Source organism: Quercus lobata, chromosome 2, assembly GCF_001633185.2.
Source record: "Quercus lobata isolate SW786 chromosome 2, ValleyOak3.0 Primary Assembly, whole genome shotgun sequence".
Classification (NCBI taxonomy): domain Eukaryota; kingdom Viridiplantae; phylum Streptophyta; class Magnoliopsida; order Fagales; family Fagaceae; genus Quercus; species Quercus lobata.
The window spans coordinates 64,044,820-64,157,904 of record NC_044905.1 but is presented as its reverse complement, the minus strand read 5'-3'; the positions used below and the strand labels follow the sequence as shown (position 1 = coordinate 64,157,904).

Below are 113,085 nucleotides of genomic sequence, written 5' to 3'. Positions count from 1 at the left end.
AAGTTTATACTGTTTATTATGGTAGAAATTTATAACTTCAAAAATAACAGGTCAAAACCCCTTCAAAGTTCAAACAATACAAATCACAAATAGAGTGGGTAAAAAAATTAAATAAATAAGAGACAGAAGGGAAGCTGCCTAAGTGCATCCAATCTAACAAAGCTTGTAAAATGTGCTTTTTGAGTACATAAGGACACTCCACTCCATCAAAGACCCGCTTGTTAGTATATTAATTGGAATTACAAAAATATATTAATGATTTTATGACAAAAACAAAAAAAAAAAATTCCAAGCTTATTTTCAAGGTTCCAAGTCACAACCAAACACAAAAAACTGGTCAATTTTTCAGAATTTTTTTTTTCGGGAAAAAGAAGAAATTATTCTCCAAAAATGTTTTACACTGAAATAAAAAGAGATTAGCCAAAGAGGTGAAAAAATTAATCCAAGAAAGTTAGCAAGACTGACTAGGCAACAAAAAATGTAACTTATCCCAATGAGAGGAATAAATCATATAACATGATCATAAAAAATATAACTTATCCCAAAGACAGGAATAAATCATATAACATAGCAAAAGGCTACCCATAAAAGGGATTAATTCTTTAACAACAAGGTCAACTCGACAAAAATCAATTTCAGCTACAACCAGAAGTGTTGTTTTGAAATCCCTTGGGTTTTGAATAGATATCTTATGATATGGTCTTGTGAGACATTTCTCTCACATATATGAGATCCACGTGTATGAGACCCATACATATTATAAGAGAAATATCTAATGAAATCATTTTATAAGATAATTTTTCGTAACTTAGAGATGGTTCTTCAAATAGTCCACCCCTCAATAAAATTTAGTCTTAATTTGTCATTGCATGTCTCAACATTAGGATTCTCGAATGGCTCCACTTCCACCTTTGCATATTTATTAGTTTTTTCCCATGCCCATATTTACCTCCCACCCAAACCAATCTTTAGAAAATAATTCAGATCATAATATCTCAATTAGACACGAATAAATAATATAAGAAAAAAATTATAGAAATAATTGTTTCTAATAAATTTGAAAGTTATCTAAAGGAATTTCTTATATTTGATCCTGAAGTAGAAGTGTTCCGTTTGTTGAGGTACTACTTGACTAGAAGAAATGATTTATCTAGTTATTAATTGTGGACAAAATTGCCTTATGCCCTTTCCACCCAAATTATATAGCTTATGCCCTCCCTTTCCAAACTAATTAGGGAAATGCCTCTTTTTTGAAATTCGACTTTCTCAAAATCGAGTTAAGTCCTATAGTGACGTTTTTAAGGACCTATAGTGGCGTTTTGTAACTCGATATCCATGAAATCAAGTTATAAAACACCACTATAGGTCCTTAAAAACGTTACTATAGGGCTTCAGAATTTTTTTTTTTTAACTCGATTTTGAGAAAATCGAGTTACATCTCAAAATCGAGTTACAAAAGAGGGGCATTTTTCTAATTAGTTTGGGAAGAAGGGCATAAGACTATATAATTTGGGTGAAAATGGCATAAGGCCATTTTGTCCCATTAATTGTTGAAGACTTATGCTTAACTTTGCTAAACTTTGTTACTAACACTTTGCTAAATATTATATATAGCATTACTGGACATTTCTTTTCGTTCTCTACTGGAAACGAGTTACAAAAGAGGGGCATTTTTCTAATTAGTTTGGAAAGAAGGGTATAAGACTATATAATTTGAGTGAAAATGGCATAAGGCCATTTTGTCCCATTAATTGTTGAAGACTTATGCTTAACTTTGCTAAACTTTGTTACTAACACTTTGCTAAATATTATATATAGCATTACTGGACATTTCTTTTCGTTCTCTACTGGAAACATATGTATTTTAGTTTCATTAAACAAATTTAGTTATGATCAATAGATTGCTTTGTCCTAGTTTCATCATAAACTTTACTATGACTTCACTAACATTTTGTCATTGCTTTCCTGGATGAATAACACTTACTTCATTAAACGTGTTATTATAACTTTGTAGATCATATTGCTTTTAATCTCAACTTTGATCAGCATGCTAATTACATTTTGCTAGTAATGCTAGAATCAAATCTATGTTATTCCTCACCTCTTTCAGCATGATCTAAGTTGTCACTAAATAAATATTTACATGTCAAGATCTAATGCCTTTTAGATTATTTTTGAACTAATTTTAATGCTATCAATGTTGTTGCTTAATGCTTTATGTTATAAATACATCGTCTCTAACTTTATTCCACTTATTAATTACATTATTTTATTGTTCAATGGAAAGCATAATGGTAGCGGTAAATGCGTGACCCATTGACATGAGTTCCATACTTGACTCTCCCCCTTTAAATCGATTCCAACTCCTAATGTATCAAATCTTGACATGTGTTCTAGCAGTAAAAATCTCACCAAATATAGCTTTAAAATTTCTGTAAAAGAATTATTTGAAAAAGGAAAACACCTACTCAAACCATGTACCAACTTTCATTGCTCTGGTGAATTCTGTGCATAGAAAAACTGTTGTTTGGAGATTAGGGTTTGGTGTGTTGTTTAGAGAGAGAAAAATTGTACTGCTGCATCTTATATTTTTTCCCTGTGAATAGTAAAATCCTTGTAATTCTATGAACGTAAGCAAATTTCCGAACCATATAAATATTATCTTGTATGATTATTTTCTTTGGTGAATATTTTTTTCTCTATTTTTGCATCTCACATATCTAGGAATTTCGTGTATATTTCCTACTTGCTCTACTACAGAAGGAAAACCATAAGTAATGGTATTGAACTAAAACAACCAAATGTAGTATATTCATGGCATGTACATACACAGAGAGAGCGAAACAATGGAATAAAAGGTAATCAACTTCCAGAAGTTCTTTAAAAATGCAAGGTCCTTCAAATGTTCATAAAGAGAAATCATACGTAATTCAGCTATGCGATTATTGATGCCATTAGAATGTTACACACCAATCATCTAACCAAATCCAGTTTCTTGAGTAACTTTCAAAAACTTGTCATTCTGAGATCATCTGTTAAATAATATAAAGGCTGTAAGAAAAAACTTCCCATTTTGGCATTGAAGAAAAACACCAATGCTTTCTGGAAAATGCTTGATTGTTAGTATTCTGGTTGGATAATTTCAAGTCCTATTCTCATGCCCAGTCAAACTGTTATTATCCTAATGTCTCACATGGATTAAGTGTAATCTTAATCATATGTTTATAAACTCTTGGGCACCCTCCCCCTTGTAAGCCAAATTTCAAAAGTGAGTTTCACCCATTGGTTTGTATCACAAACACTTGACCTAGATTAATTACTAGCACATTTCTAAATCCATATTTGCCAAGTCCATGAAACATATTGCCAACAATTACATCAATACCTTATTAAAATTGGACTTAAATTGGCTTTTGCACGTCAATTCATTTTCCGTTTCCTACTTTTTTTCTTTTTTTTTTTTTTGAGGGAGAGAGAGAATAAGCATCCATTTAGTATTAACAAAATCTTAAAAAAAAAAAAAAAAGTTGGACCATTTATTTTTGGTAAAATTGGTTGAGTGGAGTATTTGATTTTGGTAAAATTGTTATTGGTAATTTTATTGTTGGGCTAAATTTTTTGGGCTTACTAATTTTTTTATTTGATTTTATATCAATAATTTTTATGGCCTTAAGAGGGGAAATACTATTGTTGAGGGTGGCCCAAGTGTAATTTTATTGAACCACATTGCTAAAGTTAGGACCTATATGTAAGGACCAGATTTGGATCCCCACCCAAAAGATAAATGGACTTAAGCCCAAAAAGCCCAAAACAATGAATTTGTAGAGTGTGGGTTGAAAAACTAGGCTTAAACGAGTTGGATAACCAATAGAGTGGGTTTCAATGACAAGAACAAAAAGACAGATTGATTCAACTAAAGAAAATCGTTTTCGGCACAGTCCGAGAAGATCAGTTTTTATATTCCTCTTAAGTTTGATTACAAGTTGTTTCTTGATTACTATAGTGTTCTTCTCTTGATTTCCCGATCTCCTACTCTCATTGCCTCCTCCTCCTTATATACTATCTTTCCCTTTCATCTCTACCCTCCACGTGCAAGCCAAATGGTTGGTGTTGATACTTGTCCCATCAGCCCCTTCTTGAAATCTTTAGGGGTAGCTGTAAGGTTGAAAAACACTGTTCAGAGATCACTTCCTCATTAATGCGGCCAGAAAGTTAGTTACAGAGCATTCAATACGGTAGTAGCAGCTTTTTCTTAGATATTTCTGAGCTTCCATCCCTCCTATATGTTCATAATTCACGTCCCTATCAGTGAAATTTCTTGGAAGGTCACTTTGAGCGATAGGATACACCTCTGGTCTGCGCTACGTTTATCCAAGGAGATACTACTCCTCGGACCACCTCCCCCAATCTTTCCATTTACAACATACTCATGGGACTCTAAGCTTACCACCCTCACTACTGTTTATTAGTTCTCGGACCAATCAACGTCCTCGGCTAAGGCCCAAGGCCCAAAATATAGTTTTGGGCCCTTATCCCTACACTATATATACATGTTCTTTTTTTCATCCATTTGTTTTGTTTTAAGTTATATTTAATATTTAGTTGTATTTAAAAGTTGGTATTTCAGTAAAAAAAAAAAAAGTTGGTATTGGAATTTGTATATCAATGAATATACCAATTGTTTGATTAATTGCAAAATATAAACAATAGGCTATATATATATATATACATAAAATAAATAATGACCAATAATTATTATCACCAAAAACAAAAGGCAACCTTTGTGCTAAAAAAGAATGGAAACTATGGTTTAAGTTTCTTACAACAAAACAACCAATTAATTATAATTGATATAGCTATCACAAAACATTATAATTGATATATATATATATATATATATATATATATGTAAGGACACGATTCGTATCGAACCACAACAGTGATGGGTTCGCACGTAAAAAGGCCCAAACAATATCATTTGTAGAGCGTGGGTTTGAAAGGCTAGGCCTTAGTCACCAGGCAGTGAGTCTTTTGTGGTGTTCATACATAGTTAAGTCATTTTCTCCCTAGGAGTCTTTCTCCTGGAGGCGGGCTGGGAGGTTCTGGTTTCTGGCTATTTTTCCCAACCCCTTTGGCTCATACTAACTTTTACGTTATATAGTCCTTCTTGGTTGATCCTAACCCTCCACTTGTTGGTCAGGCAGGTGCTTACTTCTGTACCTGTCCCATCAGCTGTCCCCTCTTACTTTTCTGTTTAGTCGCGAGGATCGAACTTACATCGTCCAAGCGTCTTTTCTCATTAATCATGATCAGGACGTTGGCCGGTGCATTTAATGCGGAGGGGACGTGTTTTCCTTGGGCATACTTTGCACCGTACCTCCATGTGGGCCCTACTCCACTCACATCCCCTCCGGGGGACTATTTGGGGATGGCCTTTACTATGACGCTGCTCTTCTCATCAAAACCTTGGAGTGCCGAGGACAGGGTCATCCTCTGCTGTTCCCCTTATCCTCTCGGCCTTTGATCACTCGTCCTCGGCACACAACCTCCTCGGCATGGGCCCTGAGCTTGGATATAGCGTGGGCCGGATCATAAGCTTCCCAGCCCTACAATATATATTTTTGAATCATTGTTTTGTTGGATTTTACTTTCAAAAGTTTTTTTTCTTGAATTTATAAAATTTTCTAATACATTTTGTGTTATAAATATTATTAAGAGAAAATTCATATTTTGATGTGGTCCCCCCCCCCCCCCTCTTTTTGGTTTGAATCATGGTTTTGTTGGGTTTTAGGTCCAAAAAATGTTTGTTTCATTTTTTTTCTTTGATTTAAAAATATTTTAGATACATTTTCAATGTTTTAGATATTAAGGAAAAAAAATTTGGTTATTGAGAAAGTTTTTTTCTTACCATTTTTTAGCATATTTTGATGATGAACAAAATTTTATAAATAAATGTTATATAGGAATGGATATTTTTCCTACTTTACCTTTTAACTTCTTGAGAAAGATTGTTTTGTTTTTCATTTTCATATATATCTAGTATTAAACTTTCTTGTGCATCATGCAGGTTAGTTTAGATCTAAAATGCAAGCATATATCTCATTCTCAATTTCTTTTGTTACTGCATTTCGATCTAACACATGAGCATTGATTTTTTTTTTAATAGCAAGTTAGCAACCCATCCACCTCCCTAATCATAATGCATGATAGAATGGAAAATTCATTAATTTTAAAATAATTGATATAGATGTATTAGGGTATACTTTAAAATAACAAGAATGATGGTATATTGGTCCCTACATTCATGTATTTCCAAAAATAAGATTATTTGAGATACTTTGGTCAAATGAATTGAGCTATCGATGAGATTATGCCGACCGAAATATCCATCCTTACTAAAATTTAAAAAGAATGTTAGCATATTAAGGTTATGGTTGTATAATGTAGGAGATCAATTGCCCAATAGGAATCAAGACTAAATACACTATAATTAGCACATCTCAATCACTATGGAGAAAAATCTTTGCAATTTATTGTGTAGGTCATTATAGTGATTCCCATTAACATTCTAGTTAGTATAATTCATCCAATGACAATATAACTAGGAGTTTGAGCAACGACAATTGTTAGGACACCCACGGTATTGAAAAAAATTATAAAAAATTATCAACTTTTTCCTTCCAAGTATATTATTCAGCAAAATAGCCAACAAAGCACTAGCTATGGCACCACCTAGCATTGTGGATATGATCAATTTTTGAAACCATTGATGCTCGTCAATGGTTGGAAAATCTTGGCACATGTAAAATAGCGATACTAAGATTACACCTATAATCATGAAGTATGTGTAATTTATTTTTATGAGATTATGCCTACAATTAATCATGGAATATGTTTATACATATGTTTGACTTCAAATTAGTTTTTCTCAACTCTACTCGTTATAATTTTTTCTCTATCATATAAGAAAGGAGGAAATTTAAGAATAAAATTTTGGTATGGAAATATTGATTATCTTAAACAAATTATTGTTATTTATATGTTTATTAACATGTTTGGTATATAGTAAGTGCAAAAATTTACTCCAAAGTAGAGATTGGGTTTAATGCCACCTCTTCCTTTGTGCTGTGAGCTACTGGGATTAATTTGATAGAGCCCTTCCCAAATCATAGCGCATGAAAGAAATGAAAATTCATCAACTTTAAAGATATCGGTATAGAAGCATTAGGATAGAGTTTCAAATGAAAAAAATGATAGAACATTGCTCCTCACATTCATTTATCTCTAGAAAGAAGATTATTTGAACTACTTTATTAAAATAAATTAAGCTACATATGAGATTATGTCAAATCCAAACATCGACTCTGCATACCAAGAAGCTACAAGAGAATTAGTGTAAGATTTCAAAAAAACTACATGCCTATATTATAGAACATCATGGTAAGATCACATAAATTAAAAAATGTGTGTATTTATAATCTTACATATAGAGGTTTGGGTGGAATAGTATTTGTTGTGGTGAGATGGAGTGCGAATTTACTTATAGTGTTTGTAAGTTTCCTTGTAGTCATGAAGCAAATAGAAGATTGGGGTTTTTTTCTTTTTCTTGGGTGACTATGTTTGCTGGGTTTAGTTAACTTTTTGTACCAGAAACTGCCAAAGTTCCTCTAGAGTAGCTGGATAAGGTAAACGGTGGTAGGTTAGCTCAAACGTACAATAGAAAACATTGTAGACTGTGGGTATTTTTTTTAATTGACTATGAGATAAAGTAATTGGATAAGGTGCACTCTTCCCTATTAGGTGCTTTGGATCGTTTGTTTGATGGTTTTCAACAATTTCAACAAATTCTTTCAATTTCTTATTTAACTATGTTTAGCTTTATGTATTCCACATTTGTTTTTATTTTTAACCATTTGTTCGACTCTAAATTAATTTTTCTTGACTCTACCCCTTATTTTTTATCTATCATATAAGGAGGGAGGAAGTTTAAGAATTAAATTTGTTATGAAAATAGTGTTTACCTTAAACGAATAATGTTGTTTATATGTTTATTAACATGTTTGTGTAAGTAGAAAATTTTACTCTAAAGTTGAGAGATTTAGTTTAATGACATTTCCTCCGCTTCATTATGAACTATTGGGATTACTTACTTACTGCTACCATTCTCTTTATGAAGACCTTCTGTGGACTAATGGAGTCGCCACCTAGATTAGGTCTAGGAACCATATTGGGCCATTTGGGCCAATCACTTACACACATGAATCCACGTACCAGATTATGGGTCCGGAGTTTGGGTACGGCTTGGAAAGGTGTTAGGCACCCAAGACCACCCGACTTGTGGGCCAGCCTCCATTATGTGTTGTTAGGCCATATTTAATTAAAGAGTTTATTAAGAGAGCCCTAATCCTTAATCTAAACATACATCATGCAGTTTGGGAAATAACACGCACAACATGTTCAAAATGTATCACAATATAAAAGGAAACGAACAAAACATAATCAAACAAAATAAAATAAACATGGCAAGTTGACAATTAAATATAAATATATAAGGAAAAGATATTAAATAAACTAAATATGGCAAAAAGATAAACATGGAAAGTTGAAAATTAAATAGAAACACACAAGGAAAAGATATTAAATAAACTAAATATGACAAAAAGATTCAAATAAACATGGTAAATAATTAAACATAAACATATTAACCTAAATAAGGTCAAAACAGAATCATATAACAAGTTAAAAAGTGATTAAAATAATAAAAAACTAGATTATGTCTAAATCTGGGGTGTGTACGCATACTCAACTATGCGTACGCATGGTTAAACCATGCATACGCATACTCAAAGATGCGTATGCATCTTTTAGCACAGATTTGAAAAATTACATTTTTACATATTTAATTATTCAAAGATTTTAAAACAAAAATCAAACAGGCATGTTAAAACCCTAAACACTAAACTAACATAAAGAAAATAAAAACAAACAATTATACTAAACTAACATTAACTCAATTAAAATGTCAAACTTTACATGGAACTAAAATAATAAAACAAGAACAACTAAAACATATTATAAACAATCTAAAATCAGATTAATACATATCAAACATAATCATGAATATCAAGCAAATCAAATAAAACAAATATAAAAACTATGTAAGAAACTCATGTGAATCCCATTAAACAAAGGAAAAGTTCATGGAAAGAACACTCACCTTGCTTTAGATTATGAGATTAGAGTTTTTTTAACCAACTACTCAGTGCCTACAACACAAAGATTAGTTTAAGAGGACAAGAATAATCAAAGAACACAACAATGGTTAGTAATCATGACTCAAAAACAAAGTTTAATTGAAAAGGTTTTGAGAAATCAATTTAGAAAAATAGTTTCTACCTTAGAACTAACTAAAGAGAGGTTTTAATTTTGTAAAACATGTGCTAAGGTGCTGCCCTGAGGTTTTGAAAAGAGAAAAAAAAAAAAAAAGGGTTTAGAGAAGATGGAGGCTAAAAAATCACTCTCTCTAATTAAGGTTTTGATTGGAGACATAAGATGATTATTTATAAGTTAAAATTAGGGTTTTGGAGGGCTTTTTAATGATCTTTGGACGTGCTCAAGGTCAAATAATGGTGTTTTGGGCCTTTCAAATGAAGTTTTAAAACCCAGAAAATCGGACTGCCCAGTCGGCCCAACTTCAAACAGTCATAACTCACTCGGTATAAGTCCAAATTAGGAAAAATTCATATTCAAATTGAATCCCAAGATGTCTACTTTCCAATGAAATAAATCTAACTCAAAAATTCTTTGTAGATCAAAAGTTATGATCAAAACAATGAGAAAATGTCATTTTTCAGTATTGATTTCAAAGTGATTTGAGCACTTTTGAGTTGTGATTACTTCCAAACTATTGTGAATTATTTAATTACCCTTAGTTGACATATGTCAAGCTCATTATTGGGGCCGGGGACCAAAATTTATTAATGAGTACAAAATGCGGTGTCTATACCTTCCTATGGATATTTTGATGATTCAAACAACAAGAACTTTTCTTTAATATTACACCATCAGTTTTGGAAATATGGAAGCAAATATAAATCATAAATAAAAATATCACAATGTTGTCCAAATATATTTGCATCACCAATTGTGCCTAAAATCATACAAAAATAAAAATTGCCACCCAATTGATGATTGCACCCATGCCTCCACCTATGGCCCTATACCTTGTTGGATAATACTTGGAGTTTATAATCCACAAAACAGTTCAAGAGCTAGGCGAATATTAATATATGTTTATGTTTATGGGTAAGACTAATTTTACCTATTTTCTTCAAAGTCAAAACCCAAGATAAAAACTAAACATTTTCATCATTCATTAGCTCTTTAGAATGAGCAATGCACATATTTATTTATTTATTGTTTTATTTTAATTTTGGGTATAATATTTGTTATGTTGTCACATTTGGTGGATAATTTCAAATTTGTTTGCCTGAAATTGATTTTAGATGTAGCAATCATTGTTGCTATACTCAACACCTCCTTCTATGAATTAATTAATGAGAAGATAGGTAGAAAGAAATAATTAAAAACTACCGTTTGTTTCTACTTCTTGAGCACGGTAATAATGGCAAATGCATCCACTTTGACAATGTTTGTCGTCAACAAGTCATTAGTTAGATTAGGATTAGAAATTGGATGAACGTCAACCCCCTCTATATATTTGATCCTTACCTAGACCGGATAAGAGGGATATTAATCAAAGTATTTTCTAACCTACATTCACAACTTCTTGTGTTTAGGCCCATAATCTTCCAATAGTCTAAACGTCAAGGTTTAATGATACCCAATGAAATGTCAAGGTTCAACCATTCCTTGTATGTGATGCAATGCTCTTATTTCCCTGGTCGTATCATCCAAGGAATGGATCGTGTCAATCGAAATTTCCTATGGGGCTCTACAGAGTTAGTGAAGAGAATTCATTGGGCTGGTTGGCATAAGGTAACCAAACCCAAAAAAGAGGGAGGTTTGGGTCTAAAATTTGCTAAGGGCATAAATATTGCCTTACTCTTGAAGCTAAACTAACAACTTCATACTAAAAAGGAATCTCTCTAGGACCGTGTGTTGAGATCAAAGTATTGTACCAATAGAAGACTTAATTCTAGAAATGTTATAAAACTTCCTTGTTTCCAAGTCTAGTCAGCAATGAAAAAAAAGGACAAACATTCAATAAAGGCATCAAATGGGTTGTGGGTAGGGATAACAACCTCAAACTTTGGTTTGACAACTATACAACTCATGGTCCGTTACGCAACATGATCCAAGGCCCGCTCTCTATAAAGGGCTCTAATATGAGGATCCAAGACATCCTTAAAGAAGGTTGATGGACACCGCATTTTGTACTCGTTAATAAATTTTAGTCCTCAACCCCAATGATAAGCTTGACATATGTCAACCAAGAGAAATTAAAGAGTTCGCAATAGTTTGTAAGTAATCACAACTCAAAAGTGCTTAAATTTCTTTGAAATCGATACTAAAAATGACCTTTGCTCACTATTTTGACCATAACTTTTTATCCACAAGGAATATTTGAGTGAGATTTGTTTCAGAGGAAAGTAGACATCCTGGCTTCAATTTGAACACAAATTTTGCCTAATTTGGACTTATATTGAGTAAGTTATGACCATTTGAAGTTTGGCCAATTGAGTAGCCTGATTTTTTGGGTTTTAAAACTACATTTTAAGTGCCCAAAACATCATGACTTGATGTGAACTGGCCCCTAGACTCTTGGGAATGTCCAAAGACCATTAAAAAGCCCAGAAAAACCTAATTTTAACTTATAAATACTCATCTTATGCCTCCAATCAAAACCCTAGTTAGAGAGAGTTATTTTTTTTTTCTCCATCTTCTCTAAAGCGCTATTTTCCCTTTTCAAAACCTTAGGACAACCCCTTAGCACCTTTTTTTACAAATTAAAAACCTCTTTTTAGTTAGGTCTAAGGCAGAAACTAATGTTCTAATTTGATTTGTCAAAAACTTTTTTCAATTAAACTTTGTTCTTGAGTTGTGATTCCTAAAACTATTGTTTTTCTTTAATTCCTTTGTTCTATCAATCTAATCTTTGTGTTGTGGGCACTAAGGGGTGTGGACATAAGCGGTCTTAGGAGTCACCACCTAGTTATATGATCTAGGAACCATGAATATAGTGTCCTTTTGAGGAAGAACATTTGATCTTTGTAGGGGCCTTTTTTTGTATATGGTGTATTGGGCTGCCTCCTGCGGTAATGGGCTGGGCTGCCTCTTGCGGTGATGGGTCCTAGTGTTTCTGAGTAAGGGAGCTGGGGTCGGTCCAATTGTAACTCAACTTGAGCCGGTTTGTGCACAAAATTATGCCTTGTCTACCAGGAGCAAACTTACGGCAAGCAGAACTGTTGCAGACGAGTTACGGCAGGCAGATATAATAATAACTAAAAACAGAGGATCTAACTATTTAAATAAATGGCTATGTACTCCTTATTAATAAAGCATGATTACAATCATATTGATGTCAATCACAGAGAAAATGAAGAAAATAATACTAGCTAATCAAATGGGCATAAATCAAGTTTTAAGCTTAGTCTGCCGTAGCAAAGCCAAAGAGGAGAGAACGCCTCTTCTCAATGCAAATAATCTCCCAGGAAAAAAAGATCCTGCCGTGGGAATTAATGGCTTTGAAGGAGTCGGACCTGAATGGTTATTGCCCAAAAAGAAAGAGTCCTTATTTACGTTTTGGAAGAAAGTAAGATTTGAAGGGGGAGAGAAGGAAACCAATCTATTGGTGCATGCCCATTGAACTAACTCTCCTTTTTCCTTAGTTTCCTTTCTTTTCTTCTCTGTTTTCTTTCTTATCTTTTTTCTTTTCTTCTTGCTCTGTTTTTTCTTTTCTTCCGTAAAATGCTCTGTTTTTCGATCCCCTTTACAGGGCACGGCAAGGGCCCTTTTATAGCGCCTGTCGTGGCTAGTGTTTTACCGTTTTTGCCCTTTAACTGCCTTTATCTGGTCTGGGCGTACTTGCCGACCATTAGGACTGTGCGACATCCACCCTTGCCAGACAGAGGCAGGTTTGTTTGTTTTGTTCCTCTGTATACCGTAACATTTCTTCCTGCCATGGTATTAATGCTTTCTCTTTCTACTCTCAGATCATGCACCCAATGGTTCCCCCTCAAACTTGCCTCTTTTAGGTGGTCTATCATCCCAGTAGGACGTACCTCCCAAAAGGGCTTGGGCAGGAACCACAAAATAAACCTTTTCCCCTCTCCCCACCACCAAATCATACTCCCTTTACCTCTTACCTTTGGCCCATGGCCCCACCATGTCCTATATTGGCTGGGTACAGGCTGGTGGTGCATGGGCCTTGCGCGTGCTTCCCTTTCAGATTTGTCCAAGAGTCTGCCTACTGCTCATGTGTTTGCCATGACTTGGAGACTCTCCGTCTGCGTTTCCTGACCCTTCATGTGGGCTTTTCTTTGGTTTCTCGCTCCATTCAGGAGCTGGGCTTCGTATGATGATGAGCCTTACATTTCTTTGGCCCAATTTTGTTTTTCTTTATTGCTTGCTGTGTTGAACTGTTATTCCTACCGTAATAACTTAATCCTACTAGACCTCTTTTTGGGCCAGTCGTTTATCCCTTTTCTCAGTGGCCTGTCATGGGCACTATTTTGCTTTTACTCATGGACTCCTATGTCCCTTTGGGCTTTTCTTTGGGCATCTATGGCCCGATTGCTTTCTTTGGGCTTCCTCGACCCATTTGCTAATTCCACACTCCCATGGGCTTTTTACTAACTTCATTGGGCTTCCCCGTCCCAATAACCTTATCCTTATCTTTGGGGTTCATGGGCCTGCCATAAACCCCTTACTCTCTTAGTTTGCATTGCCTTGGGCCTGCGGCGGCCCTTTCTCACTTTTCTACCTCATACTCTACCCATGAGATGCTATTTCTTTCTTTCCTGGCTTCTTTGAGCCCGCTTGCCTCTTCAAGACCCATTTATTTGTTTGTTGGGCCTGTGATCCATTATTCCTGCCGCTTGGGCCTAATGGGTTTTTTGCTATTTATCTTGTCAATTCTTTGTAGCCCTCATTATTGGGCTTTTCTGTCTGCCTAGGCTTCCACAAATGGCCCTCAACAATCTTACTACCAGAGTATGGGTTCGGAGTTTAGGTACGCTCTTGGAAAGGTGTTAGGCACCTAAGACTGCCCAACCCTAAGGTTGGCCTCTCATCATTGTGTCTTACGTTTTAACCTTATTAAAAGCATATTCAACATTTACATCTATACTCACACACGCACTAGCATATATCTAAGCATACAATATGACATCTTTATCCCAAAACAACATACTTATCCATCTACCCAAACAAAAGAGAACCAAACTTATCAAAGAAATCCTAGCATTCATCTATCATGTGAAAACCTATCATACATCTAATACATCTCATAAACCAAACGTCAACAAACTAGAAACCCTAATCATGAATCAAAGCATGTTTCATCACATCCTAAGGCCAAAGCATAAATGCATGGAAATTGCTAATGCATGACTTACTTCTACTTACCTCTCAGCAACACAGCACTTATGGCATCTTGAATGGGCATGTGAATGCATGTTGATGGTATCAAGGCAAGAAACAAACATAAAACCCTAATCTAAGCATGTTAAAGACAAACAAGCATGTTAAAAGGTGAACAAGAACTCATGGGGCTTAAAACATATAAAGAAGAGGCTACGCAGAACAAACATGTGAATAGATAAACAAAAACAAAAAAAATTAGGGTTTTTGGGCAACGGCAACACGCACGCTAGAATAGGTCTGTGTACGTAGAATCAAGCCTGCATGCGCAGGCTAGATTATGCATATGCAAATCCTTACCCAGAAAACCTAAAAACACAGAAACAGAGCAGAACTTTAAAACAACAAACTAGCAACCTCACATACACAAAATATGAAAAGAACTAAAGGGCTAATCTATCCAAACATGTACAAACATAAACTAAGCAAAAAACAGGATTAAAACACAAAAGAAAAATGGAAAAGGAAGAAAAAAAGAAAAAAAAAAAAGGTTAGACTCAATACCTTAAATAAAAGCTTTTCAAGCTTGATTTTGACAATTTCCCTCTGTCAAATCTTTTCACAAACCAATAAGAGAGTGATTAGCAACGCTGAACTAAAAGGATTGGGGCCAGAGAAGGTCCTAATCAAATAAAATGGACTTGAGGGTGTTTTGTGAAAAAATCCCTTTTGATTCACTATTTTCTAGTAAATCTTAGGTTTTTCTTGTGGGATTTCTATGTGTTTTGAAAATGTACCATTTAAGACATTTTATAGTGGAAAAATAGGATTTGAAACAACTCCCTGATAGGAATGGCAATGGGCCGGGTTTTTGCATACCCGGACCCGACCCGTGGGCCAAGACCTGTGACCCGAACCCGGCCCGATTATTAATCGGTTTTTTTTTTCGGGGCCCAAACCCGCCCCGCTGGGCCCCGTTTAGCAGCTTGGGCCCAAATCTAGCCCAACCAATTTTTATTTATTTATTTTAAGCCCATTAAGATTTTTGTATTTGGGCCACGTTATATGGTAGCCAAATCAATCCAAATCATAGGTTAATCATAAATCAATAAATCATCTGTTAATTATACATCTATAAATCAATAAATCATAACTAAAATCACCAGCTAAACATAAAAATAAAATAAATCCAACAAGTCGAAGAACAAAGTATCACAAGTCCAACAAGTTCAAGAAATTAAAAAGTTACAAAACAAATCCCACAAGTCTAAGAAATTAAAAAGGCTAAGAAATTACAAAAGGCTAAAAAGGCTTAGAATAATTACAAACCAACAAATTAATCCAACAAGTCTAAGAAATTAAAAAGACTACTAAATTAATACATAATGTCTAATCATCCACAATTGTGACACAACTCCCATCCTCTTCATTAGGCTCCCCATCATCAAGAATTGATTGAAGTGTACAATCTCCAAACATAGTTGAAGAACCTACAACAACAATGAATTAAAAAATGGAATAAACTTCTTCAAATTGTAACTAGCAAATATAAAAATACAATTTTGATTTTATAAATAGAAATTAGACAATTGCTAACCGTTGATTTCACTCCATAATCAATTCTAAGCACACATCATTGCCTCTATAGTCTTGGGATGTAGCCTACTACGGTGTGGACTTAAAAGTCTCCCACTAGTGCTAAAGGCAGATTTTGAAGCAATAGTTGTGACAAGAATGGCTAAAATATCTCTTACAATCCTTTGTAAAGTAGGATACTTAAGACCGTTACTTTTCCACCATCCAAAAATATCAAAATCTTCACTCCTCTTCAACACTCCCTCATTAATGAAATGATCAAATTTCATTCTAGCACTCCCATGTTTCTTTGAACTACTTGAACTATTGTTCACAAACAAATCAAAAGATGACATTGCCCCACTCAACCTAAACTTCATTTGTGCCACAGGGCTTGAAGTACTTGCAGGAATATGAGAATTTCCTTCATTATCTACAGGGGACTCATCTATATCTCCATACTCATCAAACAAATCATAACAAAGATTCTTAATTTTTTCAATCTCCAAATCAGAATTATCACCATAAATGTTTGGATAATAAAACTCTAATAACTTCATCTTATATCTTGGATCTAAGATAGCAGCAATAGCCATAACAACACTAACATTAGCCCAATAAGAATTAAATTTAGCAAGCATGCTTTCTGCCATCGTACTTATCATCTCATTTGAAGATAAACTCCATTCATTCAATGCAATTTTCAACTCACACACCAAAGTAAAATACATATTAGTTGTGGGGTACTTACGACCAGGGAAAAACTCAGTCGCACTATGAAACAACTCCAACCTCCCACAAATATCTTTGGCTAACTCCCAATCATAATCATATGGTAAATAAGTATAAGATGTTTCACGTTTAGCCAAACGTAAGAAAACATCTTTATAAATCAATGTAGTAGAAACATTAAGTAAGTTGAATTCCAACGAGTTTTACAATCTAAGACTAACTCTTTGGTGCATTGAACATGTAATTGACTGCATTTTCTTCAAATTTCTGCCTCCTTTTTGGTGATCCAGTCCAATAAATCACACTATCACGAATCCTTTCAATACCATCACTAATAAGAGGCAACCCATCTTGAACAATCAAATTCAAAATATGTGCAGCATACCTCATATGCAACATAAACCCACCCAACATAAGAGAATTAGTATCAAGCTTATTCAAGAAAAGTCTTATCATGGCATCATTAGTACTACAATTATCAACAGTTATTGTAGACAACTTCCTATCAATGTTCCACTCTAAAAAACAATCAACAAGGACTTCAGCAAGGACATCTTTTGTGTATGGAGAAGGAACATAAACAAACCTAAAAAAATAATATGAATAATTATAATATAACTCAATAAACATTCTAAATGTAAAGTATTTAACATTCAATTTATAGATAAAAAAATTACCTTAAGACCCGGCTTTGCAACATCTAAGTATGATCAATAAAATGAGCAGTAATGACCATAAACCCTCTCTTTTTGTTACTTGAAGTCCACATATCAGTTGTAATTGTCATCCTACTTCCATTCTTGTCCGTCATCTTCAAAGCTTTCTCCCTCTCAATATCATAGATTTTAAAAATGTCACTCTTCAAAGTATTTCTTGTAACAAGTTTAAACATAGGTTGAAAATCAGCCACAAATTCTTTAAACCCAATATGGTCAACTATTGAAAGGGGATATTCATGTAGGATGACCATACAAGCAAGCTTATTCCTCACTCTAACTTGATCAAATTGGTAAGTATTCAAACTCATAGTTCCATCCACCTTATTTTGTTGTATAATTAAGACTTGTTGTCTCATATCCCTTATATCTTTAAACTTCATCCGTGGACATCTTGCTAAATGATTACGCAAATGAGTTGTACCTTGGCTAGACTCACCCAAGTAAAGTTTGTTACAATGATGGCATTGGGCTTTAACTTTTCCATTAACTTTCTTCCTTGTAAAATGAGACCAAACATTTGAGGTAGTCTTTCGTTTTTTACTTGTATCCAAGTCCTCATTTGTAGGCTCTTGCTCTCCCTCTGTCCCTTCTTGTTCCCCTACCTCTAAGTCTTCTCTCACTAAGTCCACCATCGGGGATTTCAGATTCCTAATTGGTTCAGAAGTTTGGGAGTTAGAATCAAAACAAATTATCACAAATTTATTATTACACATACTCATTGATTAATAGGCACAAATTTATAATTACACAGATTCACAAATTCTATCAACGCAATCATAATTAAACATGATTAACTACAAATTCAAACACTTACTCGTTGTTTAATGGTGATCCTGAGGGTGAGCTGCCAGGCGACAATGGCGAGGGTGATCGTGAAAATGGCGAAGGAGACTGCATAGTTGGCAAGGGACAACGTCCGGTTCTCAAGGGAGAGCCACTTGGTGAGGAAGAACTAGATTTGTTTGTGTCTGTGTTTGTGTCTTCCATCTCCGTTTTAGGGTCTGCATTCCCAACAAACACAAAAAACAAACAATTTCTTCCATTAAACAAACTATGCAAAAATGAGGGAAAGAACAAGGGAACAGAATGCTTTGAAACTTGAATCAGGTGAAAGATGTGTACAAAAATTCACTACCATATTTCACACTTAGTTTCACTGATTTCAACATCCCCAATGTATTACTTATCATCAAATCCAATCCTAATTACCAAACAAACAAAATCTCCATATATATATATATATATGGAGGGTCCTGGCCCTCATTAGAAGCAACACAGCACTTCAATCCAATATTCCTCTTTACTCAATCATTCCAAATGTTTTTTTTTTTTAAATATATATAAAGTGCTCAAACAAATTGGATCTGACATGCAGGGATCGCCCAACTTATATGCCAATGAAGAAGACACCAAAGTTATCACATGAAACAAGCGTAATGATCAAAGATAATTTAAGGTTGTAGGTTGTTTCCTTGAAGATTATATGCATTAAGAAACAGGTATATACTCTGTTCCATGTTTATTCACATGCACCTCACACTCTCAAATTTTCCTAAAGGAATCATTTTTCCTAAAAGAAAAAAAATTTAAATACCATAAAACATGCAAAAGCATTAATATTGAACTAATAAACAAATAAAAAATAACATATTAAGCCTACAAAATTATAAACCAAATTGAAACATCAAAGAAGACCCAAAAAAGAAACTTTAACATAGTCCTTAACTGAACCCCAAGATAACAAGAATCAATCTTAAATTTGAGTGACCATAAACAAACTAGAATCTACAATGATACAACCAATACACCTCAAAAAAACCCAATCAATCAATCAGTCCATGACCCCACTGGTACAAAACAAAGCATCCAATTTCTGTACACTTAACCTATGAATTTACAAAAAATAAGAAACCCAGAAAGCAACAACAACAACAACAACAACAACAAAAAAATGAAAGAAGAAGATGGTGAGAGCACAAACCAGATGGGTTTTCCAAGGAGATTAGAACAAAGCAAAATGAGGGAGTGTCGGAGTGTCAGAGTGTCGGTCGAAGTGAGGGAGTGTCGGACTAAGGGAGAAGAAGTGTCGGACTGAGTTGAGGGAGGCAAGGGAGGTTGAAGAAATAAGGGATTACCGGATTAGGGTTAGATTAAGGTATATATATATAGGGTATTTTTGTAATTTAGGGTACCGGGTTTTTAAACAGGCCGGGTCTCGGGTTTTTTTTATAAAACCTGGACCCGACCCTGACCCGCTTTGGGTTTTTTTTTTTAAACCTATACCCGACCCTATTCCTAATCAGACTGGGTAAAACCCAGCCCATTAGGGTCAAGCCGGGCCGGGTACCTACAGGTCAGGCAAAAATTGTCATCTCTACTCCCAGACGATGTGGGATTCGTTTCAAATCTCAGTCATTATTGCAGAAAACTTGTTTTTCTTATACTTCTGAAACCCTAGCTGCGTACACAAAAATGTGCCTGTGTATGCATGCATTGGCTCACGTACGTAGGTTGTGACTCACATACGCAGGCCAAGTGCCATTTTGGTCATTTTATTTCCAAAAATAGATTTTTGCTAATTTAAAAGGTTATATTTTCCATTTTAACACTTCTTAAGTCAATTTAATATCTGATTGGGCTTTAAACTGGTCTTGAGCCTTTGAGTTCGAGTATCATTGGGGAACGAGGGTTCGAGTCGTAAGAGGTGCAAAATGCAGTGTCTGCAAGGGGTCGGTTAAACAAACTCCAAACACATAATCTTAAGTAAGGTGAGTGTTCTTTCCACGAACTCATTCTTTGTTTAATAGGATTCACATGAGTTTCTTAATGTAGTTTTTCTAATTGTGTTTATTTGATTTGTTTGTTAATTTTAATTCTTTTAATATGTGTTAATATGATTTTAGGTTGTTTATAATTTGTTTTGGTTGTTCTTATATTAAACTTTTGGATCTCTAAGGTTAGTTTAGATCTAAATTGCAAGCATTTGACTCATTCTCAATTTTGTTGCAACTTCTTGTTGGAAAAACATAGTTTGTATTGCATACAAAACATACGCAACAAAAAATTAACGGATCTACTTCATTCATAATTGATAACATGTACTATGTAAATTTCAGAATTTAAGAACAAGAGAGCGCACCTTGGTGCAGTGAAATTCAAAACCAAAGATTAGAAGTACTTGGGAACACTTTTAATCTTCACTCCAATCCCACTTGTGCCCAAGAAATGTGGTCTCTCAATCAGTTTATACGTATATGTTCAAGGGAGAATAAGAGAGTGGCTTACACTCACATACACACCATTTTCATACATTACACTACATTACTAAATTCTATATGTTTCTCTCCTTATATATAACTAATTATCTAATTGGGCTAACCTTTTAGATCATTCCAATTGGGCTTTAATATGTGGCTTGGAGTGGAATCAAAATGGACAAATAAGACACTAGCTCCAATGGGTTTTGGGTCTTTCTATCAACTCTTGACAAGTTTAAAATTACCATTAATTATATTTAATACCACTAAATAAATATAATTGCACTCTAGGCCTTATTAATAAATTATATGCCAAGACTTTATTATATATTCAACCCATTCATTAAAATATTCGTAGTAATACAAAGTCATGAATGTTGATTGTCACTTTGAAGATTACTACATCTTAATCCTTAGGTTTAATCCTTTAAGTTATTCATCATATATTTATGAAATCCAATTTCATAAATATATACTTTAGTAACTTCTTACTAAAGTGATTAGACCTAACACTTTGAATAACCAAATTCATTAAACTTATCTCAAGGGAATATTTTATATCTCCGTTAAGAGATTATGAATTCCATCTTGAGAATATATATTCCTTCAACATTAAATGTGACTGCCTAACATACTGAGATTTTGATCGTGACTTTAGTTCTCACTCCTGATATATCAAAGCAACCTACATTTCATGATCAAGTTCATTATTCTCTCAGGATTGAAAGTTCATGTAAATAAAAGTCGTGAGATTTATTATTCATTTGACAGTCATTAGTAGAATAATAAATCTCACAGCGTTCTAGTTCAATATGTCTTAACACTTAAAACATATCAACATATCAACTAGAAGTCTCCACTTCCATGATCAAGACAAATTATCTTAATTGATATGTTATAGTCTTCGCAGATAAAATGCCCAATTTTATCACCAACTACAAACTAAAATTCTTAATTTACAAAGAACTTGTGATTTATATCTTCTGTTACTAAATCACATACTATGCATCTCATGGACTATAATAGTGTCCAAATATTCATGTTACCATTATTTTAGATAATAATAAAACAACTTTATTAATCACAACATAATATCATACATAATGTCATACATAGCATCATACAATAGGATTTAAATGGCACATATCCTAACAATCTCCCACTTGCCCTAAAGACTATTGTGCACTAATCTAACTCTCATTCCCTCTAAATGTGACTCAAAAGTCCTTTGGGGCAAGGTTTTGGTAAAGGAATCTGCTAAATTATTTGCACTATCAATCTTTGCTAGTACTACATCTCCTCGAGCAACAATGTCTCGAATGATGTGGTACTTTCTTTCAATATGTTTTCCTTTCTTGTGATTTCTTGGATCCTTGGATTGTGCAACCGCTCCATTATTGTCGCAGAACAATGTGATAGGAACTTGCTCCATTCTCACAACACCAAGATCAGAAAGAACTTTCTTGAGCCAAACAGCTTCCTTTTCTGCTTCACAAGCAGCAACATATTCAGCTTCCATGGTGGAGTCGGTAATACAAGATTGCTTAACACTCCTCCAACTTATGGCTCCATCTCCTAAGGTGAACACACAACCTAAAGTGGGCTTTTTGAAATCAAGATCTAACTGAAAATCAAAATTTGTGTAACCAATAGGTATCAAATCCTCACATCAATAAACTAGCATATAGTCTCTCATTCTCCTTAGATACTTGAGCATATGTTTTACAGCCTCCCAATGTTTTGGTCCTGGATTTGATTGATATCGGTTGACTATGCCAACTAAATAACAGATATTTGTCCTAGTACATAGCATGACATACATGAGACTTCCCACTACAGAAGCATAAGGAACTTGTCTCATTGTCTTTTCCTCTTCAAGAGTCTTAGGCCTTTGGTCATCGGACAAAGGAACTCCATGTATGAAAGGAAGTAATCATTTCTTGGAGTTTTGCATGCTAAACCTTGCTAGAATCTTATCTTTATATCCAGCTTGTGACAATGGAAAATAAATAATTGACTTCGAGAGAATGTAATTGGATAATGTGCACTCTTCCTTACTAGGTGCTTTGGATCATTATTTTGATGGATTTTCAACAATTTCAACGAATTCTTTCAATTTCTTCTTTTACTATGTTCAAATTTATGTATTCCACATTTGTTTTATTTATAACCATACATTCGACTCCTAATTAATTTTTCTCAACTCTACTCCATATTTTTTTTTATCTATTATATGAAAAGGGAGGAAGTTTAAGAATTTAATTTGGTATGGAAATAGTGTTCCTTTAACAAATATTGTTATTTATATGTTTATTAACATATTTAGTACATGGTAATTGGAAAATTTTACTCCAAAGTTGAGATATTGAGTTTAATGACATCTCTTCCTCTTTTGATAAGATATTGGGATTAATTTGGCATTGCCACCATTCTATTTATGAAGACCTTCCTATAGATATTTTGATGGCTCAAACAACTGGAAACGTTTCACTAATCTTACGCCATTATTTTTGGAAACATGGAAGCAAACATAAATCAAAAAAATATATATATATCACAATGTCAGCCAAACATATTTACATCACAAATTGTGCCTAAAATCATACAAAAATAAAAATTGCCACCCAATTGATCATTGTAGCCATGCCTCCACCTATGGCCTCGTTGGATAATACTTGGAATTCATAATCCACAAAACAATATACAAGTTAATATATGTTTATGTTTATGATTATGTTTATGGGTAAGACTAACTTTACCTCTCTTCTTCAAAGTCAAAACCCAAGATAAAAACGAATTTTTCATTATTCATTATGCTCTTTAGATAAATTAATGCACATATTTATTTATTGGTTTATTTTAAGTTTAGCTATAATATTTGTTGTGTTGTCATATGTGGTGGATATTTTCAAATTGGTTAGCTTGAAACTGATTTTAGGTGTGACAATCATTGCTGCAATACTCGGCACCTCCTTCTGTGGATTAATCAATGAGAAGATAGGTTAAAATAAATAATTAAAACTATTGTTTTTCTCTACTTCTTGAGCACGGTACTAATGGCAAATGCATCTTGTAATACCTTCGATTTTATTTTATGATCATCACCATCATCGTCATTATTATCATAGAGTTGAGGTACTATACGTGTGCATAGTAAGATGGGAGTAGACAATTTTGTGGTGCTTCAAAATAGGTGAGAAAATTAAAGTTTTAGTGTATACAATTTTGTGCGGCAGTTAAAATAAAAAAGGAAGATGTAACATGGAGAGTTACTTTGTGGGTTATTCATATAAAACTTTTAGTCTTCTTATCAATTAGGAAAAATAATAAGAGATTAAAACCTATTTGGATTAGAAGTTTAAGAGTTATTGAGATCTTTTGGAGTTCCAGTCTATCTAAACAGATAAACCTTAATTTGAGGTTAATTGGAAATTAAAGTCTTGGAAGACTATTTAAACTAAGCGGGTTTCCTAGTAAATGTGGATGCCAAAGAAAATTTGAGAGGGAGAGAGGTTTGACAGAAAAAGGAGGCTAAAATTGTTTAGGCGCATAAGGTTTGGATACGAAATAAAACTGAGAACCCCCATCTCTAAGATGATCAATATTTATATGTTTATTAACATATGTAGTATATAGTAAGTGCAAAACTTTACTCCAAAGTTGAGAGATTGGATTTAATGCCATCTCTTCCTTTGCATTATGTGCTAACTGGGATTAATTTGATGCATGAGGGTAGAGTTTCAAATGAAAAGAATGATAGAATATTGCTCCTCACATTCATGTATTTCTAGAAAGATGATTATTTGAACTATTTTATTAAAATTAGTTGAGTTACACATGAGATTATGCCAAACACAAACATCAACACTACATACTAGGAAGCTAAATGAGAATTAATTTAAGATTTCAAAAAACTGCATGCCTATATTATAGAACATCATAGTAAGATCAAATAAATTAAAAAATGTGTAGATTTATAATCTTTTTTTTAAGTAAACAGTAATAATTATTAGAACACACACGAAAATAGTAATAAATTTAAAAATGTATAGATTTATAATCTTAAATATAGAGGTTTGGGCAGAACAGTAGTTGCTGTGATGAGATTGAGTGCAAATTCGTTCTTGAAATTAGGACTGTTCTTCTTGAGTACCTGAATGATATAAATAGTACAATAGAAAACATTGTAGACTATGTGGGTGTCTTTTAATTGACTTCGAAAGAAAGTAATTGGATAAGGTGCACTCTTCCTTACTATGTGCTTTGGACTATTCGTTTGAAGGATTTCCTTCAACAATTTCAACGAATTCTTTCAATTTTTTTTTTTTTACTATGTTCAACTTTATGTATTCTACATAGGTTTTTATTTGTAACCATATGTGTGACTCCTAATTAATTTTTCTCAACTCTACTCCTTATTTGTTATCTATCATATGAGAAGGGATACAGTTTAAGAATTCAATTTGGTATGGAAATAGTGTTTACCTTAAAAAAAAATTTGTTATTTATATGTTTATTAACATGTTTAGTACATTGTAAGTGAAAAATTTTACTCCAAAGTTGAGAAATTGAGTTTAATGATATCTCCTTCTCTTCATTATAAGCTATTGAGATTAATTTAATATTGCCACCATTCTCTTTATGAAGAATTTCTTGTAGATATTTTGACGGTTCAAACAACTGGAAACATTTCTCTAATCTTATGCCATTAGTTTTGAAAACATGGAAGCAAGTATAGATCATAAATAAAAAAAAAATATCACAATGTCGGCCAAACATATTTGCATCGTAAATTGTGCCTAAAATCATATAAAAATAAAAATTGTCACCCAATTGATGATTGCACCCATGCTTCCACCTTTGACCTCGCTAGATAATGCTTGAAATTCACAATCCACAAAACATTTCAGAAGCTAGGAGAATATTAATATATGTTTTTGTTTATGTTTATGGGTAAGACTAACTTTAAATCTCTTCTTTGAAGTTAAAACCCAAGATAAAAATGAATTTTTCATTATTCATTATGCTCTTTAGAATAAACAATGCACATATTTATTTATGTTTAGGTATAATATTTGTTGTGTTGTCATATGTGGTGGATAATTTCAAATTGCTTAGCTTGAAATTGATTTTAGGAGTGGTAATCATTGCTACAATACTTGACACTTCTTTCTGTGGATTAATCAATGAGAAGATAGGTTGAAAGAAATAATTAAAAACTATTGGTTGTCTCTACTTCTTGAGCACAGTATTAATGGCAAATGCATCCACTTCGACAATATTTGTCATCAACAAATCATTAGTTTGATTAAGAATAGGAATTGAATGAATATCAATTCCTCTATATATTGATCCTTACTTAGCCTGGATAGGAGGGATACTAACCAAAGTGTTTTCTAATCTACATTCGTAACTTTCAATAGTCTTAAATGTCAAGGTTCAATAATACACAAAAAATTGAGGCACAAGTTGATCCGTATGACATCTGCATACAAGTTTATATTATTTATTACCTTAAACAATACTCTTGATTGAATTTTGCACCATAAACTTTGAATTTTCATCCAAGTTAACAGCAAACTTATGTTAGGGTACAAAGTGTAACAATGGTCATAGTTTGGGGTGCAAAACGTGCATTCAAAAAGTTTAGGGTGAAAAGTGTAATATAGGGTAGTATAGTTAAAAGTGGTAAAATGTAATTTCTCTAATAATTACATTAACTCATTTAGTTATTTACAAATAGATTTTTCTGTTGAAATATACGGTAGTGTCCCAATGGATTGAAGTGGACTTAGTGCCCGTTTGTTTATACATTTTGAGCCCAAAAAGGGCTTTTTGAAAAAAGCCAGGCCTGAAATTGCGTTTGGTTAAGCCCAAAACGCAACTTTTTGATAAAAGTTGCGTTTTGGGCATAGGCCAAAAACGCGTACTAAACACGGAAATTTTATGGACCTCTAAGGGTCCATAAATGAAAACGCGCACTGTGCGTTTTGATGGGTTACCATTGCTGAAGATAAAATTATAGAAATACCCATGAATTTATTCAGTTCTCTCAACGCCTAACCTCACGCCCCTCATCTCATCTCTCTGCTACAGAACAAACACTACAAACACAACAATCTTTCTCTCAAACATCTCTAAACTCAAGCATAATCAGATTACCAGAATACAAACTCAAAAACAAAATTTTAAAATTAATCAAATCATAACAATAAAAGCAAAAAAAAAAAGAAAAAAGAAAAAAAAGAAGAAGACAAAGGACAGAAGCCAGCTGACCCATCTGGACTGGGTTGGGGACGAAGATGAGCAACAGCACGAAGATGAGAGCTCCCTGGAATGTTCTTGAATGAGGGAGAAAATGAAATTTTTCTTATCACAGAGAGAGTTTTGGAATCAAGTAAAAAAAAAAAAAAAAAGAGAGGGAGCTGGAGAAAGAAAGAGCTCCTGGAATGTTCTGATGAATGAGGGAGAAAAGGAGAGTAAAAGAGGGGTAGATATAGTGGACAGTGTGTGGAGGAGAAAAAAAAGAAAAAAAAATAAAACGTATGGTTGAAAGTGAAATGAAAAAAGGAAAAATAATATAAAAAATAAAAAATCCTAATTGAGAAATTATTGTAATATTTTCACAATAAATTTTAAATAACAGATTGTTATTAGTTAATATTGGTTAGTAAAAAAATAATTTCAGTTGTGTGTTCAAATTAGAACTAGTAACAACTTTCCACATAAATTTTGTTGTGAAAATATTGCGAAAAATGTTATGAACGTAACACTTCTCATAATAAATTTTACACAGTAATTTGTTATTGGTTCTCATTTGAACCTACTAATGACATTATTATTTTTTTTTATCTACCATTAACAACTTGTCATATAAACTTTATTGTGAAATTTTTGTAAAAATGTTGTGTCCATAACTTGTATTAAGAGAGATAATTAAAACAAAAAATTCACTTATACATATATATATATATATATATATATATATCTTGTCCTTTTTGGTAATTTATAACTCAAACCTCCACTTTTATAAATGCTAGCCAAACACTCAGCTTTTTCAAAAAGCATTTTTTAACTGTTTTTACCAATCACTCAGCTTTTTAAAAATGCACTTTTTCATTATGCACTTTTTGAAAACTCCACTTTTTCATTATGTACTTTTACAAAAAGTTGAACCAAACTCACCTTTAATTGAAATGAATGGACTGAAGTTGACTGAAATGCTATGCTAATATCGCTCAACAGGAATATGTTACCCTTCCACTTTTAGATATTATATAGATAGATAAGGAAGAAAAACCATATGCCCTGTACATAAATATATAAAAAATTTGAAAACAATTTACTCGAGACATTTTTATTTTCACCCTAAAGATGTAATTGGAGCCACAATATCAAAGAGCAGATCAACAACATAGGTTAGCTTCCCACCATAACCCATATATGATATATCGATAAATTAAATTGAAAAATAAAGTGGGAGTTAAAGCAAGGAAGTTGGAAAATCAAAACTATGAAGTATGAAGACAATCGACATGATCAATGACAAGCTTAATCTTTTCCTTCCAGAGTAATGTCCCCTGTATGTTGAATGCCACCATCTAGAACAAGAACACAGTCCAATGGATACATAAGATGGGCATGTAATCTCACCTAAACAAGGCTAATATGGATAACATCGCACAATGACCAAGTACACAAAGCTAGCAAAAAGTAAAGCCACTTAAAAAAAAATTGCCTAAGACCAAACTGTAAGGTTTTTGTTGTTGTTGTTGTTGAGGGGAAATAATAAAAAGGCCTAAAGGGTTGTCTTATTATTATTTTTTAATTGAACCTTATACTCGTTCTATACTGCTATTTTCACTTTGGTGTTTTTTCTTTAATGGATTACGTATTCACTCCCAAAAAAGAAATCATTAGAGTAAAGAATGTAAACATGCATAGTAATGTTCATCAAAAGTAAACATGCATAGTAAAAAGTAATCAAACAATGACATTTTAAGTTACTATTACGAAAACGAGTAATGCTACAGTCACAAACTATTTTACAATATTTTTATAAAATGTTGATATGGCCAACTTATTATTGGTTTTTATCTAGGCCCACCATTAATATCACTTTTAATTTACCAATAATCACTCATCACATCAACAATTTGTAAAATTTTTTGTAAAAAAATTTATATCTCTAGCATTATTATAAGAAAATAGTACATATCAGCATTCAATATACTTCTCTTTCTTGTTGTAAACACACACAAAATGTAATAAATAAATAAATATATACAGAGTTCAATTTGATAACCTATCATCTTCTCAAAAAAAAAAGTTTGACACTCTATCATAAGAAGTAAAGATTATAGCACAAGCATACTATTGAGAATAAGAATTTGAATGTCCCAAGCTCACAAGTCACAACTATAAAAATCAAATCTCTACAAGGAAGGGAAGCCCAATAGATTTACACGCCTCATAGTCATTCAAAGAGAGTGAAACTATCCATGGTGAGTCTTCGAGCCTTGATTCTCTACTCTACAAGAAATTCTATGTCCACAATATTTTCACAACAAATCTTAGATGATAAGTTGTTATTGGTTATAATCTGACCTACTGTGGACGACTAAATTTCTAGTTTGAAATAAATCAAACAAGTAAAATAGCTTCACAAATATGAATTTGTATTAATGAATATGTGGTACAATTCTCTAAAATTTCAAAAGAGTGATCATTTGACTCGATCTTCTTGAAAGACTTGTTGATTAGAATTCTAATAATGTGATTTTGACTCGAACACTAAATATCCTTCAATTTGGCTGAAGGATGAATCGAAGACTCTTTAAACAGAATTAAAATGAATCTCTGGCTATGAGCTTGTTAGGAATTCTTTGTTCTTCACATTCTTCGTGTGTTCTTCGTGCGTTCTTCATCTTCGAAGGTTTGTGGTGGAAATTTACCAAGGTTTTGGAGGCTTGAATCCATTGAGCTTCACCAATTTGTAGTTTCTTGAAGTTTCTTGAGGCTTTTGAACTTGATTCCAGTGACCTTTGAGATCTAGGAAAATGATTTGAATGATTTCTCTTTGAATGTTTTTTGTATTTGAAGTTAAAGTTCTTGAAGTTCCTGGATGCTTCAAGGCTTGATTCTAGCAGAGTTTCTGTACATCTGAATCTTCTTTGATGTTGCTTATGCCCTACATATCTTGGTGTCTTCCAAAATCTCTCCCAAGATGTCTTGGTGTCTGTAGAAATGCCTTAGGAAGGCTTCTATTTATAAGAGTTTGGGGATAGGTGAGTGACACGTGGTGAAGTCTGATTGGTGACACATGTCATCGCCTGATTGGACTACTTATGTCACTGCTTACACGCGCTTGACTGCTTACACGTGTCTGACTGCTTATGTCATTGCTTACACATACCAATGTGTGATTTTTTTTTTTTTTTTGCATGCTTTTTATGCTTTTATTCCAAAGACACTTGGCAAATTTCTATTGGTTTCTAAATTGTGATTGTAGAACCTAGAGCAATACATGGCCCTTTGTAATTGACCGTACTTTGTGGATTCGGTAGTATGATGTGTCAGCTTGTGATAGATCGGAAATTTTGATGAGAGGTTTTAATGAGACCGAAAAGTGGTCAGTAAGTAGTTAAATGTACCTGCGTGACTAGGCCTTCTCAAAAAAGGTTAAGTTGAAGTAATTTCAAAAGAGTGTTCCATGGTATTTGGAATGGGTTGGTGAGGCTGAAAGTTATTTGCAAGTAGTTGGATATACTTGTGTGATTGAATCATATCAACAAAGGTTAAGCTGAGGTAATTTTAGAATAGTGTCCCATGGTATCTAGAATGGGTCAGTGAGGCAAAAAGTTATTTGCAAGTAACTGGATGTACTTGCGTGATTAAATCATATCAGTAGAGCTTAAGCTCAGGTAATTTCAGAAGAGTATTTTGGATTGTTAGTGGCAATCACAAGGTGTAGAAGGTGGTGATGAGGCGAGGATGTTGGCTGGGTACAGCATGCAAAGCTATAGGGCTGGCCTCGCATTTTTAAGAATTCCAAGCGAAGTAATTTTAGAAGAATATACTTCAGATTATGGAAAGGACGTGTGAGAAAGTGGTTGAGTGTGTATGCGTTATTGTATCGCTCAGGTTAAGTTGAAGTAATTTCAAAAGCATATGGATTTTGGGTCTGTTGGTGGTGGTTGTGAAGAAGACGGAGATGAAGCGGAGATGGTAACTGTGTGAAACATATGATACCGTAGAGCTGGCACTATACGTTGGGGAATTTTTGGTGTAGATGTTTCTGGGGAGTATAATTTGGAATATGGGACTGACTGTATGCCAAGCGAAGTCTGGCAATAAGTCATAGAATGTGTGTGCATGATGGGACCATGTCGACGGAGGCTAAGTTGAAGTAATTTTAGAAGCATACTTCCTGAAATACTTCAAGTATAATTTAAGTTGGAGTAATTCCAGAAACATGTGTTTTGGAGTACCAACAACGATGACCTTTGTGTCTCGAGCTGGTGGCGACATGGAATATGGTTTTGGTGGAAACACATTTTTTACCAACACCAAAGACTAATAATTATGGAGGACCCAGACTGAACCATGTTGCTAATTTCTAATAAGCTGGGACCTTGGAGTTTGCTGTGAGTGTTAGATGGGAGAAAATTTGTAGAATGCCCTAACACCTTTACAACCCTTACCTAATGACATATGTTGAAAGATATGAACACAATCAGGCTGTCAGTTGAGATATATGGGGTTATGGTTTTGAGTATGTTGGAAAAACCCAGAAAATGAAAGATGGAGCTAACTTGTGATCCTAGTTTGGAAACCAACCAAGCTGTTGTTTGGTTCTAAGTTGCTGCCTCTACTGAAAAACAAAACAATTGAAGAGAGATTACAAGGTTCTCAAAGCAGTTAGGAAGTCTCCTGAGCTTAGAAACAGGTGCGTTTGTTGAATTTAGATCTCCTGGCTAGGCAGATCTGAGGTTACATGAGATTATGATGTGGGCTAGGTTATGTGAAATTTTATGGACAAATGAGGTCATTAAGTGGGGAAACGAAATTTGTTTGGATCTTAAAACTGCAATGATGTTGTGAGAAGGGTTTCTACTAAACCATGAGAAGATTGGGTTCAAGCTGATGCAGTTAGGAAGTCTCCTGAGCTTAGAAACAGGTGCGTTTGTTGAATTTAGATCTCCTGGCTAGGCAAATCTGAGGTTACATGAGATTATGATGTGGGCTAGGTTATGTGAAATTTTATGGACAAATGAGGTCATTAAGTGGGGAAACAAAATTTGTTTAGATCTTAAAACTACAATGATGTTGTGAGAAGGGTTTCTACTAAACCATGAGAAGATTGGGTTCAAGCTGATTATGAAGCAATAGTGGTTGTTAGGTGTTGAGACTAATGAAGCAATAGCGAGAAATGGCTGTGAGAATGAGGATCTGAAGATTTGAAAGAAGCAGATTTTCATTTCATGATTTAGTGTATTTTTCTTGATGAGTTTCAATGAATCTGAACCTTCTATTTATAACAAAGAGATGAAGAATGGTAGATGAGAATGGTGGATTGGAATTTTTGGTGGGAATGGCAGATGAGAATGTTTGGCACCGAATAGGAATGGTCGGTGGGAGACTGGGAGGCACCAAACCGAAATGGTAGGTTGAATATGTGACCCAATAAAATTTCAAGTTTAGGACACACTTGTAAGAGTTCATCTGTTCTTTGAAAGGGAAGTCTTGATGACCCTGAGGGAATCTAGACTAAATGGATGAATCTCAATTTTTGATTTTGGGAGCTTGAGTTTTGGACACTGCCAGTTCTTTGGAGAAGTGGGTCAGATGGGTGGTTTCCAAGTCTTAAACAAATAAACAGATTTCAAAATCAGAATCTTCACAAAAAATCTAATGGGATAGGCTTTGCTTGGACATCTTGATTCTTGGTCAAAGTTCACATCAAAGCCAACAGTTGTAGAATCAAACTATTTAAACAATTTTGGATTCTCAAATGAAGAAATGGACCCCAAAATCAGAATGTACATGAAAAACCGAGCAAGGCAAGTCCTTTCTGAAAATTTTGACTTTTGGTTAAGATTTATGCAAAAGTCAACTTTATAGAAATTGGAGCATTTGCGCAATTTCTGAGTCTCGAATGAAGAAATGGATCCCAAAATCAGAATGTACTAAAAAAACCGAGTGGGACAGGCCCGTTTTGAAAATTTTGACTTTTTAGTCAAAGTCAAAGGTCCAAATTGGTCAAAACCCCCTTTTTTCCTCTTTCTTTTTTGGGGGCAGGCAATTCGAATTTGGGTCAAAAAACGGGTCAAAACCCCCTTTTTTTCCTCTTTTTTTTTTTTTTGGGCAAGCAATTCGAATTTGGGTCAAAAAACGGGTCGGGTCTAAAAGTTCAGGTCAATTGAAGGATGACATCAAGATGACGTCAAAAGCCTGCAGGGAGTGTGTCTGTGCGTGGAAGAGTGGAAGCGCATGACATCGCATGTTCACGCATGGATGCTCATGTGTGTTTAGGGTTACGCGTGAGAGCGCATGCAACTAATGCTGTGAACTCTAAAGCATCTGGTGGTGAGTGGTGGTGCATGTATAAGCTTCTAGAGTTGATTTTTCTGGGTTTTGTAGATTGGGGGCCGCTAGATCGAGTGGTAATGCCACTTTCGTGAGATGAAGTCTGGATTTGTACGAATGTGAAGTAGTTGGCCATGATCTTCAAAGCTTGTAGCGGCACGTGGAGGTGCGTGGCAAGGCTTTTGTGCCTGAAATTTTCAAGTTTGGTAGATCAAAGTCCGTCTAAGATCCCTGTGGGGTCAGTTTTGTGAAATGATGTTTAGGCTTTCACAAATCTAAAAGAGAAGGCCTCATGTGACAATTTGTCTTGTATTGGATTGATGTGGCTTTTCTGTTCTATTTGCGGCAGCGGCTTTGACAAGGCGGTGCCTATGTTTAGACTTGAGGGTCAGGAGGTAGGTGGTGAGCCACCATTTTCTATCTCTTTTATTCATTGAATGTCCTCCTTTATCTTCAAAATTTGGTGCAGACTTCCTTGATTTTGAGTGCATTTGAGTTTGCAAAATTTGACTCCAATCTGTTTTCACATTTTTGAAATGTGAACATAATCTTTTTTTGCTAGCTAGTTGGTGGAACCATTTGACTTTCTTTATTTTTCTTGCCTGCTATTTTAGCAGAAGTTCTTTATATAAGAGTTTGTGAAATTGGCTTCGTCCATCACTTAGGCATTCTTAGCCTTTTACCTTCTTCTCTTGCTTTCAAGATTTTTTTTTTTTTTTTTGCTTCTTATTTCTTTGAACTTGTTAGCTTCTTTTCTTGTAGATTTTTTTTTTTTTTTTTTCACTTGCCAAGAGATCTTCTTTTGACAAATTCTTTGTTGTTTGTTGTTGTCTTGTAGCACACTTTCCTTGATCTTTGGACTTCAACATCAAACTCTATATTGATGTTCTTAGAGTTATGTTTGCCTCCATTTGGTGGCTTTGCATTTCATTGATAGCAACATTCTTGCAGTGACGTATGCCTTCATGTTGTCACATTCTTTTCCTGCAACAACAATCTTTTAATGATATCCATTATTAACGTTGTCATAGCGACGGTCATCTAGGCAACAATGTGATCATTGGTGTTCATGATACAATGATGCTATCTCTAGTACTTGACTTTAAAGTTTTACTAGCCTTTGTCTTGGTAATTAAGTTGCATCAACACTTGTTTTTGTAACGTAGTCACATCAAAAGTCTTTACCATGAAGCCGCGCCAACATTTGTCCCTGTACTAAAGCCATATTAACACCAGCCTTTGCAATGAAGTTGTATCTATATTTTTCTTTGCATTGAAGTCGCATCACCACTTATCTTTGTCATGAAGCTACACCAACACTTGCATTTGCATTGAAACATCACTACTACTTTGTCTATTGAAGTTATATTTGCACTTGCATCTGCTATGAAGTCGCACCATCATTCGTCTTTGTAATGAAGCTGCACTAGCACTTTTCTTTTGCCATAAAGCTGCATCGACACTTTATTTGCGTTGAAACCATGCCAATATTCATCTTTGCCAGCCACATCAACACTTCATTTGCATTGAAGTTGTGCCAATATCCATCATTGCCATGAAGCCACATCAACACTTCATTTGCACTAAAGTTGTGTCAATATTCATCTTTGCCATGAGATCACATCAATACTTCATTTGCATTAAAGTTGCATCAATTGCATTGAAGTTGCATCAATATTCATCTTTGCCATGAGGCCACATCAATACTTCATTTGTATTGAAGTCGTGCCAATATTGGCCTTTATAGTGAAGCTACATTAGCACCAATTTTCAGAGGCAACATAGTTCAAACATCGAGGGTACATAGCAATGTAGCCAGACATCAAGATTTCAGAGATGCCATCAAGACTTTAAAGATGTAAGAAGTTGCCAACAAAACCTTGAAGATGCAAGGAGTCCCTATCAAGACTTGAAAATGCAAGGAAATGCAAACAAAACCTTAAAAATGCGAGAAGAATGACGCCAATACTTTAAAGATGCCATAGTATGCTGCCGAGACTTTGACATTGCACGAACATGCCCTTAGGGGAGAGATGATGCAACACCAAATTCAGAGACATGATGTGACTCAGAATAGCAGTGATCTTGTTCGGATTTCATCAAGACATTCCAAGTGATTTGAAGGAAGAAGTTCGTATAGGATCTTTAAAAGGTCTATACCAATTCTACCAATCTTTCACTCGTCGCAATACAAATTCCAAGGTATTCATTTCGGCTTTTTCCATAGACTTCGAGAGTTAAGTCAAACATTGTTACAAACAATGGTGGGAAAGAGTTTGCGAAGATGACTTTACTAAAGGAACATATTTTCTAGCCGATGCCGCCTTCTTCCATGTTAAATCACCAGCATCCATTAAATTTCATAGAGGAAAGAGAAAACTAAAAGACCCATACATTCCACAACATTCGACAAAGTTTGCATGGTATTCTCATAAAGATGATTGTCACTTAAAAGATAAATCTTGAAATATCGGAGCTACTCAAAGTCGAGGTATCAAAGGTTCGTCAGTCATACAAGTTATGGATGCCATCAGAATTTCTAAGGGGGAGGTGTGCAACAATTCTAACCACAATTGGAAGCATTTGAGGAGTCCAATGAGAGGCGTTCATGTAAGAGCTTCCATTGATCATGCCCTCAGGAGATAGATGATGCAAAGCATACTTCAAAGGTATGGGAGGATGTCCCTAGAAGATCGACAATGCTATGTGGATTCCATTCAATTTTCATTTTCTACTACAACGACCTTTGATCATTGTAGTGAGCAGTTGATTGGCCTTAACCAATGCCTTTCCAATCAAAGGGATATCAAAAGCACATTGACGACATTTAGAAAAACTCTTCAAGCTCAATTTGCAATCCTTTTTCTTTTTCATATGACTACACTTAGTAAAAAGTACTAAGCTACCTACATACCTACGTAGTTCACATGATTTTTTTTTTTTCTTCCAGAGAGGGATTAATTTCTCTTTATTCTTACACTTTCAAAGGTAATGGGAAGACATCATGTACCCTTGCAGCGTTATGGTAGGCAATTTAAGCTCCTACCGAGAAGCGATCCTCGATTTTCAAGTGTAGAAGTGTTGCAAGAGCTTCCCATTGATAGGGTTAATCCTTGCATCATCATTGTTAATCAACTTGTGAGCTTCAATGGTCTTTGCCCCCTGCTTGAAAGTTGGAAGTACACCACAAGCAATGGTCACATAGTTTAACCCAACAACTTTATCAAAGTCTAGATCAATCTTGTTTTCTTTGGCGATCTTCATGATTTGTTCTTTGAAGATGAAATTTTTTTGGATTGGGTGGTCAATGATGCGATGATATTTGCAGTAGTTAGGGTCATCAACTTTCCCCATGTCTTCTGGTCACTTGCATTCTGGCAATTCAATCAACTTCAATTGTAATAGTTGTTCTAAGATGTTTGGCACATCTTCATCAGGGAACGAATATATTTTTTGTTCACGTTCCTTAAAAGTCAGACGACGCACTTCATTCTTTTGCCATCCTTCAAGCCTTTGCTCCTCTTCTTGGAATCTTAACTACGGCAGTGTTAACAGCCACTGGGTCTTTGAGATTGACTTTTGTATTTCTGTCATTCCTCCTTACTTCCTTCCTTCCTTTCCTTTCCTCAAGTATGGGAGGTTTGGTATTTATGTGGCTAGCAATGCTTAACTCCATAATGTGTACACAAGTTGCTAACTCTTCAAATATTTGGGGCTTTATCCCTTGAAGGATGTAAAGAAGTCCTCAATGCATGCCTTGGATGCACATCTCTATGGAAAATATTTCAGAAAGTCTATCTTTGCAATCCAAACTCAAAGAACGCCATTGATTGATATAATCGACCACTGGCTCATTTTCCCATTGTTTGGTATTAGTAAGCTCCATCATACTATAGAATTGGTCAAAACTCTCTTTCAAGTTCCCAACTGTCGATTGACTCAAGTTCTAAGTCTGTGTACTAATCAAAGGCATTCCCCTTGAATGAATGGACAAACTGCTTCACAAGGAGATCTCCTTGAATCCCTGCATTCTCACCAGTTTCTACGAAGTGAGCTATGTGTTGTTTTGGATTGCCCTTCCTGTCAAATTGTAGGAACTTAGGAGGTTGGTATCCATTTGGCTTCCTCATGTTATTGATGCGCTTTGTGTAGGGTTTTGCATATGTGAGAGAACTTGTAGAAGAACCTCTATATTGTGCTCGGATGGTATTTGTTATCATGTCTTGCAATTGTTGGACTAATAACGAAGCAATTGAAGTAGATTGTTCACGTCAAGAAGTGTCTTCATTTCCTATCCCTTTGTCATCCTTTGTAGAAGTGAAGCCAAATGGAAACTTTGGACCATGGCTTGATTCACCAAGATCTTGTATTTCAAGTTTATTCATTAGATTTGCAATTTGGAGGTCCTTATCTTCAAGTGCTTTTGTGAGAAGGACGACCCTTTATTCCATTTCAACCATCTTTTCTTCCATCGTAGAGGTGTTAGTCATCATGACTGACATAACTTCCCAAGATGATGGAGAAGAAAGTGAATTGAAGTGAGCACATGAAATCTCATCTTTTGGGTTCCCTTTAGTGGGAGAGAAGTCGTGCGACCAACTTCTTGTGAAGGAAAAAAGGGATTTGCCCCCATACTTGAGGTGTTCCAAGGTAGAGATGTCCTTGTTAATGACCTTGTTTCTTGTAAGAGGGTCTAAGGAGATGATTGTCTAGACCTTGGCTTCCTTAGTTGATTGAGATTGAAGTTAATTGTGAGCTTTAGGTTGGCTTCAATTGATTGCACCAATGCAATTGTTGGTGGTAGCCGTACCAAATCTAATTTAAGTAGCTATTGTTGAAGCTTGAATGTTCTTGCTAGAGGTCATTAAAGTTGGTAGCAAGATGATGAAGATTTCTTTCTTTGAAGGAGAATGAGATGAGAGGTAGAAATGTCCCATTGGGCGTGCTAGAATTTGTGGACGACTAAATTTCTAGTTTGAAATAAATCAAACAAGTAAAATAGTTTCACAAATATGAATTTGTATTGATGAATATGTGATACAATTCTCTGAAATTACAAAAAAGTGATTCTCTGATTCGGTCTCCTTGAAAGACTTGTTGATTGAAATTGTAATAATGTGATTTTGACTCGAACACCAAATATCCTTCAATTTGGATGAAGGATGGATCGATGACCCTTGAAACAAAATTATAATGAATCTTTGGCTATGAGCTTGTTAGAAATTCTTTGTTCTTCACGTTATTCGTGTGTTCTTCGTGCATTCTTCATCTTCGAAGGCTTGTGGTGGAAATTCTTTGGGGATTTGGAGGCTTGAATTCGTAAAACTTCACCAATTTATAGTTTCTTGAAGTTTCTAGAGGCTTTTGACCTTGATTCCAATGACCTTTGAGATCTAGGAAGATGATTTGGATGATTTCTCTTCGAATGTTCTTCGTATTCGAAGTTGAAGTTCTTGAAGCTCCTAGAGGCTTCAAGGCTTGATTCCAGCAGAATTTCTGTACTTATGAATCTTCTTTGATGCTGCTTGTGCTCTAGATGTCTTGGTGTCTTGGTGTCTTCCAAGATCTCTCCTAAGATGTCTTGGTGTCTGTAGAAATGCCTTAGAAAGACATCTATTTATAGGAGTTTGGGGTGAGTGAGTGACACATGGCAAAGTCTAATTGGTGACACATGTTACAGCCTGATTGGACTGCTTATGTTACTGCTTACACGCGCCTGACTGCTTATGTCATCGCTTACACGCGACGATGTGTGATTTTTTTTTTTTTTTTGCTTGCTTTTTATGCTTTTATTCCAAAGACACTTGGCAAACTTCTATTGGTTTCTGAATAGTGATAGTAGAACCTAGAGCAGGACATGGCGCTTTGTAATTAGCCATACTTTGTGGACTTGGTAGTATGATGTGCTTGTGATAAGTCTGGAATTTTCCCTCTTTACACCTACCATTGACATAATTTCTTTATGCATCAATAACAATTTGCCCCCTAATGATGTTGCCATGGCTGAATTTTATTTTTAATGTCTTTAGAAATTAGGAGTTGAAAAAAAATTTAACTCAAAAATCTCTAATTTCTGATATTGGTGCATTGACTAAGTTCGAAACTTATGCATGCTTTGTTAAAAGCATATTTTGCCAGTAATCTCGACAAAAGGAGGTCAACTATGAGTTATGTATTTCGGTTTTCTCTATGCCTCATATCCTCCTTGCTCTTTGTTTGTTGCGAAATTTTTATAGACATGGCATTATTCTCCGCTCTACAGTTTCCATCAATTACCATGGTCTTGATTGGAAATTAAAAATTAAATTTAAAAAAAAAAACACCAAAAGTAAAAGAAAAATCAATTATGAAGTCAATTACATTATTATATATAATTAATTCATTTAAATGTTTGTAAAGCATAAAAAAGGATAAAATCTTAAAAGAAAAGGAAAGACAAGTATAAATCACTGTCAAAAGGGTAGCGCTTCGGGAAAAAAAAAACTTTTTTATCTTAGCTCATGCTTACTAGCGTCTTTGATCTCAATTCTTGCACAATTATGGTTCATCCAGATCCCCTACTCCTGCAGGCTCAGACTCAACAGATAGGATGCCGCTATAGTCACTCACGCCTAAATGAAAAATGCGATTAAATCGCCTCTTACCCATTTTCTCCTAGCCCAAAAAAAAAAAAAAGAAAAAAAATACTACTCTGTCTCACTCAAGAGACAAAATAAACTGGATAACTAAACGTCTTGAACAAGATAGGAATGGCAACGGGCCTAGTTCGAGGCAGGTTTTTTTTTATACCGAACCCAATTTGCAGGCCAGATCCAAAAACCCAAACCCGTCTCGTTTAATAAACGGGTTTTTTTTTAAAACCAAACCCACCCCGATTTAGGCCTAATCCATGGCCCAATCCAAAAAAAAAAAAAAAAAAAGAAGAAGAAGAAAATTGCCTGAAGCCTGAAGCCTGAAGCCTATATTGTGGCCCAATAAAATAAAATAAAAATTATGTTTGCACAGATTCAAGCAGCTTGAATCTAGGCAAACATATATATATATATATGTGTGTGTGTGTGTGTGTGGGGTCAGAGAGTTTGTGACCCCAACCCATTTCATGTTAAGGCCCAAGGCTTGCGCCGAGGAGATACAAGGCGGAGGACGCACCATGAGAGTCAAGGACGATCTAAGGAAATGGTCGAGGATGAGCTCCTGCTCGGCATGCCATAAATGCCCCTAAAAGGAAAAGTGATCACAGTGCGGAACAGCACGATTAAAAGGCTGCCAGAACTGCCATAAAGCATTCTCCACCTGACAGAGCCATGCTCTTCAACTTATACAACCACCCCCAACCACTTTGGGTATGGGCAAATGGGACAAGTATCAGTCTTGGAAAAGTTGATCCTACACGTGGACGAAGGATAAGGAATATAGGTTAATATAAAAAGAGGAACAAGCAATCCAGGAGAGAGGCTGGGAAAAATGGCCAAAAACCAGAGCCTCCCAGCCCGCCTCCAGGAGAAAGACTCCTAGAGCGAACATGATTTAATTATGTATGAACACCACGACAAACCGCCGTCCGGTGACCAGGGCCTAGCCTTTCAAACCCACGCTCTATAAATGATATTGTTTGGGCCTCTTTACGTACGAGCCCAATATTATCTTGGGGTCATTACAAATTGTGTCCTTACAATATATATATTTGATTTTATACTAGCAGGAGTATACTTAGGTAGAGAAAATCAAAGAATGAAATTGAAAAATTGAAAAATAAAAAGACCCACCAGGAAATTATGGATGGATGAACAATGACCAAAGATTTATGATTTTCCCTTTCAAAATCACAAACACAAACACAAATCCTAACACCAACACAAACACAAAAATTTCAAATTTATGATTTTCCCTTTCAAAATCACAAACACAAACACAAATTTCAGATTTACGATTTATGATTTTCCCACTCAAAATCACAAACACAAACAAAAATCCTAACACAAACACAAAAATTTCAGATTTTTGATTTTCCCTTTCAAAATCACAAACACAAACACAAACACAAACACAAATACAAATCCTAACACAAACACAAACTCACATGATTGAGACGAAATGAACCCAAAAAAAAAAAAAAGATGGAGAACTAGGTGGTCCGGTGGAGAAACATGAAGGAAGCAAGGAGGCTAGGCTGCGGCAGTGAGGCGAGGGAACGAATGGGGATGATGTAGGGATGATAGTGAGAGTGAGGGAGGGTGAGGGCGGCTGGGCTGAGGCATTGAGTCTGAAAGTGAGAGGCGGTTGTATGTTGAGAGAGAATTTAGGGTTAGGTTTTGTTATAAGTTATATGTAATTTTATTTTTATTCTAAACGGGTCGGGTTCGAATTCAAATTCAGCGTGGGTATTACAAAAATCCGAACCCATTTCAAATTTTATTTTAAAAACTCAAACCCAACCCTACTATTTATGGATTATCCATAAGGGTTGGGTCGGATACTTGTGGATCGAATAACAATTGTCATCCTAGAACAAGATAGTGGGACACACCGAGTTTAAAACTAAAGTCATAAATCAGATCATATCACTCGATTTGATTCCATTCGTAACCACTTTTCCTCATTCCTTTAATCTCTACCTGCCAATCCAAACTCTAAAACCAAAACATCTTTACTTGCTTTCCACTGTAATCATTACACACACTCCTCCCTCCCACTCTCGCTAATCCTTCCTTCTTTATCATCATCTACTTTCTTCTTCTATATATTTCTTCTTCTTGTCAAGGTTTTTTTGTAATTTTATTTTATTCTAAACAGGTCGGGTTTAGATTCAAGTTCGAGGTGGGTATTGCAAAAACCCAAATCCAACCCGAACCCGGTTCGGGTTTTATTTTAAAAACCCAAACCCAACTTATTGTTTATCAGATCGGGTCAGACTGAGTATCCACAAATCGAGTAACAATTGTCATCCATAGAACAAGACAGTGGGACACACCTAGTTTAAAACTAAAGCCAGATGTCGTTCCTTTATCGATCATATCACTCATCGTTACAGATTCGTAACCACTTTTCCTCGTTCCTTTGCAAAAACCCAGATCGGTTCGGGTTTTATTTTAAAAACCCAAACCCAACCTATTGTTTATCAGATCGGGTCAGACTGAGTATCCACAAATCGAGTAACAATTGTCATCCATAGAACAAGACAGTGGGACACACCTAGTTTAAAACTAAAGCCAGATATCAGATCATATCACTCGATTCGATTCGTAACCGCTTTTCCTCATTCCTTTATCATCTCTACCTGCCAGTCCAAACTCTAAAACCAAAACATCTTTACTTGCTTTCCACTGTAATCGTTACACACACTCCTCCCTCCCACTCTCGCTAATTCTTCATTGTTGATCATTATCTTCTTTCTTCTTCTTCTATATATTTATATAAACAAGTTACTCCAAACCAAAACAAAGCAAAAGGATCTAAATACAGTACAGGAACAGGATGGGAGGTGTCGGTGGTGAGATATTTGTTGTTACAGGTGCTGGCCAAGGTCACCTTCACCCTTGCATGGAGCTTTGCACCCACCTTTCCTCCCGCAATTTCCACACTACCCTCGTCATTCCCTCCATCTCCGGCACCACCCCCACTCAGATTCCCTCTTCCTTCTCTCAAAACCCACTCACTTCCTTCGTCTACATCACCTCGGGTCCTCCTATGCGCCCCGGATCTGATCCGACCCGCCAGCAATCCGAACTCGAACTCCAAGCCCATATCACCACCAACCGCTCTCAGTCCCAACCTCCCATCATCTGCGCCATCGTCGACTTCCAGATCGGGTGGACCAAAGAGGTCTTCCAAAAATTCAACATCCCCGTCGTCAGCTTCGTCAGCTTCGGCGCGTGCGCCGCCGCCATGGAGTTGGGCGCGTGGAAAGCCCAGGCCGGTCAGTTCAACCCGGGCGAGGAGGCCCGATTCATTCCCGGGTTACCCGAAGAAATGGCCATTACGCCCTCCGATCTTAAACGAAAACCTGTAGGTCCTCCACCTGGCGGCCCACCTGGAGGCGGCGGTGGTAGAGGTGGTGGTGGTCCGCCTAAACCAGGTGATCGGCCACCGTGGGTTCCAGAAGTTGAAGGCGCGATCGCGATGATGTTCAACACGTGTGACGATCTGGAGCGTCCGTTCATCGACTACATGACAGCTCAGATGGAGATGCCAGCGTGGGGCGTGGGCCCACTCTTGCCCGAACAGTACTGGAAATCATCATCGTCCAATTCGGTCATCCGCGACCGTCAGATCAGACAGCAGCAACGCCAATCAAATTACACCGAGGAGGAGGTGATCCAATGGCTAGACTCGAAGCCACGTGGCTCGGTACTGTACGTGGCATTCGGCAGTGAAGTGGGTCCCAGCATGGAGGAGTACCCACAAATAGCTGCCGCATTAGAACACTCAACAAACCAACCTTTTATCTGGGTCATACAACCCGGGTCGGGTATACCCAAACACGGTGGTGGTGGGGGTCAACCCGGTTCAGAAAACCAAGAAGGGTACTATCCACATGGGCTGGATAGCAAAGTGGGTGAGAGGGGTTTGATAATAAAGGGATGGGCACCACAACTGTTGATACTGAGTCACCCATCGACTGGTGGATTTTTGTCACACTGTGGTTGGAACTCGACAGCTGAGGCTATAGGGCGTGGGGTCCCATTTTTGGCATGGCCCATTAGGGGTGATCAACACTACAATGCCAAGTTGGTGGTGAGCTATCTCAAAGTTGGGTATAAAGTGGCTCATGATCTTTCAGAAATGGTTAAAGAGGAGGACATTGTGAGAGGAATCGAGAGGCTAATGGGGGATCAAGAGATGCATGGGAGGGCTGCTAGGCTTCGTGCTAAGTTTGAGAATGGGTTTCCTGCTAGCTCTGAGGCTGCTTTGGATGCTTTTGGGGATTTTATTCGCCAAAAAGCACCTTAAATTAAGAGGACTCGAGATTTCAGTTGATGTTTACATCATTTTCTATGTTACCTTGTGTTGTGTGTACTGTGTGCCCCTGTTCATGTAAATAACAAGGGCTTACAAATCTAATCCAAATAAGTTGCTTTTTTAATGCATGGATTAAGTGGTTTTAAGGCACATTGAAGAGCAAACAAGGACACTAGATAATGATGAAATCTATTTATTAAAAAAAAAAACACTTGTTGATGGGATCGTGGCCTTTCATAACCATATTCCTTCTATTGAGGCTTTGGTTTCCCAACCTGCCTTGATTTTGGTTTCCAATTGGCTTTAACAATTCAACAATGTCCATTGTCATTGCCTCAGCCTTCGTCGCATATGGAGAAGTGTCCTCCAAGAAATGGTGTGATAACCACAAATACACGGTCATAGACAACGCTTGATGCTAGTCTCTCGAGATCCAAGAGCTGGTTTACATCATTTCGAGCAGAAACCTTTAGCATGCCCGTTGCATTTTTGACAATAACATTCTGAGTGCGGGTTGAAGCAAGCCTCAGGATATGGTACATTGCTTTTGGGCCTCTTATATTAACTGGGGCAAAACAAAAGTTAAAACGATCTTCAAGAAATCATTTGTGTACTCTCTCCAACATATTTGCGACCTTCTTTATATGATCATGTCAACACGGAAACTATGATCCATCTAGACCGCAATTTTCATCAAACTTTTCAAGTAGATAGAAGAATACTACATTAGGGAGTCGAATAGCACAACAAATGGTTCAACCTGTTCAAAGAAAGGAAAGAGACAGAGTTTCCTTACTTCTTCAGAGGGTTGCTTCAAACACTCAAATGTAGTCTAAATTATTCTTCTAAATGCAAGGTTGTTGTGACTCCGTCCCAAAGTAACAGAATAACGGAATACTTGTTGCATCATCTAATCTTCCAATCACACCGCGTTTGCTTTGCACCCTTCTCCGCTCTTAAGTTGCAATACACATCAACAGGATCCCGTGACAAAACAGTCAAATAACCACCCTCAATAGCAACCATGGAATGGTGAACAATACCCTCCTCATTCACATGTTTTTCCTACTCAACCATGGTTGTACCACCAACACTACTATACAACCTCATCTACTACACCTTGCGGCAATTCAACAGTTTTCCTATCATCTGCATCAAAATCACATTCTGATTCAACCATTGTCAAAGTGTCATCATCATTAGGAACTGTAGCTGAAGAAGAAGAAGAAGAAGAAGAAAAGGGTTTTAACAACCAGTGGGAAATGGTCAGTTTGGGACATCCAAAGCAGAAGCAGCAGGCTAATGCAAAGGAAGATAATCATACACTGTCTAAAAAAGAAAAAGGAATTGAAATATTGGTTGAATAGCAAAACCTAGAAGAAGAGGGACATGATGGTGATTTAATTTAAGTTTATTTAACTAACACACACTCACATGGAAAACCTGGCAGGCTGGAACACTTTCGGAGGGAGAGAGAGAACTAATTTGGTTGAGCTTGCTGGGCGATGACAACAGACCAGACTTAAGTCTTGACTCTTGCGGTGTTGGTCCCTCCTTGGTGCTGGTGGGTGTGCATTCATTGGATGAAACATGCCACCACAGTCCACAGGTTGATTCACTTTCTTGGTCCGCAAGCACGAGGTGAAAAGTTGGCAGAGACAATTTGAGAAATCAATGGATGTAGCAAATGCACAGCATTGCAACTTAAATGTTCTTAAGCCACCTACATATCAGCTGATGCTTGATAGCCTTCAGCCATTTTCACAACCGCACTCTTGACACCAATGCGATGACTGCTCATGTGCTTTTAGCATTTTCTTGGTCCACAAGGAGAAAAAAATAAAAAATAATAATTGAGAGAAATGCTGGCATAGAAACACTTCAAAAAATCAAAGGCATACATATAGCACACATTCACAGGAATTTGTAATATAAAGCAATTTAGGACAAACTCTAAAGTCATACTCACAACCAGTGTTTGTTTTACTTTATTTAATTATCGTTCCCTTATATATAGTCTTTCACAGGATACGCAGATCCCTTTAGAAAACAACAATGGATTCTATAAGCTCTTGAAGTGGAGCCAGCTCCTTTCTGTCAATTAGCACAAATTCCTGCACAAAACCACAGTGACAAGTTTAGCTAAAAACTTCACAATCAAGGTGCATTTTATATCAGACATACTCTAAATAGCTTATTGTATGTTAAAGAATGTTAAACACATGTCAAAATTGCACATTTGGGATGTCAAAAGTCAAAACACATTGGGACACTTAATGGAGAAAGCAATGAGATGCCTCTCCACTTGCTACGTCCAAGATTAATGGAGTAAGTATGTTAAGGTTTTCCATGACCTGAGGTTCAAACAAATTATTCTGCAGAACCATGATCCAAGGAAACAAAGCTCTTTTTCTTTTTTTTGATGAGTAAGAAAGATGTATATTTAAAAATCTACTTTATGCATGAAAAGCACAAAGCTGACCAGCATTTACAAAGAAGAAAAAGAAACAAAGAAGAGAATAAACAAAGAAGAAAACTAAGTATAAAAGAGGAGAGAACAAAGGAACTAAGGGAGAGAATCACTAGATGAGAGTCCCCAAGCCCGAGACTAGTCAAATAGAGATGAATAGAGATCCACTAAAATAGGCAAACAACTGATCTCTGGAGCTATTCAAGAGTCCTCAAAAGTCTGCCGATTGCACTCCTTCCAAAGACATCACAATAAGTGCTTTGGAACTGTTCTTGGTAAGACTCACGAAATCTCAAAAGATTTAAGAACAAAACTCCACAACCAATGAGCCTTCGCACAATGATGCAATAAGGGGCTATTTGGATTTTTATTTTTCATCACTCACCACTCCTCACTTAATTTTCGTCACTCATCACTCATTACTCATCACTCATTACTCATCACTTAAAATACCCCATCACTCTACACGAAGTGTGTTTGGCACCATCACTCAACTTGTCATCACTCGATATTTTTCAACTGTTTGTGGGCCCCATATCTGTCACTTGGTGCAGCTTTTATGTTTTTTTTTTTTTTTTCCTTTAACCCTCAGTACCCAAACTCACCGAACCCAGTAAAAAAAAAAAATCCCAGAAACCCCAACCTAGTGAAAGAAGAAGAATAGTGTGAAAGGAAAAAGAAAAAAAAATGATGAAGAAACCGAACTAGTGAAAAAAAAAAAAAAAAAAAAAAAAAAAAAAAAAAAAGAGGGTCAAAAGTTGGCTAACTCTGACCGTGGGATCCATATGTAGTTTTAATTACGGAAATGCCATTGAAAACAGAGTTATGAAAACTAAAAATACCTAAAATGTGTTTTCAGTTTCCATAACTTATCACTTAAAAATCAGAGAATTAAGTGATAAAAACAGAGTTATGAGTTATGAAAACATGAAATCCAAACAAGTCTCTCAGTCATGGGTCCCACCATTTTTGAACTATAGGTAATGGAAACAGAGTTATGAGTTATGGAAACATGAAATCCAAACACCCCCTAAGTGATCCACAATCTCCCCACAACAATGACACATAATACACCAATCAACAAAATCAAAACCCCTAAGTCTCAAATTATCAAGGAAACAAAGCTTTCATGCTAGGAAATGCTTCAAGTTCTTTATCTTTAAAATAAAAAATAAAAAGTTATGTTCCCCAATTGCAAATCCTAGTGTAAAATGAACAAGCACAAAAATGGACGAGATCTCACTTTGAGGTTAATGCCAACATTCTGCAAACTAATGCTAGCTTTGATTTGTTACAATGGGATGTTCCCCAATGTCAGCTTTGATTTTGATCTTTCTGAACACTTGTGCAGACTATTACTAAATAGGAAGTTGCATCAATCAATGATAATGCAACAAATTGTTGGCTTCTTTAATATTATTTACATCCCACTGTAACAAATTTAGTCTTATGATGGTAGCAAGGCATCGCCTAGGTTCAGAATTACCAGATGTTATCTCAAAACATAGAATATTTGCTGTAGGAACCCTTGCCAGCTCCAAAGATCCAAAACAAGCATAAAGAAATGAGAGAAGTGATTTTTAAAACCAAACCCATCTTGTATGATTGAGTTGTTACAAAAGATTAAAGAATTTCGCAAAAAATTGAAGTCACAAAGCTCAGGATTAAGAAATGTAAAACTTATGCATGACTTGAAATACACATATTTTATTCCCTTTTTGTTTTTTGGTAAGTTACAGTCCAAGTGGGTCATGAACCTACAACCTCAAGTTACGCACCAAGTGGGTCATGAACTGACGACCTCACATGCTATGACAAACACATTGACTAGTGATCCACAAGCATCATATAGTATATTAAATCAAATGCTTGAATAATGCTATAGAATCTTTAGAATTTAGCATGGTTTTATCATATATATATATATATATATATATAAGATTCTGGTGTAACTTAGAAATATTGTCTTTCAAAAGCATGATTAAGGGAAGAAAAAGGCAGGCTTTTGGATCATCAGATGATCATGAATCAAGATTTGCTAGAGTAGTAGTAGACTCTTATGGTTACTTATTTTCCTTTCTTATCAAGTTTCACTTCTTTAATATTATGCAGACTGAGTACAAAAATTATATAGAGAATAAATTATGGTATTTATTTCAAGATCATGTTGATGGTCAATAGATGCTAGTTCTGTTCATGAAACCACCATGGAATGAAGAACTCAAACAAAAGAATAAAGAAAAATAAATTAGTCATTGAGATATAGAAGACTTACACAAGTAAATAGTATAAAATGCTTGAAGCATGTATTTAGATGGGCCTCCTCCTTGAGGCTTACAATTTTCTGAAAGTGAGAGTGGTAGATGTGGGCATATACACGGAACAATCTTTTGAATATTGTCTTGACAACATCTTTGAAGTTGGGAGGAAAGGGTGACCCTATGAAATTTTTACTAGAACAAATAAATATAAAAAGCATAGAGATATAATTGAGATAATGTACAAATATGACAATGGATATTACCGAGCTTTTGAGGAAAAAGGGATTCATTATCAAGCTGGCCTTCAATCCAGTCCATTAAAAGTTCAACATATCTTGGAGCAGAAACCTCAATAGGTTTCTTGATTTTTTCACCATCTGCCCACCGATACTCGTATCTGTAAAATTTATAAGCATATCAGAAACTGTAAATCTATACTTACAATTATCCATATATCTATCTAGAGTTTTTTTTTTTTTTTTTGATAAGTGTATCTATCTAGAGTTTTAACACTTCTTTATTCTTTTTTCCTTTTTATCTTTTTTGTTGAGAGGGGGGGTGTGGATGTTTAAATATAACTGATTCTAACAAAAATTATTTCAAGAGATTTATATAGGCATTTCATTTTATATCACCATTTAATCAGTTTATGTCATTCCAGGAGGCATGTACTAAAAATATAGATTAGTTTGTAAATCTATAGGCTTAAAATATATGGGGAAAAAAAAAAAAAAAAAGTCTTCAATGTTAAAGATTCTGGTAAATAAATATATGGCAAATTGCACTTTCCCCTCTTAACTATGGTGCAGTTGAAATGTCCCCCTAAACTACAAAACTAAGCAATGATAACTTAAGGAAGCGGGGTGTAATTATTTTGGAGTGGTACTTCATGTGTAAAACTGAGAGAGTGAATCACCTATTTCTACACAGTGTCATGGCAAGGGAGTTGTAGTCTATGATATTTTCCTTGTTTGGGGAGAGGGGCATTACTCACTTTTGAAGTTTAATGGGTACACTTCAACGGCACCATAGTTGAAGGAGGTTGGGGGTGGGAGGTGCAATTAACCCAAAAATACATACACAATGCATCTAGATATCACATTTAGAACCACGTCTTCCCCAAAATGATCAGAAAAATAATCCATATGCTGATTAATTATAGCAAAAACTGCCAAAAAGAAACAACTTCTTTCAAGTTTTAAAGTAGTAAAGGTCAGTAGACATGATGCTTGTTTAGACAAGAAAATCAGTTATGTGGTAGTTACCTGGGAGTAACAAGTAACATTGCCACACAAAATGGAACCATGTGCAAGACAAGTGAGGCAAAGTGAGGTTGAAAGGACTTCATTTACATATTTAATACCATGTAAGTAATATGGGTAGACCAAAAGCTATTAATTTAGTTGGATTTTTAAAAATTTTATACAAACAATTTAATTAGGTGAGGGAGAGACCAACTTCTCACTTTATATGTTACTGTAGATGGAAAAGAACCCACCAATGGAAATATCCCAATTACTACCAAATTGGAGGAAATTTGAAAAAATCAGTGGAAAGTAACACTATTGAATTTCTATAAACTAAGTGTGCATTTGGCTACAACTTAAAAAGCCAACTTATTTTATTATACAACTTATTTTTGTTACTATTTATAGGTCCCACTGCACTTTTTGGTACTATTCATGGGTCTTCCTGTATTATTTTAGTTAACTTTTACCTTTATCTACAGTACTTTCAACAAAAAGTTTTCAGTTTCAGTAAAATAAACGGATCCCAAACAGACCCTAAATGTCATAAAAGAAGATGAAAAAAAAAAAAAAAATACAGGTTTCAATATTATTCCATACTTGGGGCCTGCTGTCATTGTTGGACAATTCTCATTAGTACAGAATTCTGTGAGGGTCCCATAGAGCAAATTTACTTGGTTGAAGAAATCCACAGCTGAAAAAAAAAAAAAAAAACCCACTTCAAATTTGAATCTCATGCAAGAGCTGCAGCAAAGCAAAAATTGGTTGGAAAAAAGTATTATTACATTTAAGCATCAGCTAAATAAAGAACATTACACAACTTAGATAATACAGCTGAATAGCACATGATTGTACTAAACCTAGCAGATTGACAGGCTTAAAATGACGGGAAAAACTCACATACATTAACAGGCTACATATTCTGAAATTGTAAGTGCACACATGCATGCAAGAGAGAGAGAGAGAAAGAGAGAGTTACTGTTGACAGCAAGCCACTCATTCAAGTCCTCCCCAGTAGGAAGTTTTACAGCCTCCCTTAGGTTTCCACTACCTAGGGTGGCATCAATGTGCTTTCTAAGTTGTGCCCCCTGCAATAGAACAGGATAAGTATTGGAGCTTTCAGTTATACCAATAAAATAACAATCAGAGAATCATTAATAAAGAGGCAATGTATTTCAATTAGCCACAATAAGAGAGATCTAAAGAACTGGACCAGAGGCTCTGGAAATGGCAACTTGATCATCATATCAAAAAGAATATCAAATACATTTTCTACATGGTTATTCAATTCATTAAATATGCATTTAAAGAAGTACCATTGCATTGACTCAACCTTGTTTCTCTCTCCATTTTTACCACTCAATTGTTTCTCAGCACATGTTATCCCCAAAATAAACTATTGCCAATCATATTTCAGCCACTGGATCCAAATAAGGCCCCAATGAAATGACATGGACTAAAGGGGCTTTGTAGGCAGCAGGATAGTCCTTTAAAGAAAAGGCTGGAACAGCCCCATAACATGACCAAGCTGCGGGCGCCAAGTGGTTGACATTCACACAACAAAAGGACCTGATTTCAGCCAATTCCTGGGATGTTTCCAGCATTGAAATTGGGCCCTGCTCCCACAACCCTGGAAATTGATTTTGCAGCAGAGAGGACTCTTTGCTAAAGGTTTAGGTCTTAAAATCTTGTTTTAATTGGATAAAGTGACTGCTGATAGAAGCAATATGACGCAGATGCATATGCATAAACTTGTTCTCCTTCACCAAGAATGATTTTTCAGCCTATCAAAAAGAAAAATATGCTCTCTCTATGTAGATATACGTTCACTAGGGATCAAACTAAGGGATATAAGCATATTTGATTTGTTGGGGATAGTTTTTTTATATAAGTAATAATGAATTTTAATAAATGAACTCTAAAATTGTTTCCAAAAGAACTACAATCTAAGATCTACTAAAGAAATAGAAGACATTCCACCAATTATAATACAACACTCAAACAAAGAAAGTAAAAATATAGATTTCATCTCAACGACTCTACCCCTTTAAACATTCAAGTATTCCTCTCTCTCCAAATTGTACACATAACACACTGAGGATTAGAATTCCAAATAAGACTATTAGTATGTCAACCGTACAGCCCTCTCCAACAAGCATAGTCATCTATCATATTCTCTAGCATCACCCAATCAATTCCTATTACAGAAAATACAAAGAACCACATCCTACAGGCAAATGAAAAGTGTAACAACAAGTGATCCACAGACTGGCAACTATATGACATAAGTATTAAGCATAATTTTCATCTATGAAATAACAGGTGTTACTTTCATGCTTTATCATCACTGTCTGTGTAGCTGTTTCTTCTTAAGAATTGGAGATTTACTCCTTATTAGTTGTAACTAATTATTACACTTTTGCTATAAACAATTAAAACCTATTTCCAAAAGTGAATTTGGTCTTACATATTTTGAGCCTTAAATCAAAAGGCCAAAATCTGGATCATCAACAACTCAGATAACCCACATAAGTCTCCCATATATATATATATATGTGTGTGTGTGTGTGTGTGTGTGTGTATCATGAAACTGACCCCTAAAAAAGAAAAAAAATAAAGACAAAGCACATAAAGCACCAAAAACTAAGGTCTAGTGAGCCATGACAAATATTGGATAAAGGGCATCAGTCAATATCTACTGTTCTAATTTGGTACTGAATTCCTAAAGATCCTACACTAGAGAGAGGGAGAGAGCAAGTGTTGATGATGGTGGTGGTGGTGGTGTTCATGACAAAGACAATAAAGATGGCGAAGACTGAAGAGACAATGATGATTGCAGCAAGTTCTTTCCCATACAAGAGTAAGCAATACAAGATTTTCTGATGGTACAAAAAACGAATGAGCACCCATGTAAAACAGATAAATAAATAAAAACATTTTAAAAATCTTGTAAAACCCAAAGCACCAAGAAAGAGATGTGACTAGATAGAAAAGGGACTTAACCTTGCTCCCTGAGGGTGCACTCTTTTTTGGGCGGAATGTCCTTTGGTTTCTGTTTGCAGAAGAATTAAAAAGGCGAATATATATCAGCAAAAGAGGTGCATCACATGGTTTTAAAGGGCATCAATATTCAAATAAAATCTAATGTAATAAGGAATATTTATGAACAGCACAAAACCATGATCTTCACACCTACAAGGACACACACACACCAAAGGAGCAATAGAACCACATACTGAAACTTTGGCATCAAGTCAGGTAGAAACTTGTATAAATAGTCATTCCCAGCAAAAATAATAATTTCAAATTAAAATAAATACATACATAAAAATGTACAAATAGCCTGGAAAAAAACTTCCCAATGCACTCTTGACTCATTTTACCCTAAATTAACTAGCTTTGGTACAATACATTTATATGCTTTGAACTTCACCACCATGTTTCTCATAATGAGAGGCCCCTGGTCTAGATTATTCAAGGATCCACTACGAGTTTAATAAAATAGACAACATTAGCTTACCTGTCCAAAGTTTACTATCTAATTTTTTTTATAAAGCAAAAGCCTTCTTCCTTTTAGTTTAGAACCAATCATTGAGCATGTATATCTCCCCTATAATCTTGCAATACATAAAGTCATCCATATAACACTGCCGTCCCTACATAATCAAACTCTCTTCAAGGATCTCATTATCACTTCTTAAGTAATAGCAATGTCCTTTACATTCATACCCAATCATTGAATTTTTTTTTTAACACTCCCGGTGGGTTTTGAACCCACAACTTACCCTCCACCCTTCCTTATGTGGGGGAAGAGGTGGGATTTGAGCTAGAGCTCATTGGACAATCTTTTTTTTTTTTTGGGATTTACATTTAAACCTAACTGCAAAACACATTCTCTCCTCGGGTGTGTCGCATTTTTGGACTTTTTAAGAAGTAATCACTAAAGCTTTGCAAAGGCAGAGGAAGTGTTTCATAATAAGGTCGCTCCTCTTCAATTTAAATGGCATCCCTTTTCCATTGTTTAAAAAAAAAAGCATCCTACAATACTGATATAAGGCTCTTAAACATATCACGGAGAATCGTTCCTATAATAGAAAAAACAGACAAGAGGGCTCCTTTCTCAAAGCAAGCCCTGTCCTTCTTGGTGCCATATCTTTCAGGAAGTTGCATTCTGACAAAAGCAATAGCATATAATTCAATTATGCTAGGCAACTAGCTCAACAATTGAGCAGTCATTTATTTATATCTGGTGGAAATGCACCTATAGCATATATTATTTCTTTTTCTTCTAAGCAAGATTGTATTTGTAGAAGAAAATTACATTCTGAAAGAAGTAATCAAGATATAAAAAAATGAGACCACGCGTTTAGCTCACCAATTCAAACTATCATTTATTATGTCTAATTGAAAATGCCCCTATAGCATATAAATAACCAACATTATCTATTAAAAATACACCACTTAAAAAATGCACACCACAGACATTGTGAACAGTCAATTTTAAGGTGCAGACAGCAGATGTCTACCAGCAGAACCAAGATATCATCATAAACAGGCAAATGCATCTGAATCCATATATGTGAACAAGTTAATTAATTTTTGAATAAGCATATCAACCAATTAGAAGATGCTGCAAAAACTTGTTCAGAATTTGAATCCATAAAGTGAATACTATCACCATAATCAGCGGTTTCTTTTTTCAGAATTTGAAACTTTTGATCATTGTGAAGAAAACACGAGATGCTGCAAAAACTTTCCTCTTCTTCTATTTTAGAGTGAAACCATCATGTCTATTCCTTTCTAATAAAGGAATGATTCTCCATCATAGTTCATACACATAAAATGTTGACAGAACTATTGCTTAGTTCTTATAATGAAAAAGGAATGAACAGGGGAAGTTTTCATGAAGACCAAAGTTGTTATGCAACACTTCATTCATTCTAAAACTTCAACCTTCACTTCATATGAAATCCATCAGCACAATGCACTCACGGCATCTTGTGTACAATTAGAACGGGGATTTCCCACTTTAGCTTCATCTTTTGAATACCCAAAATAACTTTTAGATAAAATTACGTGTTTAATAGAAGATCAAATATCTACAACCAAGACTAAAATAGTCAAAAGAAAAATTCAAGAACACCATTTAAAATGAACTACCATCACTCAAATTCTAACCCGTATTCCCCACCACTTTCTCCTTTATAGTTTCTCTTTCCTTATTTCACCATTTCCCGACTCTCTTATAACTAAATAACTTCCCACATCTACTCACATAACTTCTTTATCTCATATTCTCAACTAGTTAGAATATTATAACGCAAAAACAACTATAGAATGCTAAAATTGAACTTCAATTTGGATTTTGGACCCATTCAATTCAAGTAATTTTTGCTTTTTTGATAAATAATTTTAACATATGGTGTCCACAATTGCTCTTTATCATCATGCCAAGAAATCAATTTGTTTTTGGTGTAGGTGGGTATCAACCCAGACCTCTTATTCCACCATGAAGCTTCTATTCGACCAGATGTCTAAAAATCATTCAAACGGGCAACTATGAAGCTTCTATTGTGTGTTAGTATTTTTGTAATAATTATAAATAAAATAAAAAAAATAAAAATAAAAACCCATATACACAATCTTGATCATATAGCTTTTTGAACCCATTTGCAATTATGCCTAATAAATAAAAAGTAAATATATAACCGTTCGAAGTCACTATCTAAAATCACTAATCTGATCTAATCTTCTTCACATAAAGTAACCCAATAAAAAGAGAAGTACATTTTTTTTTTTTAATTATTTACCTGCCGAGGCCAAAGAGACTCATGGCTAGCGCGAGAGAGAGCGAGGATTCAGAATTCTTTCAGGTGTGCTATTTGAGTAAATTTCGAATAAGTTCCTGAATGTGCTCTTATTTGCGTGGAGCTCCCCAGAGATTGAGATGTGATGAGATATAAAATTATGCAGAGATTGACTTTTTTTTCTTTTTTTGAGAAACAATGCAGAGATTGACCGGCTGTACATGTGCTGTAAAGAAAAGATGTACGTATTTTAAGGGAGTTTCGGCCCTACGTAGGGACCACTACTTTTACCACCATTATGGGCCGTCAATTATTTTCATTACGATCTACCATTCGTTCTTTACCATTTGTTTCTAACAAAAAGTAAAGCATATTTGTTTTTCACCGCTCATATTTGATCATATTATAGTTTCCGTAAAAATTGTTACACAAAAGTTGTATCCTTATATTTTCTTGGTAAGAAATGAGGTTTTTTTTTTATTTTTTTTATTTTATTATTATTTATTTATAATCAGAAAAGAAACAAAACAGCTTTATAAACTAAAAATGAGAGATTACATCTTGGATTATTGCTTACTCAATGAAGTAAGGATTCTCTTCAATCCATGTTAAAAAATCAACGATGCCAAAAGGGACATGTAAGGAATGAGTTTAATTGTGTATCAAGAGGAACACGTCGTTAGGTGAATGGTTTGTGGGGTCTGTTAGAACTATTTTAATTCGTTCATTATTATGCCAAAACTGCCCCAAAATATGATAGGCAGGGATTGGGTCCACTTCTTTTGTGCATTATACCTATTAGAATGTGGATGTGTGGCAATAGTTTGAATCACAATAGGTCCAATGCACAGGAAAACAAGACTCAAGTCAGATCCTAATATGACATACTTTATATACTATATAAAAAATGAGTCCAAAATTGATAAGGACAGGGTGTAAAACCTTTTTTTTACACCCTTCAGCCATAATATGCCACATCATCTTTACACAACTTTTCACAATTTGAATAATGGGACTGACCACACACAATCATTCATCTTATTAAGAACCCTCTAATGAATAAAAAATCCCATCCTCCTTCCCTTGGAATCGAAGAATCACCGATGAACAAACCTCCACCTACCAATTTGACAACCACTAGAGACATTGCTGGAGTTTGAAAAGGAAATATTTGTTTGGATCCCCTACACTTTGGTTATGTGTGTGGCAATGCTGAAGCACTTGCTTTTAACCATTTTGTTGTTGGGTTCTATTCATTCTTATTGTGTGAGCTCTCAAGCAAAAATCTATCAAATATGTTTTTGAATTTTGGTAAAGAATTTCTTTTTTTTGGGTTACCAACACTTAACTTTGTGTTTGACGGTGCCCAAGCTCTTTTTTGTTTGTTTGTTTGTGTTGGTTCCTCTTCAATCTTCCACTGTGCAAGTTCTCAATGATATTAGCCTCTTTGATGTCTCTCAGTCTGGTGAGGTTTGTGGTGGGAGACTGAGGAGGGAGATGAGATTTTAGAGTCTCTTTTTTACATTGGTTTGAAAACGTGAAATAGGGTTTTTTTTTTTTATAAAGATGTTATTAGACGTATTAGGATGTATTGATTTTACAGTGAGTCTTAAGTAAAAGGCTGATGTGGCATGTTCTTATTAGCTGGTATAAACCAAAGGGTTTACACCCCGTCCTTATTGAATTTATTCTCATAAAAAATTGGTCATAGAAATTACTAATGCACGAAGTAAATATACTCTCCTTAATTATTACACATGCAAGGTAATTTAAACTCACCCTATAGGTACTTGTCCCATCTTTTGCCCCTAATGAAGCAGGTTTTGCCCACCCTGTTAGCAAATAGGGTGGAGACAAGGAGTTAAGAAGGGCTAACTCCTTCCCCATAAGTACCCCTCCCTTTATATAATATTTTAATATGTTTTTTAAAAGGCATATATATATGTATATATGTGTGTGTGTGCGTGTGTGTGTTTTTCTTATATATATATATATATATATATGTGTGTGTGTGTGTGTGTTCTTTAACTTTCAAAATTAAAATTAATGAATCTTGTGCTATTTTACTGTTTAATTTATATTTTATATTTAAGATTTAAGATTTATATTTTCTTTTTTATAAAATTGTTGTATTATTGTGTTTGAATTGTTTTTATATGTTTCAATACTTGAATTATTGTATTGTTATGGCAATGGGTGAGTATGGGGTAGGTTTCTATTCCCCCCGGTCCTCTCGTCTCGGGACTTCCCATTCAATTTTCTGTTTTATAATTTTATTAAAATACCTCATACATTAAATGAAAACCATTCTATCTTTGCAGTCAAAAAAATTAAATAAAAACCATAAAACATAAAAGAAATCAAGATATGATATTACAAAACTGTTATTTACCATCTATTTATATTTAATAGCATCCCAAATTGCATTGTAGCTAACTCAAGCCAAATGGAAACCTAACTACAAAAAAAATAGAGGCTAATTTACTGTTTCATTGACTTATTACCGCATGGTTTCTTATTCCTTTACAATCACCTCATTTATTTTGCTGCTTTTTTTTTCTTTTTTTCTCGATGAGATTGTTGGGTTGGACTAATTTAAAGAGCAAAGCAAAGTATAGGCCTTCTTCACAAATTATAGTTTTGCGTATATATGGAGTCATGAACATGTAACACGTTCATAAAAATAAATAAAATAAAAAAAACACGTAACACTAGTATGTGGGCAATGTTTATGCACTAGGAATATTTCACAACCCTAATCATGTGAAACGACATCGATAATGGAAGAAGTGGCAAGCGCCCAATATAAAAGTTCATCCCTGCACACACCAGAGTATGAGTTAAATCCCAAAATACTATGCATATCAAATATACCATCATTGTGAGTGTTGACTTAAGCATCAAGGAAGTTTTGATTGGCACTTCACTAATACCAACTCCATAATTTGGGTGACATTTGTTTTGTTGGCCTTCTAAAACTTGTGCAAAATCTTTTAACCACTTAGGTGCTGTTCTTTAAGTCTTATTTTAAGATTTTATTATATGAATTTTTCTCATGAGATAAAAGTGTATTTTTTAATTAAGTAGATACATGGTTGAATAATCTAAAATACAGTAGGTATTAAGTTTTATCCATATACATATATATATATATATATATATATAGAATATTCTATTCATGATAATGATAAAAGATATATAGTATATACATGGCATGAATATCGTCCAAACTTGATGTAAGAGACTAAAAAATAAAATAAAAGGTGAAGTTGTTCGGTCAAAACAAAAGTCTTGAGGGCAGTCACCACCACCACCAGTGGCTGAGGAATTATAAAACCCTAAGCACTAAAAGAAACAGCAAAAATCAAAGAAGAAGATAGACCAGACCAGACGAGAACCCAACTCGCCGTGGACCCAGATCGGATCGGATCGGATCCGACTCGACTCATATCCTCCTGGTATGTACTCGGTCCTGTCTTCTTCGCCAATTAGGGTTTTCGTTCTCTACTAATTTCATCGATTTTTGTTCTGTAAGAGAAAATCAGAGAGGAATAGAGCTTGAATTTTCCTTTCCATATATCTATCTATCTATCTGTTTCGCAATCCTAATTTGATTCCTCATATACATAGGCATATATTGATCGTTGATAATTTCTTTCAAAGATACAGTTTTTATAGCTACACTGGTTTTAAATTATGGTGTTAGTATGAATGTTGTGGAAAATTCATATTGGAATTGCTGATAGATATGCATTTTGAAATGAATGGCTTCTCCTTCTTGGAGGATTTGCTAAAGCAGTTTCAAAACCACATTCTTTTTTTTCTTTTCCAAGTACAGTTCACTTTTTTTCAACGTGCAGATTTATTTAAAAACTCCATTTTTTTAAAAAGCTGAAAATTAAGCTGTACCAAGCAAACAGGTGCTGTATGACCCATCTTCTCTTGTGTTGAAAGTGTTTTATGTTTTGTAATGAATCGTGATAAGCAGAATAATAAATAAAATTTTGAAAGAAATTTTTTGTTTTTAGCTACTGATGATATTGATGGCTAAAATTTGAAGTATATGAGTTTTTATTTTATTTTATGGTCTCTCTGCCAGCCAGCCTGCCTTGTCCCACCCTACTATGTGCTATGAAGTTGTTTTACGAAAAATGTCATGCCTGTTTATACTGGTTATCTAACATTTGGTTTAGGATTTGAAAATTTTTTTTTTCTTTCAAGATTTGGTAATATTCATGATCTCTTAGCTGATGCCCTGATGGGTTTCTACAATCAAGACCCCTCTGTTTTGTGTGTTAAAGAGAATTGGAAGATGGGTCTTACTGAATTTGTCGAAAGGGTTTGATTTTGAGGATTCCAGGGAGGCCAAGATGAAGTCGTGGGAGTTATTGCTTCTTGGTTCATCATGGCATAACTGTTTCTGTTTGTGCATATATTACAGGAGAGGTTTTCATACATTCTGCTCCTCAATCTTCTGAACAATCATCAAGGGCCTGCCTTGCAGGGGCTAACGCTGACGGGTATTGCTTGCGAGAAATGGATCCTGTTCGCTATGGTCTTCAGCAAGGATGGGATAATAACAGCGTAATTGTGGTTTCCTCCTTAATAATCACCTATATGGGATGATAAAACAAGAAACTATTAGGGCACATGTGATTGTCCTTTTTTTTTCGGCATCTCATCCTTAAAGAAAAATGAGAGAAAGCCGTGGGCAGTGAGGATTTGGACTGGATTTGCCTAAGCTCGTATCATGATTGATTATTTGTGGCTGACATAGCTTATTCTCTTGAATTCACAGGCTCTGGAGGGTTATGGTGCAGTACACGAGCCAAACTTCCGGTGAGTGTCGACCGTTGCTTATCATCGTCACAAGGGTAATTTAGTATTCGCGGGTATAATGCAGTCACTTAAAAATATTTGAATGAGAGGTTTAGTGTTTACTTTTTTTGGTATGTATTGCATGCATAATTGTGCAACAACACTTGCTAATTGATATTGGTATTTATCATATATTTTCCTGGTTCTTATTTTTGTTGTTGTTGATAAGTCTGTTTTTATGGTCTTTTATTTGGAGTGCATGATATCACATTTTATCTTTTCTCTTCCATCCCATTTTACATTCTTTTGGCAGGGTTGGTGCTCCCTATGATGAGAGGAGGTTCTTAGATGAAAGATATTCAAGAGATAACATTTACTCGAGGAATGCCTTCCATCGTGATGTATTGGATAGGGAGAATTATCCACCACCACCACCACCACCACCGCCTCCTACTATAGGTCTTTGGCCACAGTCGAGGAGGAGAAGTTATGAAGAGGAATATCCACTTGATAGGGAATCTAGGCGACATGAGAAACCACACATTGATTCATTCCATGAGAATGATGAAATTCAGGAATTTGATAAGCTTCGGGATGACTATCGCAGTGTGGATAACTATCGTGATCATGGATTTGACAGGCCTGGTAGGTTTGGGGAGCGTGACCATGATGATTATACTTATGATGATTATGACTATAGGTCCCGCATTTCCCATCAAAACAGGGAGGATAGCCGTGACAGGGATTACGACTATGGTCGTCATAGTTATGATTCTGATTATGACAGAGGCAATAGGAGAGATGGTAATTGGAGGCGGCGTGACTCCCGTGATAAGAGATGTGCAAGTCGAGAAAGAGATCAGAGTCCATATAGAAGACATGAGCGCTCCTGGTCTCGAGGGCGTGATGATCGGCCTAGGTCAAGGTCTCCTCGGGGAAGAAGCCATGGTCGAAGTCATCGAGAAGACAGCTATGATGATGATCGACATGAAAGGATTGATAAGCGAAGGGAGCGGGAAGACAAGCGTCATCGGGAGCAATATTCTGTGGTATGGTTCAGCTGATTAACATGTATCTTGCATTCTCTGTGTTGTCTCTATGATTTGTTACATGGTAGGGGGCTTTAATAATAATCCTGTTTTCTTATAGGCCCCATCTGCGACTATTGTTGTGAAGGGCCTCTCACAGAAGACAACTGAGGAAGATTTATACCAGATCCTTGTAATATTTTGATGATTTTTCTGCAAATGCTATTGTTTCATTTCTATTTAATATTTCCTTGATAAAAACTCATTTTTGTATGACTATCAGGCTGAATGGGGACCCCTTCGTCATGTCCGTGTGATCAAAGAGCGAAACTCTGGAATTTCTCGTGGATTTGCTTTTATCGATTTTCCTTCTGTGGTACCTATTATAATTAACTTGTTAATTTTTGATGTTTTTTATTTAATTAATTGTATAAATGGGAGATTATTGTTTTGGAATAGGGTGCAGCGCGTGCAATGATGGACAAGATCGGAGATGATGGTCTTGTTGTGGATGGAAGGAAGATTTTTTTTGAGTATAGGTAGTTTTTGTACTACCATATTTTAGATTTAGTTCCTTTTATTCTATCTGATAAGATTGTGTTCCACATTATTCTATGCTTGTTTTTTTTTTGATAGGTAATCAGAAATTTATTAATAAAGAGAAAAAAGAAAAGAAAAGTACAAGTTGTTCATGATGATGAAAAAGAAGAAGAAAAAAAAAAAAACAAACAACACAGCAAAACAAGAAATTAGGAAACTAAGCTAAGAGAAAACATAAACTCAGAGAGAGAAGAACATTCAGTAAAACCCCAACACCGAGACCACTCCCAAAGACTACGTTGGCATAAAACTTTTAACTCGTCCAAAGTCTTCTCATTATCCTCAAAGGAACGACGATTTCGTTCCAACCACACAATCCACATTAAGCACCCTGGAACCAAATTCCAGATGTCTGAATTATGTTTCCCGAGCCACTGATGCCAACAAGATAACAAACCCGCCACTGATCCTGGCATCACCCAATGAATACCAAAGGCCTGAAGCATAAAAGTCCAAAGGGAATGAGTAATAGGGCAGTGAAGGAGAAGATGGTCTACTGACTCCCCATCACAACAACACATACAACACCAACTAGCCAACGGGCGACCCCTAAGCATTAGATTGTCCAAAGTGAGGATCCGACCATGAGTAGCTGTCCACAAAAAGAACGCCACTCGCCTAGGACTCTTTGGTTTCCAAACGCCCTTCCAAGGAAACAAAGAATTCGAAGCACCCCGAATCGCATGGTAATAAGACCGGGTGTCAAAATTTCCATCACCCTTCAACCGCCAACAAAGAGTATCACTCCTATCACCCCGAGGAACATTATTCTATGCTTGTTATTAATTAAAAGAAAATATTTCACACTTAATTGCATGTGAATGTCATAAGCATGTAACATTGATGACAAAAAAAGGTTAAATGTCATAATCTTGTATTGAAGAATTAGTCTAATCCTCAGACTGGGTGAAATCTGATTTTTTTTTTTTTTTTTTTTTTTTTTTTTTTATCAGTATCATTTTTTTTTTTAAGTGAAAGCACTAGTGAATATGTCTCAAATACATGGCAATCCTTTGGTGCAAGTATACTTGCTGAACTTTGTTGTGTTGCAGTAGTAAGCCAACTGGTGGGTCAGGTGGATCATTTGGTCAAGAGAATGCTTTGAAATCAGGCCACTTTAATCATAAAAACATTACAATACCATCTGATTGGATGTGCAACTCTTGTGGCTGTGTCAATTTTGCACGTCGGACATCTTGCTTCCAGGTTTGAATTTTTGTTTTATTACCCTTGATTTTTCATCACCCTGTTTCTTTACTTGGGCTGTTGTGATCAGAGAGAATTTTTCAAATGCAGTCCAATTTGTTTTTTGGTTGGTGATTATACACAAAGGCCATCCTGCTCACTAACTCTTCCACCTTGCTTGTTCTAGAGGAGGTGCTATTTGAGTTAGAGCTCGTTGGCTGTAATATGGGAATCCAAAACTATCTATATTAAGTTACTGAGCATACTTGCATTTATTTGTGAACTGCTTTTCAAGAGAATCATCTATCTATTATTCTCTGATTAATTGTTTGGGGCCTGATGCTCTTTTCTGTTTTCATTTATTTTTCGGCCGAGGGTACATATTAACATTGTTGGTACAAGCGCAGGGCACACTTAAGTGCAAAGCGCAAGCGTGCGCCTAATTGAAGTGAAGTGTACATATAAAAAAAATAATAATAATAAATTTGAAATTAATTATTAATGAGCAATACAACAATCAAGCGATCAAATAATTATATAAATTGAAATAAAACATTTTATATACTTCATATAACATTTATATAAACTCTCCTTTTGCAAATTTACCATAAAAATTGCAAGTCATTATTATTTTTTAGGTAAGCTAGATATGAGTATTACAATGCAATATCCCTTCTTGAATCTCTGGTAGCTATAATGCCCTATTACTAATAACTACTATCATTTAAATTATCATATCACTTAATGTTAATGACTATAGGTCTATAAGAATTTTTCAATTTAAGTCTAAGTCCTATGTTCAACATTAACTATAACTAAACGATTAACACAAATAAATTATATCATACCTTTTTTTTTTTTTTTTTCATGAATGAACTAAGAATTTCAGGACATTGCAGTTTTGGTAATTGGTACCAAGCAGATATTCGAGGGGGAAAATTAAAATAAGAAGAAGAAGAAGATGGGTGAGTTAATTTTTTGGGGAGAAAAACCAAGAAAAATTTTAAAAATAAAAATAGAGAAGGACTAGGGGGCTATGGGTTTCAAGATAAGTTACACTAAAAATATGCCAAAATCAATAATGTTAAGATCCTATGGCTACAATTCAGTTTTGGTTTTTTTTTTTTTTTTGAAAAATATAAAAAAGTGCAAAAATCGCTTTTTGAACATTGCAAAATAGTGTGCCTAAAGTGTGCTTCTTTGAATGTGCTTCCTGAATACGAATGCACTTCTTTGTCGCTTTGTGCTTAGCGCCTTTTTACCAACACTGTATGTTAAGGACCGTTTTTCAGCTTTATCATGTCGCTGTTTCATGTCTTTTACCTGGTGCTTCATTGGACCTAATCAGTGTTATTGAGTTCTGCTGGACAGGGCTGATACTTAGCCTTTATGTTTGAATTCTATTTTAATATCGTATTGGTTGTTTCATTTTCTTCAATTCCATGCAGTGTAATGAGCCACGTACTGATGATGCTCTCCCAGCAGATATTGCTTTATCAAATTCAGCACCTTTAGGGAAGAAAGGATTGGAGGCAGGTTGGTTTTTGTTAATGCTTTGAGCATGCATGCGTTCTTTTTTATTATGCACTGCAATATAAGTTGATGTAATTGATATGTATTCAGGGCCTACTCATGTTTTGGTTGTTCGTGGATTGGATGAAAATGCTGATGAGGAAATGCTTCGGTATGAATTTTCCAAACATGCTCCAATTAAGGTACAAAAATGATAAGTAAATAATTAAAAGCTTATTTGCCCTTTTATATTTTATTAACAAGAAGGCTGCACCCTTCTTCCCCTTTAGCACTTGCGTAGAAGTTTTATTGATCTTAAATTGCAGGACCTTCGTCTTGTCAGAGACAAATTTACTCATGTCTCAAGGGGATTTGCATTTGTACATTTTCATTCGGTACGTACATTTGTTGTCAGTGATTGAGCCCAATTGAAAATTTTATCCTTGTCCTTTATTCATGTTCCTAGCTTGGCACACATTAAACGTATAAAACTCCTGCAGCCTTCTACCTGGTTTGAACATAATGTAATATGGACTTCAATGTAACCACAGGATTCTCCATGTATGAGGTTGTAATGGAAAAAAATGGAACCTTGCACAATTGAATTGTGGATACACTGTTTAATTTTGTCAAGTGAAATGAGTGGTTCGAAATCGATCAGTAGTTACTTATTTTCTCCTTTTTGTTAATTTTAATGCTGATTATGGTTTTTTTTGTGTGTGTGTGTGTGTGTGTGTGTGTGTAAGTTGTAACCATGTCAACATGAATACTGCTTGTGAACACGCAGTGCATGTGCTTTAGTCTAGTGTTGAGCAAACTATATTTTGTTCATACCAAGAGAGTTTTAATTTATCTGAGCTTATTTGGTAATAACTTTCAATAAATACAAGTAACACAATCCCAATGCTTAGGCTTGTGGAGATTATCTTTGTTTTTATAGAGTCATGGATAGCTTTCATCTAGTTCCTTGGTACACTTTAAAAAGACTGGGCACTCCATGTCCTACAAGACTGTGGAAATTGTTATTACTTGTCCTCCCGTCACCCTCTTTTCTCCCTAAATGAAGAAATTTTTTCTAAGATTCTATAATACACATGCACTTTAGGGTGTAGGTGGTTGCCAAAAAGTTTTGATTTGAGCTAGAACCATATCTATTTTTTGTAGGTGGAGGATGCTACCAAAGCTCTTGAAGTAACAAATGGAACAACTCTTGAGAAGAATGGGCAGATCTTGAGAGTGGCATATGCAAAAAGCATACTTGGTCCAGGATCAGGGACATCTGGACCTTCCCAGTCCAGCAGCCTTGCTGCTGCTGCAATTGAGGCAGCGACATTTGCTCAACAGGTGCTTATATGTGTTTGTGTGTACTATATATATATAGTATTTATTTGTTTATTCATACATAATGTTGATACTTGGTTTTACCTGTTTTGAATACTTAGCATTAAAACATTATGGAAAGAAAAGTGATTCGGTGCGTATTCTAAAAGATTGATAAGTTTTTATCTTTTATAACCACTCATTGATCTCAAAAGAGTGATTATAAATTGACACAGGTAAGAAAGCACGAATTTCTTGTTTCAGTTGTACACTGGAGTTATCTACCTGCCCTCACCAAACTAGCAGAATCTATTTAAAGCAACAATGTTAGATATTTTGCAGTATATAGACATGAATATCCCATCTAGCTTTTTTTGCAGAATGAATGCCATTGTTTTCCTGTATTTTGGCTTGACTATAACGTGATGGCGTTCCATGCTCCTATCTTTTTTGCCTTTCAGTATGATGCAGTTGGATGGACACCAAAAGAATACAACCCAGATGATAAGCAATCAACCAGTGGGCAGGAGCAAATTGGTGGGGAGATTGCAGTTCAACATGATGGTTCAGCTCCGCAATCCGGATTTGTGTGGGATGAAGCATCTGGTTATTACTATGATGCTGCTTCTGGGTTCTACTATGATGGAAATACAGGTTTATATATTTTCTGACTGTATTATGTTGAAGCCATCTGAATCTTAATTATCTTGCATACATTGTGAACGAAATGGGGTGAAAACCGAATATGTTTAAATGTAATTTGTCTTTTCTTGTTTTTGGGTGTCATTCATTCTGAACAGCTTAATATTGATCTACTTGGCCACACATGGGGAAATGCATTTTTCAAGTCATGGCCTAATGTCCACTGTCCAGCCACTGTTATAGTCTGGCGATTCTCTCTCTTTTTCTCACCCTGAACATGCACAATGCATTTTTACTCATTTACATACTGACATATGCACACATATATAGACAAGTGCCAACTGCCAAGAGATGAATAAAATATATTCCATGCAATGACTAAAAAAATACAGAACACATCTTGAATTGTACATATCAAGTTTAAGCTATCTATAAATTCTAAGAAAGAACACAATCATCCAAACATTGTATAGTTGATAATTTGATCATGTGGATAGGCCATTTGGTTCCATCAAAAGTTACATTACTGGAGCTACTGAAAAGAGTGATGTCTTTGTTGGAAACACCTGCAAGTGCCGGTTGAGGTTGAACTACAAGGCTCTTGGCATCCTTGTATACATACTAGTAGTATGCCCATGAGAATTAATTAAAAAAAATATGCTTAACCTGTAACGACCCAAGGAAAAACACTAACCACATCTGCGCTATACCTCAAAAGGACTAGTCACAATTGAGGCTCCTCGTAGTTGTTAATAAAGTCCAGTTCAACCCAGTAAATACCCGATGTGGGACTCATCACACACTCGCACACATCACACAATCAATCAAATTAGGGCATCACAATCTCTCTCACTTAAATCCCTAACGTCCTCGTTAGGGTCCACTTTGTGGGGTAGTGTTTTTGAGCCCACATGGGATTACCAACCTGACTCTGATACCATATGTAACGATCCAAGGAAAAGCGCTAGTCACATCTGCGCTATACCTCAAAAGGACTGGTCACAATTGAGGCTCCTTATAGTTGTTAATAAAGCCTAGTTCAACCCAGTAAATACCCGATGTGGGACTCATCACACACCCACACACATCACACAATCAATCAAATTGAGATATTACAATGTAACGACCCAAGTAAAAACGCTAACCACATCTGCGCTATACCTCAAAAGGACTAGTCACAATTGAGACTCCTTGTAGTTGTTAATAAAGCCTAGATCTACCCAGTAAATATCCGATGTGGGACTCATCACACATCCACACACATCACATAATCAATCAAATTGGGGCATCACAATCTCTCCCACTCAAATCCCTAACGTCCTTGTTAGGGCCCACTTTGTGGGTAGTGTCTTTGAACCCACACGGGGTTACCGGGCCGGCTCTAATACCATATGTAACGACCCAAGAAAAAAGTGCTAGCTACATCTGCGCTATACCTCAAAAGGATTAGTCACAATTGAGACTCCTTGTAGTTGTTAATAAAGCTCAGATCTATCTAGTAAATACCCGATGTGGGACTTATCACACACCCACACCCACACACATCACACAATCAATCAAATTGGGACATCACATAACCCTTCAGGGGTAAATGTCTCTGGATTACGCAACAACTGCCAATTGGTTTTGGTGGGTGGGGTCAGTTGCTTGTCAAAAGAGAAAATTTATATGTTAATAAAAGAAAACAGAAACAAAATATATCATTTTAGTAATATCTTTGAAACTATCTATTATTCAAAAAATAATCTTTGAAAATTTCTTAATAATTAGGGAGCCACTAGAAACTTTAATAGAGTTTCATCTAAGGTAAATTAACTATCTTCATAGCTAATGAGCCACTCATTAATTTTATATGTAAATATATATTCAGTCACTTGGCAAAAACATTGTATACAGTGTGTAAGTTTTCCTATGTTAATAATCAAAATTATCATATATATTAAAAAAAAAATAGAATGAATATTATTATTAATTTTAAAATTACTTGAATATTTTGGGAATTGAATTTTTGTTGGAAGTAGAATATTAAATTTCTTGAACTCATAACCTAACTCTCTACCTAAAACTTATTAAGGGGAGGAGGTGCAATGAGCTCTAGCTCAACAAGCACCTCCTCTTCTTATGAGTTCTGTGTGGAGGGTGAGGTTGTGGGGGATTCAAGACCCACTAGGTGCATGTATAACTTAATTAAAAAAATCCTAACAAATTAATAAATCACTTCGGTAATAGAGCTTAATATTAGGTAATTTATTGTAATAATTAATGAGTATAACCACTTGTCGCAAAGAAAAGATAGCCACTTGGCATAACCATGGCTTTTAGGATTCAAGTTTGATTTTATATATATGTATATATTTTTAAGTAAAAAAATATCTTTTATTATATAGTATATGATATATTCCTTCTTTCATGATGGTTCTTTCTTCAATTTAGAGTTTGTAATTTGGTTTCCTTTTCCATGCATACCTTCATGTTATGGTGCTTACGTTAGAACAACTTGTAGAATGATCTTTCATCTCTTGAATCAGATTTGATTGACTCTTCATGTTTGTAGTTTGTATGTGCTCCTACCTACCTACAGGTTCAACTATACTTGGTGTGACTTTTGGTCAAATAACATTTTTATACATATTTTGTCATATTTACCACTAGGGTAATTCTTATCATCGCAAGAGTTGCATGTTAGTATCTTCCCCCAAGTTGCTGTCCACATGAATGTATGCTTTTCCACAGCATGCTCATCAAATATCAAGATCCACAGCATTCTTGTGTTTTTTTTGGATGACTAAGATCCACACCATTCATAGTAGGCATAAATGGGCTAGATTCCTAAGAAAGGATGAAGTGTTCTGAAACCAATTCCTTCATCCATGTAATAGATTACCAACACTCCTTGGCAACACCCAATGAACCCCAACACTAAGAGGATAAAAGGCCACAACTCAAAGGCAACATCAAAATGCAACAATAAATTATCCATGGTTCACCACTATGTTTGCAAATGTAACACTAATCCACTAGAGTAATTCCTATCTTCATAAGATTCTCACACGTTAGAGTACTCCCCCAAGTAGTTGTCCACATGAAGGACGCATCCCTTTTTGGAGCCTTAATACAGTGATACTTTAACTAGAGCCTCTCAATGCTTTATAATATGAACAAAAATCAAACTTCCAATTAAGGTTCAACCTTCATCTCATTTTGTCAGGACTTATTCCACTTGGGATGTTGGAATTCAAATATGAAAGAAACAAATAAATCGAATCCAATTCTCAATCATTGAAATTACAAATCAACCGGATCCAATTCTCAACCGATTAGTCCATGAACGTGTCTTCCCTTCTTTATGAGACTCTAAAAAATGATTGATTGAAGCATCCTTATCACCAAATCTCATTCTTTCCAACAAGAAAACTAAGGTGTCACTGTGGACATGAGCATACACCTTTTTGATATCTAGCTTACAAATCACTATTGGAACACCACTTTTAATTTGGCTATGAAGCACTCATTTGAAATAAGTATTGAGTCCAATATATGCCTTCCCACACTGACAAATGCATTATAGGACTTAGATACAAGTTTATCTAGCACCAACTTCAATTTATTTGCCAACACCTTCACCAACAATTCATAAGCACTCCCAACCAAACTAATAGGCCTAAATCCGTAATATTTATATCAACTCCATCTAGGCATGTTGAGATGTGAAAGGCACGACTAGATGCCTCAATAACATAAAAGAATTCACTTAGAAGTGTTAAGCATGTCTAGGAAACAACTCTTACATGAGGGAATGTCTTGCTGGACTTGGGGTTTGACAGATAGAAATCAATCTAGAAGTTCCCATGATATCCAGTCAAAGAATGTATATTACTGCTTGCAGTGCATATGTATGTTGAAATTGATAGAGAAGTTATTGCAGAACATCCAAGCAGCACCTTGGTTGTTATATTTACATGCATCTCAAACGATCTTCTGGGACTAAGTGTGTCTGATAGCTAACTAGTGGTTATTGGGCAGTTTATTTCATGTGTCATAAAAAGGAATGAAACTATTGATGGATTTTTTAAGGTTACTTGTGAACTTCTCTCCCTAAAACTCTAAATACCACTGCCCAACTTTGTGAAGTGTGGTACCTGGGGTTTTTTATTTGTTGATGCACAGGATCCTATTATTATTTGTAGATTTGCAAATATATATTGCAGTATAGGATAATTCTCTGAATTTTATTAGAAATTTCTTCTCTCTGAAGTTGCATTTAGAATAAAATATTTGTTGATTCTCTTGTATGTTCTTACCATATGCAGGTCTTTATTATGATGGTAACGGTGGAATCTGGTATTCATTTGACAACCAAACGCAGCAGTACATCCCTTGCACTGATCAGAATGACAACAAAACATCTGGTAACCAATCTGGGCTCCCCAAGGCATTGGATGGTTCCAGTAATAGAAAAGTAATCATCTCTGCACCAGCTACAACTTTAATATCAGTTGAGAAGGCTGCCTCATTACCAGACGCTGTACAGGCTGCAGCAACAGCAGCAATAGCTGCTGAGAAGAGAGAGAAGGAGAAGTCAAAAGAGATAAAGCTCGCTTCAAAGAGCAGTATTTTGGCTAATAAGAAGAAGATGAATAATGTATTGTCAATTTGGAAGCAGAGGAGTCATGAAGGACAAGCGACTCGTGTGGCTCTTGATGACAATCAACCATCTGGGTCAGCTGATGATAGACCTTTTTCTGTTGCACCAGCCACAAAGAGCAAGTTTAAGACTGATGCAACAGCAACAAAAGATAATATTACATCCAGTTCAGTGGCTGCCACAACTGTTTCTGTGGCCCAGACTGTTGGTTTGGAGTCTTTGGTCAAGCCAAGGCCTGTGAGTAACAGCTTAGGTGGAACTGTGATGGGGGTTATTAGGGGCTCTGGAAGAGTTGCAGTGAGATCAGATACTTTGTATTCAGGATCTTCTGGTGGAGTTTCCACTTCAACTGTTGCAGCAAGTGCTGCGGGTATGTCAACAAATGCAGATATGCCTACAGTGGCAACTCCATTTAAAACGGATGCATCTGCCTTGGGTTCCTATACCCCACCAACGGCTGCTGGGAGTGCCAAGAGGAGGTTTTCTGAAATGCCATTAAATCCAGCTTCTGGTCACAAGGAGCAACCTCAAACTACCTATAGGGATCGTGCTGCTGAGCGAAGGAACTTGTATGGTTCGTCTGCTCTTGGAGATGATCTATCTGACCTGGGGCTCGGTGATTCAAGTAAGCTTGCTCAGCAATTTTTCTTTTAGTGGCATGCCTTTGATTGTGTCTTACATGCTTATATTATATATGTTTATTATAATATAGTATATAGAAAAATTCTCCAATAGATTGAAAACATCAACTTCCCTTTTACATTTTTCTTTGTAACTGGCCCTGGCCCTAGGATGCCTGCCACAAGTCAGTTTTTTGTATTAGAATTTAGTTATCCAAGTTTATTGTCCATTGTTCTCTACCTGTCAATTTTTGTATAAACTTCTGAGAATTCCTGTCTGTTTACTGTTGGTGAACCTCCAAGATCGAGATTTTGGATTAAGGAAGGGTTCTATGGATTCAATGCCTTTCCCACCTGGTGTTGGTGGAGGACGTGTGTTCGGAGAAGCTAATGTCAATAGTTATGAGGTGATTACTGCAGACAAAGCAATTGATGAGAGCAATGTGGGCAACCGGATGCTCCGCAGCATGGGCTGGCATGAAGGCTTGGTATTATTTCCTTCTTTGCACCTAGAATAATGTGGACTGTTGATGTAGTGGTTGAATATAATTGAAATTCCCATTCCTATATTTTTTCAGATGCATCTAACAGTTCCTCAATTTCTTCAGCTTGTCAAGCAGTCAAATATGGAGTATTTAGTTCTTAAAGTGTTCTATTTGTTTCTATAAATGCTAAAAAGCATATGATGCCAACATCGTTAATACCCTTAAAATATTTTCTTTGGTTTAATTCTACACCTTATTATCATAGTTACTATCCTTTTTTCTCCTTATTTTGGGGGTACTGGGCTCTACATAGGAAATGGTATCTCCTTAGAATATTATCTTTGGTTTAACAAACATCTTATCTTATATAATAGTTACTATCCCTTTTTTTTTTTGCTTAATGGACTCTACATAGGACATGGTATCTTTTTACTAGCTTATATTTTGGGCACTTCAAAATCTGAATGATACCTGTGGCCACATGGTGCATCTCTATGACACTTATGCTAAGATTCTAACATTTTCACTCTGGGGATTGTGTTTTTGGGTTTTGTTTTTGTTTTGGTCTTGATCTGGTGCACAGGGACTGGGGAAGGATGGAAGTGGAATGATAGAGCCAGTCCAGGCACAGTCCACAGAAAGTAGAGCAGGACTTGGGAGTCAGCAAAAAAAGGTTGATCCTAGCCTTGAAGTGCAAGCTGGGGATAGTTACAAAACTCTCATTCAGAAGAAGGCGCTTGCCAGGTTTCGGGAGATGTCATAGATAGGTATGGAGTGACTGAAGCTGCTTGTGGAGTGAAGGAAGCGGATACAAAATCTTATGGTGGAAGATAGTGCCAGAGCTTTATAATTGGAATTGAAAAATGTAGATTGCAATAGCTTTTTGGTAAGGCAGTATTGGTTTGAGGTGTTGTATGACTCGTTGTCTTTTAAAAACTATATAGCTTTTCAGCAATAGCAAAATTCTAATAAAGCTTTGAATTTTGATTGCGCTTGTAGCCATTTTGTTCTCCAGATATCTTTTTACAAAACAGTATTACATCTTTCTTAATGGATTAGTAATGAAGTAGGTTTGTGCTATTGACCACTTGAAAGTGAATTGCTGTATTAATTTCATCAAAGTATATCTATTTAAAGGAAAAAGCTCCAAAAGCGGCTTCCTTTATCTAAATTGACCTCAATCTTCGTTCTTCAACTCACTGATAGATCTAGGGGCCCAAATGTTGATTAGGAATTTATAGTAGGGTTAGTTGTGCGTGAGTTTAGTCTATAGAAAGTATTTGACTCCTAAAATGAAAATCAGCCGAAAGAGCTTTGAAGTGATTAGAAAGTAATAGTCATCACTATGCGACGATCTATGATAGAAGAATCCTAAAGAATTTCTTAAACTGCCATGAAGTGGTAATAATATTTGATAAAGAGTAGTTCGGCTTCCGTTCTCTTAAGAAAAGAGAGGAATACCATTGATGAAGTAGTTTATTGTATGATTGATTGAGTTGATTGATGAACATGCAATTAAAAAGATACTAGGATGGAAACTAGAAATGTCTTTGAAGCCTAAGTAAGAGAGTACCTTTATTGGAAATTAATCTAGAGAATGAATGCCGCATCTTTCTTGCCTTTGTTTGGCATGAAATTCATTTTATAAAAAATCTTGGTGGCATATTGCCAAATCCTTAGCAAGATTTAGTTTAGTTGTTAGGTTGCTTATCATGTATATTTAGTTGAGTTCTCTTTAGAGTAGTATCTAATTACATTCTTGGATGTATTGAGCGTGAATGAGATTCTTTCCAGAGATTCTTGCCATATTTCCGCGCATTTGATGAGATCATATCTATACATGCTTGGTTGTCCTTACATGAGTATGTATATTTACATCCATGTGAATTATAAGGTTGGCTATTTTGATTCTTATTCCTTTGATTGAGCTATAATCACAAGTTATTGGTGTACAAAACAATAATTTAAATGGTAGGTTCAAATTAGAACTAATAACAATTTACTCTTTGAGATTTATTGAGAAAATTTTGTGAATATAACACTTCTCTTCTTTATATATATATATATATATATATATGTATGTATGTATGTATGTATATTAGATTGATAAGTTCTATGATGTTGGTATTGCCTTTATTAATTTGCTCCTTTTTTGGGAATGGGTTTGCGTGCTAGCTTTTTAACTAGTATTGTAAATTCCATTATCCAACATCAAATGGCTTGATCAAATTTTATCTCAAAAACATTTTTGAAATTTTTTCCAAATGCATTTTCCACAAAAAAAAAGGCGCTTTCCAAAATGGTTTTCAAAATAATTCTCCAAAGTTGTTTATCCAACTTCCAAAAAAAAAAAAACCATGAAATTTTCCTTTAAACCTTTACAAAAATCATGAGATTTTTCCATCTCTAATTTTTTTTTTTTCTTTTAAAAAAACTTATGACTGAATTTTTTTTTCCTAAAAATTAAGGATTTTTACTCTTGAAAGCAACTTTTCAAAACACAATTTCACTTTTCCTTAAAAAAATGTCTTCCATAAGAATTTTCCAAAAAAATCCCACTTTCTTTCAGAGAAAAAAAAAAAAAAAAAAATCCTTAAAAGACTCGTAAGAAATTGAATCCTTTTGAAAATATCATTCAAGAAAAACTCATGAGATTTTCAAAAAACAAAAAGTAGAAATTAGGAAAGAAACCAAAACATGGTTCTATAGTAGGATAGATGTTGTAGAGTTTCTAAAACATTTTTCACCCCATAATAAAACTTCCGAGTCCATATCAAAATGAAATGGATTGAACTGACCGAAGTTAAACTAATCAGAGTTGACATTAATTGGCCCTGTGTTAAATTGTATGAATACGAACCAACTAAACTTTTGAGAACTGGTCGAAATCTAGGTCGTCTGCCACTGTTTGGGCCAATTTAAACTCTGTTTGGCAATGAGGATGCCAGAGCTGGTTGGAATTCGCCGAGATGGGTTCAATGGTGAATAACTAGCTTTGATTGATATGAGATTCATTTTATGTCAAATCTTGGTGACATATATTGCTAAGTTCTTAGCATGATTAGTTCATAGCTTTCTTATCATGTATATACATGATAAGAAAGCTATGATGAGGTTGTGCGATTTTTTTTTCATGTTGCCACCTATTTGATGAGATCATATCTATACATGCTTGGTTGTCATTACATGTATATGTATATATACATGCATGATGCATGCTGTATTTTTTTTTTTTTTTTTTTTTAAACTCTTATACATTAGATTGATATTTCTTGATGTTAGTTGGACTATTTTAAGAGTAACTTATAATAAAAGTTTTTATGCAACCCACTACGTGACAGTTAAAAAAACCATTCACATGTATGACGTATTACTTATGTAAGTTACATGACTATTTAATAATGTCATGTGACTATCAATGCATGATGCATGTTGTATTTTTTGACTCTTGTTCATTAGATTGATTTTTTTATTTTATTTTATTTTATTTATTTATTTATTTATTTTTTTATGTTAGTTGGACTATTTTAAGAGTAAATTATAATCAAAGTTTTTATGCAACTCACTACGTGACGGTTAAAAAAACCATTCACATGTATGACTTATTACTTATGTAAGTTACATGACTATTTAATAATGTCATGTGACTATCAATGCATGATGCATGTTGTATTTTTTGACTCTTGTTCATTAGATTGATTTTTTTATTTTATTTTATTTATTTATTTATTTATTTTTTTATGTTAGTTGGACTATTTTAAGAGTAAATTATAATCAAAGTTTTTATGCAACTCACTACGTGACGGTTAAAAAAACCATTCACATGTATGACTTATTACTTATGTAAGTTACATGACTATTTAATAATGTCATGTGACTATCAATGCATGATGCATGTTGTATTTTTTGACTCTTGTTCATTAGATTGATTTTTTTATTTTATTTTATTTATTTATTTATTTATTTTTTTATGTTAGTTGGACTATTTTAAGAGTAAATTATAATCAAAGTTTTTATGCAACTCACTACGTGACGGTTAAAAAAACCATTCACATGTATGACTTATTACTTATGTAAGTTACATTACTAATTAATAATGTCATCTGACTATAAATGCATTTTTTTAACTATTAAAATAATTTATGATTTTATTAGTACTAAAACAAGAATTTAAAGGACCACCCCACCAAGCTCAACCTCAAACTGTTTCTTTGTTTTTCTCTATATTGCAGTGTGTTCTTTTGATACATACAGGTGCTTCTTTAATTTACAAGAAGTACGAACAATCATTTTCCCAAGATAATGCAATTCATTTTGATGTAAACAGCTGTTCCTTTGTCTATTTAATTCTCCTGATTTTTTTTTATGTAGTTGGTAGACTTTATATATATGGAGAGATCATAATTTGAGTTTAATTTTTCACCACATCTCATTTCGTGTGAAGAAGAAAAGAGAATAATAATTTTTGTTTTCCAACAACCATGCTTGTTGGAACTGAGTTTTCAGGGACCATGGTCCTCAACAAGAAAAGAAAGTCACATTGAAGGAAAAAAAAAAGAGTCATCAGCCAAGACCTTAGAACCATTTTCAACCACCAATTAGCCTGTCCAATTCCAATTGGGCCAAGTAATGAATTTTACCCCGAATAGTTGGTGGAGGTGAACCAATAGCTTGTCCATTTTGCAAAGAAAAATATAAATAAACTTGTTTTTTCTTTTTTGTTTTTGAGAAGTTAATGTGTAAACAAACTTCATTGTATTTATACGTACTCTGTCTGAACGTACTTGAACTTGCAGTGTAGATAGAACCTAGAAATCAAACTCAAGAGTTAAGACCTTCAATAGAAGTTTACAACTTGAAGACCATTTTCCTTCAACAACCAATTTCTTGTCCCCTTTTGCAGATGAAAACAAAAGTTGCATGTGTTTCATAGTTTCATTTGGGATTTGAATTTCCTACGAATCCCGTGCCTCGCACTAGGTAACGTGGGAAACGATTTTCATTTTTCACAACCACTTTCTTTCTTTATTTATTTATTTTGGTTAAAGGGAAAACCTCTTGTTCTTTCTAGTTGCAAGGAAGGATGTATGCATTTACGTGCAATAATAAAGTATTAATATTAAAAGCCAATAATTCTGCACGTAATGCATGAGGATGGACATACAATATTTTATAGTATGAAATAATTTCTACCCTTAGATTCGATTAGTTAGAGATAGATGGAATAGCTGTACGTTAAGCATTGCATTGCGATTGAACTAGCTAGTTGTTAAGAATATAGAGAATGATACGAATATGTTTCACGTGAAATACCTCTTAAGCATGACATTTTACGAAAGGGACAGGAAAATCAGACCTAAAAACCAAATACGTAACATGTTTGGTTACAAAAGAGCACTTGATCCAATTCTTTCCCTTTTTTTTTTTTAATGACAAATATCTATTTCAATTCCTAGAAGACACGGAAAGTTCTGAATTTCTAATTTGATCTTTAAAATTTAAAATTGTACGTCTAGAATATTTTTACAGTACTTTCACAACAAATTATAGGTGGTTAGTTGTTATTGGTTCTAATTTGAACCTGCCACTAAAATTATTTTTTTTCTCTATCAATAATAACCCGTAATTAACAACCTGTCACTTCGGATTTACTGTGAAAGTGTTGTGACAATGTTGTGGACATAGTATTTATCTTAGTTTTTAACTTATTTTGTTTATATACAATTTTTTAAAATTTTATTAGTTTTTATACTTATTTTGTTTATATACAATTTTTTAAAATTTTAATATTTTCCTCTGAAAAATAAAACCTCATTTTTTTTTTTTTCAAATACAAGTATAAATGATATATCCATTAACCAAAAAAAAAAAAAAAAAAAATCACCAAAAAGCCAAATAAGTTGATGATAAATGGATACTACATAATTTAAATTTTTGCAGTTAGATTCTTTGATTAACAAAAATTGATGACGTGTTTCATTAATTTCTTATGTGGCAGCTGAAGTGGCTAAAGCCTAAAGGAATTCCACCTGAGTATTTGCATGCTTCTTTTTGATAGATACAAAATCAATGCTTACTTCTTTTTGACAGATACAAAATCATCAAATCCTGTATTGTTACCTCCATTATAATTAGTTAATTATTATATATCATTAGGCCAAAACATTAATTAATTTTTGGTATAAAAGGAACTAAATTCAAAACTTTTATTCAAACGACCGCACACCCTTGTGGAGTGTGGGATGTGGGGTGTGGGGGATAAGGGCAGAAATTCAAATCTTTAAGAGGAGGTTTCTCACATGTATACACTTAGATTAAGTTAGAATAGAATTTCTATCTTATATATATATATATATATATATATAAACTTTATTAAAAAAAAAAAATTTAAGATTAGGCTAAGGTAGAATTTCTATCTTGTATAAAAAAAAAAAAAAAAAACTTTTATTAAAAAATAAACAACTTGAACACTTCACCTAAGAAAAAAAAAAAAAAAAATATATATATATATATATACATATTTTTTTTCTCTCCGTATATGGTCTGTGCACATTTGCACGCTTACTTCACCCAATAATCGTTTTTTTCATGAAATTGTCAATCCAAGAAGCACCGGCCAAATCCCAAATGAATTCGAGTTGTTTGAATCATTTTAAAATTCAAGAATTATTATTAATTTATTAGTGACATGGATTGCATTATCCATGTGGAAAATATAATATTAGTAAAAATTGTTTCAACTTTTGTAGTTTTACACTTCACGAGAGTACTACGAAAGTCACGACTTCCTTAATGAGTGGTAAAGTCGTGGCTTTCATAGTTTTACACTTCACGAGAGTAACGATAGAGATTCTAGCTTTTTACTCTTATTTTTAAAAATATTTGGTAATATGCCCTTGTTTTGAAATTATATAGGTTCATGCCCCTGTTTCGAAACTCAATTGGTAGAAAATCGAGTATGGTGCAATCAAACTTCAAAAAAAAAAAAAAAATGTATGGAACTCGAGTTCATGGAGCTCAAATTCCATACCTATAGCGGCGTTCAAAAAGACCTATAGTGGCATTTTAAAGGCCTATAGTAGCGTTTTCATGAAATTTTTTGTTTTTATAAGTTTGATCGTCCCATACCAGGTTCAGGGAGCCTTATAGTAGCATTTTAAAACCCTATAGTGGCGTTTTAAAGATCTATAGCGAGCGTTTTCATGCAATTTTTTTTGTTTCTATAAGTTTCATACAATTTAAATGGAACTCAAGCTCTAGGAACTCAATTTCCGTGCAATTTTTTTTAATTTTTTTAATTTTTAAGTTTGATCGGGCATAACTTGATTTTAAACCAATCGAGTTTTTCATTAAAACTCGATTTTCTTAAGAAAATTGAGTTTCAAAACAGGGGCATGAACTTATATAGTTTCAAAATAGGGGCATATTGTCAAATATTTTAAAAAATAGGGGTAAAAGGCTAGAATCCCTGAGTCACGATTTCATTAAAATTCCTTAAAATTTTCAAGAGTACTACAATGATAATACAACCATTGACATGACTCATTGTAATTAGAATAATATCCTTTCCGAATGAGTTTATAATTGAGATTTCATTTATTATACATAAATTATAACAAGTCATTTGAACAGTTAGTTAAAAAATTGTAAAATACTTTTTTAATAAATATTTTGGGGGTAAACTACATATTTAGTGTTGGTTTGGCATGATTAATTTTGCTAGCTTATTTTACTATTCAGCTTATTTTTGCTACTATTCATAGACCCTACTTAGTAGCGGCTTCAGGATTTTTTTTGGGCGGGTCAATAAAAAATATAAATTATACAAAAATTAAAACAAAAGAGAACTTGAATATATCGGCATTACAAAAAAAAAAAAAAAAAAAATTGAAATACATAAAGTTTTACAATTGCTTTTTACGATTTTTCATATTTTGAAATCATTACAAAATATTTTCATTATCAATCCTATGAGTTACATCTCATTCAATGTACACAGTTAAACAATCATTCATCTATTGATCTCTCATTGAGGAACACGATGGCGAGTTGGAAATGGGAATTTGATTCACATATGGGAGGATAAATGGCTGCCTACTCCCACAACTTACAAAGCAATCTCTCCCCCACGACCTTTTGATGGATTCCCTATGGTCTCTAATCTCATTGATAAAGATACAAGAAGGTGGAAGGCAGATTTAGTTAGGTCATTGTTTCTCCCTTTTGAAGCATCCACAATCCTCAACATTCCCTTAAGTTACAACTTGCCTGAAGATAAGATCATTTGGGTTGGAAATAAAAAGGGGGAGTTTACAGTGAAAAGTGCATATTACATTGCCCTTAATCTAAACAATGAGGCGGATATTGAGGAATGCTCTTCAGGGGATTGTAGAGCCCCTCTATGGAAAAGAATTTGGCACTTAAAAATCCCTTCAAAGATCAGAATTTTTGGATGGAGAGCATGCTTGAATGGTCTGCCAACTGCTGAGAATTTAAAGAAGAGGGGAATTAATTTGAGTGAGCTTTGCCCTTGTTGCGGAAAAGATCCTGAATCAATAACTCACTCCTTGTTGAGATGTGAGTTTGCCAAGAAAGTCTGGAATTGCTGGCAGGAGTGCCCAATTAATATTTCCTCAAGTCAGTGGGATTTTTCTGATGTAGCATTGAAAATTCTGGAACAGGGGACAGCTGCGGATCTTGAGGTGTTTTTTGTCATGGCATGGTCAATATGGTATAACCGAAACCAGGTGGTGCATGAATCAACCTGCCAACTTCCCAATCAGACTTGGAACTTTGCTAAAAGGTACCTTCAAGATTACAAAGATGCCACTTCATCTTCTGGCCAAGATAAGACCTGTGTTAGCAATAGTTGGCATCCCCCTCCTGCTGGAGTTTTTAAAATAAACGTGGACGGAGCAACCTCAGAAAATGGAAGGAATTCAAGTGTGGGAGTGATTATTAGAGACTCCAAAGGAATCATAGTTGCTGCTTGCGCAAATTACCTTTCAGGTCAGTTTTCAGCTTTCGAAACTGAAACTTTAGCAGTTGAATGTGGCATCCTTCTTGCTCAGGAGATGGGGTTAGCTCAGATAATCATTGAATCTGATGCTCTATCAGTAATTCAAAGTATTGCTGCTAATGAATTTGATGGAGACACGGGCCACCTGAATCTTGGAATCATTGGTCTTCTCAAGTCCTTTAGGAGCTGGGAGTTAAATCATTTGAAACGGGACTACAACAGAGTCGCACATGAACTCGCACAATCTGCCAAAAGGAACGAAGCATCTCAATGCTGGAAAGGAGTTTGCTCGCCTGTGGTGCAACTTCTCATCCAAAGAGAATGTGTTTTGTCTCGGGTGTAGCTCTTTTTTCTTTCTTTTCTCTGTTGTATTTCCTTTTCTGGTTGCTTATGTACCCCTTTTCCAATAAAAAAAAAAAAAAAATATTGATCTCTCATTTGATTTTCAAATTTTTTAAGATCTAAATGTGTTTTTTCTAAAATTTAATATTAAAAAATTTCTACTTTTTTTTTTTTTTAGATCAAATTGGTTTGTTATTGAGCTTTTTTTTTTTTTTTTTTTTTTTTTTTTTTTTTTGTGTGTGTGTTTAAAAATGTTAGGATATTGTTAAGATGATCATATTCAAACTTCTTATAGCTGAGCTTAAAAAAATCTAGGATTAGGGTATTCAAAATTTTATTTAAGGGAGGTCAAAACAAAAACAAGATTAAAAAATTATTATACATAATTTATTTTGGGTCAATTTAGGGGGTTCATTTGAACCCCCTAAGCTCTAAGTGGAGCCACTCATGGCCCCATTGCACTTGTTGGTATTATTCATGAGTCTCATTGTACTGTTTCAGCTAACTTTTACATTTATTTACCATACTCTCTGCAAAAAATTTTCAGTTTCAGCAAAATAAGCGGATCCCAAACAAACCCTTAGTCCCTAACTTTTACCCCATATTTCAATTTAGTCCATAACCTTTCAATTGTGTCAATTTGGTCTCTAACCTTTCAATGTCAAGTCAATTTAGTCTCTATCGTTATATCTTAGATCAAAATTGCTAATATGGCAAACAACCCAAATAAAATTTAAATTTATTGTCACATCAACATAAGCTAATTTTTATTTTTTTATTTTGGCCATTAGATAGGCCATCAATTTTCATCCAAAAGATAACGGTAGAGACTAAACTGATACGGTACTGATAGATTAGGGACCAAATTGACACAATTAAAAGGTTAGAGATTAAATTAAAATATAGTGTATAAGATAGGGTCCAAATACATAGTTTACTCAATAATTTTTTGTTACAAACCGTGGACATGACTAATTGCAATTAGAATGATATTCGTTTCAATTGAGATTATGTTTATTATGTATAAATTATAACAAGTCATTTTAACAGTTAGTTAAAAGATTGCAAAATAGTGATTTGTTCATAGATTTATTGATTTTTGAAAAACAAGAATAAATGTTTTGACATTTTTTAAGTTTGTTTTTTGTTTTTTTTTTTTTTTTTTTTTTTTTAATAAAAAATTTGGCAAACCGTCCCTTCATGGCTAGTAAAAGAGTATATCCTTCATTCCTTCCCGCTAAACTTTCGTGGAAAAAGCTTTTATGATGACTACATGTAAAAAAATAAAAATAAATAATTGCCTTTATTTTTTCTGTTTTAAAAGTCAAATCATAATTGCCTTAAATAAAATAAAGCCAAAAACGTCAATCTTGTTTTGTTTTGTTTTGTTTTTTTTGGAGACTCTGGTTGCTATCGAAAACCATAAGCTAGAAATTGAGTACAACCATAAAATAGATCTAGATACACCACAATTCTCACAAGTTTTTCTATAATTATTGAGGTGATAGATTGTGATTTATGTGTAATAAAATTATATTAAATGTGGTCTCACATAAATTGATGTTGTTCTGGTCACAATTTGCTATATTAACATGTGAAATTTGTCATGTTTCTAACCTTGTTGGCAAGATAAAATATAAATAAACTTTCAGTCACGTTCTAACAAGTGGTCTCCATCTCCACTCTCTCGAGTTGTTTGAGCGGTGAGGAAGTTGATGGAGGATTTTGACGTTTTTTGTGTATTCATTAAAAAGAAAAGAATCAGATTTAGGTAAAGTATTTATGTGTACTCAACTTAACACCATGTGGCCACGTGACAAGTTTTAGATTAGGTAAAGTATTCATGTGCACTTTACTATGCGGTCACGTGACAAGTTTTGAACACATATCTTGGTATTTATCGGGTTTAATTAGTACATTAACAGCATGACGTTGGAGTATTGAACCCAGACAGTGTCAAAAAAAGAAAAAAAAGTGGTTGACACTTGGAATAAGTATTAAACGACATAATTACTGCCCATACTTTACTTGTTCCTATTTTGGTTATCAAATGTGGGGTCGTTTGTGTGTATAGGTCAAGCACTGAAGCATATTCCATGACAGGTTAGTCAAGCATGGTAATGAAGCAATTGAATTAGTAAAAAAATAGGCTTTGGCTTGTGCCATTCCCATATCTCTCTTGTTTTGGGTAGATGGAGTTTGTCTTTTTGGATATGGATTAGCCAATATCTTTTTGGATGAAACTTCACTGGGAATAAGCAAATTCCAAGTATTTCCAAAAGTAAAAGAAGAAAAGAACCTCGGAAATTTCATAGAAATTGGGTCAACAAAAAACAAGAAAATAGATTTAACACTTTATTTTTATTCCATGGAATGAAATTCACGTATTTGACTGGACTGGAGTGGCTGCGCTGTTTCTCTTCTATCTCAGTCACCATCGTCTTCGACTGTTTCAAAAAGTGGTCGTACTCGTTAGAGTCTAAAAATAAGTAATCTACGACCAGAGAAAGTAATTGTATACCACTAAAAGTCATAACTTTTAGCATAATTATTTTATATAGTAGACTGTGACATGTTATTTTAAAATAAACATACAATTTTTTCTTCATGGCCTATAGTTAGCTATGTAGACAGTTACCATAAAAATTGTGATTTTTTATGTTATACTAGAATTTTTGAAAAAATAAAATAAAAATAATGTTACAATGTATTACTATTCTTGATGAGGCTGACTGACTGAGAGTCTTGGTTGGACTCTCATTGGGGCTTATGCATATTCCATGGTTTACACTCAATGTAACAGTAAGGACCCACCATGCACTCCCCCTCTCTTTCTTCTTGTCTCAGTTGTCTGTGGTTTCTTTTCAATGATTTTGCTTTCCTTCTTTTGTCTTCTTCCCTTCTGATCAATGTTATGTTTTTTGTTAAACAACAAATTTAGTTTTAATTTCATTCCTTAATTATTATTATTATTATTGTGTCAATTTAATTTCTCTATTTTCAAAATCAAATCGATTTTTATCTTTCAATACTTACTCCTTTAAATTTTAATGGATAATAGCTAACATGTCAATAGAACCTTTTCTTTTTCCTTTTTTTGAAAAAAGAAGGTACTATAGGAAGTTTATAAGTTTTGAAATCAAGTAAACTTCAACTATTTAAAAAAAAAAAAAAACTGCTCTAAATGGAAATGAGATAGTAAACTGACACTCATTTACTTTTGAAAATTCTAGAAACTAATACAATTGAGAAACCAAATTAAACTTCGTCCTATAATTGAAGAGAAAAAATGAAAAATTTGTAGCTTAATCTTCTTTTCATGCCCTTTCTTTTTGGTTCCAACCAATTGTAAGTTGTACATTTGTTTTTTTAATTTTTCTTTTTCTATCACCCTCTTAGTGCGTGCATATATTTAGGGAAATGGGAATTATTTCCTCCACATGCTCAATGGAGTGGGCATAAAAGATATCTTCCCTCGAAGAAAAGATAAAACAAATGAAACATAAAAACACACTTCAAAAAATCTAAGGAATAGTTAAATCCATAGTTGCAAAGATGTCATCCTATTCTATTATTCCACCTCTTAAATGATTAGGGGTAAGGACGTAATAAATATTTAAAATTTAGTTTTAGTTTCACATCAAATCCTAAAATTTTAATTGCATCAATATTTACTCTATAAATGTAAAAATATTGCAATTTGAGTTCTTAATGAGCTTTTATTAATTAAAAATATTGTAAATTATATATTTCTTTTCTATGTTTTGCATGTATGCATGAAGTAAAGTATACAAAGAGATTACCAAAGGCAAGCAATGACACATCACACAAATGAGATTCTAATGGTTTTTTTTTTTCTCGATTTAGGTCAGCCCATTTAGTTAGAGTATGTCTTTTAAGTTTGTGTGTATGTGTGTGTGAGATAAATTGTGCACCTTAAATGTTGGATGTTCATGAACAAAGGTGACCCTCTTTAGTCAAGAATTTTTCTAACCTTGGGATGTAGGCATGTGTACATTTTTTCTATTTTGATAACTCCATTGGGGACACTAGAGAATTTAAACCAATGAGATTTTGACACATAATTAATTACAATTAGTTCTTTTAAAATCAATCATAATTTATCACATATAATCATATTCATTTAGCCTTAGATTCCAAGAATGCATTTAGTGATCCATTGAAACTTGGTGCTTTTTCTTGCATTTAGTCCATTGAAACTTGATGCTTATCTTTAAATCTAGTAGACCAATTTTTGCACTAAGATATCCTTTTAATAGTGAGAGCTTTGATATTGTTTGGAATTATGTTCTTATCATCTAATGGTTTAAATGACAATTTAATCTTTCTTAATAAGATTAATAGTTTATTTTCAATTCACGAATTGAATCACTACAAAAAATGCGGATTATAGCCGTGTTTTTTTTAGCCACGTTTACAAAAATGCGGCTATAGCCTCATCATTTGGTTATGTTTTACTTGGAATCTTCCTCTTGTTATAGTTCAAAAAAGTTGAATTACATACACATACACAAATACATACATATATATATATATCCAATGCATTTGCCATCTGGCCAGGAAAAAAAAAATATATATATATATATATATATATACATATATAGCTGCGTTTTAAAATGTGACTATAGCCAAATTCAAAAAAAAAAAAAAAAAAAAAAAAACAGAAGGGTTATAGCCACGTTTTTAAGATGTGGCTGTAGTTGTCCCCTATAACCGCGTTTTATAAATGTGGTTAAAGTATATCCTATAGTTGCGTTTTTAAAAATGTGGCCATTGGTCCTGGCCTATAGTTATGGGTTTTAGGCCACGACTGTGGTCAAGAAAAAAAAAAAAAAATATATATATATATATATATAGCTGCGTTTTAAAAATGTGACTATAGCCAAATTCAAAAAAAAAGAAAAAAAAAAAAAAAGAAGGGTTATAGCCACGTTTTTAAGATGTGGCTGTAGTTGTCCCCTATAACTGCGTTTTATAAACGTGGTTAAAGTATATCCTATAGTTGCGTTTTTAAAAATGCGGCCATTGGTCCTGGCCTATAGTTATGGGTTCTAGGCCACGACTGAAAACACGGCTTAAAAAAATGTGGCCACTAGACAATTTTTTTTTTTTTTTTTCTTCTAGTGACTCTTAGCTACAAAATAGAATGTTTACAGTTTCTTGGCATTAGTATAGATAGGTGGCATGTAGGGGCGGCGCCATATACAATTGAGGGTGATCACAGGACCACCCTCAAAACTTGAAAAATAAATAAATTTTATACCTAAAAAAATGGAAATTCTAAATTAATATAGATTGTTGACCACCCTAAAAAAAAACTTGAACATCCTAAATAAAAATTTGTCCATTAAAAATAAAATTTGACTTCTCCAAAATTTTGGTCCATTGAAGATTGAACCAAAAAATTGCAAGAAGTGCTATGTTCACAATATGTTCTCGACACTTTTATAACAAATCTTAAGTGACAGATTGTTACCAGTAGAAAAAAAAATTAATGATATGTAAATTAAAACTAGTAACAATTGTTAACTAGAATTTGTTCTGAAAATATTGTGGACATAATATTTCTCAAAAATTGTCCAAACAAACAAATTAGCCTAAAAGCCCAAATCAAATGTTTAATTGTGATATTTTAAATTATGTTTACAAAATATATTTTAAAATTGCTATTTTTTTAATTAAAAAAATGCATATTTTTCAATAGCTAGTTAGTTAGTACTTGCTTTAGTCCTTAGATGAATTTATTGGATTTATGTGATACATCTTGTACATACACGTATGCACTAAAATAATACCTCAATATTTTATTGAACATGCTTAATGTAACGATTTAATGCCTAAGTTGAATATGTTGAATGAACTTGTAACTTAGCTTTTCAGGGGCGGCACCATATACAATTGAGGGTGGTCACAGGACCACCCTCAAACTTGAAAAATAAATAAATTTTATACCTAAAAAAAGAGAAATTCTAAATTAATATAGATTGTTGACCACCCTAAAAAAAAAAAAAAAAAAAAAAAAAAAAAAAAAAAAAAAAAAAAAAAAAACTTGACCACCCTAAAAAAAACTTGAACATCCTAAATAAAAATCTATCCGTTAAAAATAAAATTTGACTTCTCCAAAATTTTGGTCTATTGAAGATTGAACCAAAAATTTGCAAGAAATGCTATGTTCACAACATGTCCTCAACACTTTTATAACAAATTTTAAGGGGTAGATTGTTACCGGTAAAAAAAAAAAAATTAATGATATGTAAATTAAAACTAGTAACAATTGTTAACTAGAATTTGTTGTGAAAATATTGTAAATATAGCATTTCTCAAAAATTGTCCAAACAAACAAATTAGCCTAAAAGCCTAAATCAAATGTTTAATTGTGATATTTTAAATTATGTTTACAAAAGACATTTTAAATTGCTATTTTTTTATTAAAAAAATGCATATTTTCCAATAGCTAGTCAGTTAGTACTTGCTTTAAGTCTTTAGATGAATTTATTGGATTTATGTGATACATCTTGTACATACACATATGCACTAAAATAATACCTCAATATTTTATTGAACATGATTAATGTAACGGTTTAATGCCTAAGTTGAATACGTTGAATGAACTTGTAACTTACCCTTTATTTTTTTGTTATCACTATGGACAAAATTCTTATAAGGAAATTACTTTTATTACAGAATTTATCTTCTAAGCAAATTTGTATTCACTTGAATAATCTTCTTTTAGATCTAAGGCTATGAGAAAAATTCTCATCTTTTCATCCTAATAATCGAGAGAAAATAAAAGAGCATATTTACAAAAATGTTCTTGTCAACCTCTTTGCCATGATTTCCCTAAAAAAGAAATTAGTAGAGCAGTGCATTAATTTAATCCTAATTAGTTTAAAGAATATGAAATATAGGTTGGAACATATCATAAAAAAGGATTATGCATTTTGTTTATATTGTTACTTATTTAGGTAAGATGTTGGTAATTGAAAGGGAAATCAGTAGTTTAATGATTACTTGACTGTGTATGTTAAAAAAAATATAGTTGATAGCATTAATAACGAAGCTATCATACAACAATTTCAAAATATGAAAAACTTGTAGAATGAAATTTTAAAACTTTATGTATTTGCAATTGTTTTTTTATGTCAATATATTCAAATTTTATTTTTATGAATTTTTTTTTTATTTAAATTTCTTAATGACCATCTTGAACAAAATTTTTGGAGCCACCACTGGTGGCATGGTACGTACCACACAAAAGAAAGCAATAAAAGAATTGTTAGAGCATTCACATTAGTGCTTGTATAATTGAAAAAGTGTCACATTTTAGCCAATCAAGTCCAAAATTCACTTGCATCAATTTGTGCAAAGTTTTGTAAAAATAAATGATTTCTACAGTAACTGTGTAAATTTACATTGGCACTATTCATTTTTCATTTAGTTTTTTATTTTTCTTTATGTATTTTGAAGATGAAGGAAAAGAACCGATAGTGGTGGTTATGTGTGAAGAAAAATAAACAGTTAAAAAAATTAAGAAAAATTGATATTTTAATGAAATGTAATGTAAAATAGATAATCTAATATAAAGTGTTTTAAAAAGTGAATGTATAAAATAGAAAAAGTAGATTTTTATGCTAAAATAAACATGAATTTTTGCACAAGTTGATGTGAATGCTCTTACAATGTTGAACATATATTTGCATGTAAAAGCATTCTTAGTTATTGTTCAAAACGTTTTATTGTGGAATGGTAACCCTTCATATTTTATTTTTCAAGTTTTTATTGTGATTTTTAAAATAAAACTGAAAATTCTAGTTTATTTAAACTTGAATAAAGGATTGGATACATCCATTAATCATAGTGCCATCAAATTGTATTTAAGTAAACTTATATATTTCTATTTTCTTTTGGGGGCTTATTTGCTTACTTCAACACCAAAAAATAAAAAGCACTGTATAGAATTTAAACTTGATTTCTATGATAATTGTAATTATTCAACATAAAGTATTATTACTAATGTTTTTCCTTTTTATTTTTATTAAAAAGTAAAATTTTACGATCCTTAATCGGATCCTATAATTTATATGTAGACCTCTCCATCAATCTCGTGTGGGATTTTGATCTTAAGTCTTAACAACCTTGCTTTGCACCATATTATTTAGATTTTCACCAAATTTATTTGGAAAAAAGTTGGCAAACATATTTGAATTTTCCATTGAATTTGACAAGATCCTAATGATGAATAAAGTCCTTATTATCAATAAAATCAAGAGGACATTACTCGGGTTTGAAATACATGGAGAACATTGTAATTTGCAACTACATCAAGTTTAGAGGGTGAAAGTGCAATTTTTCCTAAATATTAATTATATAACTTGATAAGGGTAATTTTGTAATTAACCCATGACGGAACAAAAAGGCGACGGACATAACAAGGTTGTCAACTTCATTCATGAGAGACAACCTTGTTGTAAAGTATACAGCTCCACCCCATACTTGACGACTGCATCTTGGGCATAGTAAGCTAAAGATAGTAAGCTGAAGACACAAAGCTGAAGACAGCAAGCTGAAGACAGCAAGCTGAAGACAGTAAGCTGAAGATAGTAAGCTGAAGATAGTAAGCTAAAGACAGTGAGCTGAAGAGAATAAGCTGAAGGGGATATATGAATCTCTGACGACCCTAACGAGGGAGTAGGCGAAGCTGATGACCCCACGAGGGAGTAGGCGAAACTGACGACCCTGACGAGGTAGTAGGCGAAGCTGACGACCCTGATGTGGCGTGAAGCAACGTTCCAATCAGACTCGTCAGCCTCACTTTTGTCCATTGGCAAGTGACAGTAGGGAATCAAGAACTTTAGGGCGACGGGGTCAACTCATTGACGTTGGAAAGTTGACGGCTCAAGGCTGTAGAGGACGCACAAAGCTGACGGTTTCGACATAACCTTGACTTGGCTTTCACGCATGGGTATATAAGGAAATATCTTGCACATCACGCTCAGTGTTAAACTCCTACAAGGAAAGGATTCCGCAAAATACGCTCACAAAGACTCCTATAAGGAAAAGACTTCTACAGCAAGAAAAAGAGGTCAACCCTCTACTACTATAAAAGTCCTAATACCCTCACTAGCCAAGGTACGCATAATTGGCCCCGCTCTAGCACTTTAGAGTTGTGAGAAGTTCTAACTTGACCTTCGGAGGGTATTTGGCCGGCACCACACCGGTGCTCTTTGCGAGATCTTCTCTTTTTGTTGTGCAGGTGTTGTTTCGAGTATGCGAGAACCGTGTGGCTCACTAGTGATTTTTTCGGCATCATCATAACTAATTACCGTTCATGCATCACATGAGTTAACTACTAATTTAAGTTTAAATTGAGAGAGTATATATCTTAAGAAGTGAGCATGAAAAAAGAAAAGAAGAACTAACAAAATGCTATGCATGAGTTAACTACAAATTGAAGTTTAAATTTAAATTGAGAGAGTATGATGTCATATCTTAAGAAGTGAGCATGAAAAGAGAAAAAGAAGAACTAACAAAATGGAACGGAGGATATATAATCCTAACCAAGGATTTGATGGTATATCAAAACCAAATACAATAAAATGCCATTGTTATGCCTAGAATAACAATCATGTCCGCACTCTGAGCGTTCCCATTTATGTTCCACCTATAACGATATGTCACTTTTATTTATTTATTTAGAACTTTGGTTAATTTATAATATTAAAAAAAAAAATTGTGACATGTTGTGAATTGTGATTATTAGAGTATAAAGTGAAATATTCAAAGTGGGATTTTTTTTTTTTGTTAATTATGTCTAAATGAGTTTAATTTGATTTAGGATTTCTTTAAAAATCTTTGAAGTGTTTTTTTTTTTAAATACCAATAATTGGGAGTGAGAGATTTGAACTTTGGATTTGTTTTTAAGATATGTGAACCAAAGAAAAAGGGAAAATTATTCAATAATCTAAGATATTGCTTTTTACTCTCACATGAATGGTAAGTCATACCATGAATTTAATTTTTTAACTTACTAATAAGTGAGCTGAAGAAGTACAATAATTACTTTAGTGGAAACCAATTTCCTTTGAAAACCCAATCCAGAGCGGCAATCATTTATTTACCTTATGGATTTAAACCATTGGATTTAAGTAAATCCAACTGTAAAAAAAACCCTCATTAATGCTAATATTCTAATTGATCTCATTTATTATCCATTATTTAATACGTTTCATACTTATTTTTAAACCCAAAAAATTTATAAGTCTGACTCTTTCTCTCTCTCTCTCCACTGCACATCTCTAGTAATTGCTATTAGACTCCTAAATAAATAGTTAAGAACTCTTATACTCCAATTCTCTAGTAATTGCAAGATCATCCCTATTTTTTTCATGAGCTTTTTATTAAAAAATTGCATTAAGAAACTCCAATTGTATATAAATAAGGTACTTTCTTACCTACTCCCACAAATCAACCCAAGGGTATTTGTGCATAATTGGTTCCAACTATAATTATTATCTACATGTCAAAGGACCAAGCAATAAAACGGCATAGCAAAACCATGTGTATTCGTGCGTAATTGGTTCTCATCCATAATAGCAAAACAGCATAGCAATAGTTTTGTTATTAATCAAAGTTAGGCATGTTGTGGCTTTTTTTTTTTTTTTTTTTTGGTGTGTGGCTGTTGGTGACCTAGCCATGGAGGTGGAAGAGCCGTGAAGGAGATAGAGAGAGAAACATGCAAAAGAGAAAGAGAGAGAGACGTGCACTGGAGAGAGAAGGAGTTAGACTTATAAATTTTTTTGGTTTTAGAAATAAGTATGGAATGTATTAAATAAGAGATAGAGAGAGAAAAGTGCAAAGAGAAAGAGAGAGAGAGACGTGCACTGGAGAGAGAAGGAGTTAGACTTATAAATTTTTTGGGTTTAGAAATAAGTATGGAATGTATTAAATAAGCAATAATAAATGAGATCAATTAGAATATTAGCATTAATGAATTTTTTTTTAATTGTTGGATCTATTTAAATCCAATGCTTTAAAAAAATGTGTAACTTGAACCCATCTCATATATATATATATATGGGTTGGGTTCAAGTTACACCTGGTGTAACTCTAAGCAATATTACACCACCCAATAACTTGTTATTGAATTAATATTTTGAAAATCCAACCATTTAATTATATGTTCTATATGTTCTTAACATGCATGAAAATTTTCATATCAATCAGATGCTATTTACCATTTGATCCATAAACTCATCTTTTATGTATTATTTTAAACTACAAAAATTTCAATTTACAATTGATTGATGACATGACTATTAATCTTTGATTACCTTGAAATTGTATAAGTATGAAGAATATATGAAGATAATGTAATCTAACGGTAGATTTGTCAATATTTGCATCCAATTAAAAAATATTGAGTGGTGTAAGATGTCATCAATCAATTGTTAAAATTCAAATTTTTGTAGTCTAAAATAATGCATAAAAGATGAGTTTATAAATCAAATGGTAAATAGCATCCGATTGATATGAAAATTGGCATACGTGTTAAGAACATATAGAACATGTATTTCAATGGTTGGATTTTCAAAATATTAATTCAATAACAAGTTATTGGGTGGTGTAACATTGCTTAGAGTTACACCACTCAATATTTTTTAATTGGATGCGAATATTGACAAATCCACCGTTAGATTACATTACCTTCGTATATTCTTCATGCTTAAAAAATTTCGAGGTGATCCAAGATTAATAGCTATGTCATCAATAAATTGTTACAATTCAAATTTTTGTAGTTTAAAATAATGCATAAAAGATGAGTTTATATATCAAATGGTAAATAGCATCCGATTGATATGAAAATTGGCATGCATGTTAAGAACATATAGAACATGTAATTCAATGGTTGGATTTTCAAAATATTAATTCAATAACAAGTTAGTGGATGGTGTAACATTGCTTAAAGTTATACCACTCAATATTTTTTAATTGGATGCGAATATTGACAAATCCATCGTTAGATTACATTATCTTCGTATATTTTTCATGCTTGCAAAATTTCGAGGTGATCCAAGATTAATAGCTATGTCATCAATAAATTGTTAAAATTCAAATTTTTGTAGTTTAAAATAATGCATAAAATATGAGTTTATAGATCAAATGGTAAATAGCATTTAATTGATATGAAAATTGGCATGCATGTTAAGAACATATAGAACATGTAATTCAATGGTTGGATTTTCAAAATATTAATTCAATAACAAGTTATTGGGTGATGGAATATTACTTAGAGTTATTGGGTGGTGGAGGGAAGAAAAGAGTTTCGAGTTACGGAGTTAACAGCATATTGTAATTATTTCTAAAAAAAAAAAATTTATAATTGAACATTTATTAATCTTTAATTTATATAGTTAGGGTGTAAGAAAATAGAGCATCATTTCTCTATATTCCTAGAGTATCAAAAAATTTTCCACTAACAATTAGCAAGTACCATTGACAATTGTGTATTTTCCTATTTAATAATCAAGCCTTCTCGAAGCTTGAAAAGCATTTGGGACAAAAGTTGTTGCCAACAAAGTTCTTGGAAATTACAGATCATATACTTTACAAGTTTTCCAAGTACAGTCTAAAATGCAAAAAAAATTGAGAAGACAACTTCATATTGGTTTTAATTCCTAATTCCTATCTGCAAGTAGGAACTGACGATAAGAATAGCATTTTTTGCACTTGACTTTCACCTGGTCTTGCCGTCTTGACTAACTTTAATATCAAGAAAGAGGAAAATTTGGTGGAAATATAACTTAGTTTCATTGTCCATAATCTAAAAAACGTAGGATTCACACAAAAAAAGGTTTATTTAGAAAATTTTTTGAGTATTGTTTCCATTACTCAAAACTCAAAAAATTGAGTTTGAGTGATGAAAACTGGAAACAATTTTTTTTTTTTTTTTTTTTTTTTTCAAGTTATGGAATGAGTTATAGTGGCAAAGTTGTAAAAATAATCAAATTTATGAGACCCATTATTCTGACTTCTCACTATTAAGTCATCAATGCCACTTTGCTTTTTTTTTTTTTTTTTTTCCCTTCTTTCTTCTTCCTTTCTTTTTCTTTCTTTCTTCTTCAAACAACTCCACGCAACTGCCCTTTTTTTTCTTCTTCTTTATGTGGTCACTCTCATGCCGACTTTATTTGGTTCCTTTTATATATATATATATATATATATATATATATATATATAAAGGGTTATGTTCAAGTTACACCTAGTGAACTTTAAGTAATGTTACACTACCTAATAACTTGTTATAAAATTCATATTTTAAAAATCCTACCATTGAATCACATGTTTTATTTGTTCTTAACATTCATGCCAATTTTTATGTTAATTGGATGTTATTCACCGTTCGATCCATAAAATCATATTTTATGCATTATTTTAAACTACAAAAACTTGAATTTAAACAATTGATTGATAACATGGCTATTAATCTTTGATCACCTCGAAATTTCACAAGTATGAAGAATATACAAGGATAATATAATCCAATGGTAGATTTGTCAAAATTCAAATCTAATTAAAAAATATTGAGTGGTGTAACATTATTTAGAGTTACGCTAAGTATAACTTGAATCCAACCCATATATATATATATGGGTCCAGTTAATATATGCTCTTAGAGCACACATTAATAATCTATTTTATGAACTTTTTATGAGTAATTGAAAAAGATGTAAAAAAAAAGTTGGTAATTTTTTCATTAATCATATATATATATATATATATTAACATCAATTAATTTGAAATAGTAACATCATAAGGTTTACATCAGTTTTTAACAAAAACAAATGGAATTTGCCTCATCCCTACAACAATTAATTGGTACCAAGACTTGATTCATGGTTCAAAACCTTTTGAAGAAAGGAAGGGAGAGAAAAAAAATTAATGGTCAGGAAATTTCCTACCAAATCCTATTTCAGATTTTAACAATTAAGTAGAAAATAGGATGTAACCTTTATATAATCTTGGAAAATCAAGTGGGTAGTTTATACATATTTTAAGTATAGGTTAAGAGTCCCACAAATTCGGTGTTCAAAATACATTAAATTTCTCCTCTTGTTGTGTGTGTGTGTGTGTGTGTGTGTGTGGGGGGGGGGGGGGGGGGGGGGTGTGGTTGAATTTTTTGTCAAGAAACAGAGTAGGAATGCGACACTATACCATTTAAGTATAGGTTAAGAATCTCACAAATTTGGTTCTTGAAATACAATGAATTTCTCCTTTTTGTGTATGTGTGTGTGGTGATGATAGCATCATTTTTTGTCGAGATACAGAGTAGGAATGCCAAACCATACAATACAACAAATTTTGGTTTTCATGGTGTAATGGTATTTGTTTAGATTAAAACATGTTGGGTTGTGAGTATGTTCTGCTCTTTTTGTTAAGTCTCCTACATAAAGATATACCACACATACATGACTTAACATTTCCTTTCACATGAATAAAGAACATACCTACTCATCTAAAAAAATTAAATTGAATCTCAGATCCCTTCTTTAGCTAATGGAAGAATCGTTTGGATTAGTGTTTTCATTGAATACGGCTTTCCGCTGAATCCTATATGTATCTATGAGATTTTTTTTTTTTTTTTTTTTTACTGAAAGTGGGTTAAAATACAATTGTACCTAAAATAGTAAGCTTTTAAAAAGCTGGACTAAGAAAATAAGCTAAGTAAATACTCAAAAAAGCTAAACCAAATGCACAAGTTTCTTTCTTTTTGGCTCTGTTTAAATTTTACATTAACTTTAAAAACACAACTTTTTCACAACTTGTCAAGTTGTAATTTAAGTAACATCACTTTCTTATAAAGTCAACTATTTGATACTGTTTTTATCATGGAATAATCGTAATAGTATACTAGTAATTGTAATTAAACAGTTGAGGAAAATTTCTTGGTCCCTTAAATTTTAACCTTCAGATCTTTTCAAAAAAAAAAAAAAAACCTTCAGTTTTAAATTTTAATGTCTTTTTTTGAGAAAGCAGTTTTAATGTCTTTGGTTTGTTGATGAATACTGATATTTTTATGTTGGACAAGTAACAATAAAGATTTGTGCGACTGAAAAAGAAACGTCGACCAGCTTGTCCGATAATAATGATGATAATTAAAAAAAACAAAACAAAACAAAAAATACTGTACATTATGTGTTTGTACCTCACTTTCCGGGTTGTACTTTGTGCAAGAAAATTATCACTAAATTAACTATTAATTTAGGGAAATGTTAACGAATGTCCTTAGGGTTTAGTACATTGGTTAATAATTCATTTGAAAAAAGTTTTTATGGAAAAAGAAAAAAAAAAACAATTAATGTTTTGACAGCTTCTTTCATTTCTCATAAAAGTAGTGTCAAAACTTTCCTAAAATTGATTGTTAACCAATGCCCTAAGGACACTCGTTAACATGACCTATTAATTTATTATGCTCTAAATAGGATTCACTGTTCACTAGTTTGCAAAAACAACAATCCTCCGTCCATTAACATTTTTTTTACAAATTTTATTTTCTTCTTTTAATAATGAGTTGAATTGGTAGATTATTATTAATCTAATATCATTTTTATATAGAATTCAATCGCTTCTAACATAACTCATATTATATAACAATCATACTCTGCCTAACTATTTAAAAAAAAAAAGTTGTTAAATCTATGGTGCACTAGTCGTTGTAAAAATCTTGCAAGGTGTGACTCAGTGCAGGGTCTTTCAATTGATATCAACCACAAATATAAAAAGCGAATATGAAGTATCCATTTACAAGAGTATGCGAGCAGCGAGCATAAATACAAAAAAGGGAGCAACAGTAAAATGGAAAAAATGAAAAGTACAAATTACATAATTTTTGCCGCAAATTTGTTCACGAAGCAAATTATAAGCAGTGGAGTTGTGAACACACTAATTTTTCTTAATCAAGTTGTGACAAAAATTGTGCTATAAATGATTGTGACGCTAGCATTTTTCCATTAAAATATAGTGCTAATTTGAAGTGGGAAAAGTCTCGCAGTCCACCAAAACGTGAACGGGGCATTAATTTTAAAGGGACCCAAGGGAGGGTCAACAATTTCTTTATAATAAGAACTGGTTCAACAGCCTTTTTTTTTTTTGATTTGTCAACAGTCTTTTTTTTTTTTTTTTTTTTTTTTTATCAACAGTCTTTTTTTATGTTCAAACTCAACTAATATCATACCTCATAACTCATAAGGCAATTTCCTTATAAATTTCCATACAAGCTCCAAGCATCTTTCCACTTATCCCCCATTTGGCACTATCTTAGGCCTAACACACTATATAACTTGAGGCCTTTCTGTGTTATTCACGTCCCTCATAACAACCCTCCACTCCTACTTCAGCCTCTCTCTCTCTCTCTCTCTCTCTCTCTCTCTCTCTCTCTAAATCTCTTCCTAGAGTTTCCTTTAAGGGTCTCTCAATAAAATTTAATGGATAAGTTAGAGAAATGTGGTGCCAACTATGCCCCTCTTTCCCCTATAACTTTCTTAAATAGAGCCTCTAAGGTTTATGCCAATCGTACCTCTGTTATATACCAGGGTACCTGCTTCACATGGAGGGAGACATACCAACGTTGCTGTGCTCTTGCTTCTTCTCTTCTAACTCTTAACATTGTCAAGAATGATGTTGTATGTTACGCTATTTCTTTCCCACTTATGATTCAATTTATTTATTTATTTATTTTTTAAAATTTTAAATTCTAGAAAAGTTATGTTATATATAAGATGAAAGAAACTAACTTCTAACTTGTCTACCTATTTTTTTCAACAGGTATCTGTGTTGGCTCCTAACATTCCAGCCATGTATGAGATGCATTTTGCAGTGCCTATGGCTGGTGCTGTGCTTAACACTATTAATGCCCGGCTCGATTCCAAAAACATAGCTGCTATTCTCCGGCACTCTGAAGCCAAGGTCTTCTTTGTGGATTGCCAATTTGTGTCAGTAGCAAGAGAAGCTCTCCTCTTACTTGTGGCCGAGTCGTCCAATATCCCTTTGGTGATTGTCATCGATGATGTTGACACACCAACAGGTGTTCGGCTAGGCGAATTGGAGTACGAGGAACTTGTCAGAAAGGGCAATCCTAGCAACAAGTATCTTCCTAGTGAGCATGAGCTAGATGAGTGGGATCCAATTGCTTTGAATTACACATCAGGAACAACATCTGAGCCTAAAGGTGTTGTGTACAGCCATAGGGGTGCTTATCTTAGCACTCTAAGCCTAGTCCTTGGATGGGAAATGGGAAGTGAGCCAGTGTATTTGTGGACACTTCCTATGTTCCATTGTAATGGGTGGACTTTCACATGGGGCATAGCAGCACGCGGGGGGACCAACGTGTGTTTGCGCAACACCACAGCACATGACATCTACAGCAACATTTCTATGCACAAAGTCACACATATGTGTTGTGCACCCATCGTGTTCAACATCATTTTACAAGCTGGACCCAATGAGCGCAGAGATATCACCACTCCGGTCCAAATACTCACCGGTGGAGCACCTCCACCTGCAGCACTGCTCGAAAAAATTGAACCACTTGGGTTCCATGTCACACACGCTTATGGCCTCACCGAGGCAACAGGACCTGCCCTGGTGTGTGAATGGCAAACCAAGTGGAATCAACTGCCAAAAGATAAACAGGCAAAGCTTAAGGCACGTCAAGGTATTAGCATACTAACTCTAGCAGATGTTGACGTCAAGGATTTGAAAACGATGGCAACTGTGCCATATGATGGAAAAACCATGGGGGAGATAGTCCTGCGTGGGAGTAGTATCATGAAGGGGTATTTCAAGGACCAAAAGGCTACATCCAAAGCCTTCAAGGATGGTTGGTTCTTAACAGGTGATGTTGGTGTTGTACATCCAGACGGGTACTTAGAAATCAAGGACCGGTCTAAAGATGTTATCATTTCTGGAGGTGAAAACATCAGCAGTGTAGAATTGGAGTCAGTTCTGTATAAACACCCAAGAGTTCTTGAAGCAGCAGTAGTAGCAATGCCACACCCTCGTTGGGGAGAGAGTCCCTGCGCTTTTATCTCAATCAGAAAGAACTCCAGTGGCAAAACAAAGGATGTGACTGAGGCAGAGATCATATCCTATTGCAGGAAAAATCTTCCCCGTTTCATGATTCCAAAGAAGGTGGAATTCTTGCCGGAGCTACCAAAGAATGCAACAGGAAAGATTTTGAAGAATGAACTGAGGGCTAAAGCAAATGACCTTGTGATTGTCGCCGAGAATCTTTCAAACCACAAGTCCACCCAAGTCACACCCCAACCTGCTCCTCAACCTCAATATAATAATGGCGAGCAGATTATGGCCATGTCCCGGCTCTGAAAGTTTTATTAAGCTCGGAATAAAATATGTACAGTACTCTGTTTTGTTATCTGATATTTTTAAATATGTTATCAGTTAACTATATAGTATCTATTAAGTTATATTAGGTGGAGTTGGTCGAATCTGAATTTCGAAGAGCTAATACAAGTAATAAAAATGTTTCTTTTTTTGGGTTGTCCAATTGGCCATTTAGTCAACTTACTTAGTTGCAGTTTTTGCCTGCAAGTTGCAACCCAAACGCATAAATTAGCAAAGGTGTACTTTAAAAAAAAAAAAAAAACTAATGCAGAAGGTACCAGGTGGTGCACATAATTGGTCGGGATTTGAAGAACTAATATAAACAATTAACTTAGTTAATTGTAGTTTTGTTTGCATGCAAGTTCCAGCACCAAAGATATATATTAGGATTATACTTTACAATTTATCCAAAAAAAATTAAATAAAAGGTACTAGGAGGTGCATGCACACAAGGAATTTGTCAGGATTTTTTGAAGAACTAATAGAAACAAAGTGCCCCCCCACCCCCATTACAAAATGTTCAAGACAAACCCGAATCTCCAGCAAAGATATGTTAGGTACTACAAAAGACATGCTTCGCGTGCATCCAAGCTTTGTTAAGAACTCAACTGTTTGATTTCCTCAACGTTAGGAAAGAGAGAACTCTAAATGAGAATCACCATGCGAGTTGTGGTTGGTTGGTAGTTCTTGTATCACTTTACATAATATTTGGCAGGAATTGAGTGGTTCGATCAGCAAGGCTTCAACGAATGTGTTGTACCTACAATCAGGGCCGGCTCAAGGCCTAGGCCTAAGGGCCCCACCACAAAAAATATTTACCTTTACAAAAAAGGCTCTCGTCCCATTATAAAAGACCCAAAATTTTATAAAAGATATGATTTTTTTTCAAAAGGTTGTGCAATTTTAATTATTAGCGATATTATGGATATTACAAATTTTACTATAAATTTATAAATTGACATGTTACCAATTACAAAAAATTATTTTAAATATTCATCAATTACATTATTGAAGTTTATCAACCACTGTTATTGTCATATTATATTGTGATCATTTTATAGCACCTTTAGCATTTTCCTTTTTTTATTTCTAACAAGGCTTTAAAAAAATTTACAAATATGTTAGATCATCAATGATGATTAATCTCCCTTAATAGTTTGAAACTTTCATATTTGTAAACTAATCTACTACAAAGCCACACATCAATTAATATCATAGGTTATACATTAGATTATAAATGTAATTAACTATGTATCGTCATATATCCAAGATAAATTAATTTTCTTTTAAAAAAATAATATATTTTTTCTTTTTGTTAAATTTATGTTTCAACTATGATATTCAATTCTCTATATGAAATTAACCTTAGTTTTAGTTCGTATTATTAATTAAATTATGTATTTAATACATCAAATTAACCTCATTTTGATTAACATTAAATAATTTTATTTAACTAGTATATACATATAAAAGGCCCCACATAAATCTTTCGCCTTATGCCCCAAATTAGGTTGGGCCGGCCCTGCCTACAATGATAGCTTTATTAAAGCCATAATGGTACACATGATATTACCCTTATCGCCATGTGACGTGGAATCGATGAGTCCACATCAAAAACTCCTCTTTTATTTTATATATATATATATATATAAAAATAAAAATAAAAAGAGAAAGAAAAAAAGAACTCTAAATCTCAAGTAGTGCACTATTGCTGGCATCTCCTTCTCCTGGACCACGCCTTTCGATCTCATTGAGCTTTCGGCTCTCATATGCTACTGGGTTACCTTGTTGTACTAGCACACTGCCTATGGCATAGTCTGACGCATCCGTGTGTACTTCAAATGGCTTAGTGTAATCTGGCATGGAGAGGGGATCTGCAGTATCTAATGATACTAACAGAAAAAGGTTGCAGTGATAGTATGTTTAGAAAATGTAAAACCAGTTTGTCATCCATCAAGTTCCACGGGTGTGATCAATCCAAGTGTTTTAGCAAATAAAAAACCATCCCTAATTGCTCAATGTTCTGTTAAAACACTTATTCTTCTCATAATAAATCTCCAAAAGCCAGGTAACCACCATAGCCTGCTCAATATATTTGGGAGACTAAGACAATAAGTTTAAAGTAGGATATTTTATATATTTAAATATCAATTAAATAAATTTATTTAATATTATAGAAACTAAGGTTAATTTGGTAAATTAATACTAACCAAACTAAAGTTAATTGCATATAAATAATCAAATATGATGGTTCAAACAAAAAGAACAAAAAGAAATGAAATTTTTATTATTCTTTTAGAAATGAGGTTTACCTTATCTTGGATAAAGTAATGAATCGTTATAAGTTTTGATTTTGGTATTAGAAAAGAGACATATATTATTTGGTGTGTAGTTATGTGGTAGATTAGTTGGCTAATGTTGACAATTTATCATGTAGTAGATTAGTTGGCTAATGTTGACAATTTATCATATAGGATATTGGTTTACAAAAATTAAAACCTCAAAACATTTTTCTCATAAACAATTTATGGTTTTTAAGTGGGTTAAGTTTTTTTTTTTTTTTTTAAAAATTTTTTTTATGATAATGGGTTAAATTTCTATTGATCTAATGTGCATTTGGTAAGTAATGAAAATTATAAATTATTTCACTATTTAGTTTATTTTAGTTATTATTCATAGGCCTCACTGCACTTTTTGGTATTATTTATGAGCCTCACTGTATTATTTCAACTAACTTTTACCTTTATCTACAGAACTTTCAGCAATAAGTTTTCAGTTTCAGCAAAATAAGCGGTATCCAAACAGACCCTTAATGTGCGTTTGGCTCCAACTTATTTTTGCTATTATTCATGGGTCTCACTGCACTTTTTGGTACTATTCATGGCCCCACTGTATTATTTCAATTAACTTTTACCTTTTATCTATGGTACTTTCAGTAATAAGTTTTCAGTTTTAGCAAAATAAGCGGTATCCAAATAGACCCGTAATGTGCGTTTGGCTTCAGCTTAAAAAGTCAACTTATTTTTGCTACTATTAATAGGCCTCATTACACTTTTTGGTACTATTCATGAGCTCCACTACACTTTTTTGTACTATTCATGGGTCTCACTGTACTTTTTGGTCCAATATTTTTAGTAAAATTTTTTCAATTTCAACAAAATAAGTGGATTCCAAACAAACCTCGAATATTATGAAGACATTTTTGGAGGTAAGAAGAATAGTGCTTAATTTTTTTTGGGTAAACTGCAAAGTTAGTCTTTATCATTTGCACCATATCTCAATTTGGTCCCTAACCTTTCAATTGTGTCAATTTGATCCTTAACCTTTTAGTGTAATGTTAATTTGGTCCCTACTGACTGCTGTTAAGTGTTGGATGGAAATTGCCGATGTTGTCTAACAGACTGAATAAACTATTATTTCTATACATAGGTGGACTAGACACCTGGAATGCCACATCATTCTGATTTGATTGAATAAACTATTACATTTTTTGTTTTAAATGTGAGGGGCTGATTCAGTTCTTGCACTAGATTGTCTGTTTGGGATCATAATCAAAGCTAGGTTTTTTTTTTTTTTTTTTTAACTATTACTATTCAGCTTAATAAGCTGTATTCATGGGTTTTGCTTATTTTGGTGTATTAATTTATACAAAATTATTTTTGTGGGCTTTCTCATGATGTATTTTTGCTATTTTAACAAAATTAAACTAAAGTTTGATTTTGTATTGACAGGTTCTTTTGGGAGATTTGGTGCTTATACAAGGGCCTAGGATGAAGAAAGTTGGTAGGAGTAGAATAAATATAAAAAACTGGATCTTTGAGAAATTTGTTACTTTCCACTACAAATGTATTTTCTGCGTTCTTTACGTCAGTTCCATTTACTGAAAAAGCAAAACCCAAAATAAGCACATGAACAAATACTCCCCACAACAAATCCCAACATCCAAAATAAGCAAAACCCATGAAACTAAACCATGAAATTAAAGCCTCTGACCCATTTCAATTCAGTTGAGACATATAGTATGTTTGGATAGAACTTATTTTGCTGAAATTGAAAACTGAAAACACTGTAGTAAAATAATTTTTAAATGTGTGAATAGTGCTGTGGGACCTATTTTTAATAAAAAAGTTGCTGAAAAATGATATTTGTGGGTCTCATATACTGTTCACGGGACCCACAGGATTGATAAAAGTGACAAAAAAATAGAAAAAGTGTGGCTACTGTTCATGAATAGTACTCGCTGTCCCCTGCTGCAGCTGACCAAAAAAAAAAAAAAAAAAAAAAAACGCAACACAAAATGCAGACGTGAGATTCATTGCTATCCAAATGTTCACATAGAGAGAGATTGCAAGAGAGAGAGATTGCAAGAGAGAGAGATTGTGAGACAGAGAGCGAAACCTGATCGGAACGGAGCTGGAACTCGCTGTCGGACCTTGCCACTACTCCTTGCCTTTGAAACCTCATAGCCTCACCCTTTCTTTCTCAACCAAATGCTAGCTGCTCTCAAAATCTGAGGAGCAGATTTGAGGATTCCAGGTGTCCACTTACGTTGGTATGGAAATAATAGTTTATTCGGTTTGTTAGACACATCAGCAATTTACGTCCAACACTTAATATCAAGGACCAAATTGACATTACATTGAAAGGTTAAGGACCAAATTGACACAATTGAAAGGTTATGGACTAAATTGAGATATGGTGCAAAGGATAGGGTCTAACTTTGTAATTTACCATTTTTTTCTTTTTTTTTTAAACGATTTATTATAATACAATTTTGAAAATGCTAAAGGTAGTATATATTTTACGACATAAAACATATAAAAAGATGTGACAATGAATGTGATTAGTAGGCTTTAACCACCAAATAAATGAATTTTTAATTTATTTGTGACATATTAATTTCTAAACTTTATGTAATAAAATTTGTAATATCTCATAGCATTGCTATACAATTTTGGGCATTTTTATAAAGGAATAGGCTTTTTATAAAGGGAAAAATATGGTCCAATACTCCAATTCACTAGACCGGTTGAAGTGATGACATGTGTCTACTTTTTGACCATGTATCGTCATCGCAACAAGTCCATTTAAAAAGGGGTAGAAGTAGAACTATTTAAAAGGGGGCCCCCATGTAGGACTGTAAACAAATCAAGCTTTTTCAAGTAGTGCATGTTCAAGCATGACTCATCTGAAAAAATCAAAAGTTCAAACTTGACTCGAGCTTGTGACAAAGTCTAAAAATAATATTTGAGCTTGAACCCATAAGAAAGCCAAAAAGCTTGAGTTTGGCTTGATTAATTAGTCAAGCCAAGTTCAAGCTAAATTTCAAGCTCAAACTCAAGCTCAGGTCAAGCTTTTGAGCTTAAGATCTAAGGAAATTACATTATCAAATGCTTAAATCTATAAAATTAAGAAAAAAAAATAGTATACTCATTTTATCATGCATCAAATCCTACTTATGATTAGCCATTATTTAAATTAAAATTTTACATAATTAAATTCATTCATTCATCCTTCCTTGTCTATAACTTCAACAATTTTTCAAAATACAATTTTTACATTCACGTTAGATGGTGAAGAATTAGAAAAATACTTGATTGTAACCATTATGAGTGGAAAATACTAACATGTTTTATGTCTTTACATTAAATGATTGATGGGTAAGGATCATATGTGGAACACTTAATTAATTAATTTATTTTTAAATGTAACTAAAGTATAAAGTGGTTCTTGGTGAGTCTAGAGGGAAGGAAAAAATTAAGATAATGGGTAGTGGTCTCATGTTGGCCATGTTATTATTAAGATATATGTAATAAGTATATTTAGCTACCATATATAAATCTATAAATGATTCTATACTTGAATTGATTTATTTATATCAAGCAGCTCACAAACTTGTTTGTGAACAATTTTTTTTGCTTAGACTTGGCTTTTTTATTAAACGAGCCTAAAACCAGGACTCAAGCTTGGTTTATTTATAAACAAACAAATATGAAAGAACTTTTTATCAAGTAAAGTCCAAGTTGTTCATAATTGACTTGGTTCATTTATAGCCTTGGCCTCATGCCGAGGTCTTAAGCCACCACTAGTAACCACAGCCCATTATGGTGCCTAACTAAGCCAACCCCCACAACCAACTCACTCTCCTAGAAAAGAGTAGTCAGTGTTAGTTTGGTCAAATGCTCTAATGTACTGAATCTATTGAGTTGATAATATGTGTCCACTTTGACCATGTGTTCTCAACACAACAAATCCAATACACTTGAGGCACTCGATCAAGTATTTTTATAGAAGGGATAAAACCATTTAAAAATGGATATTAGGCTTGGGCTTAAGTTACCTAGGCATTCAACCACCACTGGTAACCACATACCATTATGCTACCAAATTGGACCCGCAACCAAATTTTCTTAGCTTCCCTAGAGAAGAACAAACCTAAGTCATTGTGTGTTTGATATGTGTGTGTTTTTTTTTTAAAAAGTGATGACATGTAGTCTAATCAGTGGAACCTACAGTTTTTAAAATATTTATAAAAGTACCATTGAACAATGTTATTTGAAAATTGAATTCTGATAAGAGTAATTTTCTAAATTTAGTGTTTAAACACCTAAAAATGAGAAACGTAACTCAAACACTTTTAAAAAAACACTCCTACCAAACATGTTATTTTTTTGGGGTTCACAGTTTTCAATGTTTAAATACTGAAAACTGTTATTTGAGTTACGTTACCAAATAGGCCCTAATAATTTGAACAAATTTATATGAAAGCTAATAAAGAAGGCATTACTATTATAAAAATTAGTTTTTAACCTCATGCATATACATTGATACACTTAAAGATATACAATAAGTTACATAATATAATTCTTATATATATAATTTAAATACAATTGATAGTCATTTTTATATTTTGTTAACTTTTTAAAAAAATTTGTAAGTATATTATTAGGTATAAAATGTAAATTTTCCATTTTTTTTAATTATTGTGCAACATTTTTTTCTTTTTTACGATTCATTTATTCTATACTCTTTATTTTTGTACTTAATAACTCATTTTGGATAAATATTTATGATGTGGTCCTATATTTGATTCTAAAATTAAGAAATAAAATTCTTTAAGAATAAATAATTTAGGACACATGGCGCAAAATTGAAACTCTAATTTGAGTTTCTCTCAACTTCACCTATTATTATATATATAGATATATATTATAGACTAGGTTGTAACCCATGCATATGCATGAATACACTTAAAGATATACAAAAAGATTTATAGTATAATTCATATATATAATTTAAATATTATTAATAGTCATTCTTATATTTTGTTAATTCTTTAAAAAGTCTTGTAAGAATATTATTAGATATAAAATGTAAACTTTCCATGTTTATTTTTGTTACTTCTTAATTTTTGTTATTGTGAAGCACTTTAAACTTTTATTTTTTATGATTCATTTTTTTTTAAACTCTTTAGTTTTTATACTCAATAACTCACTTAAATGAATATTTATAATGTGGTCTCATATTTGATTTTAAAATTAGGAAATACAACTCTCTCTAAAAATAAATAATTTAAGACGCATGGCGTAAAATTGGACTCTAATTTGAAAAACTAATTGGACTTTTTCTAAGTTTTGCCTATTAATGTATATACTAGTATGTAACCCGTTATTATGTACAGAAATGATGAATTGTAGTGGTGCTATTGATGTTAATTTGGATTATTAAATATATAGGATACTAGTTCGACCAGAATATTTGGAGGTACTAAAATGAATTTTCCTTGCGATCTATATGATATTGGTTACACCAAGTTTTTCATTTTACCGTTGTTATGTATATAATTTTAAAAACTACTATTAGACACTACATATACAATATCAATTTACTATCAATATCCGTGAAATTCTACCAAATACAACACAAAATAAAAGAATAAGTTGGTTCAATAGTATCTCCTAAATTGAATAAGGATAGGTGCATGGAATCGTTTAGCTCAGTAATAGTTTGTTACATTCAAGATCTTCACATACAAAATATCTAAATAGAATAGTATAAAGAATATACTCATTAGTTCAAAAAAATAATAATAGAAAAATGTAAACAATTTAATTTGTATGAAAAACTAACAAACGTAAAATCTAATTTTGATTTTAATCAAATTTTCTCTAAGCTATTGACAACAAACTAATTTGTAATTAATGACTACAACTCCACTCAATGTTTTTTTTATTAGATGTGAATTTTGAAAAATCTACCATTGAATAACATTTTCTTTGCATATCTTTTGTGCTTGCAAAATTTTCAGAAGATTAAATATCAAAACTATATCATCAATTAAATGTTTAAATTTTAAGTTTTTGTAATCTAATATTAATTCAAAAGTTAATAGCATTAGATAAAATTTTGAAATTTGTGAGTCCAAAATTATAACAATTCTAAAGTTCAAGTGATTAATTATTCATTTGAATTTTTATATTTTATTTTATTTTTTATAATACAATAGTTGGGAGTTGGAGGATTTTAATTTCGAAACTGAACGTCTCATTTAGAAATAGTAACTATAAATTAGGAGTATGAAAGACTAAAATTACTCACAGTAGTTCAAATTTTCAAATAATTAATTGACAGTTTTAAAACTTAGAAGTAATAAATTAAAATTAACAACAACATAAAAATTATAAGTATTAAAATCTATTTATAATAAAAATATTAAAGTTAAAACGGCAGTTTTATTGGTTGGAAAACAAGACAATAATGTTAACAAGAACAGTAGATCACAATTGACATGAGAGGCCATCAGTTTTGGACATTACTACAGGCTACAGCCAAACTTGGGACACCTTAAGCTGAAAAGCAAAACAATCCAATCTCGCCAAGGCCATAGAGTTTGATATCAGATTCACTCCATGGCCTACACCACCCTTCTAAGTTCTGAACAGATTTTGATAAATGATAACCTCCACCACCAATAACTGACCCAACATTGACAAATGAAACTCAGAAGAACTCAGCTCATGCGTGCTGCACATTTTTTGGTTTGAAAGATAAAAATCGAATTCAAACCTATGACGTTCACTTCATAATAATTGTTATTGGTATAGATCGCTTATTCGACTAAGTGATATGCCATAATGCCACTCTTTCGACAAATAACGATCTCCATTTACTTATATTTATTTTATTGAAGTTGGGGTTGGCCATCCATTTTTATCATATAATGGGAATGGCTGGTATTCTCTCTAATAATGGCGTACTCTCCAAATCTGAAAAGTTTCATGATGGGGTTTTTTGGCTTTATGTTTTTTAGTGCACACCCGTATGCACGTTCAGCAACAAGAGAAAGAGATTCAAGAGTTCAATTATTATGCGAGGGTGGAGGACAAGTTATGTCAAGTCCCTTTTTGGATCAGTCACTTTTATCATGTCAGAAAATTGCAAATATCTGTTTAGTTACTGTAGATGACCAAAGGTCTCAAAAAATACATACAGTGACAAATTGTGTTGGATGAAGATGATTCTAAAGTCGGTAAAAGAATAAGTTTGAATCGTAATAAATTTCACACTTATTCTTTTACCGACGTTAGAATCATCTTCATTCAACACAATTTGCCACGGTGTATATGTATATATATATATATATATATATATATGTGTGTGTGTGTGTGTGAGAAAATTATTACGTTTCAAACTTATTCTTTTACCGACGTTAGAATCATCTTCATCCAACACAATTTGTAACGGTATGTATTTTTTGAGACCTTTGGTCATCTACAGTAACTAAACAGATATTTGCTATATATATATATATATAATTTATGGTGATTGATACATTATAATAGTGATATCAACCAAGCACCTAAATACGGTGGCATGATTGAGTAATGCAAGAACTATAAAAACTCACTAAAAAAAGAAAAAAGAAAAAAAAGAAAGAGTTATGTCATGTCCTTTTCGGATCAGTCATATTATCATGTTAGAACTTAGAAGTGGCAAATACCTATACGTATTATAGATGACCAAAGGTCTCAAAAATACAAACTGTGTTGGGTAAGATGATTATGACTTTGGTACAAGAATAAGTTTGAAATGTAATAATTTTCAAAACTTTTTTATATAATTTATGGTGATTGATAATTTATAGTACTAATATCTATCGAGCATCTAAATATGGTGACGTGATTAGGCAATGGTGATTGATACAATATGATACTGATATCAACGTAGCACCTAAATATGGTGACATGATTGAGCAATGCAACTACAAAAACTTACAAAACTTTTTCACGAGTTGAATTGTGAAAGTTTTTGTAGTCCTATCATTTTTCAGACATAATTTGTCTTCTCTTTTCTTTACCGAATAATAATGGAGCGGGCCTGAGATTGATCAATTGCTTGAAAGCTGCACATGCTTGTGAAAAAGATACTTTTTTCTTTAAAATAAAAGAGAAGAAAGAAAGCATGGCTTTTAATTTGAGTGAATAATAGTGATGATGATATAATTGAATTTTTATGATTTTATTAAGCAAAAAGTTTTTTTTTTTTTTTTTTTTTTGGGTCCTACATTCCAAAGAATATCTTCACTCGTTGGCTTCTACCTTCCCGTTAACAATATTCGCATTGTACCAATAATTTTATAATATTGAATGATATTTCTTCTCTTTGCAAAACATATTGAAATTTTAAAATAACACATATAAAATAACAAAATCCAAATTAATATAAAAGCACCATGTTATAGAGATTATTTCATGTCGACTCACTTGTGATAGATAATTTGGGTGAATTTAGTGAAACAATGAACTCTAATTCAAATTGCGTTTTTTTTTTTTTTTTTTTTTTTTTTTTTTTTTTTTTTTTTAAATAATATAGTGAGTGAGATTGTGAGTTCAAAACCTAGGTATGTGCATAGTTTTATTTTAAAAAAGCAAAAATAAATAAAAATAAAAAACTTAGATGAACTCAATGAAATGAATTTAAATATTATATTTTGTCAATTAAACAACAGTGACAAATACCTTAATGTTAAGCTCATTTTACATGCATTTCACATCTTTAGATTTTATGTTCATTTAATCTTTGTTTCATATCTTGTATCTCTTGTGTAGTCACATACCACTATCTACTAAGTAGTCATATTTTGAGATAAATATTAGGTAGTAATGATAAAAGTAATTGGTAGGTAGAGAAGCCCTCAATCACTAGCGAGTTTGGTGCAGCGGCAAGAAGCTCTCAAAAAAACCCATCACTTCAAATCAAGTGCCAAGAGTTTGTGGGTTTTAGTACTAGTACTGACCCATATTTTTTAACATGCAGAAATTGTGGTAATGAGATTAATAAGAGACATGACATGTTGTGCGTTGGTGGTATCCATGAACTTTACTAAAAAACCCAAGTAACAATATACCATGGGGTGATTATTACACACGCAAGCCCCCTTTTTTTGTTTCTAAAAGAAAAAAAGAGTCAAATCTTCAAAATGAATTAAAGTATGCCTTAATACATATATTAGAATCTTGCCAAGACCCTTGTAGTTTAATTGGTATCTCCATATATTTTTAATTGAGACATCCAAGGTTTGAATCCTTTTATTGTAATTCTCAAATTTATGAAAAAACAAAAAAAAACAAAAAAATAAAATAAAAAACAAAAACAAAACAAAACGTATATTAGAACCTCACATGAAGATCCCCAATAAGGAATGGAGGGCACAGATAGTTTAGTTTTATTAACACCAAAGCACTGCCAGAAATGACACTATTATTTGGAAAATGTAGCAACATATAAATTGGAATTTCATTTGTTTAAGAAGCAAAATTCTTTAATTATTAATGGATTTTTCTTTAATTCTTTAGTTTTTACTAGCAACATTCTCTCTCTCTCCCGAGAGAAAGAATCTCTCCTTTGCTCCATTGTGAGCTCTACTCCAAAGTGAACATCTCTTTGCCCAGTTAAAGAGCTTTCTCTACTTCTCTTGTGATTTTCTCCGCCCTTTGTGGCAGTTTTTGCCATTTCCTGCAAGGGACTTGAACCAACCTTGCAGTGTCTCTCTTGTTGTTGGCAGTCCAGATCTATGATCCTTCGGTCTAGCCTTAAACTAGTTCGAATCTTAAGCTTCTTCGCACCAAAATGTTTGGATCTCAAGGTTAAGAGTTTTAGTACTGGATGGGTTCCTCCTCATGACCATCGAACATTGATGTTTCATAACGAGGTGGGCTTTCTCTTCTGGGTCTAGTTTTTCCCAAGCAAATCTGGCTTTGAGTTGGATTATTGGAAAGCCTTGATTTTTT

General features: G+C 33.8%; 6 protein-coding genes across 7 annotated transcripts; 4 read left to right on the top strand and 2 right to left on the bottom strand.

Moving 5' to 3' along the window:
- Positions 1-15,933: 15,933 nt before the first annotated feature.
- On the bottom strand, positions 15,934-22,346 carry LOC115968289 (zinc finger BED domain-containing protein RICESLEEPER 1-like). Its single transcript, XM_031087640.1, has 5 exons — positions 22,023-22,346; positions 17,529-17,551; positions 17,073-17,437; positions 16,214-17,002; positions 15,934-16,034 (listed from the first exon to the last, which is right to left on the bottom strand). The coding sequence occupies exons 1-5, from the start codon at positions 22,344-22,346 to the stop codon at positions 15,934-15,936; spliced, it is 1,602 nt and encodes a 533-aa protein (XP_030943500.1).
- A 20,315-nt stretch (positions 22,347-42,661) lies between these two features.
- Positions 42,662-44,500, top strand: LOC115976195 (scopoletin glucosyltransferase-like). Its single transcript, XM_031097344.1, has one exon. The coding sequence runs from the start codon at positions 42,890-42,892 to the stop codon at positions 44,363-44,365; it is 1,476 nt and encodes a 491-aa protein (XP_030953204.1). The 5' UTR covers positions 42,662-42,889; the 3' UTR covers positions 44,366-44,500.
- A 1,739-nt stretch (positions 44,501-46,239) lies between these two features.
- On the bottom strand, positions 46,240-56,383 carry LOC115976196 (MOB kinase activator-like 1A). The gene is made up of 7 exons (XM_031097345.1): positions 56,163-56,383; positions 53,356-53,404; positions 51,332-51,440; positions 50,953-51,046; positions 49,369-49,502; positions 49,120-49,283; positions 46,240-46,488 (listed from the first exon to the last, which is right to left on the bottom strand). Exons 1-7 carry the CDS (start codon positions 56,183-56,185, stop codon positions 46,417-46,419), a joined length of 645 nt encoding a protein of 214 aa, XP_030953205.1. The 5' UTR covers positions 56,186-56,383; the 3' UTR covers positions 46,240-46,416.
- Positions 56,384-59,386: 3,003 nt separating this feature from the next.
- LOC115976194 (SUPPRESSOR OF ABI3-5) lies at positions 59,387-74,016 on the top strand. Of its 2 annotated transcripts, none has more exons than XM_031097343.1 (16): positions 59,387-59,617; positions 60,601-60,743; positions 60,958-60,998; positions 61,291-62,026; positions 62,127-62,198; positions 62,289-62,381; positions 62,465-62,544; positions 63,661-63,811; positions 65,239-65,326; positions 65,414-65,505; positions 65,629-65,697; positions 66,467-66,646; positions 67,084-67,276; positions 71,575-72,534; positions 72,833-73,017; positions 73,598-74,016. In XM_031097343.1, the coding sequence occupies exons 2-16, from the start codon at positions 60,696-60,698 to the stop codon at positions 73,775-73,777; spliced, it is 3,168 nt and encodes a 1,055-aa protein (XP_030953203.1). In that variant the 5' UTR covers positions 59,387-59,617; positions 60,601-60,695; the 3' UTR covers positions 73,778-74,016. The 2 variants fall into 2 exon arrangements, with proteins under 2 accessions (XP_030953203.1, XP_030953202.1); XM_031097342.1 differs by having other exon boundaries at positions 59,388-59,617; positions 63,658-63,811.
- A 7,148-nt stretch (positions 74,017-81,164) lies between these two features.
- Positions 81,165-82,376, top strand: LOC115968280. Its single transcript, XM_031087629.1, has one exon. The coding sequence runs from the start codon at positions 81,165-81,167 to the stop codon at positions 82,374-82,376; it is 1,212 nt and encodes a 403-aa protein (XP_030943489.1).
- A 16,329-nt stretch (positions 82,377-98,705) lies between these two features.
- On the top strand, positions 98,706-100,951 carry LOC115976193 (butyrate--CoA ligase AAE11, peroxisomal-like). The gene is made up of 2 exons (XM_031097341.1): positions 98,706-99,075; positions 99,218-100,951. The coding sequence occupies exons 1-2, from the start codon at positions 98,878-98,880 to the stop codon at positions 100,775-100,777; spliced, it is 1,758 nt and encodes a 585-aa protein (XP_030953201.1). The 5' UTR covers positions 98,706-98,877; the 3' UTR covers positions 100,778-100,951.
- Positions 100,952-113,085: the final 12,134 nt, after the last annotated feature.

Coding starts and splice junctions, on each gene's coding strand:
- LOC115968289 (XM_031087640.1), bottom strand. CDS start 22,346: ATGGAAGCTGAATATGTTGCTGCTTGTGAAGCAGAAAAGGAAGCTGTT. Junction 17,552..22,022: donor CACATTTAGAGGGAATGAGA/GTTAGATTAGTG, acceptor GATCATACTTAG/ATGTTGCAAAGCCGGGTCTT. Junction 17,003..17,072: donor CATGTTCAATGCACCAAAGA/GTTAGTCTTAGA, acceptor TGATTTATAAAG/ATGTTTTCTTACGTTTGGCT.
- LOC115976195 (XM_031097344.1), top strand. CDS start 42,890: ATGGGAGGTGTCGGTGGTGAGATATTTGTTGTTACAGGTGCTGGCCAA.
- LOC115976196 (XM_031097345.1), bottom strand. CDS start 56,185: ATGAGTCTCTTTGGCCTCGGCAG. Junction 51,047..51,331: donor TGAGTGGCTTGCTGTCAACA/GTAACTCTCTCT, acceptor TTTTTTTTTCAG/CTGTGGATTTCTTCAACCAA. Junction 49,503..50,952: donor ACAATGACAGCAGGCCCCAA/GTATGGAATAAT, acceptor TAAATTTTACAG/ATACGAGTATCGGTGGGCAG.
- LOC115976194 (XM_031097342.1), top strand. CDS start 60,696: ATGGATCCTGTTCGCTATGGTCTTCAGCAAGGATGGGATAATAACAGC. Junction 65,327..65,413: donor GAAGAAAGGATTGGAGGCAG/GTTGGTTTTTGT, acceptor ATATGTATTCAG/GGCCTACTCATGTTTTGGTT. Junction 67,277..71,574: donor CTACTATGATGGAAATACAG/GTTTATATATTT, acceptor TACCATATGCAG/GTCTTTATTATGATGGTAAC.
- LOC115968280 (XM_031087629.1), top strand. CDS start 81,165: ATGGTCTCTAATCTCATTGATAAAGATACAAGAAGGTGGAAGGCAGAT.
- LOC115976193 (XM_031097341.1), top strand. CDS start 98,878: ATGGATAAGTTAGAGAAATGTGGTGCCAACTATGCCCCTCTTTCCCCT. Junction 99,076..99,217: donor ACATTGTCAAGAATGATGTT/GTATGTTACGCT, acceptor TTTTTTCAACAG/GTATCTGTGTTGGCTCCTAA.